We start from the raw sequence: 144,179 nt of genomic DNA on the forward strand, positions 1-144,179 counted from the left end.
AAGTACCTCTCCGCTCAATGTACAAGTACATCTCTGCTCCATGTACAAGTACATCTCCGCTCAATGTACAAGTACATCTCCGCTCCATGTACCAGTACCTCTCCGCTCAATGTACAAGTACCTCTCCGCTCAATGTACAAGTACATCTCCGCTCCATGTACAAGTACGTCTCCGCTCAATGTATAAGTACCTCTCCGCTCCATGTACAAGTACCTCTCCGCTCCATGTACAAGTACATCTCCGCTCCATGTACAAGTACATCTCCGCTCCATGTACAAGTACCTCTCCGCTCCATGTACAAGTACCTCTCCGCTCCATGTACAAGTACATCTCCACTCCATGTACAAGTACCTCTCCGCTCAATGTACAAGTACATCTCCGCTCCATGTACAAGTACATCTCCACTCCATGTACAAGTACCTCTCCGCTCAATGTACAAGTACATCTCCGCTCCATGTACCAGTACCTCTCCGCTCAATGTACAAGTACATCTCCACTCCATGTACAAGTACCTCTCCGCTCAATGTACAAGTACATCTCCGCTCCATGTACCAGTACCTCTCCGCTCAATGTACAAGTACATCTCCACTCCATGTACCAGTACCTCTCCGCTCAATGTACAAGTACATCTCCGCTCCATGTACAAGTACCTCTCCGCTCTAAGTACAAGTACCTCTCCGCTCAATGTACAAGTACATCTCCGCTCCATGTACCAGTACCTCTCCGCTCAATGTACAAGTACATCTGCGCTCCATGTAGGGCTGGGTATCGTTCAAAATTTTTCGATATCGATACCGTTTCGATACTTGGATTTCGATACCGGTTCCTGAACGATACTTTTTTCGATACCAATTTTTAGAAAAATCCATTTTAACAAAAATAAAACTGCATTACACATTGAAATTATTTTACAAATCTTTAGTTTCCCCCCATCTTAAGTTTTACAGCAGAAAAAAATAAAACCTACTGTATTTAACATAACTTTAAGTTCTCTAAACGTATTGCCGTCCCTACAAAAAATATTGGAGTACTACAAAGGAAAGAAATGTAGCTAAAACAAATAAATCAGTGGAATAGTTTTCAGTGCAAAACAGAGAGTTGCAAATCAGGGTTTAATGCTCACTGATGCAACAGAACTCTATTCTTGTACAAACTGATGAGATGGCTCCACTTCATGCATGGAAGACTAGTTGAGCATTGACTAGCCTATCAATATAGCCTTATATGCCACAAAGTGAATCGCATTTATATTCAACAAACTATCATGACATCAGCGTTTGTTAACGAGTTGCTAAAAATACATGGGCGATAACTGCCCGCTTGCACATAACGCTAATTAATTAAACATTAACGCTAGCGTTGCAGATCAGTGTGCTCACTGCTGCAACAGAACGTCATTCTTGTCAAATCTGACGAGACAGCTCAACTTCACTGACTAGCCAATCAATATAAATGAATCACATTTACATTCAACAAACTATCATGACATCAGCGTTTGTTAACGAGTTGCTAAAAATACACAATGCCCGCTTGCGCATAACGTTACGGCGGCAATTAATTAAACGATCTAATGCTACAACTCACAGCCAGATGCATGGATTTGTCAGACTGAGGGATCTGATAACCGCTAACTTGCGGTAAGCTGAGCTGACCCACCTCTCAATTATTTCTCTTGTCTGTGGAAACCAGTCCGTGTTGTTTCTGTTTCTTTTCCTGCTTTTCATCATCTTCGCCATATGGTAATCCAGGATAGGAGTAGCTTGATTGGCTAACTTCTTGTATACTATCCGCACCGCACGCCTGGCTCACAGTCACAACAAACACACCGGCTAAAGTGGGCGTAACGTTTCCTGCATGCCTCTACATGACAGCCAATCACCAGCCGTATTAGAGCGCGGCGTGCAAGCATGTCGCATGCTTATAGGCTCAATGACGCTGTTTTGTTTTGGTATCGAAAATTGGTATCGATTGACAAGGGAGGCTTCGATACCCCTTAGTATCGATGTTTCCATTTCGGTGCCAAGTAAGTATCGAAACTCGATACCCAGCCCTAGCTCCATGTACAAGTACCTCTCCGCTCAATGTACAAGTACCTCTCCGCTCAATGTACAAGTACCTCTCCGCTCCATGTACAAGTACCTCTCCGCTCCATGTACAAGTACCTCTCCGCTCCATGTACAAGTACCTCTCCGCTCCATGTACAAGTACATCTCTGCTCCATGTACAAGTACCTCTCCGCTCAATGTACAAGTACATCTCCGCTCCATGTACAAGTACCTCTCCGCTCCATGTACAAGTACATCTCCGCTCCATGTACAAGTACCTCTCCGCTCCATGTACAAGTACCTCTCCGCTCAATGTACAAGTACATCTCCGCTCCATGTACAAGTACCTCTCCGCTCCATGTACAAGTACATCTCCGCTCCATGTACAAGTACCTCTCCGCTCAATGTACAAGTACATCTCCGCTCCATGTACAAGTACATCTCCACTCCATGTACAAGTACCTCTCCGCTCAATGTACAAGTACATCTCCGCTCCATGTACCAGTACCTCTCCGCTCAATGTACAAGTACATCTCCACTCCATGTACAAGTACCTCTCCGCTCAATGTACAAGTACATCTCCGCTCCATGTACCAGTACCTCTCCGCTCAATGTACAAGTACATCTCCACTCCATGTACAAGTACCTCTCCGCTCAATGTACAAGTACATCTCCGCTCCATGTACCAGTACCTCTCCGCTCAATGTACAAGTACCTCTCCGCTCCATGTACAAGTACCTCTCCGCTCAATGTACAAGTACCTCTCCGCTCAATGTACAAGTACATCTCCGCTCCATGTACAAGTACCTCTCCGCTCAATGTACAAGTACATCTCCGCTCCATGTACAAGTACATCTCCGCTCAATGTACAAGTACATCTCCGCTCCATGTACCAGTACCTCTCCGCTCAATGTACAAGTACCTCTCCGCTCAATGTACAAGTACATCTCCGCTCCATGTACAAGTACGTCTCCGCTCAATGTATAAGTACCTCTCCGCTCCATGTACAAGTACCTCTCCGCTCCATGTACAAGTACATCTCCGCTCCATGTACAAGTACATCTCCGCTCCATGTACAAGTACCTCTCCGCTCCATGTACAAGTACCTCTCCGCTCCATGTACAAGTACATCTCCACTCCATGTACAAGTACCTCTCCGCTCAATGTACAAGTACATCTCCGCTCCATGTACAAGTACATCTCCACTCCATGTACAAGTACCTCTCCGCTCAATGTACAAGTACATCTCCGCTCCATGTACCAGTACCTCTCCGCTCAATGTACAAGTACATCTCCACTCCATGTACAAGTACCTCTCCGCTCAATGTACAAGTACATCTCCGCTCCATGTACCAGTACCTCTCCGCTCAATGTACAAGTACATCTCCACTCCATGTACCAGTACCTCTCCGCTCAATGTACAAGTACATCTCCGCTCCATGTACAAGTACCTCTCCGCTCAATGTACAAGTACCTCTCCGCTCAATGTACAAGTACATCTCCGCTCCATGTACCAGTACCTCTCCGCTCAATGTACAAGTACATCTGCGCTCCATGTAGGGCTGGGTATCGTTCAAAATTTTTCGATATCGATACCGTTTCGATACTTGGATTTCGATACCGGTTCCTGAACGATACTTTTTTCGATACCAATTTTTAGAAAAATCCATTTTAACAAAAATAAAACTGCATTACACATTGAAATTATTTTACAAATCTTTAGTTTCCCCCCATCTTAAGTTTTACAGCAGAAAAAAATAAAACCTACTGTATTTAACATAACTTTAAGTTCTCTAAACGTATTGCCGTCCCTACAAAAAATATTGGAGTACTACAAAGGAAAGAAATGTAGCTAAAACAAATAAATCAGTGGAATAGTTTTCAGTGCAAAACAGAGAGTTGCAAATCAGGGTTTAATGCTCACTGATGCAACAGAACTCTATTCTTGTACAAACTGATGAGATGGCTCCACTTCATGCATGGAAGACTAGTTGAGCATTGACTAGCCTATCAATATAGCCTTATATGCCACAAAGTGAATCGCATTTATATTCAACAAACTATCATGACATCAGCGTTTGTTAACGAGTTGCTAAAAATACATGGGCGATAACTGCCCGCTTGCACATAACGCTAATTAATTAAACATTAACGCTAGCGTTGCAGATCAGTGTGCTCACTGCTGCAACAGAACGTCATTCTTGTCAAATCTGACGAGACAGCTCAACTTCACTGACTAGCCAATCAATATAAATGAATCGCATTTACATTCAACAAACTATCATGACATCAGCGTTTGTTAACGAGTTGCTAAAAATACACAATGCCCGCTTGCGCATAACGTTACGGCGGCAATTAATTAAACGATCTAATGCTACAACTCACAGCCAGATGCATGGATTTGTCAGACTGAGGGATCTGATAACCGCTAACTTGCGGTAAGCTGAGCTGACCCACCTCTCAATTATTTCTCTTGTCTGTGGAAACCAGTCCGTGTTGTTTCTGTTTCTTTTCCTGCTTTTCATCATCTTCGCCATATGGTAATCCAGGATAGGAGTAGCTTGATTGGCTAACTTCTTGTATACTATCCGCACCGCACGCCTGGCTCACAGTCACAACAAACACACCGGCTAAAGTGGGCGTAACGTTTCCTGCATGCCTCTACATGACAGCCAATCACCAGCCGTATTAGAGCGCGGCGTGCAAGCATGTCGCATGCTTATAGGCTCAATGACGCTGTTTTGTTTTGGTATCGAAAATTGGTATCGATTGACAAGGGAGGCTTCGATACCCCTTAGTATCGATGTTTCCATTTCGGTGCCAAGTAAGTATCGAAACTCGATACCCAGCCCTAGCTCCATGTACAAGTACCTCTCCGCTCAATGTACAAGTACCTCTCCGCTCAATGTACAAGTACCTCTCCGCTCCATGTACAAGTACCTCTCCGCTCCATGTACAAGTACCTCTCCGCTCCATGTACAAGTACCTCTCCGCTCCATGTACAAGTACATCTCTGCTCCATGTACAAGTACCTCTCCGCTCAATGTACAAGTACATCTCCGCTCCATGTACAAGTACCTCTCCGCTCCATGTACAAGTACATCTCCGCTCCATGTACAAGTACCTCTCCGCTCCATGTACAAGTACCTCTCCGCTCAATGTACAAGTACATCTCCGCTCCATGTACAAGTACCTCTCCGCTCCATGTACAAGTACATCTCCGCTCCATGTACAAGTACCTCTCCGCTCAATGTACAAGTACATCTCCGCTCCATGTACAAGTACATCTCCACTCCATGTACAAGTACCTCTCCGCTCAATGTACAAGTACATCTCCGCTCCATGTACCAGTACCTCTCCGCTCAATGTACAAGTACATCTCCACTCCATGTACAAGTACCTCTCCGCTCAATGTACAAGTACATCTCCGCTCCATGTACCAGTACCTCTCCGCTCAATGTACAAGTACATCTCCACTCCATGTACAAGTACCTCTCCGCTCAATGTACAAGTACATCTCCGCTCCATGTACCAGTACCTCTCCGCTCAATGTACAAGTACCTCTCCGCTCCATGTACAAGTACCTCTCCGCTCAATGTACAAGTACCTCTCCGCTCAATGTACAAGTACATCTCCGCTCCATGTACCAGTACCTCTCCGCTCAATGTACAAGTACATCTGCGCTCCATGTAGGGCTGGGTATCGTTCAAAATTTTTCGATATCGATACCGTTTCGATACTTGGATTTCGATACCGGTTCCTGAACGATACTTTTTTCGATACCAATTTTTAGAAAAATCCATTTTAACAAAAATAAAACTGCATTACACATTGAAATTATTTTACAAATCTTTAGTTTCCCCCCATCTTAAGTTTTACAGCAGAAAAAAATAAAACCTACTGTATTTAACATAACTTTAAGTTCTCTAAACGTATTGCCGTCCCTACAAAAAATATTGGAGTACTACAAAGGAAAGAAATGTAGCTAAAACAAATAAATCAGTGGAATAGTTTTCAGTGCAAAACAGAGAGTTGCAAATCAGGGTTTAATGCTCACTGATGCAACAGAACTCTATTCTTGTACAAACTGATGAGATGGCTCCACTTCATGCATGGAAGACTAGTTGAGCATTGACTAGCCTATCAATATAGCCTTATATGCCACAAAGTGAATCGCATTTATATTCAACAAACTATCATGACATCAGCGTTTGTTAACGAGTTGCTAAAAATACATGGGCGATAACTGCCCGCTTGCACATAACGCTAATTAATTAAACATTAACGCTAGCGTTGCAGATCAGTGTGCTCACTGCTGCAACAGAACGTCATTCTTGTCAAATCTGACGAGACAGCTCAACTTCACTGACTAGCCAATCAATATAAATGAATCGCATTTACATTCAACAAACTATCATGACATCAGCGTTTGTTAACGAGTTGCTAAAAATACACAATGCCCGCTTGCGCATAACGTTACGGCGGCAATTAATTAAACGATCTAATGCTACAACTCACAGCCAGATGCATGGATTTGTCAGACTGAGGGATCTGATAACCGCTAACTTGCGGTAAGCTGAGCTGACCCACCTCTCAATTATTTCTCTTGTCTGTGGAAACCAGTCCGTGTTGTTTCTGTTTCTTTTCCTGCTTTTCATCATCTTCGCCATATGGTAATCCAGGATAGGAGTAGCTTGAGTGGCTAACTTCTTGTATACTATCCGCACCGCACGCCTGGCTCACAGTCACAACAAACACACCGGCTAAAGTGGGCGTAACGTTTCCTGCATGCCTCTACATGACAGCCAATCACCAGCCGTATTAGAGCGCGGCGTGCAAGCATGTCGCATGCTTATAGGCTCAATGACGCTGTTTTGTTTTGGTATCGAAAATTGGTATCGATTGACAAGGGAGGCTTCGATACCCCTTAGTATCGATGTTTCCATTTCGGTGCCAAGTAAGTATCGAAACTCGATACCCAGCCCTAGCTCCATGTACAAGTACCTCTCCGCTCAATGTACAAGTACCTCTCCGCTCAATGTACAAGTACCTCTCCGCTCCATGTACAAGTACCTCTCCGCTCCATGTACAAGTACCTCTCCGCTCCATGTACAAGTACCTCTCCGCTCCATGTACAAGTACATCTCCGCTCCATGTACAAGTACCTCTCCGCTCCATGTACAAGTACCTCTCCGCTCAATGTACAAGTACATCTCCGCTCCATGTACAAGTACATCTCTGCTCCATGTACAAGTACCTCTCCGCTCAATGTACAAGTACATCTCCGCTCCATGTACAAGTACCTCTCCGCTCAATGTACAAGTACATCTCCGCTCCATGTACAAGTACATCTCTGCTCCATGTACAAGTACCTCTCCGCTCAATGTACAAGTACATCTCCGCTCCATGTACAAGTACCTCTCCGCTCCATGTACAAGTACCTCTCCGCTCCATGTACAAGTACCTCTCCGCTCCATGTACAAGTACCTCTCCGCTCCATGTACAAGTACCTCTCCGCTCAATGTCAAGTGTCGACAGTACCTCTCCGCTCCATGTACAAATACCTCTCCGCTCTCATGTACAAGTACCTCTCCGCTCCATGTACAAGTACCTCTCCGCTCAATGTCAAGTGTCGACAGTACCTCTCCGCTCCATGTACAAATACCTCTCCGCTCCATGTACAAGTACCTCTCCGCTCTCATGTACAAGTACCTCTCCGCTCCATGTACAAGTAGCTCTCCGCTCAATGTACAAGTGTCGACAGTACCTTTCCGCTCCATGTACAAATACCTCTCCGCTCTCATGTACAAGTACCTCTCCGCTCCATGTACAAGTACCTCTCCGCTCAATGTACAAATACCTCTCCGCTCCATGTATAAGTACCTCTCCGCTCTATGTACAAGTACCTCTCCGCTCCATGTACAAGTACCTCTCCGCTCAATGTACAAATACCTCTCCGCTCCATGTACAAGTAGCTCTCCGCTGAATGTACAAGTGTCGACAGTACCTCTCCGCTCAATGTACAAGTACCTCTCCGCTCAATGTACAAATACCTCTCCGCTCCATGTACAAGTACCTCTCCGCTGAATGTACAAGTGTCGACAGTACCTCTCCGCTCAATGTACAAGTACCTCTCCGCTCCATGTACAAGTACCTCTCCGCTCTCATGTACAAGTACCTCTCCGCTCCATGTACAAGTACCTCTCCGCTCAATGTACAAGTACCTCTGCGCTCCATGTACAAGTACCTCTCCGCTCAATGTACAAGTACCTCTCCGCTCAATGTACAAGTGTCGACAGTACCTCTCCGCTCCATGTACAAGTACCTCTCCGCTCAATGTACAAGTGTCGACAGTACCTCTACGCTCAATGTACAAGTGTCGACAGTACCTCTCCGCTCTCATGTACAAGTACCTCTCCGATCCATGTACAAGTACATCTCCGCTCCATGTACAAGTACATCTCCGCTCAATGTACAAGTACCTCTCCGCTCCATGTACAAGTACCTCTCCGCTCCATGTACAAGTACCTCTCCGCTCCATGTACAAGTACCTCTCCGCTCCATGTACAAGTACCTCTCCGCTCAATGTACAAGTACCTCTCCGCTCCATGTACAAGTACCTCTCCGCTCAATGTACAAGTACCTCTCCGCTCCATGTACAAGTACCTCTCCGCTCCATGTACAAGTACCTCTCCGCTCCATGTACAAGTACCTCTCCGCTCAATGTCAAGTATCGACAGTACCTCTCCGCTCCATGTACAAGTACCTCTCCGCTGAATGTACAAGTGTCGACAGTACCTCTCCGCTCAATGTACAAGTACCTCTCCGCTCCATGTACAAGTACCTCTCCGCTCTCATGTACAAGTACCTCTCCGCTCCATGTACAAGTACCTCTCCGCTCAATGTACAAGTACCTCTGCGCTCCATGTACAAGTACCTCTCCGCTCAATGTACAAGTACCTCTCCGCTCAATGTACAAGTGTCGACAGTACCTCTCCGCTCCATGTACAAGTACCTCTCCGCTCAATGTACAAGTGTCGACAGTACCTCTACGCTCAATGTACAAGTGTCGACAGTACCTCTCCGCTCTCATGTACAAGTACCTCTCCGATCCATGTACAAGTACATCTCCGCTCCATGTACAAGTACATATCCGCTCAATGTACAAGTACCTCTCCGCTCCATGTACAAGTACCTCTCCGCTCCATGTACAAGTACATCTCTGCTCCATGTACAAGTACCTCTCCGCTCAATGTACAAGTACATCTCCGCTCCATGTACAAGTACCTCTCCGCTCCATGTACAAGTACATCTCCGCTCCATGTACAAGTACCTCTCCGCTCCATGTACAAGTACCTCTCCGCTCAATGTACAAGTACATCTCCGCTCCATGTACAAGTACCTCTCCGCTCCATGTACAAGTACCTCTCCGCTCCATGTACAAGTACCTCTCCGCTCAATGTCAAGTATCGACAGTACCTCTCCGCTCCATGTACAAGTACCTCTCCGCTGAATGCCGCTCCATGTACAAGTACCTCTCCGCTCAATGTACAAGTACCTCTGCGCTCCATGTACAAGTACCTCTCTGCTCAATGTACAAGTACCTCTCCGCTCAATGTACAAGTGTCGACAGTACCTCTCCGCTCCATGTACAAGTACCTCTCCGCTCAATGTACAAGTGTCGACAGTACCTCTACGCTCAATGTACAAGTGTCGACAGTACCTCTCCGCTCTCATGTACAAGTACCTCTCCGATCCATGTACAAGTACATCTCCGCTCCATGTACAAGTACATCTCCGCTCAATGTACAAGTACCTCTCCGCTCCATGTACAAGTACCTCTCCGCTCCATGTACAAGTACATCTCTGCTCCATGTACAAGTACCTCTCCGCTCAATGTACAAGTACATCTCCGCTCCATGTACAAGTACCTCTCCGCTCCATGTACAAGTACATCTCCGCTCCATGTACAAGTACCTCTCCGCTCCATGTACAAGTACCTCTCCGCTCAATGTACAAGTACATCTCCGCTCCATGTACAAGTACCTCTCCGCTCCATGTACAAGTACATCTCCGCTCCATGTACAAGTACCTCTCCGCTCAATGTACAAGTACATCTCCGCTCCATGTACAAGTACATCTCCACTCCATGTACAAGTACCTCTCCGCTCAATGTACAAGTACATCTCCGCTCCATGTACCAGTACCTCTCCGCTCAATGTACAAGTACATCTCCACTCCATGTACAAGTACCTCTCCGCTCAATGTACAAGTACATCTCCGCTCCATGTACCAGTACCTCTCCGCTCAATGTACAAGTACATCTCCACTCCATGTACAAGTACCTCTCCGCTCAATGTACAAGTACATCTCCGCTCCATGTACCAGTACCTCTCCGCTCCATGTACAAGTACATCTCTGCTCCATGTACAAGTACCTCTCCGCTCAATGTACAAGTACATCTCCGCTCCATGTACAAGTACCTCTCCGCTCCATGTACAAGTACATCTCCGCTCCATGTACAAGTACCTCTCCGCTCCATGTACAAGTACCTCTCCGCTCAATGTACAAGTACATCTCCGCTCCATGTACAAGTACCTCTCCGCTCCATGTACAAGTACCTCTCCGCTCCATGTACAAGTACCTCTCCGCTCAATGTCAAGTATCGACAGTACCTCTCCGCTCCATGTACAAGTACCTCTCCGCTGAATGTACAAGTGTCGACAGTACCTCTCCGCTCAATGTACAAGTACCTCTCCGCTCCATGTACAAGTACCTCTCCGCTCTCATGTACAAGTACCTCTCCGCTCCATGTACAAGTACCTCTCCGCTCAATGTACAAGTACCTCTGCGCTCCATGTACAAGTACCTCTCCGCTCAATGTACAAGTACCTCTCCGCTCAATGTACAAGTGTCGACAGTACCTCTCCGCTCCATGTACAAGTACCTCTCCGCTCAATGTACAAGTGTCGACAGTACCTCTACGCTCAATGTACAAGTGTCGACAGTACCTCTCCGCTCTCATGTACAAGTACCTCTCCGATCCATGTACAAGTACCTCTCCGCTCCATGTACAAGTACATCTCTGCTCCATGTACAAGTACCTCTCCGCTCAATGTACAAGTACATCTCCGCTCCATGTACAAGTACCTCTCCGCTCCATGTACAAGTACATCTCCGCTCCATGTACAAGTACCTCTCCGCTCCATGTACAAGTACCTCTCCGCTCAATGTACAAGTACATCTCCGCTCCATGTACAAGTACCTCTCCGCTCCATGTACAAGTACATCTCCGCTCCATGTACAAGTACCTCTCCGCTCAATGTACAAGTACATCTCCGCTCCATGTACAAGTACATCTCCACTCCATGTACAAGTACCTCTCCGCTCAATGTACAAGTACATCTCCGCTCCATGTACCAGTACCTCTCCGCTCAATGTACAAGTACATCTCCACTCCATGTACAAGTACCTCTCCGCTCAATGTACAAGTACATCTCCGCTCCATGTACCAGTACCTCTCCGCTCAATGTACAAGTACATCTCCACTCCATGTACAAGTACCTCTCCGCTCAATGTACAAGTACATCTCCGCTCCATGTACCAGTACCTCTCCGCTCAATGTACAAGTACCTCTCCGCTCCATGTACAAGTACCTCTCCGCTCAATGTACAAGTACCTCTCCGCTCAATGTACAAGTACATCTCCGCTCCATGTACCAGTACCTCTCCGCTCAATGTACAAGTACATCTGCGCTCCATGTAGGGCTGGGTATCGTTCAAAATTTTTCGATATCGATACCGTTTCGATACTTGGATTTCGATACCGGTTCCTGAACGATACTTTTTTCGATACCAATTTTTAGAAAAATCCATTTTAACAAAAATAAAACTGCATTACACATTGAAATTATTTTACAAATCTTTAGTTTCCCCCCATCTTAAGTTTTACAGCAGAAAAAAATAAAACCTACTGTATTTAACATAACTTTAAGTTCTCTAAACGTATTGCCGTCCCTACAAAAAATATTGGAGTACTACAAAGGAAAGAAATGTAGCTAAAACAAATAAATCAGTGGAATAGTTTTCAGTGCAAAACAGAGAGTTGCAAATCAGGGTTTAATGCTCACTGATGCAACAGAACTCTATTCTTGTACAAACTGATGAGATGGCTCCACTTCATGCATGGAAGACTAGTTGAGCATTGACTAGCCTATCAATATAGCCTTATATGCCACAAAGTGAATCGCATTTATATTCAACAAACTATCATGACATCAGCGTTTGTTAACGAGTTGCTAAAAATACATGGGCGATAACTGCCCGCTTGCACATAACGCTAATTAATTAAACATTAACGCTAGCGTTGCAGATCAGTGTGCTCACTGCTGCAACAGAACGTCATTCTTGTCAAATCTGACGAGACAGCTCAACTTCACTGACTAGCCAATCAATATAAATGAATCGCATTTACATTCAACAAACTATCATGACATCAGCGTTTGTTAACGAGTTGCTAAAAATACACAATGCCCGCTTGCGCATAACGTTACGGCGGCAATTAATTAAACGATCTAATGCTACAACTCACAGCCAGATGCATGGATTTGTCAGACTGAGGGATCTGATAACCGCTAACTTGCGGTAAGCTGAGCTGACCCACCTCTCAATTATTTCTCTTGTCTGTGGAAACCAGTCCGTGTTGTTTCTGTTTCTTTTCCTGCTTTTTATCATCTTCGCCATATGGTAATCCAGGATAGGAGTAGCTTGAGTGGCTAACTTCTTGTATACTATCCGCACCGCACGCCTGGCTCACAGTCACAACAAACACACCGGCTAAAGTGGGCGTAACGTTTCCTGCATGCCTCTACATGACAGCCAATCACCAGCCGTATTAGAGCGCGGCGTGCAAGCATGTCGCATGCTTATAGGCTCAATGACGCTGTTTTGTTTTGGTATCGAAAATTGGTATCGATTGACAAGGGAGGCTTCGATACCCCTTAGTATCGATGTTTCCATTTCGGTGCCAAGTAAGTATCGAAACTCGATACCCAGCCCTAGCTCCATGTACAAGTACCTCTCCGCTCAATGTACAAGTACCTCTCCGCTCAATGTACAAGTACCTCTCCGCTCCATGTACAAGTACCTCTCCGCTCCATGTACAAGTACCTCTCCGCTCCATGTACAAGTACCTCTCCGCTCCATGTACAAGTACATCTCCGCTCCATGTACAAGTACCTCTCCGCTCCATGTACAAGTACCTCTCCGCTCAATGTACAAGTACATCTCCGCTCCATGTACAAGTACATCTCTGCTCCATGTACAAGTACCTCTCCGCTCAATGTACAAGTACATCTCCGCTCCATGTACAAGTACCTCTCCGCTCAATGTACAAGTACATCTCCGCTCCATGTACAAGTACATCTCTGCTCCATGTACAAGTACCTCTCCGCTCAATGTACAAGTACATCTCCGCTCCATGTACAAGTACCTCTCCGCTCCATGTACAAGTACCTCTCCGCTCCATGTACAAGTACCTCTCCGCTCCATGTACAAGTACCTCTCCGCTCCATGTACAAGTACCTCTCCGCTCAATGTCAAGTGTCGACAGTACCTCTCCGCTCCATGTACAAATACCTCTCCGCTCTCATGTACAAGTACCTCTCCGCTCCATGTACAAGTACCTCTCCGCTCAATGTCAAGTGTCGACAGTACCTCTCCGCTCCATGTACAAATACCTCTCCGCTCCATGTACAAGTACCTCTCCGCTCTCATGTACAAGTACCTCTCCGCTCCATGTACAAGTAGCTCTCCGCTCAATGTACAAGTGTCGACAGTACCTTTCCGCTCCATGTACAAATACCTCTCCGCTCTCATGTACAAGTACCTCTCCGCTCCATGTACAAGTACCTCTCCGCTCAATGTACAAATACCTCTCCGCTCCATGTATAAGTACCTCTCCGCTCTATGTACAAGTACCTCTCCGCTCCATGTACAAGTACCTCTCCGCTCAATGTACAAATACCTCTCCGCTCCATGTACAAGTAGCTCTCCGCTGAATGTACAAGTGTCGACAGTACCTCTCCGCTCAATGTACAAGTACCTCTCCGCTCAATGTACAAATACCTCTCCGCTCCATGTACAAGTACCTCTCCGCTGAATGTACAAGTGTCGACAGTACCTCTCCGCTCAATGTACAAGTACCTCTCCGCTCCATGTACAAGTACCTCTCCGCTCTCATGTACAAGTACCTCTCCGCTCCATGTACAAGTACCTCTCCGCTCAATGTACAAGTACCTCTGCGCTCCATGTACAAGTACCTCTCCGCTCAATGTACAAGTACCTCTCCGCTCAATGTACAAGTGTCGACAGTACCTCTCCGCTCCATGTACAAGTACCTCTCCGCTCAATGTACAAGTGTCGACAGTACCTCTACGCTCAATGTACAAGTGTCGACAGTACCTCTCCGCTCTCATGTACAAGTACCTCTCCGATCCATGTACAAGTACATCTCCGCTCCATGTACAAGTACATCTCCGCTCAATGTACAAGTACCTCTCCGCTCCATGTACAAGTACCTCTCCGCTCCATGTACAAGTACCTCTCCGCTCCATGTACAAGTACCTCTCCGCTCCATGTACAAGTACCTCTCCGCTCAATGTACAAGTACCTCTCCGCTCCATGTACAAGTACCTCTCCGCTCAATGTACAAGTACCTCTCCGCTCCATGTACAAGTACCTCTCCGCTCCATGTACAAGTACCTCTCCGCTCCATGTACAAGTACCTCTCCGCTCAATGTCAAGTATCGACAGTACCTTTCCGCTCCATGTACAAGTACCTCTCCGCTGAATGTACAAGTGTCGACAGTACCTCTCCGCTCAATGTACAAGTACCTCTCCGCTCCATGTACAAGTACCTCTCCGCTCTCATGTACAAGTACCTCTCCGCTCCATGTACAAGTACCTCTCCGCTCAATGTACAAGTACCTCTGCGCTCCATGTACAAGTACCTCTCCGCTCAATGTACAAGTACCTCTCCGCTCAATGTACAAGTGTCGACAGTACCTCTCCGCTCCATGTACAAGTACCTCTCCGCTCAATGTACAAGTGTCGACAGTACCTCTACGCTCAATGTACAAGTGTCGACAGTACCTCTCCGCTCTCATGTACAAGTACCTCTCCGATCCATGTACAAGTACATCTCCGCTCCATGTACAAGTACATCTCCGCTCAATGTACAAGTACCTCTCCGCTCCATGTACAAGTACCTCTCCGCTCCATGTACAAGTACATCTCTGCTCCATGTACAAGTACCTCTCCGCTCAATGTACAAGTACATCTCCGCTCCATGTACAAGTACCTCTCCGCTCCATGTACAAGTACATCTCCGCTCCATGTACAAGTACCTCTCCGCTCCATGTACAAGTACCTCTCCGCTCAATGTACAAGTACATCTCCGCTCCATGTACAAGTACCTCTCCGCTCCATGTACAAGTACCTCTCCGCTCCATGTACAAGTACCTCTCCGCTCAATGTCAAGTATCGACAGTACCTCTCCGCTCCATGTACAAGTACCTCTCCGCTGAATGTACAAGTGTCGACAGTACCTCTCCGCTCAATGTACAAGTACCTCTCCGCTCCATGTACAAGTACCTCTCCGCTCTCATGTACAAGTACCTCTCCGCTCCATGTACAAGTACCTCTCCGCTCAATGTACAAGTACCTCTGCGCTCCATGTACAAGTACCTCTCTGCTCAATGTACAAGTACCTCTCCGCTCAATGTACAAGTGTCGACAGTACCTCTCCGCTCCATGTACAAGTACCTCTCCGCTCAATGTACAAGTGTCGACAGTACCTCTACGCTCAATGTACAAGTGTCGACAGTACCTCTCCGCTCTCATGTACAAGTACCTCTCCGATCCATGTACAAGTACATCTCCGCTCCATGTACAAGTACATCTCCGCTCAATGTACAAGTACCTCTCCGCTCCATGTACAAGTACCTCTCCGCTCCATGTACAAGTACATCTCTGCTCCATGTACAAGTACCTCTCCGCTCAATGTACAAGTACATCTCCGCTCCATGTACAAGTACCTCTCCGCTCCATGTACAAGTACATCTCCGCTCCATGTACAAGTACCTCTCCGCTCCATGTACAAGTACCTCTCCGCTCAATGTACAAGTACATCTCCGCTCCATGTACAAGTACCTCTCCGCTCCATGTACAAGTACATCTCCGCTCCATGTACAAGTACCTCTCCGCTCAATGTACAAGTACATCTCCGCTCCATGTACAAGTACATCTCCACTCCATGTACAAGTACCTCTCCGCTCAATGTACAAGTACATCTCCGCTCCATGTACCAGTACCTCTCCGCTCAATGTACAAGTACATCTCCACTCCATGTACAAGTACCTCTCCGCTCAATGTACAAGTACATCTCCGCTCCATGTACCAGTACCTCTCCGCTCAATGTACAAGTACATCTCCACTCCATGTACAAGTACCTCTCCGCTCAATGTACAAGTACATCTCCGCTCCATGTACCAGTACCTCTCCGCTCCATGTACAAGTACATCTCTGCTCCATGTACAAGTACCTCTCCGCTCAATGTACAAGTACATCTCCGCTCCATGTACAAGTACCTCTCCGCTCCATGTACAAGTACATCTCCGCTCCATGTACAAGTACCTCTCCGCTCCATGTACAAGTACCTCTCCGCTCAATGTACAAGTACATCTCCGCTCCATGTACAAGTACCTCTCCGCTCCATGTACAAGTACCTCTCCGCTCCATGTACAAGTACCTCTCCGCTCAATGTCAAGTATCGACAGTACCTCTCCGCTCCATGTACAAGTACCTCTCCGCTGAATGTACAAGTGTCGACAGTACCTCTCCGCTCAATGTACAAGTACCTCTCCGCTCCATGTACAAGTACCTCTCCGCTCTCATGTACAAGTACCTCTCCGCTCCATGTACAAGTACCTCTCCGCTCAATGTACAAGTACCTCTGCGCTCCATGTACAAGTACCTCTCCGCTCAATGTACAAGTACCTCTCCGCTCAATGTACAAGTGTCGACAGTACCTCTCCGCTCCATGTACAAGTACCTCTCCGCTCAATGTACAAGTGTCGACAGTACCTCTACGCTCAATGTACAAGTGTCGACAGTACCTCTCCGCTCTCATGTACAAGTACCTCTCCGATCCATGTACAAGTACCTCTCCGCTCCATGTACAAGTACATCTCTGCTCCATGTACAAGTACCTCTCCGCTCAATGTACAAGTACATCTCCGCTCCATGTACAAGTACCTCTCCGCTCCATGTACAAGTACATCTCCGCTCCATGTACAAGTACCTCTCCGCTCCATGTACAAGTACCTCTCCGCTCAATGTACAAGTACATCTCCGCTCCATGTACAAGTACCTCTCCGCTCCATGTACAAGTACATCTCCGCTCCATGTACAAGTACCTCTCCGCTCAATGTACAAGTACATCTCCGCTCCATGTCCAAGTACATCTCCACTCCATGTACAAGTACCTCTCCGCTCAATGTACAAGTACATCTCCGCTCCATGTACCAGTACCTCTCCGCTCAATGTACAAGTACATCTCCACTCCATGTACAAGTACCTCTCCGCTCAATGTACAAGTACATCTCCGCTCCATGTACCAGTACCTCTCCGCTCAATGTACAAGTACATCTCCACTCCATGTACAAGTACCTCTCCGCTCAATGTACAAGTACATCTCCGCTCCATGTACCAGTACCTCTCCGCTCAATGTACAAGTACATCTCCGCTCCATGTACAAGTACCTCTCCGCTCAATGTACAAGTACCTCTCCGCTCAATGTACAAGTACATCTCCGCTCCATGTACCAGTACCTCTCCGCTCAATGTACAAGTACATCTGCGCTCCATGTAGGGCTGGGTATCGTTCAAAATTTTTCGATATCGATACCGTTTCGATACTTGGATTTCGATACCGGTTCCTGAACGATACTTTTTTCGATACCAATTTTTAGAAAAATCCATTTTAACAAAAATAAAACTGCATTACACATTGAAATTATTTTACAAATCTTTAGTTTCCCCCCATCTTAAGTTTTACAGCAGAAAAAAATAAAACCTACTGTATTTAACATAACTTTAAGTTCTCTAAACGTATTGCCGTCCCTACAAAAAATATTGGAGTACTACAAAGGAAAGAAATGTAGCTAAAACAAATAAATCAGTGGAATAGTTTTCAGTGCAAAACAGAGAGTTGCAAATCAGGGTTTAATGCTCACTGATGCAACAGAACTCTATTCTTGTACAAACTGATGAGATGGCTCCACTTCATGCATGGAAGACTAGTTGAGCATTGACTAGCCTATCAATATAGCCTTATATGCCACAAAGTGAATCGCATTTATATTCAACAAACTATCATGACATCAGCGTTTGTTAACGAGTTGCTAAAAATACATGGGCGATAACTGCCCGCTTGCACATAACGCTAATTAATTAAACATTAACGCTAGCGTTGCAGATCAGTGTGCTCACTGCTGCAACAGAACGTCATTCTTGTCAAATCTGACGAGACAGCTCAACTTCACTGACTAGCCAATCAATATAAATGAATCGCATTTACATTCAACAAACTATCATGACATCAGCGTTTGTTAACGAGTTGCTAAAAATACACAATGCCCGCTTGCGCATAACGTTACGGCGGCAATTAATTAAACGATCTAATGCTACAACTCACAGCCAGATGCATGGATTTGTCAGACTGAGGGATCTGATAACCGCTAACTTGCGGTAAGCTGAGCTGACCCACCTCTCAATTATTTCTCTTGTCTGTGGAAACCAGTCCGTGTTGTTTCTGTTTCTTTTCCTGCTTTTCATCATCTTCGCCATATGGTAATCCAGGATAGGAGTAGCTTGAGTGGCTAACTTCTTGTATACTATCCGCACCGCACGCCTGGCTCACAGTCACAACAAACACACCGGCTAAAGTGGGCGTAACGTTTCCTGCATGCCTCTACATGACAGCCAATCACCAGCCGTATTAGAGCGCGGCGTGCAAGCATGTCGCATGCTTATAGGCTCAATGACGCTGTTTTGTTTTGGTATCGAAAATTGGTATCGATTGACAAGGGAGGCTTCGATACCCCTTAGTATCGATGTTTCCATTTCGGTGCCAAGTAAGTATCGAAACTCGATACCCAGCCCTAGCTCCATGTACAAGTACCTCTCCGCTCAATGTACAAGTACCTCTCCGCTCAATGTACAAGTACCTCTCCGCTCCATGTACAAGTACCTCTCCGCTCCATGTACAAGTACCTCTCCGCTCCATGTACAAGTACCTCTCCGCTCCATGTACAAGTACATCTCTGCTCCATGTACAAGTACCTCTCCGCTCAATGTACAAGTACATCTCCGCTCCATGTACAAGTACCTCTCCGCTCCATGTACAAGTACATCTCCGCTCCATGTACAAGTACCTCTCCGCTCCATGTACAAGTACCTCTCCGCTCAATGTACAAGTACATCTCCGCTCCATGTACAAGTACATCTCTGCTCCATGTACAAGTACCTCTCCGCTCAATGTACAAGTACATCTCCGCTCCATGTACAAGTACCTCTCCGCTCCATGTACAAGTACCTCTCCGCTCCATGTACAAGTACCTCTCCGCTCCATGTACAAGTACCTCTCCGCTCCATGTACAAGTACCTCTCCGCTCAATGTCAAGTGTCGACAGTACCTCTCCGCTCCATGTACAAATACCTCTCCGCTCTCATGTACAAGTACCTCTCCGCTCCATGTACAAGTACCTCTCCGCTCAATGTCAAGTGTCGACAGTACCTCTCCGCTCCATGTACAAATACCTCTCCGCTCCATGTACAAGTACCTCTCCGCTCTCATGTACAAGTACCTCTCCGCTCCATGTACAAGTAGCTCTCCGCTCAATGTACAAATACCTCTCCGCTCCATGTATAAGTACCTCTCCGCTCTATGTACAAGTACCTCTCCGCTCCATATACAAGTACCTCTCCGCTCAATGTACAAATACCTCTCCGCTCCATGTACAAGTAGCTCTCCGCTGAATGTACAAGTGTCGACAGTACCTTTCCGCTCCATGTACAAATACCTCTCCGCTCTCATGTACAAGTACCTCTCCGCTCCATGTACAAGTACCTCTCCGCTCAATGTACAAATACCTCTCCGCTCCATGTATAAGTACCTCTCCGCTCTATGTACAAGTACCTCTCCGCTCCATGTACAAGTACCTCTCCGCTCAATGTACAAATACCTCTCCGCTCCATGTACAAGTAGCTCTCCGCTGAATGTACAAGTGTCGACAGTACCTCTCCGCTCAATGTACAAGTACCTCTCCGCTCAATGTACAAATACCTCTCCGCTCCATGTACAAGTACCTCTCCGCTCAATGTCAAGTATCGACAGTACCTCTCCGCTCCATGTACAAGTACCTCTCCGCTGAATGTACAAGTGTCGACAGTACCTCTCCGCTCAATGTACAAGTACCTCTCCGCTCCATGTACAAGTACCTCTCCGCTCTCATGTACAAGTACCTCTCCGCTCCATGTACAAGTACCTCTCCGCTCAATGTACAAGTACCTCTGCGCTCCATGTACAAGTACCTCTCCGCTCAATGTACAAGTACCTCTCCGCTCAATGTACAAGTGTCGACAGTACCTCTCCGCTCCATGTACAAGTACCTCTCCGCTCAATGTACAAGTGTCGACAGTACCTCTACGCTCAATGTACAAGTGTCGACAGTACCTCTCCGCTCTCATGTACAAGTACCTCTCCGATCCATGTACAAGTACATCTCCGCTCCATGTACAAGTACATCTCCGCTCAATGTACAAGTACCTCTCCGCTCCATGTACAAGTACCTCTCCGCTCCATGTACAAGTACCTCTCCGCTCCATGTACAAGTACCTCTCCGCTCCATGTACAAGTACCTCTCCGCTCCATGTACAAGTACCTCTCCGCTCAATGTACAAGTACCTCTCCGCTCCATGTACAAGTACCTCTCCGCTCAATGTACAAGTACCTCTCCGCTCCATGTACAAGTACCTCTCCGCTCCATGTACAAGTACCTCTCCGCTCCATGTACAAGTACCTCTCCGCTCTCATGTACAAGTACCTCTCCGCTCCATGTACAAGTACCTCTCCGCTCAATGTACAAGTACCTCTGCGCTCCATGTACAAGTACCTCTCCGCTCAATGTACAAGTACCTCTCCGCTCAATGTACAAGTGTCGACAGTACCTCTCCGCTCCATGTACAAGTACCTCTCCGCTCAATGTACAAGTGTCGACAGTACCTCTACGCTCAATGTACAAGTGTCGACAGTACCTCTCCGCTCTCATGTACAAGTACCTCTCCGATCCATGTACAAGTACATCTCCGCTCCATGTACAAGTACATCTCCGCTCAATGTACAAGTACCTCTCCGCTCCATGTACAAGTACCTCTCCGCTCCATGTACAAGTACCTCTCCGCTCCATGTACAAGTACCTCTCCGCTCCATGTACAAGTACCTCTCCGCTCAATGTACAAGTACCTCTCCGCTCCATGTACAAGTACCTCTCCGCTCAATGTACAAGTACCTCTCCGCTCCATGTACAAGTACCTCTCCGCTCCATGTACAAGTACCTCTCCGCTCCATGTACAAGTACCTCTCCGCTCAATGTCAAGTATCGACAGTACCTCTCCGCTCCATGTACAAGTACCTCTCCGCTGAATGTACAAGTGTCGACAGTACCTCTCCGCTCAATGTACAAGTACCTCTCCGCTCCATGTACAAGTACCTCTCCGCTCTCATGTACAAGTACCTCTCCGCTCCATGTACAAGTACCTCTCCGCTCAATGTACAAGTACCTCTGCGCTCCATGTACAAGTACCTCTCCGCTCAATGTACAAGTACCTCTCCGCTCAATGTACAAGTGTCGACAGTACCTCTCCGCTCCATGTACAAGTACCTCTCCGCTCAATGTACAAGTGTCGACAGTACCTCTACGCTCAATGTACAAGTGTCGACAGTACCTCTCCGCTCTCATGTACAAGTACCTCTCCGATCCATGTACAAGTACATCTCCGCTCCATGTACAAGTACATCTCCGCTCAATGTACAAGTACCTCTCCGCTCCATGTACAAGTACCTCTCCGCTCCATGTACAAGTACATCTCTGCTCCATGTACAAGTACCTCTCCGCTCAATGTACAAGTACATCTCCGCTCCATGTACAAGTACCTCTCCGCTCCATGTACAAGTACATCTCCGCTCCATGTACAAGTACCTCTCCGCTCCATGTACAAGTACCTCTCCGCTCAATGTACAAGTACATCTCCGCTCCATGTACAAGTACCTCTCCGCTCCATGTACAAGTACCTCTCCGCTCCATGTACAAGTACCTCTCCGCTCAATGTACAAGTACCTCTCCGCTCCATGTACAAGTACCTCTCCGCTCCATGTACAAGTACCTCTCCGCTCCATGTACAAGTACCTCTCCGCTCAATGTCAAGTATCGACAGTACCTCTCCGCTCCATGTACAAGTACCTCTCCGCTGAATGTACAAGTGTCGACAGTACCTCTCCGCTCAATGTACAAGTACCTCTCCGCTCCATGTACAAGTACCTCTCCGCTCTCATGTACAAGTACCTCTCCGCTCCATGTACAAGTACCTCTCCGCTCAATGTACAAGTACCTCTGCGCTCCATGTACAAGTACCTCTCCGCTCAATGTACAAGTACCTCTCCGCTCAATGTACAAGTGTCGACAGTACCTCTCCGCTCCATGTACAAGTACCTCTCCGCTCAATGTACAAGTGTCGACAGTACCTCTACGCTCAATGTACAAGTGTCGACAGTACCTCTCCGCTCTCATGTACAAGTACCTCTCCGATCCATGTACAAGTACATCTCCGCTCCATGTACAAGTACATCTCCGCTCAATGTACAAGTACCTCTCCGCTCCATGTACAAGTACCTCTCCGCTCCATGTACAAGTACATCTCTGCTCCATGTACAAGTACCTCTCCGCTCAATGTACAAGTACATCTCCGCTCCATGTACAAGTACCTCTCCGCTCCATGTACAAGTACATCTCCGCTCCATGTACAAGTACCTCTCCGCTCCATGTACAAGTACCTCTCCGCTCAATGTACAAGTACATCTCCGCTCCATGTACAAGTACCTCTCCGCTCCATGTACAAGTACCTCTCCGCTCCATGTACAAGTACCTCTCCGCTCAATGTCAAGTATCGACAGTACCTCTCCGCTCCATGTACAAGTACCTCTCCGCTGAATGTACAAGTGTCGACAGTACCTCTCCGCTCAATGTACAAGTACCTCTCCGCTCCATGTACAAGTACCTCTCCGCTCTCATGTACAAGTACCTCTCCGCTCCATGTACAAGTACCTCTCCGCTCAATGTACAAGTACCTCTGCGCTCCATGTACAAGTACCTCTCCGCTCAATGTACAAGTACCTCTCCGCTCAATGTACAAGTGTCGACAGTACCTCTCCGCTCCATGTACAAGTACCTCTCCGCTCAATGTACAAGTGTCGACAGTACCTCTACGCTCAATGTACAAGTGTCGACAGTACCTCTCCGCTCTCATGTACAAGTACCTCTCCGATCCATGTACAAGTACATCTCCGCTCCATGTACAAGTACATCTCCGCTCAATGTACAAGTACCTCTCCGCTCCATGTACAAGTACCTCTCCGCTCCATGTACAAGTACATCTCTGCTCCATGTACAAGTACCTCTCCGCTCAATGTACAAGTACATCTCCGCTCCATGTACAAGTACCTCTCCGCTCCATGTACAAGTACATCTCCGCTCCATGTACAAGTACCTCTCCGCTCCATGTACAAGTACCTCTCCGCTCAATGTACAAGTACATCTCCGCTCCATGTACAAGTACCTCTCCGCTCCATGTACAAGTACATCTCCGCTCAATGTACAAGTACCTCTCCGCTCAATGTACAAGTACATCTCCGCTCCATGTACAAGTACATCTCCACTCCATGTACAAGTACCTCTCCGCTCAATGTACAAGTACATCTCCGCTCCATGTACCAGTACCTCTCCGCTCAATGTACAAGTACATCTCCACTCCATGTACAAGTACCTCTCCGCTCAATGTACAAGTACATCTCCGCTCCATGTACCAGTACCTCTCCGCTCAATGTACAAGTACATCTCCACTCCATGTACAAGTACCTCTCCGCTCAATGTACAAGTACATCTCCGCTCCATGTACCAGTACCTCTCCGCTCCATGTACAAGTACATCTCTGCTCCATGTACAAGTACCTCTCCGCTCAATGTACAAGTACATCTCCGCTCCATGTACAAGTACCTCTCCGCTCCATGTACAAGTACATCTCCGCTCCATGTACAAGTACCTCTCCGCTCCATGTACAAGTACCTCTCCGCTCAATGTACAAGTACATCTCCGCTCCATGTACAAGTACCTCTCCGCTCCATGTACAAGTACCTCTCCGCTCCATGTACAAGTACCTCTCCGCTCAATGTCAAGTATCGACAGTACCTCTCCGCTCCATGTACAAGTACCTCTCCGCTGAATGTACAAGTGTCGACAGTACCTCTCCGCTCAATGTACAAGTACCTCTCCGCTCCATGTACAAGTACCTCTCCGCTCTCATGTACAAGTACCTCTCCGCTCCATGTACAAGTACCTCTCCGCTCAATGTACAAGTACCTCTGCGCTCCATGTACAAGTACCTCTCCGCTCAATGTACAAGTACCTCTCCGCTCAATGTACAAGTGTCGACAGTACCTCTCCGCTCCATGTACAAGTACCTCTCCGCTCAATGTACAAGTGTCGACAGTACCTCTACGCTCAATGTACAAGTGTCGACAGTACCTCTCCGCTCTCATGTACAAGTACCTCTCCGATCCATGTACAAGTACCTCTCCGCTCCATGTACAAGTACATCTCTGCTCCATGTACAAGTACCTCTCCGCTCAATGTACAAGTACATCTCCGCTCCATGTACAAGTACCTTTCCGCTCCATGTACAAGTACATCTCCGCTCCATGTACAAGTACCTCTCCGCTCCATGTACAAGTACCTCTCCGCTCAATGTACAAGTACATCTCCGCTCCATGTACAAGTACCTCTCCGCTCCATGTACAAGTACATCTCCGCTCCATGTACAAGTACCTCTCCGCTCAATGTACAAGTACATCTCCGCTCCATGTACAAGTACATCTCCACTCCATGTACAAGTACCTCTCCGCTCAATGTACAAGTACATCTCCGCTCCATGTACCAGTACCTCTCCGCTCAATGTACAAGTACATCTCCACTCCATGTACAAGTACCTCTCCGCTCAATGTACAAGTACATCTCCGCTCCATGTACCAGTACCTCTCCGCTCAATGTACAAGTACATCTCCACTCCATGTACAAGTACCTCTCCGCTCAATGTACAAGTACATCTCCGCTCCATGTACCAGTACCTCTCCGCTCAATGTACAAGTACATCTCCGCTCCATGTACAAGTACCTCTCCGCTCAATGTACAAGTACCTCTCCGCTCAATGTACAAGTACATCTCCGCTCCATGTACCAGTACCTCTCCGCTCAATGTACAAGTACATCTGCGCTCCATGTAGGGCTGGGTATCGTTCAAAATTTTTCGATATCGATACCGTTTCGATACTTGGATTTCGATACCGGTTCCTGAACGATACTTTTTTCGATACCAATTTTTAGAAAAATCCATTTTAACAAAAATAAAACTGCATTACACATTGAAATTATTTTACAAATCTTTAGTTTCCCCCCATCTTAAGTTTTACAGCAGAAAAAAATAAAACCTACTGTATTTAACATAACTTTAAGTTCTCTAAACGTATTGCCGTCCCTACAAAAAATATTGGAGTACTACAAAGGAAAGAAATGTAGCTAAAACAAATAAATCAGTGGAATAGTTTTCAGTGCAAAACAGAGAGTTGCAAATCAGGGTTTAATGCTCACTGATGCAACAGAACTCTATTCTTGTACAAACTGATGAGATGGCTCCACTTCATGCATGGAAGACTAGTTGAGCATTGACTAGCCTATCAATATAGCCTTATATGCCACAAAGTGAATCGCATTTATATTCAACAAACTATCATGACATCAGCGTTTGTTAACGAGTTGCTAAAAATACATGGGCGATAACTGCCCGCTTGCACATAACGCTAATTAATTAAACATTAACGCTAGCGTTGCAGATCAGTGTGCTCACTGCTGCAACAGAACGTCATTCTTGTCAAATCTGACGAGACAGCTCAACTTCACTGACTAGCCAATCAATATAAATGAATCGCATTTACATTCAACAAACTATCATGACATCAGCGTTTGTTAACGAGTTGCTAAAAATACACAATGCCCGCTTGCGCATAACGTTACGGCGGCAATTAATTAAACGATCTAATGCTACAACTCACAGCCAGATGCATGGATTTGTCAGACTGAGGGATCTGATAACCGCTAACTTGCGGTAAGCTGAGCTGACCCACCTCTCAATTATTTCTCTTGTCTGTGGAAACCAGTCCGTGTTGTTTCTGTTTCTTTTCCTGCTTTTCATCATCTTCGCCATATGGTAATCCAGGATAGGAGTAGCTTGAGTGGCTAACTTCTTGTATACTATCCGCACCGCACGCCTGGCTCACAGTCACAACAAACACACCGGCTAAAGTGGGCGTAACGTTTCCTGCATGCCTCTACATGACAGCCAATCACCAGCCGTATTAGAGCGCGGCGTGCAAGCATGTCGCATGCTTATAGGCTCAATGACGCTGTTTTGTTTTGGTATCGAAAATTGGTATCGATTGACAAGGGAGGCTTCGATACCCCTTAGTATCGATGTTTCCATTTCGGTGCCAAGTAAGTATCGAAACTCGATACCCAGCCCTAGCTCCATGTACAAGTACCTATCCGCTCAATGTACAAGTACCTCTCCGCTCAATGTACAAGTACCTCTCCGCTCCATGTACAAGTACCTCTCCGCTCCATGTACAAGTACCTCTCCGCTCCATGTACAAGTACCTCTCCGCTCCATGTACAAGTACATCTCTGCTCCATGTACAAGTACCTCTCCGCTCAATGTACAAGTACATCTCCGCTCCATGTACAAGTACCTCTCCGCTCCATGTACAAGTACATCTCCGCTCCATGTACAAGTACCTCTCCGCTCCATGTACAAGTACCTCTCCGCTCAATGTACAAGTACATCTCCGCTCCATGTACAAGTACATCTCTGCTCCATGTACAAGTACCTCTCCGCTCAATGTACAAGTACATCTCCGCTCCATGTACAAGTACCTCTCCGCTCCATGTACAAGTACCTCTCCGCTCCATGTACAAGTACCTCTCCGCTCCATGTACAAGTACCTCTCCGCTCCATGTACAAGTACCTCTCCGCTCAATGTCAAGTGTCGACAGTACCTCTCCGCTCCATGTACAAATACCTCTCCGCTCTCATGTACAAGTACCTCTCCGCTCCATGTACAAGTACCTCTCCGCTCAATGTCAAGTGTCGACAGTACCTCTCCGCTCCATGTACAAATACCTCTCCGCTCCATGTACAAGTACCTCTCCGCTCTCATGTACAAGTACCTCTCCGCTCCATGTACAAGTAGCTCTCCGCTCAATGTACAAATACCTCTCCGCTCCATGTATAAGTACCTCTCCGCTCTATGTACAAGTACCTCTCCGCTCCATGTACAAGTACCTCTCCGCTCAATGTACAAATACCTCTCCGCTCCATGTACAAGTAGCTCTCCGCTGAATGTACAAGTGTCGACAGTACCTTTCCGCTCCATGTACAAATACCTCTCCGCTCTCATGTACAAGTACCTCTCCGCTCCATGTACAAGTACCTCTCCGCTCAATCTACAAATACCTCTCCGCTCCATGTATAAGTACCTCTCCGCTCTATGTACAAGTACCTCTCCGCTCCATGTACAAGTACCTCTCCGCTCAATGTACAAATACCTCTCCGCTCCATGTACAAGTAGCTCTGCGCTGAATGTACAAGTGTCGACAGTACCTCTCCGCTCAATGTACAAGTACCTCTCCGCTCAATGTACAAATACCTCTCCGCTCCATGTACAAGTACCTCTCCGCTCAATGTCAAGTATCGACAGTACCTCTCCGCTCCATGTACAAGTACCTCTCCGCTGAATGTACAAGTGTCGACAGTACCTCTCCGCTCAATGTACAAGTACCTCTCCGCTCCATGTACAAGTACCTCTCCGCTCTCATGTACAAGTACCTCTCCGCTCCATGTACAAGTACCTCTCCGCTCAATGTACAAGTACCTCTGCGCTCCATGTACAAGTACCTCTCCGCTCAATGTACAAGTACCTCTCCGCTCAATGTACAAGTGTCGACAGTACCTCTCCGCTCCATGTACAAGTACCTCTCCGCTTAATGTACAAGTGTCGACAGTACCTCTACGCTCAATGTACAAGTGTCGACAGTACCTCTCCGCTCTCATGTACAAGTACCTCTCCGATCCATGTACAAGTACATCTCCGCTCCATGTACAAGTACATCTCCGCTCAATGTACAAGTACCTCTCCGCTCCATGTACAAGTACCTCTCCGCTCCATGTACAAGTACCTCTCCGCTCCATGTACAAGTACCTCTCCGCTCCATGTACAAGTACCTCTCCGCTCCATGTACAAGTACCTCTCCGCTCAATGTACAAGTACCTCTCCGCTCCATGTACAAGTACCTCTCCGCTCAATGTACAAGTACCTCTCCGCTCCATGTACAAGTACCTCTCCGCTCCATGTACAAGTACCTCTCCGCTCCATGTACAAGTACCTCTCCGCTCAATGTCAAGTATCGACAGTACCTCTCCGCTCCATGTACAAGTACCTCTCCGCTGAATGTACAAGTGTCGACAGTACCTCTCCGCTCAATGTACAAGTACCTCTCCGCTCCATGTACAAGTACCTCTCCGCTCTCATGTACAAGTACCTCTCCGCTCCATGTACAAGTACCTCTCCGCTCAATGTACAAGTACCTCTGCGCTCCATGTACAAGTACCTCTCCGCTCAATGTACAAGTACCTCTCCGCTCAATGTACAAGTGTCGACAGTACCTCTCCGCTCCATGTACAAGTACCTCTCCGCTCAATGTACAAGTGTCGACAGTACCTCTACGCTCAATGTACAAGTGTCGACAGTACCTCTCCGCTCTCATGTACAAGTACCTCTCTGATCCATGTACAAGTACATCTCCGCTCCATGTACAAGTACATCTCCGCTCAATGTACAAGTACCTCTCCGCTCCATGTACAAGTACCTCTCCGCTCCATGTACAAGTACATCTCTGCTCCATGTACAAGTACCTCTCCGCTCAATGTACAAGTACATCTCCGCTCCATGTACAAGTACCTCTCCGCTCCATGTACAAGTACATCTCCGCTCCATGTACAAGTACCTCTCCGCTCCATGTACAAGTACCTCTCCGCTCAATGTACAAGTACATCTCCGCTCCATGTACAAGTACCTCTCCGCTCCATGTACAAGTACCTCTCCGCTCCATGTACAAGTACCTCTCCGCTCAATGTCAAGTATCGACAGTACCTCTCCGCTCCATGTACAAGTACCTCTCCGCTGAATGTACAAGTGTCGACAGTACCTCTCCGCTCAATGTACAAGTACCTCTCCGCTCCATGTACAAGTACCTCTCCGCTCTCATGTACAAGTACCTCTCCGCTCCATGTACAAGTACCTCTCCGCTCAATGTACAAGTACCTCTGCGCTCCATGTACAAGTACCTCTCCGCTCAATGTACAAGTACCTCTCCGCTCAATGTACAAGTGTCGACAGTACCTCTCCGCTCCATGTACAAGTACCTCTCCGCTCAATGTACAAGTGTCGACAGTACCTCTACGCTCAATGTACAAGTGTCGACAGTACCTCTCCGCTCTCATGTACAAGTACCTCTCCGATCCATGTACAAGTACATCTCCGCTCCATGTACAAGTACATCTCCGCTCAATGTACAAGTACCTCTCCGCTCCATGTACAAGTACCTCTCCGCTCCATGTACAAGTACATCTCTGCTCCATGTACAAGTACCTCTCCGCTCAATGTACAAGTACATCTCCGCTCCATGTACAAGTACCTCTCCGCTCCATGTACAAGTACATCTCCGCTCCATGTACAAGTACCTCTCCGCTCCATGTACAAGTACCTCTCCGCTCAATGTACAAGTACATCTCCGCTCCATGTACAAGTACCTCTCCGCTCCATGTACAAGTACATCTCCGCTCCATGTACAAGTACCTCTCCGCTCAATGTACAAGTACATCTCCGCTCCATGTACAAGTACATCTCCACTCCATGTACAAGTACCTCTCCGCTCAATGTACAAGTACATCTCCGCTCCATGTACCAGTACCTCTCCGCTCAATGTACAAGTACATCTCCACTCCATGTACAAGTACCTCTCCGCTCAATGTACAAGTACATCTCCGCTCCATGTACCAGTACCTCTCCGCTCAATGTACAAGTACATCTCCACTCCATGTACAAGTACCTCTCCGCTCAATGTACAAGTACATCTCCGCTCCATGTACCAGTACCTCTCCGCTCAATGTACAAGTACATCTCCGCTCCATGTACAAGTACCTCTCCGCTCAATGTACAAGTACCTCTCCGCTCAATGTACAAGTACATCTCCGCTCCATGTACCAGTACCTCTCCGCTCAATGTACAAGTACATCTGCGCTCCATGTAGGGCTGGGTATCGTTCAAAATTTTTCGATATCGATACCGTTTCGATACTTGGATTTCGATACCGGTTCCTGAACGATACTTTTTTCGATACCAATTTTTAGAAAAATCCATTTTAACAAAAATAAAACTGCATTACACATTGAAATTATTTTACAAATCTTTAGTTTCCCCCCATCTTAAGTTTTACAGCAGAAAAAAATAAAACCTACTGTATTTAACATAACTTTAAGTTCTCTAAACGTATTGCCGTCCCTACAAAAAATATTGGAGTACTACAAAGGAAAGAAATGTAGCTAAAACAAATAAATCAGTGGAATAGTTTTCAGTGCAAAACAGAGAGTTGCAAATCAGGGTTTAATGCTCACTGATGCAACAGAACTCTATTCTTGTACAAACTGATGAGATGGCTCCACTTCATGCATGGAAGACTAGTTGAGCATTGACTAGCCTATCAATATAGCCTTATATGCCACAAAGTGAATCGCATTTATATTCAACAAACTATCATGACATCAGCGTTTGTTAACGAGTTGCTAAAAATACATGGGCGATAACTGCCCGCTTGCACATAACGCTAATTAATTAAACATTAACGCTAGCGTTGCAGATCAGTGTGCTCACTGCTGCAACAGAACGTCATTCTTGTCAAATCTGACGAGACAGCTCAACTTCACTGACTAGCCAATCAATATAAATGAATCGCATTTACATTCAACAAACTATCATGACATCAGCGTTTGTTAACGAGTTGCTAAAAATACACAATGCCCGCTTGCGCATAACGTTACGGCGGCAATTAATTAAACGATCTAATGCTACAACTCACAGCCAGATGCATGGATTTGTCAGACTGAGGGATCTGATAACCGCTAACTTGCGGTAAGCTGAGCTGACCCACCTCTCAATTATTTCTCTTGTCTGTGGAAACCAGTCCGTGTTGTTTCTGTTTCTTTTCCTGCTTTTCATCATCTTCGCCATATGGTAATCCAGGATAGGAGTAGCTTGAGTGGCTAACTTCTTGTATACTATCCGCACCGCACGCCTGGCTCACAGTCACAACAAACACACCGGCTAAAGTGGGCGTAACGTTTCCTGCATGCCTCTACATGACAGCCAATCACCAGCCGTATTAGAGCGCGGCGTGCAAGCATGTCGCATGCTTATAGGCTCAATGACGCTGTTTTGTTTTGGTATCGAAAATTGGTATCGATTGACAAGGGAGGCTTCGATACCCCTTAGTATCGATGTTTCCATTTCGGTGCCAAGTAAGTATCGAAACTCGATACCCAGCCCTAGCTCCATGTACAAGTACCTCTCCGCTCAATGTACAAGTACCTCTCCGCTCCATGTACAAGTACCTCTCCGCTCAATGTCAAGTATCGACAGTACCTCTCCGCTCCATGTACAAGTACCTCTCCGCTGAATGTACAAGTGTCGACAGTACCTCTCCGCTCAATGTACAAGTACCTCTCCGCTCCATGTACAAGTACCTCTCCGCTCTCATGTACAAGTACCTCTCCGCTCCATGTACAAGTACCTCTCCGCTCAATGTACAAGTACCTCTGCGCTCCATGTACAAGTACCTCTCCGCTCAATGTACAAGTACCTCTCCGCTCAATGTACAAGTGTCGACAGTACCTCTCCGCTCCATGTACAAGTACCTCTCCGCTCAATGTACAAGTGTCGACAGTACCTCTACGCTCAATGTACAAGTGTCGACAGTACCTCTCCGCTCTCATGTACAAGTACCTCTCCGATCCATGTACAAGTACATCTCCGCTCCATGTACAAGTACATCTCCGCTCAATGTACAAGTACCTCTCCGCTCCATGTACAAGTACCTCTCCGCTCCATGTACAAGTACATCTCTGCTCCATGTACAAGTACCTCTCCGCTCAATGTACAAGTACATCTCCGCTCCATGTACAAGTACCTCTCCGCTCCATGTACAAGTACATCTCCGCTCCATGTACAAGTACCTCTCCGCTCCATGTACAAGTACCTCTCCGCTCAATGTACAAGTACATCTCCGCTCCATGTACAAGTACCTCTCCGCTCCATGTACAAGTACATCTCCGCTCCATGTACAAGTACCTCTCCGCTCAATGTACAAGTACATCTCCGCTCCATGTACAAGTACATCTCCACTCCATGTACAAGTACCTCTCCGCTCAATGTACAAGTACATCTCCGCTCCATGTACCAGTACCTCTCCGCTCAATGTACAAGTACATCTCCACTCCATGTACAAGTACCTCTCCGCTCAATGTACAAGTACATCTCCGCTCCATGTACCAGTACCTCTCCGCTCAATGTACAAGTACATCTCCACTCCATGTACAAGTACCTCTCCGCTCAATGTACAAGTACATCTCCGCTCCATGTACCAGTACCTCTCCGCTCAATGTACAAGTACATCTCCGCTCCATGTACAAGTACCTCTCCGCTCAATGTACAAGTACCTCTCCGCTCAATGTACAAGTACATCTCCGCTCCATGTACCAGTACCTCTCCGCTCAATGTACAAGTACATCTGCGCTCCATGTAGGGCTGGGTATCGTTCAAAATTTTTCGATATCGATACCGTTTCGATACTTGGATTTCGATACCGGTTCCTGAACGATACTTTTTTCGATACCAATTTTTAGAAAAATCCATTTTAACAAAAATAAAACTGCATTACACATTGAAATTATTTTACAAATCTTTAGTTTCCCCCCATCTTAAGTTTTACAGCAGAAAAAAATAAAACCTACTGTATTTAACATAACTTTAAGTTCTCTAAACGTATTGCCGTCCCTACAAAAAATATTGGAGTACTACAAAGGAAAGAAATGTAGCTAAAACAAATAAATCAGTGGAATAGTTTTCAGTGCAAAACAGAGAGTTGCAAATCAGGGTTTAATGCTCACTGATGCAACAGAACTCTATTCTTGTACAAACTGATGAGATGGCTCCACTTCATGCATGGAAGACTAGTTGAGCATTGACTAGCCTATCAATATAGCCTTATATGCCACAAAGTGAATCGCATTTATATTCAACAAACTATCATGACATCAGCGTTTGTTAACGAGTTGCTAAAAATACATGGGCGATAACTGCCCGCTTGCACATAACGCTAATTAATTAAACATTAACGCTAGCGTTGCAGATCAGTGTGCTCACTGCTGCAACAGAACGTCATTCTTGTCAAATCTGACGAGACAGCTCAACTTCACTGACTAGCCAATCAATATAAATGAATCGCATTTACATTCAACAAACTATCATGACATCAGCGTTTGTTAACGAGTTGCTAAAAATACACAATGCCCGCTTGCGCATAACGTTACGGCGGCAATTAATTAAACGATCTAATGCTACAACTCACAGCCAGATGCATGGATTTGTCAGACTGAGGGATCTGATAACCGCTAACTTGCGGTAAGCTGAGCTGACCCACCTCTCAATTATTTCTCTTGTCTGTGGAAACCAGTCCGTGTTGTTTCTGTTTCTTTTCCTGCTTTTCATCATCTTCGCCATATGGTAATCCAGGATAGGAGTAGCTTGAGTGGCTAACTTCTTGTATACTATCCGCACCGCACGCCTGGCTCACAGTCACAACAAACACACCGGCTAAAGTGGGCGTAACGTTTCCTGCATGCCTCTACATGACAGCCAATCACCAGCCGTATTAGAGCGCGGCGTGCAAGCATGTCGCATGCTTATAGGCTCAATGACGCTGTTTTGTTTTGGTATCGAAAATTGGTATCGATTGACAAGGGAGGCTTCGATACCCCTTAGTATCGATGTTTCCATTTCGGTGCCAAGTAAGTATCGAAACTCGATACCCAGCCCTAGCTCCATGTACAAGTACCTCTCCGCTCAATGTACAAGTACCTCTCCGCTCCATGTACAAGTACCTCTCCGCTCAATGTCAAGTATCGACAGTACCTCTCCGCTCCATGTACAAGTACCTCTCCGCTGAATGTACAAGTGTCGACAGTACCTCTCCGCTCAATGTACAAGTACCTCTCCGCTCCATGTACAAGTACCTCTCCGCTCTCATGTACAAGTACCTCTCCGCTCCATGTACAAGTACCTCTCCGCTCAATGTACAAGTACCTCTGCGCTCCATGTACAAGTACCTCTCCGCTCAATGTACAAGTACCTCTCCGCTCAATGTACAAGTGTCGACAGTACCTCTCCGCTCCATGTACAAGTACCTCTCCGCTCAATGTACAAGTGTCGACAGTACCTCTACGCTCAATGTACAAGTGTCGACAGTACCTCTCCGCTCTCATGTACAAGTACCTCTCCGATCCATGTACAAGTACATCTCCGCTCCATGTACAAGTACATCTCCGCTCAATGTACAAGTACCTCTCCGCTCCATGTACAAGTACCTCTCCGCTCCATGTACAAGTACATCTCTGCTCCATGTACAAGTACCTCTCCGCTCAATGTACAAGTACATCTCCGCTCCATGTACAAGTACCTCTCCGCTCCATGTACAAGTACATCTCTGCTCCATGTACAAGTACCTCTCCGCTCCATGTACAAGTACCTCTCCGCTCAATGTACAAGTACATCTCCGCTCCATGTACAAGTACCTCTCCGCTCCATGTACAAGTACCTCTCCGCTCCATGTACAAGTACCTCTCCGCTCAATGTCAAGTATCGACAGTACCTCTCCGCTCCATGTACAAGTACCTCTCCGCTGAATGTACAAGTGTCGACAGTACCTCTCCGCTCAATGTACAAGTACCTCTCCGCTCCATGTACAAGTACCTCTCCGCTCTCATGTACAAGTACCTCTCCGCTCCATGTACAAGTACCTCTCCGCTCAATGTACAAGTACCTCTGCGCTCCATGTACAAGTACCTCTCCGCTCAATGTACAAGTACCTCTCCGCTCAATGTACAAGTGTCGACAGTACCTCTCCGCTCCATGTACAAGTACCTCTCCGCTCAATGTACAAGTGTCGACAGTACCTCTACGCTCAATGTACAAGTGTCGACAGTACCTCTCCGCTCTCATGTACAAGTACCTCTCCGATCCATGTACAAGTACATCTCCGCTCCATGTACAAGTACATCTCCGCTCAATGTACAAGTACCTCTCCGCTCCATGTACAAGTACCTCTCCGCTCCATGTACAAGTACATCTCTGCTCCATGTACAAGTACCTCTCCGCTCAATGTACAAGTACCTCTCCGCTCCATGTACAAGTACCTCTCCGCTCAATGTACAAGTACCTCTCCGCTCCATGTACAAGTACCTCTCCGCTCAATGTACAAGTACCTCTCCGCTCCATGTACAAGTACCTCTCCGCTCCATGTACAAGTACCTCTCCGCTCCATGTACAAGTACCTCTCCGCTCCATGTACAAGTACCTCTCCGCTCCATGTACAAGTACCTCTCCGCTCAATGTCAAGTATCGACAGTACCTCTCCGCTCCATGTACAAGTACCTCTCCGCTGAATGTACAAGTGTCGACAGTACCTCTCCGCTCAATGTACAAGTACCTCTCCGCTCCATGTACAAGTACCTCTCCGCTCTCATGTACAAGTACCTCTCCGCTCCATGTACAAGTACCTCTCCGCTCAATGTACAAGTACCTCTGCGCTCCATGTACAAGTACCTCTCCGCTCAATGTACAAGTACCTCTCCGCTCAATGTACAAGTGTCGACAGTACCTCTCCGCTCCATGTACAAGTACCTCTCCGCTCAATGTACAAGTGTCGACAGTACCTCTACGCTCAATGTACAAGTGTCGACAGTACCTCTCCGCTCTCATGTACAAGTACCTCTCCGATCCATGTACAAGTACATCTCCGCTCCATGTACAAGTACATCTCCGCTCAATGTACAAGTACCTCTCCGCTCCATGTACAAGTACCTCTCCGCTCCATGTACAAGTACATCTCTGCTCCATGTACAAGTACCTCTCCGCTCAATGTACAAGTACATCTCCACTCAATGTACAAGTACCTCTCCGCTCCATGTACAAGTACATCTCCGCTCCATGTACAAGTACCTCTCCGCTCCATGTACAAGTACATCTCCGCTCCATGTACAAGTACCTCTCCGCTCCATGTACAAGTACCTCTCCGCTCCATGTACAAGTACCTCTCCGCTCCATGTACAAGTACCTCTCCGCTCCATGTACAAGTACCTCTCCGCTCAATGTCAAGTGTCGACAGTACCTCTCCGCTCCATGTACAAATACCTCTCCGCTCTCATGTACAAGTACCTCTCCGCTCCATGTACAAGTACCTCTCCGCTCAATGTCAAGTGTCGACAGTACCTCTCCGCTCCATGTACAAATACCTCTCCGCTCCATGTACAAGTACCTCTCCGCTCTCATGTACAAGTACCTCTCCGCTCCATGTACAAGTAGCTCTCCGCTCAATGTACAAGTGTCGACAGTACCTTTCCGCTCCATGTACAAATACCTCTCCGCTCTCATGTACAAGTACCTCTCCGCTCCATGTACAAGTACCTCTCCGCTCAATGTACAAATACCTCTCCGCTCCATGTATAAGTACCTCTCCGCTCTATGTACAAGTACCTCTCCGCTCCATGTACAAGTACCTCTCCGCTCAATGTACAAATACCTCTCCGCTCCATGTACAAGTAGCTCTCCGCTGAATGTACAAGTGTCGACAGTACCTCTCCGCTCAATGTACAAGTACCTCTCCGCTCAATGTACAAATACCTCTCCGCTCCATGTACAAGTACCTCTCCGCTCAATGTCAAGTATCGACAGTACCTCTCCGCTCCATGTACAAGTACCTCTCCGCTGAATGTACAAGTGTCGACAGTACCTCTCCGCTCAATGTACAAGTACCTCTCCGCTCCATGTACAAGTACCTCTCCGCTCTCATGTACAAGTACCTCTCCGCTCCATGTACAAGTACCTCTCCGCTCAATGTACAAGTACCTCTGCGCTCCATGTACAAGTACCTCTCCGCTCAATGTACAAGTACCTCTCCGCTCAATGTACAAGTGTCGACAGTACCTCTCCGCTCCATGTACAAGTACCTCTCCGCTCAATGTACAAGTGTTGACAGTACCTCTACGCTCAATGTACAAGTGTCGACAGTACCTCTCCGCTCTCATGTACAAGTACCTCTCCGATCCATGTACAAGTACATCTCCGCTCCATGTACAAGTACATCTCCGCTCAATGTACAAGTACCTCTCCGCTCCATGTACAAGTACCTCTCCGCTCCATGTACAAGTACCTCTCCGCTCCATGTACAAGTACCTCTCCGCTCCATGTACAAGTACCTCTCCGCTCCATGTACAAGTACCTCTCCGCTCAATGTACAAGTACCTCTCCGCTCCATGTACAAGTACCTCTCCGCTCAATGTACAAGTACCTCTCCGCTCCATGTACAAGTACCTCTCCGCTCCATGTACAAGTACCTCTCCGCTCCATGTACAAGTACCTCTCCGCTCAATGTCAAGTATCGACAGTACCTCTCCGCTCCATGTACAAGTACCTCTCCGCTGAATGTACAAGTGTCGACAGTACCTCTCCGCTCAATGTACAAGTACCTCTCCGCTCCATGTACAAGTACCTCTCCGCTCTCATGTACAAGTACCTCTCCGCTCCATGTACAAGTACCTCTCCGCTCAATGTACAAGTACCTCTGCGCTCCATGTACAAGTACCTCTCCGCTCAATGTACAAGTACCTCTCCGCTCAATGTACAAGTGTCGACAGTACCTCTCCGCTCCATGTACAAGTACCTCTCCGCTCAATGTACAAGTGTCGACAGTACCTCTACGCTCAATGTACAAGTGTCGACAGTACCTCTCCGCTCTCATGTACAAGTACCTCTCCGATCCATGTACAAGTACATCTCCGCTCCATGTACAAGTACATCTCCGCTCAATGTACAAGTACCTCTCCGCTCCATGTACAAGTACCTCTCCGCTCCATGTACAAGTACATCTCTGCTCCATGTACAAGTACCTCTCCGCTCAATGTACAAGTACATCTCCGCTCCATGTACAAGTACCTCTCCGCTCCATGTACAAGTACATCTCCGCTCCATGTACAAGTACCTCTCCGCTCCATGTACAAGTACCTCTCCGCTCAATGTACAAGTACATCTCCGCTCCATGTACAAGTACCTCTCCGCTCCATGTACAAGTACATCTCCGCTCCATGTACAAGTACCTCTCCGCTCAATGTACAAGTACATCTCCGCTCCATGTACAAGTACATCTCCACTCCATGTACAAGTACCTCTCCGCTCAATGTACAAGTACATCTCCGCTCCATGTACCAGTACCTCTCCGCTCAATGTACAAGTACATCTCCACTCCATGTACAAGTACCTCTCCGCTCAATGTACAAGTACATCTCCGCTCCATGTACCAGTACCTCTCCGCTCAATGTACAAGTACATCTCCACTCCATGTACAAGTACCTCTCCGCTCAATGTACAAGTACATCTCCGCTCCATGTACCAGTACCTCTCCGCTCAATGTACAAGTACATCTCCGCTCCATGTACAAGTACCTCTCCGCTCAATGTACAAGTACCTCTCCGCTCAATGTACAAGTACATCTCCGCTCCATGTACCAGTACCTCTCCGCTCAATGTACAAGTACATCTGCGCTCCATGTAGGGCTGGGTATCGTTCAAAATTTTTCGATATCGATACCGTTTCGATACTTGGATTTCGATACCGGTTCCTGAACGATACTTTTTTCGATACCAATTTTTAGAAAAATCCATTTTAACAAAAATAAAACTGCATTACACATTGAAATTATTTTACAAATCTTTAGTTTCCCCCCATCTTGAGTTTTACAGCAGAAAAAAATAAAACCTACTGTATTTAACATAACTTTAAGTTATCTAAACGTATTGCCGTCCCTACAAAAAATATTGGAGTACTACAAAGGAAAGAAATGTAGCTAAAACAAATAAATCAGTGGAATAGTTTTCAGTGCAAAACAGAGAGTTGCAAATCAGGGTTTAATGCTCACTGATGCAACAGAACTCTATTCTTGTAGAAACTGATGAGATGGCTCCACTTCATGCATGGAAGACTAGTTGAGCATTGACTAGCCTATCAATATAGCCTTATATGCCACAAAGTGAATCGCATTTATATTCAACAAACTATCATGACATCAGCGTTTGTTAACGAGTTGCTAAAAATACATGGGCGATAACTGCCCGCTTGCACATAACGCTAATTAATTAAACATTAACGCTAGCGTTGCAGATCAGTGTGCTCACTGCTGCAACAGAACGTCATTCTTGTCAAATCTGACGAGACAGCTCAACTTCACTGACTAGCCAATCAATATAAATGAATCGCATTTACATTCAACAAACTATCATGACATCAGCGTTTGTTAACGAGTTGCTAAAAATACACAATGCCCGCTTGCGCATAACGTTACGGCGGCAATTAATTAAACGATCTAATGCTACAACTCACAGCCAGATGCATGGATTTGTCAGACTGAGGGATCTGATAACCGCTAACTTGCGGTAAGCTGAGCTGACCCACCTCTCAATTATTTCTCTTGTCTGTGGAAACCAGTCCGTGTTGTTTCTGTTTCTTTTCCTGCTTTTCATCATCTTCGCCATATGGTAATCCAGGATAGGAGTAGCTTGAGTGGCTAACTTCTTGTATACTATCCGCACCGCACGCCTGGCTCACAGTCACAACAAACACACCGGCTAAAGTGGGCGTAACGTTTCCTGCATGCCTCTACATGACAGCCAATCACCAGCCGTATTAGAGCGCGGCGTGCAAGCATGTCGCATGCTTATAGGCTCAATGACGCTGTTTTGTTTTGGTATCGAAAATTGGTATCGATTGACAAGGGAGGCTTCGATACCCCTTAGTATCGATGTTTCCATTTCGGTGCCAAGTAAGTATCGAAACTCGATACCCAGCCCTAGCTCCATGTACAAGTACCTCTCCGCTCAATGTACAAGTACCTCTCCGCTCAATGTACAAGTACCTCTCCGCTCCATGTACAAGTACCTCTCCGCTCCATGTACAAGTACCTCTCCGCTCCATGTACAAGTACCTCTCCGCTCCATGTACAAGTACATCTCTGCTCCATGTACAAGTACCTCTCCGCTCAATGTACAAGTACATCTCCGCTCCATGTACAAGTACCTCTCCGCTCCATGTACAAGTACATCTCCGCTCCATGTACAAGTACCTCTCCGCTCCATGTACAAGTACCTCTCCGCTCAATGTACAAGTACATCTCCGCTCCATGTACAAGTACATCTCTGCTCCATGTACAAGTACCTCTCCGCTCAATGTACAAGTACATCTCCGCTCCATGTACAAGTACCTCTCCGCTCCATGTACAAGTACCTCTCCGCTCCATGTACAAGTACCTCTCCGCTCCATGTACAAGTACCTCTCCGCTCCATGTACAAGTACCTCTCCGCTCAATGTCAAGTGTCGACAGTACCTCTCCGCTCCATGTACAAATACCTCTCCGCTCTCATGTACAAGTACCTCTCCGCTCCATGTACAAGTACCTCTCCGCTCAATGTCAAGTGTCGACAGTACCTCTCCGCTCCATGTACAAATACCTCTCCGCTCCATGTACAAGTACCTCTCCGCTCTCATGTACAAGTACCTCTCCGCTCCATGTACAAGTAGCTCTCCGCTCAATGTACAAATACCTCTCCGCTCCATGTATAAGTACCTCTCCGCTCTATGTACAAGTACCTCTCCGCTCCATGTACAAGTACCTCTCCGCTCAATGTACAAATACCTCTCCGCTCCATGTACAAGTAGCTCTCCGCTGAATGTACAAGTGTCGACAGTACCTTTCCGCTCCATGTACAAATACCTCTCCGCTCTCATGTACAAGTACCTCTCCGCTCCATGTACAAGTACCTCTCCGCTCAATGTACAAATACCTCTCCGCTCCATGTATAAGTACCTCTCCGCTCTATGTACAAGTACCTCTCCGCTCCATGTACAAGTACCTCTCCGCTCAATGTACAAATACCTCTCCGCTCCATGTACAAGTAGCTCTCCGCTGAATGTACAAGTGTCGACAGTACCTCTCCGCTCAATGTACAAGTACCTCTCCGCTCAATGTACAAATACCTCTCCGCTCCATGTACAAGTACCTCTCCGCTCAATGTCAAGTATCGACAGTACCTCTCCGCTCCATGTACAAGTACCTCTCCGCTGAATGTACAAGTGTCGACAGTACCTCTCCGCTCAATGTACAAGTACCTCTCCGCTCCATGTACAAGTACCTCTCCGCTCTCATGTACAAGTACCTCTCCGCTCCATGTACAAGTACCTCTCCGCTCAATGTACAAGTACCTCTGCGCTCCATGTACAAGTACCTCTCCGCTCAATGTACAAGTACCTCTCCGCTCAATGTACAAGTGTCGACAGTACCTCTCCGCTCCATGTACAAGTACCTCTCCGCTCAATGTACAAGTGTCGACAGTACCTCTACGCTCAATGTACAAGTGTCGACAGTACCTCTCCGCTCTCATGTACAAGTACCTCTCCGATCCATGTACAAGTACATCTCCGCTCCATGTACAAGTACATCTCCGCTCAATGTACAAGTACCTCTCCGCTCCATGTACAAGTACCTCTCCGCTCCATGTACAAGTACCTCTCCGCTCCATGTACAAGTACCTCTCCGCTCCATGTACAAGTACCTCTCCGCTCCATGTACAAGTACCTCTCCGCTCAATGTACAAGTACCTCTCCGCTCCATGTACAAGTACCTCTCCGCTCAATGTACAAGTACCTCTCCGCTCCATGTACAAGTACCTCTCCGCTCCATGTACAAGTACCTCTCCGCTCCATGTACAAGTACCTCTCCGCTCAATGTCAAGTATTGACAGTACCTCTCCGCTCCATGTACAAGTACCTCTCCGCTGAATGTACAAGTGTCGACAGTACCTCTCCGCTCAATGTACAAGTACCTCTCCGCTCCATGTACAAGTACCTCTCCGCTCTCATGTACAAGTACCTCTCCGCTCCATGTACAAGTACCTCTCCGCTCAATGTACAAGTACCTCTGCGCTCCATGTACAAGTACCTCTCCGCTCAATGTACAAGTACCTCTCCGCTCAATGTACAAGTGTCGACAGTACCTCTCCGCTCCATGTACAAGTACCTCTCCGCTCAATGTACAAGTGTCGACAGTACCTCTACGCTCAATGTACAAGTGTCGACAGTACCTCTCCGCTCTCATGTACAAGTACCTCTCCGATCCATGTACAAGTACATCTCCGCTCCATGTACAAGTACATCTCCGCTCAATGTACAAGTACCTCTCCGCTCCATGTACAAGTACCTCTCCGCTCCATGTACAAGTACATCTCTGCTCCATGTACAAGTACCTCTCCGCTCAATGTACAAGTACATCTCCGCTCCATGTACAAGTACCTCTCCGCTCCATGTACAAGTACATCTCCGCTCCATGTACAAGTACCTCTCCGCTCCATGTACAAGTACCTCTCCGCTCAATGTACAAGTACATCTCCGCTCCATGTACAAGTACCTCTCCGCTCCATGTACAAGTACCTCTCCGCTCCATGTACAAGTACCTCTCCGCTCAATGTCAAGTATCGACAGTACCTCTCCGCTCCATGTACAAGTACCTCTCCGCTGAATGTACAAGTGTCGACAGTACCTCTCCGCTCAATGTACAAGTACCTCTCCGCTCCATGTACAAGTACCTCTCCGCTCTCATGTACAAGTACCTCTCCGCTCCATGTACAAGTACCTCTCCGCTCAATGTACAAGTACCTCTGCGCTCCATGTACAAGTACCTCTCCGCTCAATGTACAAGTACCTCTCCGCTCAATGTACAAGTGTCGACAGTACCTCTCCGCTCCATGTACAAGTACCTCTCCGCTCAATGTACAAGTGTCGACAGTACCTCTACGCTCAATGTACAAGTGTCGACAGTACCTCTCCGCTCTCATGTACAAGTACCTCTCCGATCCATGTACAAGTACATCTCCGCTCCATGTACAAGTACATCTCCGCTCAATGTACAAGTACCTCTCCGCTCCATGTACAAGTACCTCTCCGCTCCATGTACAAGTACATCTCTGCTCCATGTACAAGTACCTCTCCGCTCAATGTACAAGTACATCTCCGCTCCATGTACAAGTACCTCTCCGCTCCATGTACAAGTACATCTCCGCTCCATGTACAAGTACCTCTCCGCTCCATGTACAAGTACCTCTCCGCTCAATGTACAAGTACATCTCCGCTCCATGTACAAGTACCTCTCCGCTCCATGTACAAGTACATCTCCGCTCCATGTACAAGTACCTCTCCGCTCAATGTACAAGTACATCTCCGCTCCATGTACAAGTACATCTCCACTCCATGTACAAGTACCTCTCCGCTCAATGTACAAGTACATCTCCGCTCCATGTACCAGTACCTCTCCGCTCAATGTACAAGTACATCTCCACTCCATGTACAAGTACCTCTCCGCTCAATGTACAAGTACATCTCCGCTCCATGTACCAGTACCTCTCCGCTCAATGTACAAGTACATCTCCACTCCATGTACAAGTACCTCTCCGCTCAATGTACAAGTACATCTCCGCTCCATGTACCAGTACCTCTCCGCTCAATGTACAAGTACATCTCCGCTCCATGTACAAGTACCTCTCCGCTCAATGTACAAGTACCTCTCCGCTCAATGTACAAGTACATCTCCGCTCCATGTACCAGTACCTCTCCGCTCAATGTACAAGTACATCTGCGCTCCATGTAGGGCTGGGTATCGTTCAAAATTTTTCGATATCGATACCGTTTCGATACTTGGATTTCGATACCGGTTCCTGAACGATACTTTTTTCGATACCAATTTTTAGAAAAATCCATTTTAACAAAAATAAAACTGCATTACACATTGAAATTATTTTACAAATCTTTAGTTTCCCCCCATCTTAAGTTTTACAGCAGAAAAAAATAAAACCTACTGTATTTAACATAACTTTAAGTTCTCTAAACGTATTGCCGTCCCTACAAAAAATATTGGAGTACTACAAAGGAAAGAAATGTAGCTAAAACAAATAAATCAGTGGAATAGTTTTCAGTGCAAAACAGAGAGTTGCAAATCAGGGTTTAATGCTCACTGATGCAACAGAACTCTATTCTTGTACAAACTGATGAGATGGCTCCACTTCATGCATGGAAGACTAGTTGAGCATTGACTAGCCTATCAATATAGCCTTATATGCCACAAAGTGAATCGCATTTATATTCAACAAACTATCATGACATCAGCGTTTGTTAACGAGTTGCTAAAAATACATGGGCGATAACTGCCCGCTTGCACATAACGCTAATTAATTAAACATTAACGCTAGCGTTGCAGATCAGTGTGCTCACTGCTGCAACAGAACGTCATTCTTGTCAAATCTGACGAGACAGCTCAACTTCACTGACTAGCCAATCAATATAAATGAATCGCATTTACATTCAACAAACTATCATGACATCAGCGTTTGTTAACGAGTTGCTAAAAATACACAATGCCCGCTTGCGCATAACGTTACGGCGGCAATTAATTAAACGATCTAATGCTACAACTCACAGCCAGATGCATGGATTTGTCAGACTGAGGGATCTGATAACCGCTAACTTGCGGTAAGCTGAGCTGACCCACCTCTCAATTATTTATCTTGTCTGTGGAAACCAGTCCGTGTTGTTTCTGTTTCTTTTCCTGCTTTTCATCATCTTCGCCATATGGTAATCCAGGATAGGAGTAGCTTGAGTGGCTAACTTCTTGTATACTATCCGCACCGCACGCCTGGCTCACAGTCACAACAAACACACCGGCTAAAGTGGGCGTAACGTTTCCTGCATGCCTCTACATGACAGCCAATCACCAGCCGTATTAGAGCGCGGCGTGCAAGCATGTCGCATGCTTATAGGCTCAATGACGCTGTTTTGTTTTGGTATCGAAAATTGGTATCGATTGACAAGGGAGGCTTCGATACCCCTTAGTATCGATGTTTCCATTTCGGTGCCAAGTAAGTATCGAAACTCGATACCCAGCCCTAGCTCCATGTACAAGTACCTCTCCGCTCAATGTACAAGTACCTCTCCGCTCCATGTACAAGTACCTCTCCGCTCAATGTCAAGTATCGACAGTACCTCTCCGCTCCATCTACAAGTACCTCTCCGCTGAATGTACAAGTGTCGACAGTACCTCTCCGCTCAATGTACAAGTACCTCTCCGCTCCATGTACAAGTACCTCTCCGCTCTCATGTACAAGTACCTCTCCGCTCCATGTACAAGTACCTCTCCGCTCAATGTACAAGTACCTCTGCGCTCCATGTACAAGTACCTCTCCGCTCAATGTACAAGTACCTCTCCGCTCAATGTACAAGTGTCGACAGTACCTCTCCGCTCCATGTACAAGTACCTCTCCGCTCAATGTACAAGTGTCGACAGTACCTCTACGCTCAATGTACAAGTGTCGACAGTACCTCTCCGCTCTCATGTACAAGTACCTCTCCGATCCATGTACAAGTACATATCCGCTCCATGTACAAGTACATCTCCGCTCAATGTACAAGTACCTCTCCGCTCCATGTACAAGTACCTCTCCGCTCCATGTACAAGTACATCTCTGCTCCATGTACAAGTACCTCTCCGCTCAATGTACAAGTACATCTCCGCTCCATGTACAAGTACCTCTCCGCTCCATGTACAAGTACATCTCCGCTCCATGTACAAGTACCTCTCCGCTCCATGTACAAGTACCTCTCCGCTCAATGTACAAGTACATCTCCGCTCCATGTACAAGTACCTCTCCGCTCCATGTACAAGTACCTCTCCGCTCCATGTACAAGTACCTCTCCGCTCAATGTCAAGTATCGACAGTACCTCTCCGCTCCATGTACAAGTACCTCTCCGCTGAATGTACAAGTGTCGACAGTACCTCTCCGCTCAATGTACAAGTACCTCTCCGCTCCATGTACAAGTACCTCTCCGCTCTCATGTACAAGTACCTCTCCGCTCCATGTACAAGTACCTCTCCGCTCAATGTACAAGTACCTCTGCGCTCCATGTACAAGTACCTCTCCGCTCAATGTACAAGTACCTCTCCGCTCAATGTACAAGTGTCGACAGTACCTCTCCGCTCCATGTACAAGTACCTCTCCGCTCAATGTACAAGTGTCGACAGTACCTCTACGCTCAATGTACAAGTGTCGACAGTACCTCTCCGCTCTCATGTACAAGTACCTCTCCGATCCATGTACAAGTACATCTCCGCTCCATGTACAAGTACATCTCCGCTCAATGTACAAGTACCTCTCCGCTCCATGTACAAGTACCTCTCCGCTCCATGTACAAGTACATCTCTGCTCCATGTACAAGTACCTCTCCGCTCAATGTACAAGTACATCTCCGCTCCATGTACAAGTACCTCTCCGCTCCATGTACAAGTACATCTCCACTCCATGTACAAGTACCTCTCCGCTCCATGTACAAGTACCTCTCCGCTCAATGTACAAGTACATCTCCGCTCCATGTACAAGTACCTCTCCGCTCCATGTACAAGTACATCTCCGCTCCATGTACAAGTACCTCTCCGCTCAATGTACAAGTACATCTCCGCTCCATGTACAAGTACCTCTCCACTCCATGTACAAGTACCTCTCCGCTCAATGTACAAGTACATCTCCGCTCCATGTACCAGTACCTCTCCGCTCAATGTACAAGTACATCTCCACTCCATGTACAAGTACCTCTCCGCTCAATGTACAAGTACATCTCCGCTCCATGTACCAGTACCTCTCCGCTCAATGTACAAGTACATCTCCACTCCATGTACAAGTACCTCTCCGCTCAATGTACAAGTACATCTCCGCTCCATGTACCAGTACCTCTCCGCTCAATGTACAAGTACATCTCCGCTCCATGTACAAGTACCTCTCCGCTCAATGTACAAGTACCTCTCCGCTCAATGTACAAGTACATCTCCGCTCCATGTACCAGTACCTCTCCGCTCAATGTACAAGTACATCTGCGCTCCATGTAGGGCTGGGTATCGTTCAAAATTTTTCGATATCGATACCGTTTCGATACTTGGATTTCGATACCGGTTCCTGAACGATACTTTTTTCGATACCAATTTTTAGAAAAATCCATTTTAACAAAAATAAAACTGCATTACACATTGAAATTATTTTACAAATCTTTAGTTTCCCCCCATCTTAAGTTTTACAGCAGAAAAAAATAAAACCTACTGTATTTAACATAACTTTAAGTTCTCTAAACGTATTGCCGTCCCTACAAAAAATATTGGAGTACTACAAAGGAAAGAAATGTAGCTAAAACAAATAAATCAGTGGAATAGTTTTCAGTGCAAAACAAAGAGTTGCAAATCAGGGTTTAATGCTCACTGATGCAACAGAACTCTATTCTTGTACAAACTGATGAGATGGCTCCACTTCATGCATGGAAGACTAGTTGAGCATTGACTAGCCTATCAATATAGCCTTATATGCCACAAAGTGAATCGCATTTATATTCAACAAACTATCATGACATCAGCGTTTGTTAACGAGTTGCTAAAAATACATGGGCGATAACTGCCCGCTTGCACATAACGCTAATTAATTAAACATTAACGCTAGCGTTGCAGATCAGTGTGCTCACTGCTGCAACAGAACGTCATTCTTGTCAAATCTGACGAGACAGCTCAACTTCACTGACTAGCCAATCAATATAAATGAATCGCATTTACATTCAACAAACTATCATGACATCAGCGTTTGTTAACGAGTTGCTAAAAATACACAATGCCCGCTTGCGCATAACGTTACGGCGGCAATTAATTAAACGATCTAATGCTACAACTCACAGCCAGATGCATGGATTTGTCAGACTGAGGGATCTGATAACCGCTAACTTGCGGTAAGCTGAGCTGACCCACCTCTCAATTATTTCTCTTGTCTGTGGAAACCAGTCCGTGTTGTTTCTGTTTCTTTTCCTGCTTTTCATCATCTTCGCCATATGGTAATCCAGGATAGGAGTAGCTTGAGTGGCTAACTTCTTGTATACTATCCGCACCGCACGCCTGGCTCACAGTCACAACAAACACACCGGCTAAAGTGGGCGTAACGTTTCCTGCATGCCTCTACATGACAGCCAATCACCAGCCGTATTAGAGCGCGGCGTGCAAGCATGTCGCATGCTTATAGGCTCAATGACGCTGTTTTGTTTTGGTATCGAAAATTGGTATCGATTGACAAGGGAGGCTTCGATACCCCTTAGTATCGATGTTTCCATTTCGGTGCCAAGTAAGTATCGAAACTCGATACCCAGCCCTAGCTCCATGTACAAGTACCTCTCCGCTCAATGTACAAGTACCTCTCCGCTCCATGTACAAGTACCTCTCCGCTCAATGTCAAGTATCGACAGTACCTCTCCGCTCCATGTACAAGTACCTCTCCGCTGAATGTACAAGTGTCGACAGTACCTCTCCGCTCAATGTACAAGTACCTCTCCGCTCCATGTACAAGTACCTCTCCGCTCTCATGTACAAGTACCTCTCCGCTCCATGTACAAGTACCTCTCCGCTCAATGTACAAGTACCTCTGCGCTCCATGTACAAGTACCTCTCCGCTCAATGTACAAGTACCTCTCCGCTCAATGTACAAGTGTCGACAGTACCTCTCCGCTCCATGTACAAGTACCTCTCCGCTCAATGTAAAAGTGTCGACAGTACCTCTACGCTCAATGTACAAGTGTCGACAGTACCTCTCCGCTCTCATGTACAAGTACCTCTCCGATCCATGTACAAGTACATCTCCGCTCCATGTACAAGTACATCTCCGCTCAATGTACAAGTACCTCTCCGCTCCATGTACAAGTACCTCTCCGCTCCATGTACAAGTACATCTCTGCTCCATGTACAAGTACCTCTCCGCTCAATGTACAAGTACATCTCCGCTCCATGTACAAGTACCTCTCCGCTCCATGTACAAGTACATCTCCGCTCCATGTACAAGTACCTCTCCGCTCCATGTACAAGTACCTCTCCGCTCAATGTACAAGTACATCTCCGCTCCATGTACAAGTACCTCTCCGCTCCATGTACAAGTACCTCTCCGCTCCATGTACAAGTACCTCTCCGCTCAATGTCAAGTATCGACAGTACCTCTCCGCTCCATGTACAAGTACCTCTCCGCTGAATGTACAAGTGTCGACAGTACCTCTCCGCTCAATGTACAAGTACCTCTCCGCTCCATGTACAAGTACCTCTCCGCTCTCATGTACAAGTACCTCTCCGCTCCATGTACAAGTACCTCTCCGCTCAATGTACAAGTACCTCTGCGCTCCATGTACAAGTACCTCTCCGCTCAATGTACAAGTACCTCTCCGCTCAATGTACAAGTGTCGACAGTACCTCTCCGCTCCATGTACAAGTACCTCTCCGCTCAATGTACAAGTGTCGACAGTACCTCTACGCTCAATGTACAAGTGTCGACAGTACCTCTCCGCTCTCATGTACAAGTACCTCTCCGATCCATGTACAAGTACATCTCCGCTCCATGTACAAGTACATCTCCGCTCAATGTACAAGTACCTCTCCGCTCCATGTACAAGTACCTCTCCGCTCCATGTACAAGTACATCTCTGCTCCATGTACAAGTACCTCTCCGCTCAATGTACAAGTACATCTCCGCTCCATGTACCAGTACCTCTCCGCTCAATGTACAAGTACATCTCCGCTCCATGTACAAGTACCTCTCCGCTCAATGTACAAGTACCTCTCCGCTCAATGTACAAGTACATCTCCGCTCCATGTACCAGTACCTCTCCGCTCAATGTACAAGTACATCTGCGCTCCATGTAGGGCTGGGTATCGTTCAAAATTTTTCGATATCGATACCGTTTCGATACTTGGATTTCGATACCGGTTCCTGAACGATACTTTTTTCGATACCAATTTTTAGAAAAATCCATTTTAACAAAAATAAAACTGCATTACACATTGAAATTATTTTACAAATCTTTAGTTTCCCCCCATCTTAAGTTTTACAGCAGAAAAAAATAAAACCTACTGTATTTAACATAACTTTAAGTTCTCTAAACGTATTGCCGTCCCTACAAAAAATATTGGAGTACTACAAAGGAAAGAAATGTAGCTAAAACAAATAAATCAGTGGAATAGTTTTCAGTGCAAAACAGAGAGTTGCAAATCAGGGTTTAATGCTCACTGATGCAACAGAACTCTATTCTTGTACAAACTGATGAGATGGCTCCACTTCATGCATGGAAGACTAGTTGAGCATTGACTAGCCTATCAATATAGCCTTATATGCCACAAAGTGAATCGCATTTATATTCAACAAACTATCATGACATCAGCGTTTGTTAACGAGTTGCTAAAAATACATGGGCGATAACTGCCCGCTTGCACATAACGCTAATTAATTAAACATTAACGCTAGCGTTGCAGATCAGTGTGCTCACTGCTGCAACAGAACGTCATTCTTGTCAAATCTGACGAGACAGCTCAACTTCACTGACTAGCCAATCAATATAAATGAATCGCATTTACATTCAACAAACTATCATGACATCAGCGTTTGTTAACGAGTTGCTAAAAATACACAATGCCCGCTTGCGCATAACGTTACGGCGGCAATTAATTAAACGATCTAATGCTACAACTCACAGCCAGATGCATGGATTTGTCAGACTGAGGGATCTGATAACCGCTAACTTGCGGTAAGCTGAGCTGACCCACCTCTCAATTATTTCTCTTGTCTGTGGAAACCAGTCCGTGTTGTTTCTGTTTCTTTTCCTGCTTTTCATCATCTTCGCCATATGGTAATCCAGGATAGGAGTAGCTTGAGTGGCTAACTTCTTGTATACTATCCGCACCGCACGCCTGGCTCACAGTCACAACAAACACACCGGCTAAAGTGGGCGTAACGTTTCCTGCATGCCTCTACATGACAGCCAATCACCAGCCGTATTAGAGCGCGGCGTGCAAGCATGTCGCATGCTTATAGGCTCAATGACGCTGTTTTGTTTTGGTATCGAAAATTGGTATCGATTGACAAGGGAGGCTTCGATACCCCTTAGTATCGATGTTTCCATTTCGGTGCCAAGTAAGTATCGAAACTCGATACCCAGCCCTAGCTCCATGTACAAGTACCTCTCCGCTCAATGTACAAGTACCTCTCCGCTCCATGTACAAGTACCTCTCCGCTCAATGTCAAGTATCGACAGTACCTCTCCGCTCCATGTACAAGTACCTCTCCGCTGAATGTACAAGTGTCGACAGTACCTCTCCGCTCAATGTACAAGTACCTCTCCGCTCCATGTACAAGTACCTCTCCGCTCTCATGTACAAGTACCTCTCCGCTCCATGTACAAGTACCTCTCCGCTCAATGTACAAGTACCTCTGCGCTCCATGTACAAGTACCTCTCCGCTCAATGTACAAGTACCTCTCCGCTCAATGTACAAGTGTCGACAGTACCTCTCCGCTCCATGTACAAGTACCTCTCCGCTCAATGTAAAAGTGTCGACAGTACCTCTACGCTCAATGTACAAGTGTCGACAGTACCTCTCCGCTCTCATGTACAAGTACCTCTCCGATCCATGTACAAGTACATCTCCGCTCCATGTACAAGTACATCTCCGCTCAATGTACAAGTACCTCTCCGCTCAATGTACAAGTACCTCTCCGCTCCATGTACAAGTACCTCTCCGCTCCATGTACAAGTACCTCTCCGCTCCATGTACAAGTACCTCTCCGCTCAATGTCAAGTATCGACAGTACCTCTCCGCTCCATGTACAAGTACCTCTCCGCTGAATGTACAAGTGTCGACAGTACCTCTCCGCTCAATGTACAAGTACCTCTCCGCTCCATGTACAAGTACCTCTCCGCTCTCATGTACAAGTACCTCTCCGCTCCATGTACAAGTACCTCTCCGCTCAATGTACAAGTACCTCTGCGCTCCATGTACAAGTACCTCTCCGCTCAATGTACAAGTACCTCTCCGCTCAATGTACAAGTGTCGACAGTACCTCTCCGCTCCATGTACAAGTACCTCTCCGCTCAATGTACAAGTGTCGACAGTACCTCTACGCTCAATGTACAAGTGTCGACAGTACCTCTCCGCTCTCATGTACAAGTACCTCTCCGATCCATGTACAAGTACATCTCCGCTCCATGTACAAGTACATCTCCGCTCAATGTACAAGTACCTCTCCGCTCCATGTACAAGTACCTCTCCGCTCCATGTACAAGTACATCTCTGCTCCATGTACAAGTACCTCTCCGCTCAATGTACAAGTACATCTCCGCTCCATGTACAAGTACCTCTCCGCTCCATGTACAAGTACATCTCCGCTCCATGTACAAGTACCTCTCCGCTCCATGTACAAGTACCTCTCCGCTCAATGTACAAGTACATCTCCGCTCCATGTACAAGTACCTCTCCGCTCCATGTACAAGTACCTCTCCGCTCCATGTACAAGTACCTCTCCGCTCAATGTCAAGTATCGACAGTACCTCTCCGCTCCATGTACAAGTACCTCTCCGCTGAATGTACAAGTGTCGACAGTACCTCTCCGCTCAATGTACAAGTACCTCTCCGCTCCATGTACAAGTACCTCTCCGCTCTCATGTACAAGTACCTCTCCGCTCCATGTACAAGTACCTCTCCGCTCAATGTACAAGTACCTCTGCGCTCCATGTACAAGTACCTCTCCGCTCAATGTACAAGTACCTCTCCGCTCAATGTACAAGTGTCGACAGTACCTCTCCGCTCCATGTACAAGTACCTCTCCGCTCAATGTACAAGTGTCGACAGTACCTCTACGCTCAATGTACAAGTGTCGACAGTACCTCTCCGCTCTCATGTACAAGTACCTCTCCGATCCATGTACAAGTACATCTCCGCTCCATGTACAAGTACATCTCCGCTCAATGTACAAGTACCTCTCCGCTCCATGTACAAGTACCTCTCCGCTCAATGTACAAATACCTCTCCGCTCCATGTACAAGTAGCTCTCCGCTGAATGTACAAGTGTCGACAGTACCTCTCCGCTCAATGTACAAGTACCTCTCCGCTCAATGTACAAATACCTCTCCGCTCCATGTACAAGTACCTCTCCGCTCAATGTCAAGTATCGACAGTACCTCTCCGCTCCATGTACAAGTACCTCTCCGCTGAATGTACAAGTGTCGACAGTACCTCTCCGCTCAATGTACAAGTACCTCTCCGCTCCATGTACAAGTACCTCTCCGCTCTCATGTACAAGTACCTCTCCGCTCCATGTACAAGTACCTCTCCGCTCAATGTACAAGTACCTCTGCGCTCCATGTACAAGTACCTCTCCGCTCAATGTACAAGTACCTCTCCGCTCAATGTACAAGTGTCGACAGTACCTCTCCGCTCCATGTACAAGTACCTCTCCGCTCAATGTACAAGTGTCGACAGTACCTCTACGCTCAATGTACAAGTGTCGACAGTACCTCTCCGCTCTCATGTACAAGTACCTCTCCGATCCATGTACAAGTACATCTCCGCTCCATGTACAAGTACATCTCCGCTCAATGTACAAGTACCTCTCCGCTCCATGTACAAGTACCTCTCCGCTCCATGTACAAGTACCTCTCCGCTCCATGTACAAGTACCTCTCCGCTCCATGTACAAGTACCTCTCCGCTCAATGTACAAGTACCTCTCCGCTGAATGTACAAGTGTCGACAGTACCTCTCCGCTCAATGTACAAGTACCTCTCCGCTCCATGTACAAGTACCTCTCCGCTCCATGTACAAGTACCTCTCCGCTCTCATGTACAAGTACCTCTCCGCTCCATGTACAAGTACCTCTCCGCTCAATGTACAAGTACCTCTGCGCTCCATGTACAAGTACCTCTCCGCTCAATGTACAAGTACCTCTCCGCTCAATGTACAAGTGTCGACAGTACCTCTCCGCTCCATGTACAAGTACCTCTCCGCTCAATGTACAAGTGTCGACAGTACCTCTACGCTCAATGTACAAGTGTCGACAGTACCTCTCCGCTCTCATGTACAAGTACCTCTCCGATCCATGTACAAGTACATCTCTGCTCCATGTACAAGTACATCTCCGCTCAATGTACAAGTACCTCTCCGCTCCATGTACAAGTACCTCTCCGCTCAATGTACAAATACCTCTCCGCTCCATGTACAAGTAGCTCTCCGCTGAATGTACAAGTGTCGACAGTACCTCTCCGCTCAATGTACAAGTACCTCTCCGCTCAATGTACAAATACCTCTCCGCTCCATGTACAAGTACCTCTCCGCTCAATGTCAAGTATCGACAGTACCTCTCCGCTCCATGTACAAGTACCTCTCCGCTGAATGTACAAGTGTCGACAGTACCTCTCCGCTCAATGTACAAGTACCTCTCCGCTCCATGTACAAGTACCTCTCCGCTCTCATGTACAAGTACCTCTCCGCTCCATGTACAAGTACCTCTCCGCTCAATGTACAAGTACCTCTGCGCTCCATGTACAAGTACCTCTCCGCTCAATGTACAAGTACCTCTCCGCTCAATGTACAAGTGTCGACAGTACCTCTCCGCTCCATGTACAAGTACCTCTCCGCTCAATGTACAAGTGTCGACAGTACCTCTACGCTCAATGTACAAGTGTCGACAGTACCTCTCCGCTCTCATGTACAAGTACCTCTCCGATCCATGTACAAGTACATCTCCGCTCCATGTACAAGTACATCTCCGCTCAATGTACAAGTACCTCTCCGCTCCATGTACAAGTACCTCTCCGCTCCATGTACAAGTACCTCTCCGCTCCATGTACAAGTACCTCTCCGCTCCATGTACAAGTACCTCTCCGCTCAATGTACAAGTACCTCTCCGCTCCATGTACAAGTACCTCTCCGCTCATTGTACAAGTACCTCTCCGCTCCATGTACAAGTACCTCTCCGCTCCATGTACAAGTACCTCTCCGCTCCATGTACAAGTACCTCTCCGCTCAATGTCAAGTATCGACAGTACCTCTCCGCTCCATGTACAAGTACCTCTCCGCTGAATGTACAAGTGTCGACAGTACCTCTCCGCTCAATGTACAAGTACCTCTCCGCTCCATGTACAAGTACCTCTCCGCTCTCATGTACAAGTACCTCTCCGCTCCATGTACAAGTACCTCTCCGCTCAATGTACAAGTACCTCTGCGCTCCATGTACAAGTACCTCTCCGCTCAATGTACAAGTACCTCTCCGCTCAATGTACAAGTGTCGACAGTACCTCTCCGCTCCATGTACAAGTACCTCTCCGCTCAATGTACAAGTGTCGACAGTACCTCTACGCTCAATGTACAAGTGTCGACAGTACCTCTCCGCTCTCATGTACAAGTACCTCTCCGATCCATGTACAAGTACATCTCCGCTCCATGTACAAGTACATCTCCGCTCAATGTACAAGTACCTCTCCGCTCCATGTACAAGTACCTCTCCGCTCCATGTACAAGTACATCTCTGCTCCATGTACAAGTACCTCTCCGCTCAATGTACAAGTACATCTCCGCTCCATGTACAAGTACCTCTCCGCTCCATGTACAAGTACATCTCCGCTCCATGTACAAGTACCTCTCCGCTCCATGTACAAGTACATCTCCGCTCCATGTACAAGTACCTCTCCGCTCCATGTACAAGTACCTCTCCGCTCAATGTACAAGTACATCTCCGCTCCATGTACAAGTACCTCTCCGCTCCATGTACAAGTACCTCTCCGCTCCATGTACAAGTACCTCTCCGCTCAATGTCAAGTATCGACAGTACCTCTCCGCTCCATGTACAAGTACCTCTCCGCTGAATGTACAAGTGTCGACAGTACCTCTCCGCTCAATGTACAAGTACCTCTCCGCTCCATGTACAAGTACCTCTCCGCTCTCATGTACAAGTACCTCTCCGCTCCATGTACAAGTACCTCTCCGCTCAATGTACAAGTACCTCTGCGCTCCATGTACAAGTACCTCTCCGCTCAATGTACAAGTACCTCTCCGCTCAATGTACAAGTGTCGACAGTACCTCTCCGCTCCATGTACAAGTACCTCTCCGCTCAATGTACAAGTGTCGACAGTACCTCTACGCTCAATGTACAAGTGTCGACAGTACCTCTCCGCTCTCATGTACAAGTACCTCTCCGATCCATGTACAAGTACATCTCCGCTCCATGTACAAGTACATCTCCGCTCAATGTACAAGTACCTCTCCGCTCCATGTACAAGTACCTCTCCGCTCCATGTACAAGTACATCTCTGCTCCATGTACAAGTACCTCTCCGCTCAATGTACAAGTACATCTCCGCTCCATGTACAAGTACCTCTCCGCTCCATGTACAAGTACATCTCCGCTCCATGTACAAGTACCTCTCCGCTCCATGTACAAGTACCTCTCCGCTCAATGTACAAGTACATCTCCGCTCCATGTACAAGTACCTCTCCGCTCCATGTACAAGTACATCTCCGCTCCATGTACAAGTACCTCTCCGCTCAATGTACAAGTACATCTCCGCTCCATGTACAAGTACATCTCCACTCCATGTACAAGTACCTCTCCGCTCAATGTACAAGTACATCTCCGCTCCATGTACCAGTACCTCTCCGCTCAATGTACAAGTACATCTCCACTCCATGTACAAGTACCTCTCCGCTCAATGTACAAGTACATCTCCGCTCCATGTACCAGTACCTCTCCGCTCAATGTACAAGTACATCTCCACTCCATGTACAAGTACCTCTCCGCTCAATGTACAAGTACATCTCCGCTCCATGTACCAGTACCTCTCCGCTCAATGTACAAGTACATCTCCGCTCCATGTACAAGTACCTCTCCGCTCAATGTACAAGTACCTCTCCGCTCAATGTACAAGTACATCTCCGCTCCATGTACCAGTACCTCTCCGCTCAATGTACAAGTACATCTGCGCTCCATGTAGGGCTGGGTATCGTTCAAAATTTTTCGATATCGATACCGTTTCGATACTTGGATTTCGATACCGGTTCCTGAACGATACTTTTTTCGATACCAATTTTTAGAAAAATCCATTTTAACAAAAATAAAACTGCATTACACATTGAAATTATTTTACAAATCTTTAGTTTCCCCCCATCTTAAGTTTTACAGCAGAAAAAAATAAAACCTACTGTATTTAACATAACTTTAAGTTCTCTAAACGTATTGCCGTCCCTACAAAAAATATTGGAGTACTACAAAGGAAAGAAATGTAGCTAAAACAAATAAATCAGTGGAATAGTTTTCAGTGCAAAACAGAGAGTTGCAAATCAGGGTTTAATGCTCACTGATGCAACAGAACTCTATTCTTGTACAAACTGATGAGATGGCTCCACTTCATGCATGGAAGACTAGTTGAGCATTGACTAGCCTATCAATATAGCCTTATATGCCACAAAGTGAATCGCATTTATATTCAACAAACTATCATGACATCAGCGTTTGTTAACGAGTTGCTAAAAATACATGGGCGATAACTGCCCGCTTGCACATAACGCTAATTAATTAAACATTAACGCTAGCGTTGCAGATCAGTGTGCTCACTGCTGCAACAGAACGTCATTCTTGTCAAATCTGACGAGACAGCTCAACTTCACTGACTAGCCAATCAATATAAATGAATCGCATTTACATTCAACAAACTATCATGACATCAGCGTTTGTTAACGAGTTGCTAAAAATACACAATGCCCGCTTGCGCATAACGTTACGGCGGCAATTAATTAAACGATCTAATGCTACAACTCACAGCCAGATGCATGGATTTGTCAGACTGAGGGATCTGATAACCGCTAACTTGCGGTAAGCTGAGCTGACCCACCTCTCAATTATTTCTCTTGTCTGTGGAAACCAGTCCGTGTTGTTTCTGTTTCTTTTCCTGCTTTTCATCATCTTCGCCATATGGTAATCCAGGATAGGAGTAGCTTGAGTGGCTAACTTCTTGTATACTATCCGCACCGCACGCCTGGCTCACAGTCACAACAAACACACCGGCTAAAGTGGGCGTAACGTTTCCTGCATGCCTCTACATGACAGCCAATCACCAGCCGTATTAGAGCGCGGCGTGCAAGCATGTCGCATGCTTATAGGCTCAATGACGCTGTTTTGTTTTGGTATCGAAAATTGGTATCGATTGACAAGGGAGGCTTCGATACCCCTTAGTATCGATGTTTCCATTTCGGTGCCAAGTAAGTATCGAAACTCGATACCCAGCCCTAGCTCCATGTACAAGTACCTCTCCGCTCAATGTACAAGTACCTCTCCGCTCCATGTACAAGTACCTCTCCGCTCAATGTCAAGTATCGACAGTACCTCTCCGCTCCATTTACAAGTACCTCTCCGCTGAATGTACAAGTGTCGACAGTACCTCTCCGCTCAATGTACAAGTACCTCTCCGCTCCATGTACAAGTACCTCTCCGCTCTCATGTACAAGTACCTCTCCGCTCCATGTACAAGTACCTCTCCGCTCAATGTACAAGTACCTCTGCGCTCCATGTACAAGTACCTCTCCGCTCAATGTACAAGTACCTCTCCGCTCAATGTACAAGTGTCGACAGTACCTCTCCGCTCCATGTACAAGTACCTCTCCGCTCAATGTAAAAGTGTCGACAGTACCTCTACGCTCAATGTACAAGTGTCGACAGTACCTCTCCGCTCTCATGTACAAGTACCTCTCCGATCCATGTACAAGTACATCTCCGCTCCATGTACAAGTACATCTCCGCTCAATGTACAAGTACCTCTCCGCTCCATGTACAAGTACCTCTCCGCTCCATGTACAAGTACATCTCTGCTCCATGTACAAGTACCTCTCCGCTCAATGTACAAGTACATCTCCGCTCCATGTACAAGTACCTCTCCGCTCCATGTACAAGTACATCTCCGCTCCATGTACAAGTACCTCTCCGCTCCATGTACAAGTACCTCTCCGCTCAATGTACAAGTACATCTCCGCTCCATGTACAAGTACCTCTCCGCTCCATGTACAAGTACCTCTCCGCTCCATGTACAAGTACCTCTCCGCTCAATGTCAAGTATCGACAGTACCTCTCCGCTCCATGTACAAGTACCTCTCCGCTGAATGTACAAGTGTCGACAGTACCTCTCCGCTCAATGTACAAGTACCTCTCCGCTCCATGTACAAGTACCTCTCCGCTCTCATGTACAAGTACCTCTCCGCTCCATGTACAAGTACCTCTCCGCTCAATGTACAAGTACCTCTGCGCTCCATGTACAAGTACCTCTCCGCTCAATGTACAAGTACCTCTCCGCTCAATGTACAAGTGTCGACAGTACCTCTCCGCTCCATGTACAAGTACCTCTCCGCTCAATGTACAAGTGTCGACAGTACCTCTACGCTCAATGTACAAGTGTCGACAGTACCTCTCCGCTCTCATGTACAAGTACCTCTCCGATCCATGTACAAGTACATCTCCGCTCCATGTACAAGTACATCTCCGCTCAATGTACAAGTACCTCTCCGCTCCATGTACAAGTACCTCTCCGCTCCATGTACAAGTACATCTCTGCTCCATGTACAAGTACCTCTCCGCTCAATGTACAAGTACATCTCCGCTCCATGTACAAGTACCTCTCCGCTCCATGTACAAGTACATCTCCGCTCCATGTACAAGTACCTCTCCGCTCCATGTACAAGTACCTCTCCGCTCAATGTACAAGTACATCTCCGCTCCATGTACAAGTACCTCTCCGCTCCATGTACAAGTACATCTCCGCTCCATGTACAAGTACCTCTCCGCTCAATGTACAAGTACATCTCCGCTCCATGTACAAGTACATCTCCACTCCATGTACAAGTACCTCTCCGCTCAATGTACAAGTACATCTCCACTCCATGTACAAGTACCTCTCCGCTCAATGTACAAGTACATCTCCGCTCCATGTACCAGTACCTCTCCGCTCAATGTACAAGTACATCTCCACTCCATGTACAAGTACCTCTCCGCTCAATGTACAAGTACATCTCCGCTCCATGTACCAGTACCTCTCCGCTCAATGTACAAGTACATCTCCGCTCCATGTACAAGTACCTCTCCGCTCAATGTACAAGTACCTCTCCGCTCAATGTACAAGTACATCTCCGCTCCATGTACCAGTACCTCTCCGCTCAATGTACAAGTACATCTGCGCTCCATGTAGGGCTGGGTATCGTTCAAAATTTTTCGATATCGATACCGTTTCGATACTTGGATTTCGATACCGGTTCCTGAACGATACTTTTTTCGATACCAATTTTTAGAAAAATCCATTTTAACAAAAATAAAACTGCATTACACATTGAAATTATTTTACAAATCTTTAGTTTCCCCCCATCTTAAGTTTTACAGCAGAAAAAAATAAAACCTACTGTATTTAACATAACTTTAAGTTCTCTAAACGTATTGCCGTCCCTACAAAAAATATTGGAGTACTACAAAGGAAAGAAATGTAGCTAAAACAAATAAATCAGTGGAATAGTTTTCAGTGCAAAACAGAGAGTTGCAAATCAGGGTTTAATGCTCACTGATGCAACAGAACTCTATTCTTGTACAAACTGATGAGATGGCTCCACTTCATGCATGGAAGACTAGTTGAGCATTGACTAGCCTATCAATATAGCCTTATATGCCACAAAGTGAATCGCATTTATATTCAACAAACTATCATGACATCAGCGTTTGTTAACGAGTTGCTAAAAATACATGGGCGATAACTGCCCGCTTGCACATAACGCTAATTAATTAAACATTAACGCTAGCGTTGCAGATCAGTGTGCTCACTGCTGCAACAGAACGTCATTCTTGTCAAATCTGACGAGACAGCTCAACTTCACTGACTAGCCAATCAATATAAATGAATCGCATTTACATTCAACAAACTATCATGACATCAGCGTTTGTTAACGAGTTGCTAAAAATACACAATGCCCGCTTGCGCATAACGTTACGGCGGCAATTAATTAAACGATCTAATGCTACAACTCACAGCCAGATGCATGGATTTGTCAGACTGAGGGATCTGATAACCGCTAACTTGCGGTAAGCTGAGCTGACCCACCTCTCAATTATTTCTCTTGTCTGTGGAAACCAGTCCGTGTTGTTTCTGTTTCTTTTCCTGCTTTTCATCATCTTCGCCATATGGTAATCCAGGATAGGAGTAGCTTGAGTGGCTAACTTCTTGTATACTATCCGCACCGCACGCCTGGCTCACAGTCACAACAAACACACCGGCTAAAGTGGGCGTAACGTTTCCTGCATGCCTCTACATGACAGCCAATCACCAGCCGTATTAGAGCGCGGCGTGCAAGCATGTCGCATGCTTATAGGCTCAATGACGCTGTTTTGTTTTGGTATCGAAAATTGGTATCGATTGACAAGGGAGGCTTCGATACCCCTTAGTATCGATGTTTCCATTTCGGTGCCAAGTAAGTATCGAAACTCGATACCCAGCCCTAGCTCCATGTACAAGTACCTCTCCGCTCAATGTACAAGTACCTCTCCGCTCCATGTACAAGTACCTCTCCGCTCAATGTCAAGTATCGACAGTACCTCTCCGCTCCATGTACAAGTACCTCTCCGCTGAATGTACAAGTGTCGACAGTACCTCTCCGCTCAATGTACAAGTACCTCTCCGCTCCATGTACAAGTACCTCTCCGCTCTCATGTACAAGTACCTCTCCGCTCCATGTACAAGTACCTCTCCGCTCAATGTACAAGTACCTCTGCGCTCCATGTACAAGTACCTCTCCGCTCAATGTACAAGTACCTCTCCGCTCAATGTACAAGTGTCGACAGTACCTCTCCGCTCCATGTACAAGTACCTCTCCGCTCAATGTAAAAGTGTCGACAGTACCTCTACGCTCAATGTACAAGTGTCGACAGTACCTCTCCGCTCTCATGTACAAGTACCTCTCCGATCCATGTACAAGTACATCTCCGCTCCATGTACAAGTACATCTCCGCTCAATGTACAAGTACCTCTCCGCTCCATGTACAAGTACCTCTCCGCTCCATGTACAAGTACATCTCTGCTCCATGTACAAGTACCTCTCCGCTCAATGTACAAGTACATCTCCGCTCCATGTACAAGTACCTCTCCGCTCCATGTACAAGTACATCTCCGCTCCATGTACAAGTACCTCTCCGCTCCATGTACAAGTACCTCTCCGCTCAATGTACAAGTACATCTCCGCTCCATGTACAAGTACCTCTCCGCTCCATGTACAAGTACCTCTCCGCTCCATGTACAAGTACCTCTCCGCTCAATGTCAAGTATCGACAGTACCTCTCCGCTCCATGTACAAGTACCTCTCCGCTGAATGTACAAGTGTCGACAGTACCTCTCCGCTCAATGTACAAGTACCTCTCCGCTCCATGTACAAGTACCTCTCCGCTCTCATGTACAAGTACCTCTCCGCTCCATGTACAAGTACCTCTCCGCTCAATGTACAAGTACCTCTGCGCTCCATGTACAAGTACCTCTCCGCTCAATGTACAAGTACCTCTCCGCTCAATGTACAAGTGTCGACAGTACCTCTCCGCTCCATGTACAAGTACCTCTCCGCTCAATGTACAAGTGTCGACAGTACCTCTACGCTCAATGTACAAGTGTCGACAGTACCTCTCCGCTCTCATGTACAAGTACCTCTCCGATCCATGTACAAGTACATCTCCGCTCCATGTACAAGTACATCTCCGCTCAATGTACAAGTACCTCTCCGCTCCATGTACAAGTACCTCTCCGCTCCATGTACAAGTACATCTCTGCTCCATGTACAAGTACCTCTCCGCTCAATGTACAAGTACATCTCCGCTCCATGTACAAGTACCTCTCCGCTCCATGTACAAGTACATCTCCGCTCCATGTACAAGTACCTCTCCGCTCCATGTACAAGTACCTCTCCGCTCAATGTACAAGTACATCTCCGCTCCATGTACAAGTACCTCTCCGCTCCATGTACAAGTACATCTCCGCTCCATGTACAAGTACCTCTCCGCTCAATGTACAAGTACATCTCCGCTCCATGTACAAGTACATCTCCACTCCATGTACAAGTACCTCTCCGCTCAATGTACAAGTACATCTCCGCTCCATGTACCAGTACCTCTCCGCTCAATGTACAAGTACATCTCCACTCCATGTACAAGTACCTCTCCGCTCAATGTACAAGTACATCTCCGCTCCATGTACCAGTACCTCTCCGCTCAATGTACAAGTACATCTCCACTCCATGTACCAGTACCTCTCCGCTCAATGTACAAGTACATCTCCGCTCCATGTACAAGTACCTCTCCGCTCAATGTACAAGTACCTCTCCGCTCAATGTACAAGTACATCTCCGCTCCATGTACCAGTACCTCTCCGCTCAATGTACAAGTACATCTGCGCTCCATGTAGGGCTGGGTATCGTTCAAAATTTTTCGATATCGATACCGTTTCGATACTTGGATTTCGATACCGGTTCCTGAACGATACTTTTTTCGATACCAATTTTTAGAAAAATCCATTTTAACAAAAATAAAACTGCATTACACATTGAAATTATTTTACAAATCTTTAGTTTCCCCCCATCTTAAGTTTTACAGCAGAAAAAAATAAAACCTACTGTATTTAACATAACTTTAAGTTCTCTAAACGTATTGCCGTCCCTACAAAAAATATTGGAGTACTACAAAGGAAAGAAATGTAGCTAAAACAAATAAATCAGTGGAATAGTTTTCAGTGCAAAACAGAGAGTTGCAAATCAGGGTTTAATGCTCACTGATGCAACAGAACTCTATTCTTGTACAAACTGATGAGATGGCTCCACTTCATGCATGGAAGACTAGTTGAGCATTGACTAGCCTATCAATATAGCCTTATATGCCACAAAGTGAATCGCATTTATATTCAACAAACTATCATGACATCAGCGTTTGTTAACGAGTTGCTAAAAATACATGGGCGATAACTGCCCGCTTGCACATAACGCTAATTAATTAAACATTAACGCTAGCGTTGCAGATCAGTGTGCTCACTGCTGCAACAGAACGTCATTCTTGTCAAATCTGACGAGACAGCTCAACTTCACTGACTAGCCAATCAATATAAATGAATCGCATTTACATTCAACAAACTATCATGACATCAGCGTTTGTTAACGAGTTGCTAAAAATACACAATGCCCGCTTGCGCATAACGTTACGGCGGCAATTAATTAAACGATCTAATGCTACAACTCACAGCCAGATGCATGGATTTGTCAGACTGAGGGATCTGATAACCGCTAACTTGCGGTAAGCTGAGCTGACCCACCTCTCAATTATTTCTCTTGTCTGTGGAAACCAGTCCGTGTTGTTTCTGTTTCTTTTCCTGCTTTTCATCATCTTCGCCATATGGTAATCCAGGATAGGAGTAGCTTGAGTGGCTAACTTCTTGTATACTATCCGCACCGCACGCCTGGCTCACAGTCACAACAAACACACCGGCTAAAGTGGGCGTAACGTTTCCTGCATGCCTCTACATGACAGCCAATCACCAGCCGTATTAGAGCGCGGCGTGCAAGCATGTCGCATGCTTATAGGCTCAATGACGCTGTTTTGTTTTGGTATCGAAAATTGGTATCGATTGACAAGGGAGGCTTCGATACCCCTTAGTATCGATGTTTCCATTTCGGTGCCAAGTAAGTATCGAAACTCGATACCCAGCCCTAGCTCCATGTACAAGTACCTCTCCGCTCAATGTACAAGTACCTCTCCGCTCCATGTACAAGTACCTCTCCGCTCAATGTCAAGTATCGACAGTACCTCTCCGCTCCATGTACAAGTACCTCTCCGCTGAATGTACAAGTGTCGACAGTACCTCTCCGCTCAATGTACAAGTACCTCTCCGCTCCATGTACAAGTACCTCTCCGCTCTCATGTACAAGTACCTCTCCGCTCCATGTACAAGTACCTCTCCGCTCAATGTACAAGTACCTCTGCGCTCCATGTACAAGTACCTCTCCGCTCAATGTACAAGTACCTCTCCGCTCAATGTACAAGTGTCGACAGTACCTCTCCGCTCCATGTACAAGTACCTCTCCGCTCAATGTACAAGTGTCGACAGTACCTCTACGCTCAATGTACAAGTGTCGACAGTACCTCTCCGCTCTCATGTACAAGTACCTCTCCGATCCATGTACAAGTACATCTCCGCTCCATGTACAAGTACATCTCCGCTCAATGTACAAGTACCTCTCCGCTCCATGTACAAGTACCTCTCCGCTCCATGTACAAGTACATCTCTGCTCCATGTACAAGTACCTCTCCGCTCAATGTACAAGTACCTCTCCGCTCCATGTACAAGTACATCTCCGCTCCATGTACAAGTACCTCTCCGCTCCATGTACAAGTACCTCTCCGCTCAATGTACAAGTACATCTCCGCTCCATGTACAAGTACCTCTCCGCTCCATGTACAAGTACCTCTCCGCTCCATGTACAAGTACCTCTCCGCTCAATGTCAAGTATCGACAGTACCTCTCCGCTCCATGTACAAGTACCTCTCCGCTGAATGTACAAGTGTCGACAGTACCTCTCCGCTCAATGTACAAGTACCTCTCCGCTCCATGTACAAGTACCTCTCCGCTCTCATGTACAAGTACCTCTCCGCTCCATGTACAAGTACCTCTCCGCTCAATGTACAAGTACCTCTGCGCTCCATGTACAAGTACCTCTCCGCTCAATGTACAAGTACCTCTCCGCTCAATGTACAAGTGTCGACAGTACCTCTCCGCTCCATGTACAAGTACCTCTCCGCTCAATGTACAAGTGTCGACAGTACCTCTACGCTCAATGTACAAGTGTCGACAGTACCTCTCCGCTCTCATGTACAAGTACCTCTCCGATCCATGTACAAGTACATCTCCGCTCCATGTACAAGTACATCTCCGCTCAATGTACAAGTACCTCTCCGCTCCATGTACAAGTACCTCTCCGCTCCATGTACAAGTACATCTCTGCTCCATGTACAAGTACCTCTCCGCTCAATGTACAAGTACATCTCCGCTCCATGTACAAGTACCTCTCCGCTCCATGTACAAGTACATCTCCGCTCCATGTACAAGTACCTCTCCGCTCCATGTACAAGTACCTCTCCGCTCAATGTACAAGTACATCTCCGCTCCATGTACAAGTACCTCTCCGCTCCATGTACAAGTACATCTCTGCTCCATGTACAAGTACCTCTCCGCTCAATGTACAAGTACATCTCCGCTCCATGTACAAGTACATCTCCACTCCATGTACAAGTACCTCTCCGCTCAATGTACAAGTACATCTCCGCTCCATGTACCAGTACCTCTCCGCTCAATGTACAAGTACATCTCCACTCCATGTACAAGTACCTCTCCGCTCAATGTACAAGTACATCTCTGCTCCATGTACCAGTACCTCTCCGCTCAATGTACAAGTACATCTCCACTCCATGTACAAGTACCTCTCCGCTCAATGTACAAGTACATCTCCGCTCCATGTACCAGTACCTCTCCGCTCAATGTACAAGTACATCTCCGCTCCATGTACAAGTACCTCTCCGCTCAATGTACAAGTACCTCTCCGCTCAATGTACAAGTACATCTCCGCTCCATGTACCAGTACCTCTCCGCTCAATGTACAAGTACATCTGCGCTCCATGTAGGGCTGGGTATCGTTCAAAATTTTTCGATATCGATACCGTTTCGATACTTGGATTTCGATACCGGTTCCTGAACGATACTTTTTTCGATACCAATTTTTAGAAAAATCCATTTTAACAAAAATAAAACTGCATTACACATTGAAATTATTTTACAAATCTTTAGTTTCCCCCCATCTTAAGTTTTACAGCAGAAAAAAATAAAACCTACTGTATTTAACATAACTTTAAGTTCTCTAAACGTATTGCCGTCCCTACAAAAAATATTGGAGTACTACAAAGGAAAGAAATGTAGCTAAAACAAATAAATCAGTGGAATAGTTTTCAGTGCAAAACAGAGAGTTGCAAATCAGGGTTTAATGCTCACTGATGCAACAGAACTCTATTCTTGTACAAACTGATGAGATGGCTCCACTTCATGCATGGAAGAATAGTTGAGCATTGACTAGCCTATCAATATAGCCTTATATGCCACAAAGTGAATCGCATTTATATTCAACAAACTATCATGACATCAGCGTTTGTTAACGAGTTGCTAAAAATACATGGGCGATAACTGCCCGCTTGCACATAACGCTAATTAATTAAACATTAACGCTAGCGTTGCAGATCAGTGTGCTCACTGCTGCAACAGAACGTCATTCTTGTCAAATCTGACGAGACAGCTCAACTTCACTGACTAGCCAATCAATATAAATGAATCGCATTTACATTCAACAAACTATCATGACATCAGCGTTTGTTAACGAGTTGCTAAAAATACACAATGCCCGCTTGCGCATAACGTTACGGCGGCAATTAATTAAACGATCTAATGCTACAACTCACAGCCAGATGCATGGATTTGTCAGACTGAGGGATCTGATAACCGCTAACTTGCGGTAAGCTGAGCTGACCCACCTCTCAATTATTTCTCTTGTCTGTGGAAACCAGTCCGTGTTGTTTCTGTTTCTTTTCCTGCTTTTCATCATCTTCGCCATATGGTAATCCAGGATAGGAGTAGCTTGAGTGGCTAACTTCTTGTATACTATCCGCACCGCACGCCTGGCTCACAGTCACAACAAACACACCGGCTAAAGTGGGCGTAACGTTTCCTGCATGCCTCTACATGACAGCCAATCACCAGCCGTATTAGAGCGCGGCGTGCAAGCATGTCGCATGCTTATAGGCTCAATGACGCTGTTTTGTTTTGGTATCGAAAATTGGTATCGATTGACAAGGGAGGCTTCGATACCCCTTAGTATCGATGTTTCCATTTCGGTGCCAAGTAAGTATCGAAACTCGATACCCAGCCCTAGCTCCATGTACAAGTACCTCTCCGCTCAATGTACAAGTACCTCTCCGCTCAATGTACAAGTACCTCTCCGCTCCATGTACAAGTACCTCTCCGCTCCATGTACAAGTACCTCTCCGCTCCATGTACAAGTACCTCTCCGCTCCATGTACAAGTACATCTCTGCTCCATGTACAAGTACCTCTCCGCTCAATGTACAAGTACATCTCCGCTCCATGTACAAGTACCTCTCCGCTCCATGTACAAGTACATCTCCGCTCCATGTACAAGTACCTCTCCGCTCCATGTACAAGTACCTCTCCGCTCAATGTACAAGTACATCTCCGCTCCATGTACAAGTACATCTCTGCTCCATGTACAAGTACCTCTCCGCTCAATGTACAAGTACATCTCCGCTCCATGTACAAGTACCTCTCCGCTCCATGTACAAGTACCTCTCCGCTCCATGTACAAGTACCTCTCCGCTCCATGTACAAGTACCTCTCCGCTCCATGTACAAGTACCTCTCCGCTCAATGTCAAGTGTCGACAGTACCTCTCCGCTCCATGTACAAATACCTCTCCGCTCTCATGTACAAGTACCTCTCCGCTCCATGTACAAGTACCTCTCCGCTCAATGTCAAGTGTCGACAGTACCTCTCCGCTCCATGTACAAATACCTCTCCGCTCCATGTACAAGTACCTCTCTGCTCTCATGTACAAGTACCTCTCCGCTCCATGTACAAGTAGCTCTCCGCTCAATGTACAAGTGTCGACAGTACCTTTCCGCTCCATGTACAAATACCTCTCCGCTCTCATGTACAAGTACCTCTCCGCTCCATGTACAAGTACCTCTCCGCTCAATGTACAAATACCTCTCCGCTCCATGTATAAGTACCTCTCCGCTCTATGTACAAGTACCTCTCCGCTCCATGTACAAGTACCTCTCCGCTCAATGTACAAATACCTCTCCGCTCCATGTACAAGTAGCTCTCCGCTGAATGTACAAGTGTCGACAGTACCTCTCCGCTCAATGTACAAGTACCTCTCCGCTCAATGTACAAATACCTCTCCGCTCCATGTACAAGTACCTCTCCGCTCAATGTCAAGTATCGACAGTACCTCTCCGCTCCATGTACAAGTACCTCTCCGCTGAATGTACAAGTGTCGACAGTACCTCTCCGCTCAATGTACAAGTACCTCTCCGCTCCATGTACAAGTACCTCTCCGCTCTCATGTACAAGTACCTCTCCGCTTCATGTACAAGTACCTCTCCGCTCAATGTACAAGTACCTCTGCGCTCCATGTACAAGTACCTCTCCGCTCAATGTACAAGTACCTCTCCGCTCAATGTACAAGTGTCGACAGTACCTCTCCGCTCCATGTACAAGTACCTCTCCGCTCAATGTACAAGTGTCGACAGTACCTCTACGCTCAATGTACAAGTGTCGACAGTACCTCTCCGCTCTCATGTACAAGTACCTCTCCGATCCATGTACAAGTACATCTCCGCTCCATGTACAAGTACATCTCCGCTCAATGTACAAGTACCTCTCCGCTCCATGTACAAGTACCTCTCCGCTCCATGTACAAGTACCTCTCCGCTCCATGTACAAGTACCTCTCCGCTCCATGTACAAGTACCTCTCCGCTCAATGTACAAGTACCTCTCCGCTCCATGTACAAGTACCTCTCCGCTCAATGTACAAGTACCTCTCCGCTCCATGTACAAGTACCTCTCCGCTCCATGTACAAGTACCTCTCCGCTCCATGTACAAGTACCTCTCCGCTCAATGTCAAGTATCGACAGTACCTCTCCGCTCCATGTACAAGTACCTCTCCGCTGAATGTACAAGTGTCGACAGTACCTCTCCGCTCAATGTACAAGTACCTCTCCGCTCCATGTACAAGTACCTCTCCGCTCTCATGTACAAGTACCTCTCCGCTCCATGTACAAGTACCTCTCCGCTCAATGTACAAGTACCTCTGCGCTCCATGTACAAGTACCTCTCCGCTCAATGTACAAGTACCTCTCCGCTCAATGTACAAGTGTCGACAGTACCTCTCCGCTCCATGTACAAGTACCTCTCCGCTCAATGTACAAGTGTCGACAGTACCTCTACGCTCAATGTACAAGTGTCGACAGTACCTCTCCGCTCTCATGTACAAGTACCTCTCCGATCCATGTACAAGTACATCTCCGCTCCATGTACAAGTACATCTCCGCTCAATGTACAAGTACCTCTCCGCTCCATGTACAAGTACCTCTCCGATCCATGTACAAGTACATCTCTGCTCCATGTACAAGTACCTCTCCGCTCAATGTACAAGTACATCTCCGCTCCATGTACAAGTACCTCTCCGCTCCATGTACAAGTACATCTCCGCTCCATGTACAAGTACCTCTCCGCTCCATGTACAAGTACCTCTCCGCTCAATGTACAAGTACATCTCCGCTCCATGTACAAGTACCTCTCCGCTCCATGTACAAGTACATCTCCGCTCCATGTACAAGTACCTCTCCGCTCAATGTACAAGTACATCTCCGCTCCATGTACAAGTACATCTCCACTCCATGTACAAGTACCTCTCCGCTCAATGTACAAGTACATCTCCGCTCCATGTACCAGTACCTCTCCGCTCAATGTACAAGTACATCTCCACTCCATGTACAAGTACCTCTCCGCTCAATGTACAAGTACATCTCTGCTCCATGTACCAGTACCTCTCCGCTCAATGTACAAGTACATCTCCACTCCATGTACAAGTACCTCTCCGCTCAATGTACAAGTACATCTCCGCTCCATGTACCAGTACCTCTCCGCTCAATGTACAAGTACATCTCCGCTCCATGTACAAGTACCTCTCCGCTCAATGTACAAGTACCTCTCCGCTCAATGTACAAGTACATCTCCGCTCCATGTACCAGTACCTCTCCGCTCAATGTACAAGTACATCTGCGCTCCATGTAGGGCTGGGTATCGTTCAAAATTTTTCGATATCGATACCGTTTCGATACTTGGATTTCGATACCGGTTCCTGAACGATACTTTTTTCGATACCAATTTTTAGAAAAATCCATTTTAACAAAAATAAAACTGCATTACACATTGAAATTATTTTACAAATCTTTAGTTTCCCCCCATCTTAAGTTTTACAGCAGAAAAAAATAAAACCTACTGTATTTAACATAACTTTAAGTTCTCTAAACGTATTGCCGTCCCTACAAAAAATATTGGAGTACTACAAAGGAAAGAAATGTAGCTAAAACAAATAAATCAGTGGAATAGTTTTCAGTGCAAAACAGAGAGTTGCAAATCAGGGTTTAATGCTCACTGATGCAACAGAACTCTATTCTTGTACAAACTGATGAGATGGCTCCACTTCATGCATGGAAGAATAGTTGAGCATTGACTAGCCTATCAATATAGCCTTATATGCCACAAAGTGAATCGCATTTATATTCAACAAACTATCATGACATCAGCGTTTGTTAACGAGTTGCTAAAAATACATGGGCGATAACTGCCCGCTTGCACATAACGCTAATTAATTAAACATTAACGCTAGCGTTGCAGATCAGTGTGCTCACTGCTGCAACAGAACGTCATTCTTGTCAAATCTGACGAGACAGCTCAACTTCACTGACTAGCCAATCAATATAAATGAATCGCATTTACATTCAACAAACTATCATGACATCAGCGTTTGTTAACGAGTTGCTAAAAATACACAATGCCCGCTTGCGCATAACGTTACGGCGGCAATTAATTAAACGATCTAATGCTACAACTCACAGCCAGATGCATGGATTTGTCAGACTGAGGGATCTGATAACCGCTAACTTGCGGTAAGCTGAGCTGACCCACCTCTCAATTATTTCTCTTGTCTGTGGAAACCAGTCCGTGTTGTTTCTGTTTCTTTTCCTGCTTTTCATCATCTTCGCCATATGGTAATCCAGGATAGGAGTAGCTTGAGTGGCTAACTTCTTGTATACTATCCGCACCGCACGCCTGGCTCACAGTCACAACAAACACACCGGCTAAAGTGGGCGTAACGTTTCCTGCATGCCTCTACATGACAGCCAATCACCAGCCGTATTAGAGCGCGGCGTGCAAGCATGTCGCATGCTTATAGGCTCAATGACGCTGTTTTGTTTTGGTATCGAAAATTGGTATCGATTGACAAGGGAGGCTTCGATACCCCTTAGTATCGATGTTTCCATTTCGGTGCCAAGTAAGTATCGAAACTCGATACCCAGCCCTAGCTCCATGTACAAGTACCTCTCCGCTCAATGTACAAGTACCTCTCCGCTCAATGTACAAGTACCTCTCCGCTCCATGTACAAGTACCTCTCCGCTCCATGTACAAGTACCTCTCCGCTCCATGTACAAGTACCTCTCCGCTCCATGTACAAGTACATCTCTGCTCCATGTACAAGTACCTCTCCGCTCAATGTACAAGTACATCTCCGCTCCATGTACAAGTACCTCTCCGCTCCATGTACAAGTACATCTCCGCTCCATGTACAAGTACCTCTCCGCTCCATGTACAAGTACCTCTCCGCTCAATGTACAAGTACATCTCCGCTCCATGTACAAGTACATCTCTGCTCCATGTACAAGTACCTCTCCGCTCAATGTACAAGTACATCTCCGCTCCATGTACAAGTACCTCTCCGCTCCATGTACAAGTACCTCTCCGCTCCATGTACAAGTACCTCTCCGCTCCATGTACAATTTACCTCTCCGCTCCATGTACAAGTACCTCTCCGCTCAATGTCAAGTGTCGACAGTACCTCTCCGCTCCATGTACAAATACCTCTCCGCTCTCATGTACAAGTACCTCTCCGCTCCATGTACAAGTACCTCTCCGCTCAATGTCAAGTGTCGACAGTACCTCTCCGCTCCATGTACAAATACCTCTCCGCTCCATGTACAAGTACCTCTCTGCTCTCATGTACAAGTACCTCTCCGCTCCATGTACAAGTAGCTCTCCGCTCAATGTACAAGTGTCGACAGTACCTTTCCGCTCCATGTACAAATACCTCTCCGCTCTCATGTACAAGTACCTCTCCGCTCCATGTACAAGTACCTCTCCGCTCAATGTACAAATACCTCTCCGCTCCATGTATAAGTACCTCTCCGCTCTATGTACAAGTACCTCTCCGCTCCATGTACAAGTACCTCTCCGCTCAATGTACAAATACCTCTCCGCTCCATGTACAAGTAGCTCTCCGCTGAATGTACAAGTGTCGACAGTACCTCTCCGCTCAATGTACAAGTACCTCTCCGCTCAATGTACAAATACCTCTCCGCTCCATGTACAAGTACCTCTCCGCTCAATGTCAAGTATCGACAGTACCTCTCCGCTCCATGTACAAGTACCTCTCCGCTGAATGTACAAGTGTCGACAGTACCTCTCCGCTCAATGTACAAGTACCTCTCCGCTCCATGTACAAGTACCTCTCCGCTCTCATGTACAAGTACCTCTCCGCTTCATGTACAAGTACCTCTCCGCTCAATGTACAAGTACCTCTGCGCTCCATGTACAAGTACCTCTCCGCTCAATGTACAAGTACCTCTCCGCTCAATGTACAAGTGTCGACAGTACCTCTCCGCTCCATGTACAAGTACCTCTCCGCTCAATGTACAAGTGTCGACAGTACCTCTACGCTCAATGTACAAGTGTCGACAGTACCTCTCCGCTCTCATGTACAAGTACCTCTCCGATCCATGTACAAGTACATCTCCGCTCCATGTACAAGTACATCTCCGCTCAATGTACAAGTACCTCTCCGCTCCATGTACAAGTACCTCTCCGCTCCATGTACAAGTACCTCTCCGCTCCATGTACAAGTACCTCTCCGCTCCATGTACAAGTACCTCTCCGCTCAATGTACAAGTACCTCTCCGCTCCATGTACAAGTACCTCTCCGCTCAATGTACAAGTACCTCTCCGCTCCATGTACAAGTACCTCTCCGCTCCATGTACAAGTACCTCTCCGCTCCATGTACAAGTACCTCTCCGCTCAATGTCAAGTATCGACAGTACCTCTCCGCTCCATGTACAAGTACCTCTCCGCTGAATGTACAAGTGTCGACAGTACCTCTCCGCTCAATGTACAAGTACCTCTCCGCTCCATGTACAAGTACCTCTCCGCTCTCATGTACAAGTACCTCTCCGCTCCATGTACAAGTACCTCTCCGCTCAATGTACAAGTACCTCTGCGCTCCATGTACAAGTACCTCTCCGCTCAATGTACAAGTACCTCTCCGCTCAATGTACAAGTGTCGACAGTACCTCTCCGCTCCATGTACAAGTACCTCTCCGCTCAATGTACAAGTGTCGCCAGTACCTCTACGCTCAATGTACAAGTGTCGACAGTACCTCTCCGCTCTCATGTACAAGTACCTCTCCGATCCATGTACAAGTACATCTCCGCTCCATGTACAAGTACATCTCCGCTCAATGTACAAGTACCTCTCCGCTCCATGTACAAGTACCTCTCCGATCCATGTACAAGTACATCTCTGCTCCATGTACAAGTACCTCTCCGCTCAATGTACAAGTACATCTCCGCTCCATGTACAAGTACCTCTCCGCTCCATGTACAAGTACATCTCCGCTCCATGTACAAGTACCTCTCCGCTCCATGTACAAGTACCTCTCCGCTCAATGTACAAGTACATCTCCGCTCCATGTACAAGTACCTCTCCGCTCCATGTACAAGTACCTCTCCGCTCCATGTACAAGTACCTCTCCGCTCAATGTCAAGTATCGACAGTACCTCTCCGCTCCATGTACAAGTACCTCTCCGCTGAATGTACAAGTGTCGACAGTACCTCTCCGCTCAATGTACAAGTACCTCTCCGCTCCATGTACAAGTACCTCTCCGCTCTCATGTACAAGTACCTCTCCGCTCCATGTACAAGTACCTCTCCGCTCAATGTACAAGTACCTCTGCGCTCCATGTACAAGTACCTCTCCGCTCAATGTACAAGTACCTCTCCGCTCAATGTACAAGTGTCGACAGTACCTCTCCGCTCCATGTACAAGTACCTCTCCGCTCAATGTACAAGTGTCGACAGTACCTCTACGCTCAATGTACAAGTGTCGACAGTACCTCTCCGCTCTCATGTACAAGTACCTCTCCGCTGAATGTACAAGTGTCGACAGTACCTCTCCGCTCAATGTACAAGTACCTCTCCGCTCCATGTACAAGTACCTCTCCGCTCTCATGTACAAGTACCTCTCCGCTCCATGTACAAGTACCTCTCCGCTCAATGTACAAGTACCTCTCCGCTCAATGTACAAGTACATCTCCGCTCCATGTACCAGTACCTCTCCGCTCAATGTACAAGTACATCTGCGCTCCATGTAGGGCTGGGTATCGTTCAAAATTTTTCGATATCGATACCGTTTCGATACTTGGATTTCGATACCGGTTCCTGAACGATACTTTTTTCGATACCAATTTTTAGAAAAATCCATTTTAACAAAAATAAAACTGCATTACACATTGAAATTATTTTACAAATCTTTAGTTTCCCCCCATCTTAAGTTTTACAGCAGAAAAAAATAAAACCTACTGTATTTAACATAACTTTAAGTTCTCTAAACGTATTGCCGTCCCAACAAAAAATATTGGAGTACTACAAAGGAAAGAAATGTAGCTAAAACAAATAAATCAGTGGAATAGTTTTCAGTGCAAAACAGAGAGTTGCAAATCAGGGTTTAATGCTCACTGATGCAACAGAACTCTATTCTTGTACAAACTGATGAGATGGCTCCACTTCATGCATGGAAGACTAGTTGAGCATTGACTAGCCTATCAATATAGCCTTATATGCCACAAAGTGAATCGCATTTATATTCAACAAACTATCATGACATCAGCGTTTGTTAACGAGTTGCTAAAAATACATGGGCGATAACTGCCCGCTTGCACATAACGCTAATTAATTAAACATTAACGCTAGCGTTGCAGATCAGTGTGCTCACTGCTGCAACAGAACGTCATTCTTGTCAAATCTGACGAGACAGCTCAACTTCACTGACTAGCCAATCAATATAAATGAATCGCATTTACATTCAACAAACTATCATGACATCAGCGTTTGTTAACGAGTTGCTAAAAATACACAATGCCCGCTTGCGCATAACGTTACGGCGGCAATTAATTAAACGATCTAATGCTACAACTCACAGCCAGATGCATGGATTTGTCAGACTGAGGGATCTGATAACCGCTAACTTGCGGTAAGCTGAGCTGACCCACCTCTCAATTATTTCTCTTGTCTGTGGAAACCAGTCCGTGTTGTTTCTGTTTCTTTTCCTGCTTTTCATCATCTTCGCCATATGGTAATCCAGGATAGGAGTAGCTTGAGTGGCTAACTTCTTGTATACTATCCGCACCGCACGCCTGGCTCACAGTCACAACAAACACACCGGCTAAAGTGGGCGTAACGTTTCCTGCATGCCTCTACATGACAGCCAATCACCAGCCGTATTAGAGCGCGGCGTGCAAGCATGTCGCATGCTTATAGGCTCAATGACGCTGTTTTGTTTTGGTATCGAAAATTGGTATCGATTGACAAGGGAGGCTTCGATACCCCTTAGTATCGATGTTTCCATTTCGGTGCCAAGTAAGTATCGAAACTCGATACCCAGCCCTAGCTCCATGTACAAGTACCTCTCCGCTCAATGTACAAGTACCTCTCCGCTCAATGTACAAGTACCTCTCCGCTCCATGTACAAGTACCTCTCCGCTCCATGTACAAGTACCTCTCCGCTCCATGTACAAGTACATCTCTGCTCCATGTACAAGTACCTCTCCGCTCAATGTACAAGTACATCTCCGCTCCATGTACAAGTACCTCTCCGCTCCATGTACAAGTACATCTCCGCTCCATGTACAAGTACCTCTCCGCTCCATGTACAAGTACCTCTCCGCTCAATGTACAAGTACATCTCCGCTCCATGTACAAGTACATCTCTGCTCCATGTACAAGTACCTCTCCGCTCAATGTACAAGTACATCTCCGCTCCATGTACAAGTACCTCTCCGCTCCATGTACAAGTACCTCTCCGCTCCATGTACAAGTACCTCTCCGCTCCATGTACAAGTACCTCTCCGCTCCATGTACAAGTACCTCTCCGCTCAATGTCAAGTGTCGACAGTACCTCTCCGCTCCATGTACAAATACCTCTCCGCTCTCATGTACAAGTACCTCTCCGCTCCATGTACAAGTACCTCTCCGCTCAATGTCAAGTGTCGACAGTACCTCTCCGCTCCATGTACAAATACCTCTCCGCTCCATCCAATCCAATCCAATCCAACTTTATTTATAAAGCGCTTTAAAACAACCAGAGGAGGACCAAAGTGCTGTACAGGGTACTGAAGAGCAATCAGCTAAAAACAATAAATCAATTAAATCAGATCAAATCAATAAAATGATAAAAAGAATAAAAAGAATAAAATGAGTAAAATGAATAAAATGAAATAAAATGAATCAAAAATACTAAAATGAATAAAATGAATAAAACATAATAAAAGACATTGCGTAAAATATATAAAAGCAAAGTCAATAAAATGCATAAAAAACAAAACAAAAACAAAGACAAAATATAAAAGCAACTCATGGGTCATAAAATCAGCATCCTACATGGCAGCGAAGGCCAAGGAGTAAAAGTGCGTTTTGAGGAGGCCTTTAAAGTGGGACAGTGAGGAGGCCTGCCTAATCTGCAGCGGTAGGGCATTCCACAGTTTCGGAGCCACTGCAGAGAAAGCGCGATCCCCTCTGAGTTTACGCCTGGTTTTAGGCACTGCCAGGAGCAGCTGGTCAGCTGACCTGAGGGAGCGGGAAGGTGCATGAACGTGCAGCAGCTCAGAGAGGTAGGGGGGGGCGAGGCCGTTTAGGGCTTTAAAAGCAAATAAAAGAACTTTAAAATTAATTCTAAAATGCACGGGCAGCCAGTGGAGTGATGCTAAAATGGGGGAAATGTGCTCGTGCTTCCGTGTGCCAGTTAAAAGACGCGCAGCGGCGTTCTGTACAAGCTGGAGGCGAGCCACGGAAGTGGCTCCATGTACAAGTACCTCTCCGCTCTCATGTACAAGTACCTCTCCGCTCCATGTACAAGTAGCTCTCCGCTCAATGTACAAGTGTCGACAGTACCTTTCCGCTCCATGTACAAATACCTCTCCGCTCTCATGTACAAGTACCTCTCCGCTCCATGTACAAGTACCTCTCCGCTCAATGTACAAATACCTCTCCGCTCCATGTATAAGTACCTCTCCGCTCTATGTACAAGTACCTCTCCGCTCCATGTACAAGTACCTCTCCGCTCAATGTACAAATACCTCTCCGCTCCATGTACAAGTAGCTCTCCGCTGAATGTACAAGTGTCGACAGTACCTCTCCGGTCAATGTACAAGTACCTCTCCGCTCAATGTACAAATACCTCTCCGCTCCATGTACAAGTACCTCTCCGCTCAATGTCAAGTATCGACAGTACCTCTCCGCTCCATGTACAAGTACCTCTCCGCTGAATGTACAAGTGTCGACAGTACCTCTCCGCTCAATGTACAAGTACCTCTCCGCTCCATGTACAAGTACCTCTCCGCTCTCATGTACAAGTACCTCTCCGCTCCATGTACAAGTACCTCTCCGCTCAATGTACAAGTACCTCTGCGCTCCATGTACAAGTACCTCTCCGCTCAATGTACAAGTACCTCTCCGCTCAATGTACAAGTGTCGACAGTACCTCTCCGCTCCATGTACAAGTACCTCTCCGCTCAATGTACAAGTGTCGACAGTACCTCTACGCTCAATGTACAAGTGTCGACAGTACCTCTCCGCTCTCATGTACAAGTACCTCTCCGATCCATGTACAAGTACATCTCCGCTCCATGTACAAGTACATCTCCGCTCAATGTACAAGTACCTCTCCGCTCCATGTACAAGTACCTCTCCGCTCCATGTACAAGTACCTCTCCGCTCCATGTACAAGTACCTCTCCGCTCCATGTACAAGTACCTCTCCGCTCAATGTACAAGTACCTCTCCGCTCCATGTACAAGTACCTCTCCGCTCAATGTACAAGTACCTCTCCGCTCCATGTACAAGTACCTCTCCGCTCCATGTACAAGTACCTCTCCGCTCCATGTACAAGTACCTCTCCGCTCAATGTCAAGTATCGACAGTACCTCTCCGCTCCATGTACAAGTACCTCTCCGCTCCATGTACAAGTACCTCTCCGCTCAATGTACAAGTACATCTCCGCTCCATGTACAAGTACATCTCTGCTCCATGTACAAGTACCTCTCCGCTCAATGTACAAGTACATCTCCGCTCCATGTACAAGTACCTCTCCGCTCCATGTACAAGTACCTCTCCGCTCCATGTACAAGTACCTCTCCGCTCCATGTACAAGTACCTCTCCGCTCCATGTACAAGTACCTCTCCGCTCAATGTCAAGTGTCGACAGTACCTCTCCGCTCCATGTACAAATACCTCTCCGCTCTCATGTACAAGTACCTCTCCGCTCCATGTACAAGTACCTCTCCGCTCAATGTCAAGTGTCGACAGTACCTCTCCGCTCCATGTACAAATACCTCTCCGCTCCATGTACAAGTACCTCTCCGCTCTCATGTACAAGTACCTCTCCGCTCCATGTACAAGTAGCTCTCCGCTCAATGTACAAGTGTCGACAGTACCTTTCCGCTCCATGTACAAATACCTCTCCGCTCTCATGTACAAGTACCTCTCCGCTCCATGTACAAGTACCTCTCCGCTCAATGTACAAATACCTCTCCGCTCCATGTATAAGTACCTCTCCGCTCTATGTACAAGTACCTCTCCGCTCCATGTACAAGTACCTCTCCGCTCAATGTACAAATACCTCTCCGCTCCATGTACAAGTAGCTCTCCGCTGAATGTACAAGTGTCGACAGTACCTCTCCGGTCAATGTACAAGTACCTCTCCGCTCAATGTACAAATACCTCTCCGCTCCATGTACAAGTACCTCTCCGCTCAATGTCAAGTATCGACAGTACCTCTCCGCTCCATGTACAAGTACCTCTCCGCTGAATGTACAAGTGTCGACAGTACCTCTCCGCTCAATGTACAAGTACCTCTCCGCTCCATGTACAAGTACCTCTCCGCTCTCATGTACAAGTACCTCTCCGCTCCATGTACAAGTACCTCTCCGCTCAATGTACAAGTACCTCTGCGCTCCATGTACAAGTACCTCTCCGCTCAATGTACAAGTACCTCTCCGCTCAATGTACAAGTGTCGACAGTACCTCTCCGCTCCATGTACAAGTACCTCTCCGCTCAATGTACAAGTGTCGACAGTACCTCTACGCTCAATGTACAAGTGTCGACAGTACCTCTCCGCTCTCATGTACAAGTACCTCTCCGATCCATGTACAAGTACATCTCCGCTCCATGTACAAGTACATCTCCGCTCAATGTACAAGTACCTCTCCGCTCCATGTACAAGTACCTCTCCGCTCCATGTACAAGTACCTCTCCGCTCCATGTACAAGTACCTCTCCGCTCCATGTACAAGTACCTCTCCGCTCAATGTACAAGTACCTCTCCGCTCCATGTACAAGTACCTCTCCGCTCAATGTACAAGTACCTCTCCGCTCCATGTACAAGTACCTCTCCGCTCCATGTACAAGTACCTCTCCGCTCCATGTACAAGTACCTCTCCGCTCAATGTCAAGTATCGACAGTACCTCTCCGCTCCATGTACAAGTACCTCTCCGCTCCATGTACAAGTACCTCTCCGCTCAATGTACAAGTACATCTCCGCTCCATGTACAAGTACATCTCTGCTCCATGTACAAGTACCTCTCCGCTCAATGTACAAGTACATCTCCGCTCCATGTACAAGTACCTCTCCGCTCCATGTACAAGTACCTCTCCGCTCCATGTACAAGTACCTCTCCGCTCCATGTACAAGTACCTCTCCGCTCCATGTACAAGTACCTCTCCGCTCAATGTCAAGTGTCGACAGTACCTCTCCGCTCCATGTACAAATACCTCTCCGCTCTCATGTACAAGTACCTCTCCGCTCCATGTACAAGTACCTCTCCGCTCAATGTCAAGTGTCGACAGTACCTCTCCGCTCCATGTACAAATACCTCTCCGCTCCATGTACAAGTACCTCTCCGCTCTCATGTACAAGTACCTCTCCGCTCCATGTACAAGTAGCTCTCCGCTCAATGTACAAGTGTCGACAGTACCTTTCCGCTCCATGTACAAATACCTCTCCGCTCTCATGTACAAGTACCTCTCCGCTCCATGTACAAGTACCTCTCCGCTCAATGTACAAATACCTCTCCGCTCCATGTATAAGTACCTCTCCGCTCTATGTACAAGTACCTCTCCGCTCCATGTACAAGTACCTCTCCGCTCAATGTACAAATACCTCTCCGCTCCATGTACAAGTAGCTCTCCGCTGAATGTACAAGTGTCGACAGTACCTCTCCGCTCAATGTACAAGTACCTCTCCGCTCAATGTACAAATACCTCTCCGCTCCATGTACAAGTACCTCTCCGCTCAATGTCAAGTATCGACAGTACCTCTCCGCTCCATGTACAAGTACCTCTCCGCTGAATGTACAAGTGTCGACAGTACCTCTCCGCTCAATGTACAAGTACCTCTCCGCTCCATGTACAAGTACCTCTCCGCTCTCATGTACAAGTACCTCTCCGCTCCATGTACAAGTACCTCTCCGCTCAATGTACAAGTACCTCTGCGCTCCATGTACAAGTACCTCTCCGCTCAATGTACAAGTACCTCTCCGCTCAATGTACAAGTGTCGACAGTACCTCTCCGCTCCATGTACAAGTACCTCTCCGCTCAATGTACAAGTGTCGACAGTACCTCTACGCTCAATGTACAAGTGTCGACAGTACCTCTCCGCTCTCATGTACAAGTACCTCTCCGATCCATGTACAAGTACATCTCCGCTCCATGTACAAGTACATCTCCGCTCAATGTACAAGTACCTCTCCGCTCCATGTACAAGTACCTCTCCGCTCCATGTACAAGTACCTCTCCGCTCCATGTACAAGTACCTCTCCGCTCCATGTACAAGTACCTCTCCGCTCAATGTACAAGTACCTCTCCGCTCCATGTACAAGTACCTCTCCGCTCAATGTACAAGTACCTCTCCGCTCCATGTACAAGTACCTCTCCGCTCCATGTACAAGTACCTCTCCGCTCCATGTACAAGTACCTCTCCGCTCAATGTCAAGTATCGACAGTACCTCTCCGCTCCATGTACAAGTACCTCTCCGCTGAATGTACAAGTGTCGACAGTACCTCTCCGCTCAATGTACAAGTACCTCTCCGCTCCATGTACAAGTACCTCTCCGCTCTCATGTACAAGTACCTCTCCGCTCCATGTACAAGTACCTCTCCGCTCAATGTACAAGTACCTCTGCGCTCCATGTACAAGTACCTCTCCGCTCAATGTACAAGTACCTCTCCGCTCAATGTACAAGTGTCGACAGTACCTCTCCGCTCCATGTACAAGTACCTCTCCGCTCAATGTACAAGTGTCGACAGTACCTCTACGCTCAATGTACAAGTGTCGACAGTACCTCTCCGCTCTCATGTACAAGTACCTCTCCGATCCATGTACAAGTACATCTCCGCTCCATGTACAAGTACATCTCCGCTCAATGTACAAGTACCTCTCCGCTCCATGTACAAGTACCTCTCCGCTCCATGTACAAGTACATCTCTGCTCCATGTACAAGTACCTCTCCGCTCAATGTACAAGTACATCTCCGCTCCATGTACAAGTACCTCTCCGCTCCATGTACAAGTACATCTCCGCTCCATGTACAAGTACCTCTCCGCTCCATGTACAAGTACCTCTCCGCTCAATGTACAAGTACATCTCCGCTCCATGTACAAGTACCTCTCCGCTCCATGTACAAGTACCTCTCCGCTCCATGTACAAGTACCTCTCCGCTCAATGTCAAGTATCGACAGTACCTCTCCGCTCCATGTACAAGTACCTCTCCGCTGAATGTACAAGTGTCGACAGTACCTCTCCGCTCAATGTACAAGTACCTCTCCGCTCCATGTACAAGTACCTCTCCGCTCTCATGTACAAGTACCTCTCCGCTCCATGTACAAGTACCTCTCCGCTCAATGTACAAGTACCTCTGCGCTCCATGTACAAGTACCTCTCCGCTCAATGTACAAGTACCTCTCCGCTCAATGTACAAGTGTCGACAGTACCTCTCCGCTCCATGTACAAGTACCTCTCCGCTCAATGTACAAGTGTCGACAGTACCTCTACGCTCAATGTACAAGTGTCGACAGTACCTCTCCGCTCTCATGTACAAGTACCTCTCCGATCCATGTACAAGTACATCTCCGCTCCATGTACAAGTACATCTCCGCTCAATGTACAAGTACCTCTCCGCTCCATGTACAAGTACCTCTCCGCTCAATGTACAAATACCTCTCCGCTCCATGTACAAGTAGCTCTCCGCTGAATGTACAAGTGTCGACAGTACCTCTCCGCTCAATGTACAAGTACCTCTCCGCTCAATGTACAAATACCTCTCCGCTCCATGTACAAGTACCTCTCCGCTCAATGTCAAGTATCGACAGTACCTCTCCGCTCCATGTACAAGTACCTCTCCGCTGAATGTACAAGTGTCGACAGTACCTCTCCGCTCAATGTACAAGTACCTCTCCGCTCCATGTACAAGTACCTCTCCGCTCTCATGTACAAGTACCTCTCCGCTCCATGTACAAGTACCTCTCCGCTCAATGTACAAGTACCTCTGCGCTCCATGTACAAGTACCTCTCCGCTCAATGTACAAGTACCTCTCCGCTCAATGTACAAGTGTCGACAGTACCTCTCCGCTCCATGTACAAGTACCTCTCCGCTCAATGTACAAGTGTCGACAGTACCTCTACGCTCAATGTACAAGTGTCGACAGTACCTCTCCGCTCTCATGTACAAGTACCTCTCCGATCCATGTACAAGTACATCTCCGCTCCATGTACAAGTACATCTCCGCTCAATGTACAAGTACCTCTCCGCTCCATGTACAAGTACCTCTCCGCTCCATGTACAAGTACCTCTCCGCTCCATGTACAAGTACCTCTCCGCTCCATGTACAAGTACCTCTCCGCTCAATGTACAAGTACCTCTCCGCTGAATGTACAAGTGTCGACAGTACCTCTCCGCTCAATGTACAAGTACCTCTCCGCTCCATGTACAAGTACCTCTCCGCTCCATGTACAAGTACCTCTCCGCTCTCATGTACAAGTACCTCTCCGCTCCATGTACAAGTACCTCTCCGCTCAATGTACAAGTACCTCTGCGCTCCATGTACAAGTACCTCTCCGCTCAATGTACAAGTACCTCTCCGCTCAATGTACAAGTGTCGACAGTACCTCTCCGCTCCATGTACAAGTACCTCTCCGCTCAATGTACAAGTGTCGACAGTACCTCTACGCTCAATGTACAAGTGTCGACAGTACCTCTCCGCTCTCATGTACAAGTACCTCTCCGATCCATGTACAAGTACATCTCTGCTCCATGTACAAGTACATCTCCGCTCAATGTACAAGTACCTCTCCGCTCCATGTACAAGTACCTCTCCGCTCAATGTACAAATACCTCTCCGCTCCATGTACAAGTAGCTCTCCGCTGAATGTACAAGTGTCGACAGTACCTCTCCGCTCAATGTACAAGTACCTCTCCGCTCAATGTACAAATACCTCTCCGCTCCATGTACAAGTACCTCTCCGCTCAATGTCAAGTATCGACAGTACCTCTCCGCTCCATGTACAAGTACCTCTCCGCTGAATGTACAAGTGTCGACAGTACCTCTCCGCTCAATGTACAAGTACCTCTCCGCTCCATGTACAAGTACCTCTCTGCTCTCATGTACAAGTACCTCTCCGCTCCATGTACAAGTACCTCTCCGCTCAATGTACAAGTACCTCTGCGCTCCATGTACAAGTACCTCTCCGCTCAATGTACAAGTACCTCTCCGCTCAATGTACAAGTGTCGACAGTACCTCTCCGCTCCATGTACAAGTACCTCTCCGCTCAATGTACAAGTGTCGACAGTACCTCTACGCTCAATGTACAAGTGTCGACAGTACCTCTCCGCTCTCATGTACAAGTACCTCTCCGATCCATGTACAAGTACATCTCCGCTCCATGTACAAGTACATCTCCGCTCAATGTACAAGTACCTCTCCGCTCCATGTACAAGTACCTCTCCGCTCCATGTACAAGTACCTCTCCGCTCCATGTACAAGTACCTCTCCGCTCCATGTACAAGTACCTCTCCGCTCAATGTACAAGTACCTCTCCGCTCCATGTACAAGTACCTCTCCGCTCATTGTACAAGTACCTCTCCGCTCCATGTACAAGTACCTCTCCGCTCCATGTACAAGTACCTCTCCGCTCCATGTACAAGTACCTCTCCGCTCAATGTCAAGTATCGACAGTACCTCTCCGCTCCATGTACAAGTACCTCTCCGCTGAATGTACAAGTGTCGACAGTACCTCTCCGCTCAATGTACAAGTACCTCTCCGCTCCATGTACAAGTACCTCTCCGCTCTCATGTACAAGTACCTCTCCGCTCCATGTACAAGTACCTCTCCGCTCAATGTACAAGTACCTCTGCGCTCCATGTACAAGTACCTCTCCGCTCAATGTACAAGTACCTCTCCGCTCAATGTACAAGTGTCGACAGTACCTCTCCGCTCCATGTACAAGTACCTCTCCGCTCAATGTACAAGTGTCGACAGTACCTCTACGCTCAATGTACAAGTGTCGACAGTACCTCTCCGCTCTCATGTACAAGTACCTCTCCGATCCATGTACAAGTACATCTCCGCTCCATGTACAAGTACATCTCCGCTCAATGTACAAGTACCTCTCCGCTCCATGTACAAGTACCTCTCCGCTCCATGTACAAGTACATCTCTGCTCCATGTACAAGTACCTCTCCGCTCAATGTACAAGTACATCTCCGCTCCATGTACAAGTACCTCTCCGCTCCATGTACAAGTACATCTCCGCTCCATGTACAAGTACCTCTCCGCTCCATGTACAAGTACATCTCCGCTCCATGTACAAGTACCTCTCCGCTCCATGTACAAGTACCTCTCCGCTCAATGTACAAGTACATCTCCGCTCCATGTACAAGTACCTCTCCGCTCCATGTACAAGTACCTCTCCGCTCCATGTACAAGTACCTCTCCGCTCAATGTCAAGTATCGACAGTACCTCTCCGCTCCATGTACAAGTACCTCTCCGCTGAATGTACAAGTGTCGACAGTACCTCTCCGCTCAATGTACAAGTACCTCTCCGCTCCATGTACAAGTACCTCTCCGCTCTCATGTACAAGTACCTCTCCGCTCCATGTACAAGTACCTCTCCGCTCAATGTACAAGTACCTCTGCGCTCCATGTACAAGTACCTCTCCGCTCAATGTACAAGTACCTCTCCGCTCAATGTACAAGTGTCGACAGTACCTCTCCGCTCCATGTACAAGTACCTCTCCGCTCAATGTACAAGTGTCGACAGTACCTCTACGCTCAATGTACAAGTGTCGACAGTACCTCTCCGCTCTCATGTACAAGTACCTCTCCGATCCATGTACAAGTACATCTCCGCTCCATGTACAAGTACATCTCCGCTCAATGTACAAGTACCTCTCCGCTCCATGTACAAGTACCTCTCCGCTCCATGTACAAGTACATCTCTGCTCCATGTACAAGTACCTCTCCGCTCAATGTACAAGTACATCTCCGCTCCATGTACAAGTACCTCTCCGCTCCATGTACAAGTACATCTCCGCTCCATGTACAAGTACCTCTCCGCTCCATGTACAAGTACCTCTCCGCTCAATGTACAAGTACATCTCCGCTCCATGTACAAGTACCTCTCCGCTCCATGTACAAGTACATCTCCGCTCCATGTACAAGTACCTCTCCGCTCAATGTACAAGTACATCTCCGCTCCATGTACAAGTACATCTCCACTCCATGTACAAGTACCTCTCCGCTCAATGTACAAGTACATCTCCGCTCCATGTACCAGTACCTCTCCGCTCAATGTACAAGTACATCTCCACTCCATGTACAAGTACCTCTCCGCTCAATGTACAAGTACATCTCCGCTCCATGTACCAGTACCTCTCCGCTCAATGTACAAGTACATCTCCACTCCATGTACAAGTACCTCTCCGCTCAATGTACAAGTACATCTCCGCTCCATGTACCAGTACCTCTCCGCTCAATGTACAAGTACATCTCCGCTCCATGTACAAGTACCTCTCCGCTCAATGTACAAGTACCTCTCCGCTCAATGTACAAGTACATCTCCGCTCCATGTACCAGTACCTCTCCGCTCAATGTACAAGTACATCTGCGCTCCATGTAGGGCTGGGTATCGTTCAAAATTTTTCGATATCGATACCGTTTCGATACTTGGATTTCGATACCGGTTCCTGAACGATACTTTTTTCGATACCAATTTTTAGAAAAATCCATTTTAACAAAAATAAAACTGCATTACACATTGAAATTATTTTACAAATCTTTAGTTTCCCCCCATCTTAAGTTTTACAGCAGAAAAAAATAAAACCTACTGTATTTAACATAACTTTAAGTTCTCTAAACGTATTGCCGTCCCTACAAAAAATATTGGAGTACTACAAAGGAAAGAAATGTAGCTAAAACAAATAAATCAGTGGAATAGTTTTCAGTGCAAAACAGAGAGTTGCAAATCAGGGTTTAATGCTCACTGATGCAACAGAACTCTATTCTTGTACAAACTGATGAGATGGCTCCACTTCATGCATGGAAGACTAGTTGAGCATTGACTAGCCTATCAATATAGCCTTATATGCCACAAAGTGAATCGCATTTATATTCAACAAACTATCATGACATCAGCGTTTGTTAACGAGTTGCTAAAAATACATGGGCGATAACTGCCCGCTTGCACATAACGCTAATTAATTAAACATTAACGCTAGCGTTGCAGATCAGTGTGCTCACTGCTGCAACAGAACGTCATTCTTGTCAAATCTGACGAGACAGCTCAACTTCACTGACTAGCCAATCAATATAAATGAATCGCATTTACATTCAACAAACTATCATGACATCAGCGTTTGTTAACGAGTTGCTAAAAATACACAATGCCCGCTTGCGCATAACGTTACGGCGGCAATTAATTAAACGATCTAATGCTACAACTCACAGCCAGATGCATGGATTTGTCAGACTGAGGGATCTGATAACCGCTAACTTGCGGTAAGCTGAGCTGACCCACCTCTCAATTATTTCTCTTGTCTGTGGAAACCAGTCCGTGTTGTTTCTGTTTCTTTTCCTGCTTTTCATCATCTTCGCCATATGGTAATCCAGGATAGGAGTAGCTTGAGTGGCTAACTTCTTGTATACTATCCGCACCGCACGCCTGGCTCACAGTCACAACAAACACACCGGCTAAAGTGGGCGTAACGTTTCCTGCATGCCTCTACATGACAGCCAATCACCAGCCGTATTAGAGCGCGGCGTGCAAGCATGTCGCATGCTTATAGGCTCAATGACGCTGTTTTGTTTTGGTATCGAAAATTGGTATCGATTGACAAGGGAGGCTTCGATACCCCTTAGTATCGATGTTTCCATTTCGGTGCCAAGTAAGTATCGAAACTCGATACCCAGCCCTAGCTCCATGTACAAGTACCTCTCCGCTCAATGTACAAGTACCTCTCCGCTCAATGTACAAGTACCTCTCCGCTCCATGTACAAGTACCTCTCCGCTCCATGTACAAGTACCTCTCCGCTCCATGTACAAGTACCTCTCCGCTCCATGTACAAGTACATCTCTGCTCCATGTACAAGTACCTCTCCGCTCAATGTACAAGTACATCTCCGCTCCATGTACAAGTACCTCTCCGCTCCATGTACAAGTACATCTCCGCTCCATGTACAAGTACATCTCCGCTCAATGTACAAGTACCTCTCCGCTCCATGTACAAGTACCTCTCCGCTCCATGTACAAGTACCTCTCCGCTCCATGTACAAGTACCTCTCCGCTCCATGTACAAGTACCTCTCCGCTCAATGTACAAGTACCTCTCCGCTCCATGTACAAGTACCTCTCCGCTCAATGTACAAGTACCTCTCCGCTCCATGTACAAGTACCTCTCCGCTCCATGTACAAGTACCTCTCCGCTCCATGTACAAGTACCTCTCCGCTCAATGTCAAGTATCGACAGTACCTCTCCGCTCCATGTACAAGTACCTCTCCGCTGAATGTACAAGTGTCGACAGTACCTCTCCGCTCAATGTACAAGTACCTCTCCGCTCCATGTACAAGTACCTCTCCGCTCTCATGTACAAGTACCTCTCCGCTCCATGTACAAGTACATCTCTGCTCCATGTACAAGTACATCTCCGCTCAATGTACAAGTACCTCTCCGCTCCATGTACAAGTACCTCTCCGCTCAATGTACAAATACCTCTCCGCTCCATGTACAAGTAGCTCTCCGCTGAATGTACAAGTGTCGACAGTACCTCTCCGCTCAATGTACAAGTACCTCTCCGCTCAATGTACAAATACCTCTCCGCTCCATGTACAAGTACCTCTCCGCTCAATGTCAAGTATCGACAGTACCTCTCCGCTCCATGTACAAGTACCTCTCCGCTGAATGTACAAGTGTCGACAGTACCTCTCCGCTCAATGTACAAGTACCTCTCCGCTCCATGTACAAGTACCTCTCCGCTCTCATGTACAAGTACCTCTCCGCTCCATGTACAAGTACCTCTCCGCTCAATGTACAAGTACCTCTGCGCTCCATGTACAAGTACCTCTCCGCTCAATGTACAAGTACCTCTCCGCTCAATGTACAAGTGTCGACAGTACCTCTCCGCTCCATGTACAAGTACCTCTCCGCTCAATGTACAAGTGTCGACAGTACCTCTACGCTCAATGTACAAGTGTCGACAGTACCTCTCCGCTCTCATGTACAAGTACCTCTCCGATCCATGTACAAGTACATCTCCGCTCCATGTACAAGTACATCTCCGCTCAATGTACAAGTACCTCTCCGCTCCATGTACAAGTACCTCTCCGCTCCATGTACAAGTACCTCTCCGCTCCATGTACAAGTACCTCTCCGCTCCATGTACAAGTACCTCTCCGCTCAATGTACAAGTACCTCTCCGCTCCATGTACAAGTACCTCTCCGCTCAATGTACAAGTACCTCTCCGCTCCATGTACAAGTACCTCTCCGCTCCATGTACAAGTACCTCTCCGCTCCATGTACAAGTACCTCTCCGCTCAATGTCAAGTATCGACAGTACCTCTCCGCTCCATGTACAAGTACCTCTCCGCTGAATGTACAAGTGTCGACAGTACCTCTCCGCTCAATGTACAAGTACCTCTCCGCTCCATGTACAAGTACCTCTCCGCTCTCATGTACAAGTACCTCTCCGCTCCATGTACAAGTACCTCTCCGCTCAATGTACAAGTACCTCTGCGCTCCATGTACAAGTACCTCTCCGCTCAATGTACAAGTACCTCTCCGCTCAATGTACAAGTGTCGACAGTACCTCTCCGCTCCATGTACAAGTACCTCTCCGCTCAATGTACAAGTGTCGACAGTACCTCTACGCTCAATGTACAAGTGTCGACAGTACCTCTCCGCTCTCATGTACAAGTACCTCTCCGATCCATGTACAAGTACATCTCCGCTCCATGTACAAGTACATCTCCGCTCAATGTACAAGTACCTCTCCGCTCCATGTACAAGTACCTCTCCGCTCCATGTACAAGTACATCTCTGCTCCATGTACAAGTACCTCTCCGCTCAATGTACAAGTACATCTCCGCTCCATGTACAAGTACCTCTCCGCTCCATGTACAAGTACATCTCCGCTCCATGTACAAGTACCTCTCCGCTCCATGTACAAGTACCTCTCCGCTCAATGTACAAGTACATCTCCGCTCCATGTACAAGTACCTCTCCGCTCCATGTACAAGTACCTCTCCGCTCCATGTACAAGTACCTCTCCGCTCAATGTCAAGTATCGACAGTACCTCTCCGCTCCATGTACAAGTACCTCTCCGCTGAATGTACAAGTGTCGACAGTACCTCTCCGCTCAATGTACAAGTACCTCTCCGCTCCATGTACAAGTACCTCTCCGCTCTCATGTACAAGTACCTCTCCGCTCCATGTACAAGTACCTCTCCGCTCAATGTACAAGTACCTCTGCGCTCCATGTACAAGTACCTCTCCGCTCAATGTACAAGTACCTCTCCGCTCAATGTACAAGTGTCGACAGTACCTCTCCGCTCCATGTACAAGTACCTCTCCGCTCAATGTACAAGTGTCGACAGTACCTCTACGCTCAATGTACAAGTGTCGACAGTACCTCTCCGCTCTCATGTACAAGTACCTCTCCGATCCATGTACAAGTACATCTCCGCTCCATGTACAAGTACATCTCCGCTCAATGTACAAGTACCTCTCCGCTCCATGTACAAGTACCTCTCCGCTCCATGTACAAGTACATCTCTGCTCCATGTACAAGTACCTCTCCGCTCAATGTACAAGTACATCTCCGCTCCATGTACAAGTACCTCTCCGCTCCATGTACAAGTACATCTCCGCTCCATGTACAAGTACCTCTCCGCTCCATGTACAAGTACCTCTCCGCTCAATGTACAAGTACATCTCCGCTCCATGTACAAGTACCTCTCCGCTCCATGTACAAGTACATCTCCGCTCCATGTACAAGTACCTCTCCGCTCAATGTACAAGTACATCTCCGCTCCATGTACAAGTACATCTCCACTCCATGTACAAGTACCTCTCCGCTCAATGTACAAGTACATCTCCGCTCCATGTACCAGTACCTCTCCGCTCAATGTACAAGTACATCTCCACTCCATGTACAAGTACCTCTCCGCTCAATGTACAAGTACATCTCCGCTCCATGTACCAGTACCTCTCCGCTCAATGTACAAGTACATCTCCACTCCATGTACAAGTACCTCTCCGCTCAATGTACAAGTACATCTCCGCTCCATGTACCAGTACCTCTCCGCTCAATGTACAAGTACATCTCCGCTCCATGTACAAGTACCTCTCCGCTCAATGTACAAGTACCTCTCCGCTCAATGTACAAGTACATCTCCGCTCCATGTACCAGTACCTCTCCGCTCAATGTACAAGTACATCTGCGCTCCATGTAGGGCTGGGTATCGTTCAAAATTTTTCGATATCGATACCGTTTCGATACTTGGATTTCGATACCGGTTCCTGAACGATACTTTTTTCGATACCAATTTTTAGAAAAATCCATTTTAACAAAAATAAAACTGCATTACACATTGAAATTATTTTACAAATCTTTAGTTTCCCCCCATCTTAAGTTTTACAGCAGAAAAAAATAAAACCTACTGTATTTAACATAACTTTAAGTTCTCTAAACGTATTGCCGTCCCTACAAAAAATATTGGAGTACTACAAAGGAAAGAAATGTAGCTAAAACAAATAAATCAGTGGAATAGTTTTCAGTGCAAAACAGAGAGTTGCAAATCAGGGTTTAATGCTCACTGATGCAACAGAACTCTATTCTTGTACAAACTGATGAGATGGCTCCACTTCATGCATGGAAGACTAGTTGAGCATTGACTAGCCTATCAATATAGCCTTATATGCCACAAAGTGAATCGCATTTATATTCAACAAACTATCATGACATCAGCGTTTGTTAACGAGTTGCTAAAAATACATGGGCGATAACTGCCCGCTTGCACATAACGCTAATTAATTAAACATTAACGCTAGCGTTGCAGATCAGTGTGCTCACTGCTGCAACAGAACGTCATTCTTGTCAAATCTGACGAGACAGCTCAACTTCACTGACTAGCCAATCAATATAAATGAATCGCATTTACATTCAACAAACTATCATGACATCAGCGTTTGTTAACGAGTTGCTAAAAATACACAATGCCCGCTTGCGCATAACGTTACGGCGGCAATTAATTAAACGATCTAATGCTACAACTCACAGCCAGATGCATGGATTTGTCAGACTGAGGGATCTGATAACCGCTAACTTGCGGTAAGCTGAGCTGACCCACCTCTCAATTATTTCTCTTGTCTGTGGAAACCAGTCCGTGTTGTTTCTGTTTCTTTTCCTGCTTTTCATCATCTTCGCCATATGGTAATCCAGGATAGGAGTAGCTTGAGTGGCTAACTTCTTGTATACTATCCGCACCGCACGCCTGGCTCACAGTCACAACAAACACACCGGCTAAAGTGGGCGTAACGTTTCCTGCATGCCTCTACATGACAGCCAATCACCAGCCGTATTAGAGCGCGGCGTGCAAGCATGTCGCATGCTTATAGGCTCAATGACGCTGTTTTGTTTTGGTATCGAAAATTGGTATCGATTGACAAGGGAGGCTTCGATACCCCTTAGTATCGATGTTTCCATTTCGGTGCCAAGTAAGTATCGAAACTCGATACCCAGCCCTAGCTCCATGTACAAGTACCTCTCCGCTCAATGTACAAGTACCTCTCCGCTCAATGTACAAGTACCTCTCCGCTCCATGTACAAGTACCTCTCCGCTCCATGTACAAGTACCTCTCCGCTCCATGTACAAGTACATCTCTGCTCCATGTACAAGTACCTCTCCGCTCAATGTACAAGTACATCTCCGCTCCATGTACAAGTACCTCTCCGCTCCATGTACAAGTACCTCTCCGCTCAATGTACAAGTACATCTCCGCTCCATGTACAAGTACATCTCTGCTCCATGTACAAGTACCTCTCCGCTCAATGTACAAGTACATCTCCGCTCCATGTACAAGTACCTCTCCGCTCCATGTACAAGTACCTCTCCGCTCCATGTACAAGTACCTCTCCGCTCCATGTACAAGTACCTCTCCGCTCCATGTACAAGTACCTCTCCGCTCAATGTCAAGTGTCGACAGTACCTCTCCGCTCCATGTACAAATACCTCTCCGCTCTCATGTACAAGTACCTCTCCGCTCCATGTACAAGTACCTCTCCGCTCAATGTCAAGTGTCGACAGTACCTCTCCGCTCCATGTACAAATACCTCTCCGCTCCATGTACAAGTACCTCTCCGCTCTCATGTACAAGTACCTCTCCGCTCCATGTACAAGTAGCTCTCCGCTCAATGTACAAGTGTCGACAGTACCTTTCCGCTCCATGTACAAATACCTCTCCGCTCTCATGTACAAGTACCTCTCCGCTCCATGTACAAGTACCTCTCCGCTCAATGTACAAATACCTCTCCGCTCCATGTATAAGTACCTCTCCGCTCTATGTACAAGTACATCTCCGCTCCATGTACAAGTACCTCTCCGCTCAATGTACAAATACCTCTCCGCTCCATGTACAAGTAGCTCTCCGCTGAATGTACAAGTGTCGACAGTACCTCTCCGCTCAATGTACAAGTACCTCTCCGCTCAATGTACAAATACCTCTCCGCTCCATGTACAAGTACCTCTCCGCTCAATGTCAAGTATCGACAGTACCTCTCCGCTCCATGTACAAGTACCTCTCCGCTGAATGTACAAGTGTCGACAGTACCTCTCCGCTCAATGTACAAGTACCTCTCCGCTCCATGTACAAGTACCTCTCCGCTCTCATGTACAAGTACCTCTCCGCTCCATGTACAAGTACCTCTCCGCTCAATGTACAAGTACCTCTGCGCTCCATGTACAAGTACCTCTCCGCTCAATGTACAAGTACCTCTCCGCTCAATGTACAAGTGTCGACAGTACCTCTCCGCTCCATGTACAAGTACCTCTCCGCTCAATGTACAAGTGTCGACAGTACCTCTACGCTCAATGTACAAGTGTCGACAGTACCTCTCCGCTCTCATGTACAAGTACCTCTCCGATCCATGTACAAGTACATCTCCGCTCCATGTACAAGTACATCTCCGCTCAATGTAGAAGTACCTCTCCGCTCCATGTACAAGTACCTCTCCGCTCCATGTACAAGTACCTCTCCGCTCCATGTACAAGTACCTCTCCGCTCCATGTACAAGTACCTCTCCGCTCAATGTACAAGTACCTCTCCGCTCCATGTACAAGTACCTCTCCGCTCAATGTACAAGTACCTCTCCGCTCCATGTACAAGTACCTCTCCGCTCCATGTACAAGTACCTCTCCGCTCCATGTACAAGTACCTCTCCGCTCAATGTCAAGTATCGACAGTACCTCTCCGCTCCATGTACAAGTACCTCTCCGCTGAATGTACAAGTGTCGACAGTACCTCTCCGCTCAATGTACAAGTACCTCTTCGCTCCATGTACAAGTACCTCTCCGCTCTCATGTACAAGTACCTCTCCGCTCCATGTACAAGTACCTCTCCGCTCAATGTACAAGTACCTCTGCGCTCCATGTACAAGTACCTCTCCGCTCAATGTACAAGTACCTCTCCGCTCAATGTACAAGTGTCGACAGTACCTCTCCGCTCCATGTACAAGTACCTCTCCGCTCAATGTACAAGTGTCGACAGTACCTCTACGCTCAATGTACAAGTGTCGACAGTACCTCTCCGCTCTCATGTACAAGTACCTCTCCGATCCATGTACAAGTACATCTCCGCTCCATGTACAAGTACATCTCCGCTCAATGTACAAGTACCTCTCCGCTCCATGTACAAGTACCTCTCCGCTCCATGTACAAGTACCTCTCCGCTCCATGTACAAGTACCTCTCCGCTCCATGTACAAGTACCTCTCCGCTCAATGTACAAGTACCTCTCCGCTCCATGTACAAGTACCTCTCCGCTCCATGTACAAGTACCTCTCCGCTCCATGTACAAGTACCTCTCCGCTCAATGTACAAGTACCTCTCCGCTCCATGTACAAGTACCTCTCCGCTCCATGTACAAGTACCTCTCCGCTCCATGTACAAGTACCTCTCCGCTCAATGTACAAGTACCTCTCCGCTCCCTGTACAAGTACATCTCCGCTCCATGTACAAGTACCTCTCCGCTCCATGTACAAGTACCTCTCCGCTCAATGTACAAGTGTCGACAGTACCTCTCCGCTCCATGTACAAGTACCTCTCCGCTCCATGTACAAGTACCTCTCCGCTCAATGTACAAGTGTCGACAGTACCTCTCCGCTCCATCTACAAGTACCTCTCCGCTCAATGTACAAGTACCTCTCCGCTGAATGTACAAGTACCTCTCCGCTCCATGTACAAGTACCTCTCCGCTCCATGTACAAATACCTCTCCGCTCCATGTACAAGTACCTCTCCGCTCCATGTACAAGCACCTCTCCGCTACATGTACAAGTACCTCTCCGCTCCATGTACAAGTACCTCTCCGCTCCATGTACAAGTACATCTCTGCTCCATGTACAAGTACCTCTCCGCTCAATGTACAAGTACATCTCCGCTCCATGTACAAGTACCTCTCCGCTCCATGTACAAGTACATCTCCGCTCCATGTACAAGTACCTCTCCGCTCCATGTACAAGTACCTCTCCGCTCAATGTACAAGTACATCTCCGCTCCATGTACAAGTACCTCTCCGCTCCATGTACAAGTACCTCTCCGCTCCATGTACAAGTACCTCTCCGCTCAATGTCAAGTATCGACAGTACCTCTCCGCTCCATGTACAAGTACCTCTCCGCTGAATGTACAAGTGTCGACAGTACCTCTCCGCTCAATGTACAAGTACCTCTCCGCTCCATGTACAAGTACCTCTCCGCTCTCATGTACAAGTACCTCTCCGCTCCATGTACAAGTACCTCTCCGCTCAATGTACAAGTACCTCTGCGCTCCATGTACAAGTACCTCTCCGCTCAATGTACAAGTACCTCTCCGCTCAATGTACAAGTGTCGACAGTACCTCTCCGCTCCATGTACAAGTACCTCTCCGCTCAATGTACAAGTGTCGACAGTACCTCTACGCTCAATGTACAAGTGTCGACAGTACCTCTCCGCTCTCATGTACAAGTACCTCTCCGATCCATGTACAAGTACCTCTCCGCTCCATGTACAAGTACCTCTCCGCTCCATGTACAAGTACATCTCTGCTCCATGTACAAGTACCTCTCCGCTCAATGTACAAGTACATCTCCGCTCCATGTACAAGTACCTCTCCGCTCCATGTACAAGTACATCTCCGCTCCATGTACAAGTACCTCTCCGCTCCATGTACAAGTACCTCTCCGCTCAATGTACAAGTACATCTCCGCTCCATGTACAAGTACCTCTCCGCTCCATGTACAAGTACATCTCCGCTCCATGTACAAGTACCTCTCCGCTCAATGTACAAGTACATCTCCGCTCCATGTACAAGTACATCTCCACTCCATGTACAAGTACCTCTCCGCTCAATGTACAAGTACATCTCCGCTCCATGTACCAGTACCTCTCCGCTCAATGTACAAGTACATCTCCACTCCATGTACAAGTACCTCTCTGCTCAATGTACAAGTACATCTCCGCTCCATGTACCAGTACCTCTCCGCTCAATGTACAAGTACATCTCCACTCCATGTACAAGTACCTCTCCGCTCAATGTACAAGTACATCTCCGCTCCATGTACCAGTACATCTCTGCTCCATGTACAAGTACCTCTCCGCTCAATGTACAAGTACATCTCCGCTCCATGTACAAGTACCTCTCCGCTCCATGTACAAGTACCTCTCCGGTCCATGTACAAGTACCTCTCCGCTCCATGTACAAGTACCTCTCCGCTCCATGTACAAGTACCTCTCCGCTCAATGTCAAGTGTCGACAGTACCTCTCCGCTCCATGTACAAATACCTCTCCGCTCTCATGTACAAGTACCTCTCCGCTCCATGTACAAGTACCTCTCCGCTCAATGTCAAGTGTCGACAGTACCTCTCCGCTCCATGTACAAATACCTCTCCGCTCCATGTACAAGTACCTCTCCGCTCTCATGTACAAGTACCTCTCCGCTCCATGTACAAGTAGCTCTCCGCTCAATGTACAAGTGTCGACAGTACCTTTCCGCTCCATGTACAAATACCTCTCCGCTCTCATGTACAAGTACCTCTCCGCTCCATGTACAAGTACCTCTCCGCTCAATGTACAAATACCTCTCCGCTCCATGTATAAGTACCTCTCCGCTCTATGTACAAGTACCTCTCCGCTCCATGTACAAGTACCTCTCCGCTCAATGTACAAATACCTCTCCGCTCCATGTACAAGTACCTCTCCGCTCAATGTACAAATACCTCTCCGCTCCATGTACAAGTACCTCTCCGCTCCATGTACAAGTACCTCTCCGCTCAATGTACAAATACCTCTCCGCTCCATGTACAAATACCTCTCCGCTCCATGTATAAGTACCTCTCCGCTCTATGTACAAGTACCTCTCCGCTCCATGTACAAGTACCTCTCCGCTCAATGTACAAATACCTCTCCGCTCCATGTACAAGTACCTCTGCGCTCCATGTACAAGTACCTCTCCGCTCAATGTACAAGTACCTCTCCGCTCAATGTACAAGTGTCGACAGTACCTCTCCGCTCCATGTACAAGTACCTCTCCGCTCAATGTACAAGTGTCGACAGTACCTCTACGCTCAATGTACAAGTGTCGACAGTACCTCTCCGCTCTCATGTACAAGTACCTCTCCGATCCATGTACAAGTACATCTCCGCTCCATGTACAAGTACATCTCCGCTCAATGTAGAAGTACCTCTCCGCTCCATGTACAAGTACCTCTCCGCTCCATGTACAAGTACCTCTCCGCTCCATGTACAAGTACCTCTCCGCTCCATGTACAAGTACCTCTCCGCTCAATGTACAAGTACCTCTCCGCTCCATGTACAAGTACCTCTCCGCTCAATGTACAAGTACCTCTCCGCTCCATGTACAAGTACCTCTCCGCTCCATGTACAAGTACCTCTCCGCTCCATGTACAAGTACCTCTCCGCTCAATGTCAAGTATCGACAGTACCTCTCCGCTCCATGTACAAGTACCTCTCCGCTGAATGTACAAGTGTCGACAGTACCTCTCCGCTCAATGTACAAGTACCTCTTCGCTCCATGTACAAGTACCTCTCCGCTCTCATGTACAAGTACCTCTCCGCTCCATGTACAAGTACCTCTCCGCTCAATGTACAAGTACCTCTGCGCTCCATGTACAAGTACCTCTCCGCTCAATGTACAAGTACCTCTCCGCTCAATGTACAAGTGTCGACAGTACCTCTCCGCTCCATGTACAAGTACCTCTCCGCTCAATGTACAAGTGTCGACAGTACCTCTACGCTCAATGTACAAGTGTCGACAGTACCTCTCCGCTCTCATGTACAAGTACCTCTCCGATCCATGTACAAGTACATCTCCGCTCCATGTACAAGTACATCTCCGCTCAATGTACAAGTACCTCTCCGCTCCATGTACAAGTACCTCTCCGCTCCATGTACAAGTACCTCTCCGCTCCATGTACAAGTACCTCTCCGCTCCATGTACAAGTACCTCTCCGCTCAATGTACAAGTACCTCTCCGCTCCATGTACAAGTACCTCTCCGCTCCATGTACAAGTACCTCTCCGCTCCATGTACAAGTACCTCTCCGCTCAATGTACAAGTACCTCTCCGCTCCATGTACAAGTACCTCTCCGCTCCATGTACAAGTACCTCTCCGCTCCATGTACAAGTACCTCTCCGCTCAATGTACAAGTACCTCTCCGCTCCCTGTACAAGTACATCTCCGCTCCATGTACAAGTACCTCTCCGCTCCATGTACAAGTACCTCTCCGCTCAATGTACAAGTGTCGACAGTACCTCTCCGCTCCATGTACAAGTACCTCTCCGCTCCATGTACAAGTACCTCTCCGCTCAATGTACAAGTGTCGACAGTACCTCTCCGCTCCATCTACAAGTACCTCTCCGCTCAATGTACAAGTACCTCTCCGCTGAATGTACAAGTACCTCTCCGCTCCATGTACAAGTACCTCTCCGCTCCATGTACAAATACCTCTCCGCTCCATGTACAAGTACCTCTCCGCTCCATGTACAAGCACCTCTCCGCTACATGTACAAGTACCTCTCCGCTCCATGTACAAGTACCTCTCCGCTCCATGTACAAGTACATCTCTGCTCCATGTACAAGTACCTCTCCGCTCAATGTACAAGTACATCTCCGCTCCATGTACAAGTACCTCTCCGCTCCATGTACAAGTACATCTCCGCTCCATGTACAAGTACCTCTCCGCTCCATGTACAAGTACCTCTCCGCTCAATGTACAAGTACATCTCCGCTCCATGTACAAGTACCTCTCCGCTCCATGTACAAGTACCTCTCCGCTCCATGTACAAGTACCTCTCCGCTCAATGTCAAGTATCGACAGTACCTCTCCGCTCCATGTACAAGTACCTCTCCGCTGAATGTACAAGTGTCGACAGTACCTCTCCGCTCAATGTACAAGTACCTCTCCGCTCCATGTACAAGTACCTCTCCGCTCTCATGTACAAGTACCTCTCCGCTCCATGTACAAGTACCTCTCCGCTCAATGTACAAGTACCTCTGCGCTCCATGTACAAGTACCTCTCCGCTCAATGTACAAGTACCTCTCCGCTCAATGTACAAGTGTCGACAGTACCTCTCCGCTCCATGTACAAGTACCTCTCCGCTCAATGTACAAGTGTCGACAGTACCTCTACGCTCAATGTACAAGTGTCGACAGTACCTCTCCGCTCTCATGTACAAGTACCTCTCCGATCCATGTACAAGTACATCTCCGCTCCATGTACAAGTACATCTCCGCTCAATGTACAAGTACCTCTCCGCTCCATGTACAAGTACCTCTCCGCTCCATGTACAAGTACATCTCTGCTCCATGTACAAGTACCTCTCCGCTCAATGTACAAGTACATCTCCGCTCCATGTACAAGTACCTCTCCGCTCCATGTACAAGTACATCTCCGCTCCATGTACAAGTACCTCTCCGCTCCATGTACAAGTACCTCTCCGCTCAATGTACAAGTACATCTCCGCTCCATGTACAAGTACCTCTCCGCTCCATGTACAAGTACATCTCCGCTCCATGTACAAGTACCTCTCCGCTCAATGTACAAGTACATCTCCGCTCCATGTACAAGTACATCTCCACTCCATGTACAAGTACCTCTCCGCTCAATGTACAAGTACATCTCCGCTCCATGTACCAGTACCTCTCCGCTCAATGTACAAGTACATCTCCACTCCATGTACAAGTACCTCTCTGCTCAATGTACAAGTACATCTCCGCTCCATGTACCAGTACCTCTCCGCTCAATGTACAAGTACATCTCCACTCCATGTACAAGTACCTCTCCGCTCAATGTACAAGTACATCTCCGCTCCATGTACCAGTACATCTCTGCTCCATGTACAAGTACCTCTCCGCTCAATGTACAAGTACATCTCCGCTCCATGTACAAGTACCTCTCCGCTCCATGTACAAGTACCTCTCCGGTCCATGTACAAGTACCTCTCCGCTCCATGTACAAGTACCTCTCCGCTCCATGTACAAGTACCTCTCCGCTCAATGTCAAGTGTCGACAGTACCTCTCCGCTCCATGTACAAATACCTCTCCGCTCTCATGTACAAGTACCTCTCCGCTCCATGTACAAGTACCTCTCCGCTCAATGTCAAGTGTCGACAGTACCTCTCCGCTCCATGTACAAATACCTCTCCGCTCCATGTACAAGTACCTCTCCGCTCTCATGTACAAGTACCTCTCCGCTCCATGTACAAGTAGCTCTCCGCTCAATGTACAAGTGTCGACAGTACCTTTCCGCTCCATGTACAAATACCTCTCCGCTCTCATGTACAAGTACCTCTCCGCTCCATGTACAAGTACCTCTCCGCTCAATGTACAAATACCTCTCCGCTCCATGTATAAGTACCTCTCCGCTCTATGTACAAGTACCTCTCCGCTCCATGTACAAGTACCTCTCCGCTCAATGTACAAATACCTCTCCGCTCCATGTACAAGTACCTCTCCGCTCAATGTACAAGTACATCTGCGCTCCATGTAGGGCTGGGTATCGTTCAAAATTTTTCGATATCGATACCGTTTCGATACTTGGATTTCGATACCGGTTCCTGAACGATACTTTTTTCGATACCAATTTTTAGAAAAATCCATTTTAACAAAAATAAAACTGCATTACACATTGAAATTATTTTACAAATCTTTAGTTTCCCCCCATCTTAAGTTTTACAGCAGAAAAAAATAAAACCTACTGTATTTAACATAACTTTAAGTTCTCTAAACGTATTGCCGTCCCTACAAAAAATATTGGAGTACTACAAAGGAAAGAAATGTAGCTAAAACAAATAAATCAGTGGAATAGTTTTCAGTGCAAAACAGAGAGTTGCAAATCAGGGTTTAATGCTCACTGATGCAACAGAACTCTATTCTTGTACAAACTGATGAGATGGCTCCACTTCATGCATGGAAGACTAGTTGAGCATTGACTAGCCTATCAATATAGCCTTATATGCCACAAAGTGAATCGCATTTATATTCAACAAACTATCATGACATCAGCGTTTGTTAACGAGTTGCTAAAAATACATGGGCGATAACTGCCCGCTTGCACATAACGCTAATTAATTAAACATTAACGCTAGCGTTGCAGATCAGTGTGCTCACTGCTGCAACAGAACGTCATTCTTGTCAAATCTGACGAGACAGCTCAACTTCACTGACTAGCCAATCAATATAAATGAATCGCATTTACATTCAACAAACTATCATGACATCAGCGTTTGTTAACGAGTTGCTAAAAATACACAATGCCCGCTTGCGCATAACGTTACGGCGGCAATTAATTAAACGATCTAATGCTACAACTCACAGCCAGATGCATGGATTTGTCAGACTGAGGGATCTGATAACCGCTAACTTGCGGTAAGCTGAGCTGACCCACCTCTCAATTATTTCTCTTGTCTGTGGAAACCAGTCCGTGTTGTTTCTGTTTCTTTTCCTGCTTTTCATCATCTTCGCCATATGGTAATCCAGCATAGGAGTAGCTTGAGTGGCTAACTTCTTGTATACTATCCGCACCGCACGCCTGGCTCACAGTCACAACAAACACACCGGCTAAAGTGGGCGTAACGTTTCCTGCATGCCTCTACATGACAGCCAATCACCAGCCGTATTAGAGCGCGGCGTGCAAGCATGTCGCATGCTTATAGGCTCAATGACGCTGTTTTGTTTTGGTATCGAAAATTGGTATCGATTGACAAGGGAGGCTTCGATACCCCTTAGTATCGATGTTTCCATTTCGGTGCCAAGTAAGTATCGAAACTCGATACCCAGCCCTAGCTCCATGTACAAGTACCTCTCCGCTCCATGTACAAGTACCTCTCCGCTCCATGTACAAGTACCTCTCCGCTCCATGTACAAGTACCTCTCCGCTCCATGTACAAGTACCTCTCCGCTCCATGTACAAGTACATCTCTGCTCCATGTACAAGTACCTCTCCGCTCAATGTACAAGTACATCTCCGCTCCATGTACAAGTACCTCTCCGCTCCATGTACAAGTACATCTCCGCTCCATGTACAAGTACCTCTCCGCTCCATGTACAAGTACCTCTCCGCTCAATGTACAAGTACATCTCCGCTCCATGTACAAGTACATCTCTGCTCCATGTACAAGTACCTCTCCGCTCAATGTACAAGTACATCTCCGCTCCATGTACAAGTACCTCTCCGCTCCATGTACAAGTACCTCTCCGGTCCATGTACAAGTACCTCTCCGCTCCATGTACAAGTACCTCTCCGCTCCATGTACAAGTACCTCTCCGCTCAATGTCAAGTGTCGACAGTACCTCTCCGCTCCATGTACAAATACCTCTCCGCTCTCATGTACAAGTACCTCTCCGCTCCATGTACAAGTACCTCTCCGCTCAATGTCAAGTGTCGACAGTACCTCTCCGCTCCATGTACAAATACCTCTCTGCTCCATGTACAAGTACCTCTCCGCTCTCATGTACAAGTACCTCTCCGCTCCATGTACAAGTAGCTCTCCGCTCAATGTACAAGTGTCGACAGTACCTTTCCGCTCCATGTACAAATACCTCTCCGCTCTCATGTACAAGTACCTCTCCGCTCCATGTACAAGTACCTCTCCGCTCAATGTACAAATACCTCTCCGCTCCATGTATAAGTACCTCTCCGCTCTATGTACAAGTACCTCTCCGCTCCATGTACAAGTACCTCTCCGCTCAATGTACAAATACCTCTCCGCTCCATGTACAAGTAGCTCTCCGCTGAATGTACAAGTGTCGACAGTACCTCTCCGCTCAATGTACAAGTACCTCTCCGCTCAATGTACAAATACCTCTCCGCTCCATGTACAAGTACCTCTCCGCTCAATGTCAAGTATCGACAGTACCTCTCCGCTCCATGTACAAGTACCTCTCCGCTGAATGTACAAGTGTCGACAGTACCTCTCCGCTCAATGTACAAGTACCTCTCCGCTCCATGTACAAGTACCTCTCCGCTCTCATGTACAAGTACCTCTCCGCTCCATGTACAAGTACCTCTCCGCTCAATGTACAAGTACCTCTGCGCTCCATGTACAAGTACCTCTCCGCTCAATGTACAAGTACCTCTCCGCTCAATGTACAAGTGTCGACAGTACCTCTCCGCTCCATGTACAAGTACCTCTCCGCTCAATGTACAAGTGTCGACAGTACCTCTACGCTCAATGTACAAGTGTCGACAGTACCTCTCCGCTCTCATGTACAAGTACCTCTCCGATCCATGTACAAGTACATCTCCGCTCCATGTACAAGTACATCTCCGCTCAATGTACAAGTACCTCTCCGCTCCATGTACAAGTACCTCTCCGCTCCATGTACAAGTACCTCTCCGCTCCATGTACAAGTACCTCTCCGCTCCATGTACAAGTACCTCTCCGCTCAATGTACAAGTACCTCTCCGCTCCATGTACAAGTACCTCTCCGCTCAATGTACAAGTACCTCTCTGCTCCATGTACAAGTACCTCTCCGCTCCATGTACAAGTACCTCTCCGCTCCATGTACAAGTACCTCTCCGCTCAATGTCAAGTATCGACAGTACCTCTCCGCTCCATGTACAAGTACCTCTCCGCTGAATGTACAAGTGTCGACAGTACCTCTCCACTCAATGTACAAGTACCTCTCCGCTCCATGTACAAGTACCTCTCCGCTCTCATGTACAAGTACCTCTCCGCTCCATGTACAAGTACCTCTCCGCTCAATGTACAAGTACCTCTGCGCTCCATGTACAAGTACCTCTCCGCTCAATGTACAAGTACCTCTCCGCTCAATGTACAAGTGTCGACAGTACCTCTCCGCTCCATGTACAAGTACCTCTCCGCTCAATGTACAAGTGTCGACAGTACCTCTACGCTCAATGTACAAGTGTCGACAGTACCTCTCCGCTCTCATGTACAAGTACCTCTCCGATCCATGTACAAGTACATCTCCGCTCCATGTACAAGTACATCTCCGCTCAATGTACAAGTACCTCTCCGCTCCATGTACAAGTACCTCTCCGCTCCATGTACAAGTACCTCTCCGCTCCATGTACAAGTACCTCTCCGCTCCATGTACAAGTACCTCTCCGCTCAATGTACAAGTACCTCTCCGCTCCATGTACAAGTACCTCTCCGCTCCATGTACAAGTACCTCTCCGCTCCATGTACAAGTACCTCTCCGCTCAATGTACAAGTACCTCTCCGCTCCATGTACAAGTACCTCTCCGCTCCATGTACAAGTACCTCTCCGCTCCATGTACAAGTACCTCTCCGCTCAATGTACAAGTACCTCTCCGCTCCCTGTACAAGTACATCTCCGCTCCATGTACAAGTACCTCTCCGCTCCATGTACAAGTACCTCTCCGCTCAATGTACAAGTGTCGACAGTACCTCTCCGCTCCATGTACAAGTACCTCTCCGCTCCATGTACAAGTACCTCTCCGCTCAATGTACAAGTGTCGACAGTACCTCTCCGCTCCATCTACAAGTACCTCTCCGCTCAATGTACAAGTACCTCTCCGCTGAATGTACAAGTACCTCTCCGCTCCATGTACAAGTACCTCTCCGCTCCATGTACAAATACCTCTCCGCTCCATGTACAAGTACCTCTCCGCTCCATGTACAAGCACCTCTCCGCTACATGTACAAGTACCTCTCCGCTCCATGTACAAGTACCTCTCCGCTCCATGTACAAGTACCTCTCCGCTCAATGTACAAGTACCTCTCCGCTCCATGTACAAATACCTCTCCGCTCCATGTACAAATACCTCTCCGCTCCATGTACAAGTACCTCTCCGCTCCATGTACCAGTACCTCTCCGCTCAATGTACAAGTACATCTCCGCTCAATGTACAAGTACATCTCCGCTCAATGTACAAGTACGTCTCCGCTCAATGTACAAGTACCTCTCCGCTCAATGTACAAGTACCTCTCCGCTCCATGTACAAGTACCTCTCCGCTCAATGTACAAGTACATCTCCGCTCCATGTACCAGTACCTCTCCGCTCAATGTACAAGTACCTCTCCGCTCAATGTACAAGTACATCTCCGCTCCATGTACAAGTACGTCTCCGCTCAATGTATAAGTACCTCTCCGCTCCATGTACAAGTACCTCTCCGCTCCATGTACAAGTACATCTCCGCTCCATGTACAAGTACCTCTCCGCTCAATGTACAAGTACATCTGCGCTCCATGTAGGGCTGGGTATCGTTCAAAATTTTTCGATATCGATACCGTTTCGATACTTGGATTTCGATACCGGTTCCTGAACGATACTTTTTTCGATACCAATTTTTAGAAAAATCCATTTTAACAAAAATAAAACTGCATTACACATTGAAATTATTTTACAAATCTTTAGTTTCCCCCCATCTTAAGTTTTACAGCAGAAAAAAATAAAACCTACTGTATTTAACATAACTTTAAGTTCTCTAAACGTATTGCCGTCCCTACAAAAAATATTGGAGTACTACAAAGGAAAGAAATGTAGCTAAAACAAATAAATCAGTGGAATAGTTTTCAGTGCAAAACAGAGAGTTGCAAATCAGGGTTTAATGCTCACTGATGCAACAGAACTCTATTCTTGTACAAACTGATGAGATGGCTCCACTTCATGCATGGAAGACTAGTTGAGCATTGACTAGCCTATCAATATAGCCTTATATGCCACAAAGTGAATCGCATTTATATTCAACAAACTATCATGACATCAGCGTTTGTTAACGAGTTGCTAAAAATACATGGGCGATAACTGCCCGCTTGCACATAACGCTAATTAATTAAACATTAACGCTAGCGTTGCAGATCAGTGTGCTCACTGCTGCAACAGAACGTCATTCTTGTCAAATCTGACGAGACAGCTCAACTTCACTGACTAGCCAATCAATATAAATGAATCGCATTTACATTCAACAAACTATCATGACATCAGCGTTTGTTAACGAGTTGCTAAAAATACACAATGCCCGCTTGCGCATAACGTTACGGCGGCAATTAATTAAACGATCTAATGCTACAACTCACAGCCAGATGCATGGATTTGTCAGACTGAGGGATCTGATAACCGCTAACTTGCGGTAAGCTGAGCTGACCCACCTCTCAATTATTTCTCTTGTCTGTGGAAACCAGTCCGTGTTGTTTCTGTTTCTTTTCCTGCTTTTCATCATCTTCGCCATATGGTAATCCAGCATAGGAGTAGCTTGAGTGGCTAACTTCTTGTATACTATCCGCACCGCACGCCTGGCTCACAGTCACAACAAACACACCGGCTAAAGTGGGCGTAACGTTTCCTGCATGCCTCTACATGACAGCCAATCACCAGCCGTATTAGAGCGCGGCGTGCAAGCATGTCGCATGCTTATAGGCTCAATGACGCTGTTTTGTTTTGGTATCGAAAATTGGTATCGATTGACAAGGGAGGCTTCGATACCCCTTAGTATCGATGTTTCCATTTCGGTGCCAAGTAAGTATCGAAACTCGATACCCAGCCCTAGCTCCATGTACAAGTACCTCTCCGCTCAATGTACAAGTACCTCTCCGCTCAATGTACAAGTACCTCTCCGCTCCATGTACAAGTACCTCTCCGCTCCATGTACAAGTACCTCTCCGCTCCATGTACAAGTACCTCTCCGCTCCATGTACAAGTACATCTCTGCTCCATGTACAAGTACCTCTCCGCTCAATGTACAAGTACATCTCCGCTCCATGTACAAGTACCTCTCCGCTCCATGTACAAGTACATCTCCGCTCCATGTACAAGTACCTCTCCGCTCCATGTACAAGTACATCTCTGCTCCATGTACAAGTACCTCTCCGCTCAATGTACAAGTACCTCTCCGCTCAATGTACAAGTACATCTCCGCTCCATGTACAAGTACCTCTCCGCTCCATGTACAAGTACATCTCCGCTCCATGTACAAGTACCTCTCCGCTCCATGTACAAGTACCTCTCCGCTCAATGTACAAGTACATCTCCGCTCCATGTACAAGTACATCTCTGCTCCATGTACAAGTACCTCTCCGCTCAATGTACAAGTACATCTCCGCTCCATGTACAAGTACCTCTCCGCTCCATGTACAAGTACCTCTCCGGTCCATGTACAAGTACCTCTCCGCTCCATGTACAAGTACCTCTCCGCTCCATGTACAAGTACCTCTCCGCTCAATGTCAAGTGTCGACAGTACCTCTCCGCTCCATGTACAAATACCTCTCCGCTCTCATGTACAAGTACCTCTCCGCTCCATGTACAAGTACCTCTCCGCTCAATGTCAAGTGTCGACAGTACCTCTCCGCTCCATGTACAAATACCTCTCCGCTCCATGTACAAGTACCTCTCCGCTCTCATGTACAAGTACCTCTCCGCTCCATGTACAAGTAGCTCTCCGCTCAATGTACAAGTGTCGACAGTACCTTTCCGCTCCATGTACAAATACCTCTCCGCTCTCATGTACAAGTACCTCTCCGCTCCATGTACAAGTACCTCTCCGCTCAATGTACAAATACCTCTCCGCTCCATGTATAAGTACCTCTCCGCTCTATGTACAAGTACCTCTCCGCTCCATGTACAAGTACCTCTCCGCTCAATGTACAAATACCTCTCCGCTCCATGTACAAGTAGCTCTCCGCTGAATGTACAAGTGTCGACAGTACCTCTCCGCTCAATGTACAAGTACCTCTCCGCTCAATGTACAAATACCTCTCCGCTCCATGTACAAGTACCTCTCCGCTCAATGTCAAGTATCGACAGTACCTCTCCGCTCCATGTACAAGTACCTCTCCGCTGAATGTACAAGTGTCGACAGTACCTCTCCGCTCAATGTACAAGTACATCTCCGCTCCATGTACAAGTACCTCTCCGCTCTCATGTACAAGTACCTCTCCGCTCCATGTACAAGTACCTCTCCGCTCAATGTACAAGTACCTCTGCGCTCCATGTACAAGTACCTCTCCGCTCAATGTACAAGTACCTCTCCGCTCAATGTACAAGTGTCGACAGTACCTCTCCGCTCCATGTACAAGTACCTCTCCGCTCAATGTACAAGTGTCGACAGTACCTCTACGCTCAATGTACAAGTGTCGACAGTACCTCTCCGCTCTCATGTACAAGTACCTCTCCGATCCATGTACAAGTACATCTCCGCTCCATGTACAAGTACATCTCCGCTCAATGTACAAGTACCTCTCCGCTCCATGTACAAGTACCTCTCCGCTCCATGTACAAGTACCTCTCCGCTCCATGTACAAGTACCTCTCCGCTCCATGTACAAGTACCTCTCCGCTCAATGTACAAGTACCTCTCCGCTCCATGTACAAGTACCTCTCCGCTCAATGTACAAGTACCTCTCTGCTCCATGTACAAGTACCTCTCCGCTCCATGTACAAGTACCTCTCCGCTCCATGTACAAGTACCTCTCCGCTCAATGTCAAGTATCGACAGTACCTCTCCGCTCCATGTACAAGTACCTCTCCGCTGAATGTACAAGTGTCGACAGTACCTCTCCGCTCAATGTACAAGTACCTCTCCGCTCCATGTACAAGTACCTCTCCGCTCTCATGTACAAGTACCTCTCCGCTCCATGTACAAGTACCTCTCCGCTCAATGTACAAGTACCTCTGCGCTCCATGTACAAGTACCTCTCCGCTCAATGTACAAGTACCTCTCCGCTCAATGTACAAGTGTCGACAGTACCTCTCCGCTCCATGTACAAGTACCTCTCCGCTCAATGTACAAGTGTCGACAGTACCTCTACGCTCAATGTACAAGTGTCGACAGTACCTCTCCGCTCTCATGTACAAGTACCTCTCCGATCCATGTACAAGTACATCTCCGCTCCATGTACAAGTACATCTCCGCTCAATGTACAAGTACCTCTCCGCTCCATGTACAAGTACCTCTCCGCTCCATGTACAAGTACCTCTCCGCTCCATGTACAAGTACCTCTCCGCTCCATGTACAAGTACCTCTCCGCTCAATGTACAAGTACCTCTCCGCTCCATGTACAAGTACCTCTCCGCTCCATGTACAAGTACCTCTCCGCTCCATGTACAAGTACCTCTCCGCTCAATGTACAAGTACCTCTCCGCTCCATGTACAAGTACCTCTCCGCTCCATGTACAAGTACCTCTCCGCTCCATGTACAAGTACCTCTCCGCTCAATGTACAAGTACCTCTCCGCTCCCTGTACAAGTACATCTCCGCTCCATGTACAAGTACCTCTCCGCTCCATGTACAAGTACCTCTCCGCTCAATGTACAAGTGTCGACAGTACCTCTCCGCTCCATGTACAAGTACCTCTCCGCTCCATGTACAAGTACCTCTCCGCTCAATGTACAAGTGTCGACAGTACCTCTCCGCTCCATCTACAAGTACCTCTCCGCTCAATGTACAAGTACCTCTCCGCTGAATGTACAAGTACCTCTCCGCTCCATGTACAAGTACCTCTCCGCTCCATGTACAAATACCTCTCCGCTCCATGTACAAGTACCTCTCCGCTCCATGTACAAGCACCTCTCCGCTACATGTACAAGTACCTCTCCGCTCCATGTACAAGTACCTCTCCGCTCCATGTACAAGTACCTCTCCGCTCAATGTACAAGTACCTCTCCGCTCCATGTACAAATACCTCTCCGCTCCATGTACAAATACCTCTCCGCTCCATGTACAAGTACCTCTCCGCTCCATGTACCAGTACCTCTCCGCTCAATGTACAAGTACATCTCCGCTCAATGTACAAGTACATCTCCGCTCAATGTACAAGTACGTCTCCGCTCAATGTACAAGTACCTCTCCGCTCAATGTACAAGTACCTCTCCGCTCCATGTACAAGTACCTCTCCGCTCAATGTACAAGTACATCTTCGCTCCATGTACCAGTACCTCTCCGCTCAATGTACAAGTACCTCTCCGCTCAATGTACAAGTACATCTCCGCTCCATGTACAAGTACGTCTCCGCTCAATGTATAAGTACCTCTCCGCTCCATGTACAAGTACCTCTCCGCTCCATGTACAAGTACATCTCCGCTCCATGTACAAGTACCTCTCCGCTCAATGTACAAGTACATCTGCGCTCAATGTCAAGTATCGACAGTACCTCTCCGCTCCATGTACAAGTACCTCTCCGCTGAATGTACAAGTGTCGACAGTACCTCTCCGCTCAATGTACAAGTACCTCTCCGCTCCATGTACAAGTACCTCTCCGCTCAATGTACAAGTACATCTCCGCTCAATGTACAAGTACATCTCCGCTCAATGTACAAGTACGTCTCCGCTCAATGTACAAGTACCTCTCCGCTCAATGTACAAGTACCTCTCCGCTCCATGTACAAGTACCTCTCCGCTCAATGTACAAGTACATCTTCGCTCCATGTACCAGTACCTCTCCGCTCAATGTACAAGTACCTCTCCGCTCAATGTACAAGTACATCTCCGCTCCATGTACAAGTACGTCTCCGCTCAATGTATAAGTACCTCTCCGCTCCATGTACAAGTACCTCTCCGCTCCATGTACAAGTACATCTCCGCTCCATGTACAAGTACCTCTCCGCTCCATGTACAAGTACCTCTCCGCTCAATGTCAAGTATCGACAGTACCTCTCCGCTCCATGTACAAGTACCTCTCCGCTGAATGTACAAGTGTCGACAGTACCTCTCCGCTCAATGTACAAGTACCTCTCCGCTCCATGTACAAGTACCTCTCCGCTCTCATGTACAAGTACCTCTCCGCTCCATGTACAAGTACCTCTCCGCTCAATGTACAAGTACATCTCCGCTCCATGTACCAGTACCTCTCCGCTCAATGTACAAGTACATCTCCACTCCATGTACAAGTACCTCTCCGCTCAATGTACAAGTACATCTCCGCTCCATGTACAAGTACATCTCCACTCCATGTACAAGTACCTCTCCGCTCAATGTACAAGTACATCTCCGCTCCATGTACCAGTACCTCTCCGCTCAATGTACAAGTACATCTCCACTCCATGTACAAGTACCTCTCCGCTCAATGTACAAGTACATCTCCGCTCCATGTACCAGTACCTCTCCGCTCAATGTACAAGTACATCTCCACTCCATGTACAAGTACCTCTCCGCTCAATGTACAAGTACATCTCCGCTCCATGTACCAGTACCTCTCCGCTCAATGTACAAGTACATCTCCGCTCCATGTACAAGTACCTCTCCGCTCAATGTACAAGTACCTCTCCGCTCAATGTACAAGTACATCTCCGCTCCATGTACCAGTACCTCTCCGCTCAATGTACAAGTACATCTGCGCTCCATGTAGGGCTGGGTATCGTTCAAAATTTTTCGATATCGATACCGTTTCGATACTTGGATTTCGATACCGGTTCCTGAACGATACTTTTTTCGATACCAATTTTTAGAAAAATCCATTTTAACAAAAATAAAACTGCATTACACATTGAAATTATTTTACAAATCTTTAGTTTCCCCCCATCTTAAGTTTTACAGCAGAAAAAAATAAAACCTACTGTATTTAACATAACTTTAAGTTCTCTAAACGTATTGCCGTCCCTACAAAAAATATTGGAGTACTACAAAGGAAAGAAATGTAGCTAAAACAAATAAATCAGTGGAATAGTTTTCAGTGCAAAACAGAGAGTTGCAAATCAGGGTTTAATGCTCACTGATGCAACAGAACTCTATTCTTGTACAAACTGATGAGATGGCTCCACTTCATGCATGGAAGACTAGTTGAGCATTGACTAGCCTATCAATATAGCCTTATATGCCACAAAGTGAATCGCATTTATATTCAACAAACTATCATGACATCAGCGTTTGTTAACGAGTTGCTAAAATTACATGGGCGATAACTGCCCGCTTGCACATAACGCTAATTAATTAAACATTAACGCTAGCGTTGCAGATCAGTGTGCTCACTGCTGCAACAGAACGTCATTCTTGTCAAATCTGACGAGACAGCTCAACTTCACTGACTAGCCAATCAATATAAATGAATCGCATTTACATTCAACAAACTATCATGACATCAGCGTTTGTTAACGAGTTGCTAAAAATACACAATGCCCGCTTGCGCATAACGTTACGGCGGCAATTAATTAAACGATCTAATGCTACAACTCACAGCCAGATGCATGGATTTGTCAGACTGAGGGATCTGATAACCGCTAACTTGCGGTAAGCTGAGCTGACCCACCTCTCAATTATTTCTCTTGTCTGTGGAAACCAGTCCGTGTTGTTTCTGTTTCTTTTCCTGCTTTTCATCATCTTCGCCATATGGTAATCCAGCATAGGAGTAGCTTGAGTGGCTAACTTCTTGTATACTATCCGCACCGCACGCCTGGCTCACAGTCACAACAAACACACCGGCTAAAGTGGGCGTAACGTTTCCTGCATGCCTCTACATGACAGCCAATCACCAGCCGTATTAGAGCGCGGCGTGCAAGCATGTCGCATGCTTATAGGCTCAATGACGCTGTTTTGTTTTGGTATCGAAAATTGGTATCGATTGACAAGGGAGGCTTCGATACCCCTTAGTATCGATGTTTCCATTTCGGTGCCAAGTAAGTATCGAAACTCGATACCCAGCCCTAGCTCCATGTACAAGTACCTCTCCGCTCAATGTACAAGTACCTCTCCGCTCAATGTACAAGTACCTCTCCGCTCCATGTACAAGTACCTCTCCGCTCCATGTACAAGTACCTCTCCGCTCCATGTACAAGTACCTCTCCGCTCCATGTACAAGTACATCTCTGCTCCATGTACAAGTACCTCTCCGCTCAATGTACAAGTACATCTCCGCTCCATGTACAAGTACCTCTCCGCTCCATGTACAAGTACATCTCCGCTCCATGTACAAGTACCTCTCCGCTCCATGTACAAGTACATCTCTGCTCCATGTACAAGTACCTCTCCGCTCAATGTACAAGTACCTCTCCGCTCAATGTACAAGTACATCTCCGCTCCATGTACAAGTACCTCTCCGCTCCATGTACAAGTACATCTCCGCTCCATGTACAAGTACCTCTCCGCTCCATGTACAAGTACCTCTCCGCTCAATGTACAAGTACATCTCCGCTCCATGTACAAGTACATCTCTGCTCCATGTACAAGTACCTCTCCGCTCAATGTACAAGTACATCTCCGCTCCATGTACAAGTACCTCTCCGCTCCATGTACAAGTACCTCTCCGGTCCATGTACAAGTACCTCTCCGCTCCATGTACAAGTACCTCTCCGCTCCATGTACAAGTACCTCTCCGCTCAATGTCAAGTGTCGACAGTACCTCTCCGCTCCATGTACAAATACCTCTCCGCTCTCATGTACAAGTACCTCTCCGCTCCATGTACAAGTACCTCTCCGCTCAATGTCAAGTGTCGACAGTACCTCTCCGCTCCATGTACAAATACCTCTCCGCTCCATGTACAAGTACCTCTCCGCTCTCATGTACAAGTACCTCTCCGCTCCATGTACAAGTAGCTCTCCGCTCAATGTACAAGTGTCGACAGTACCTTTCCGCTCCATGTACAAATACCTCTCCGCTCTCATGTACAAGTACCTCTCCGCTCCATGTACAAGTACCTCTCCGCTCAATGTACAAATACCTCTCCGCTCCATGTATAAGTACCTCTCCGCTCTATGTACAAGTACCTCTCCGCTCCATGTACAAGTACCTCTCCGCTCAATGTACAAATACCTCTCCGCTCCATGTACAAGTAGCTCTCCGCTGAATGTACAAGTGTCGACAGTACCTCTCCGCTCAATGTACAAGTACCTCTCCGCTCAATGTACAAATACCTCTCCGCTCCATGTACAAGTACCTCTCCGCTCAATGTCAAGTATCGACAGTACCTCTCCGCTCCATGTACAAGTACCTCTCCGCTGAATGTACAAGTGTCGACAGTACCTCTCCGCTCAATGTACAAGTACATCTCCGCTCCATGTACAAGTACCTCTCCGCTCTCATGTACAAGTACCTCTCCGCTCCATGTACAAGTACCTCTCCGCTCAATGTACAAGTACCTCTGCGCTCCATGTACAAGTACCTCTCCGCTCAATGTACAAGTACCTCTCCGCTCAATGTACAAGTGTCGACAGTACCTCTCCGCTCCATGTACAAGTACCTCTCCGCTCAATGTACAAGTGTCGACAGTACCTCTACGCTCAATGTACAAGTGTCGACAGTACCTCTCCGCTCTCATGTACAAGTACCTCTCCGATCCATGTACAAGTACATCTCCGCTCCATGTACAAGTACATCTCCGCTCAATGTACAAGTACCTCTCCGCTCCATGTACAAGTACCTCTCCGCTCCATGTACAAGTACCTCTCCGCTCCATGTACAAGTACCTCTCCGCTCCATGTACAAGTACCTCTCCGCTCAATGTACAAGTACCTCTCCGCTCCATGTACAAGTACCTCTCCGCTCAATGTACAAGTACCTCTCTGCTCCATGTACAAGTACCTCTCCGCTCCATGTACAAGTACCTCTCCGCTCCATGTACAAGTACCTCTCCGCTCAATGTCAAGTATCGACAGTACCTCTCCGCTCCATGTACAAGTACCTCTCCGCTGAATGTACAAGTGTCGACAGTACCTCTCCGCTCAATGTACAAGTACCTCTCCGCTCCATGTACAAGTACCTCTCCGCTCTCATGTACAAGTACCTCTCCGCTCCATGTACAAGTACCTCTCCGCTCAATGTACAAGTACCTCTGCGCTCCATGTACAAGTACCTCTCCGCTCAATGTACAAGTACCTCTCCGCTCAATGTACAAGTGTCGACAGTACCTCTCCGCTCCATGTACAAGTACCTCTCCGCTCAATGTACAAGTGTCGACAGTACCTCTACGCTCAATGTACAAGTGTCGACAGTACCTCTCCGCTCTCATGTACAAGTACCTCTCCGATCCATGTACAAGTACATCTCCGCTCCATGTACAAGTACATCTCCGCTCAATGTACAAGTACCTCTCCGCTCCATGTACAAGTACCTCTCCGCTCCATGTACAAGTACCTCTCCGCTCCATGTACAAGTACCTCTCCGCTCCATGTACAAGTACCTCTCCGCTCAATGTACAAGTACCTCTCCGCTCCATGTACAAGTACCTCTCCGCTCCATGTACAAGTACCTCTCCGCTCCATGTACAAGTACCTCTCCGCTCAATGTACAAGTACCTCTCCGCTCCATGTACAAGTACCTCTCCGCTCCATGTACAAGTACCTCTCCGCTCCATGTACAAGTACCTCTCCGCTCAATGTACAAGTACCTCTCCGCTCCCTGTACAAGTACATCTCCGCTCCATGTACAAGTACCTCTCCGCTCCATGTACAAGTACCTCTCCGCTCAATGTACAAGTGTCGACAGTACCTCTCCGCTCCATGTACAAGTACCTCTCCGCTCCATGTACAAGTACCTCTCCGCTCAATGTACAAGTGTCGACAGTACCTCTCCGCTCCATCTACAAGTACCTCTCCGCTCAATGTACAAGTACCTCTCCGCTGAATGTACAAGTACCTCTCCGCTCCATGTACAAGTACCTCTCCGCTCCATGTACAAATACCTCTCCGCTCCATGTACAAGTACCTCTCCGCTCCATGTACAAGCACCTCTCCGCTACATGTACAAGTACCTCTCCGCTCCATGTACAAGTACCTCTCCGCTCCATGTACAAGTACCTCTCCGCTCAATGTACAAGTACCTCTCCGCTCCATGTACAAATACCTCTCCGCTCCATGTACAAATACCTCTCCGCTCCATGTACAAGTACCTCTCCGCTCCATGTACCAGTACCTCTCCGCTCAATGTACAAGTACATCTCCGCTCAATGTACAAGTACATCTCCGCTCAATGTACAAGTACGTCTCCGCTCAATGTACAAGTACCTCTCCGCTCAATGTACAAGTACCTCTCCGCTCCATGTACAAGTACCTCTCCGCTCAATGTACAAGTACATCTTCGCTCCATGTACCAGTACCTCTCCGCTCAATGTACAAGTACCTCTCCGCTCAATGTACAAGTACATCTCCGCTCCATGTACAAGTACGTCTCCGCTCAATGTATAAGTACCTCTCCGCTCCATGTACAAGTACCTCTCCGCTCCATGTACAAGTACATCTCCGCTCCATGTACAAGTACCTCTCCGCTCAATGTACAAGTACATCTGCGCTCAATGTCAAGTATCGACAGTACCTCTCCGCTCCATGTACAAGTACCTCTCCGCTGAATGTACAAGTGTCGACAGTACCTCTCCGCTCAATGTACAAGTACCTCTCCGCTCCATGTACAAGTACCTCTCCGCTCAATGTACAAGTACATCTCCGCTCAATGTACAAGTACATCTCCGCTCAATGTACAAGTACGTCTCCGCTCAATGTACAAGTACCTCTCCGCTCAATGTACAAGTACCTCTCCGCTCCATGTACAAGTACCTCTCCGCTCAATGTACAAGTACATCTTCGCTCCATGTACCAGTACCTCTCCGCTCAATGTACAAGTACCTCTCCGCTCAATGTACAAGTACATCTCCGCTCCATGTACAAGTACGTCTCCGCTCAATGTATAAGTACCTCTCCGCTCCATGTACAAGTACCTCTCCGCTCCATGTACAAGTACATCTCCGCTCCATGTACAAGTACCTCTCCGCTCCATGTACAAGTACCTCTCCGCTCAATGTCAAGTATCGACAGTACCTCTCCGCTCCATGTACAAGTACCTCTCCGCTGAATGTACAAGTGTCGACAGTACCTCTCCGCTCAATGTACAAGTACCTCTCCGCTCCATGTACAAGTACCTCTCCGCTCTCATGTACAAGTACCTCTCCGCTCCATGTACAAGTACCTCTCCGCTCAATGTACAAGTACATCTCCGCTCCATGTACCAGTACCTCTCCGCTCAATGTACAAGTACATCTCCACTCCATGTACAAGTACCTCTCCGCTCAATGTACAAGTACATCTCCGCTCCATGTACAAGTACATCTCCACTCCATGTACAAGTACCTCTCCGCTCAATGTACAAGTACATCTCCGCTCCATGTACCAGTACCTCTCCGCTCAATGTACAAGTACATCTCCACTCCATGTACAAGTACCTCTCCGCTCAATGTACAAGTACATCTCCGCTCCATGTACCAGTACCTCTCCGCTCAATGTACAAGTACATCTCCACTCCATGTACAAGTACCTCTCCGCTCAATGTACAAGTACATCTCCGCTCCATGTACCAGTACCTCTCCGCTCAATGTACAAGTACATCTCCGCTCCATGTACAAGTACCTCTCCGCTCAATGTACAAGTACCTCTCCGCTCAATGTACAAGTACATCTCCGCTCCATGTACCAGTACCTCTCCGCTCAATGTACAAGTACATCTGCGCTCCATGTAGGGCTGGGTATCGTTCAAAATTTTTCGATATCGATACCGTTTCGATACTTGGATTTCGATACCGGTTCCTGAACGATACTTTTTTCGATACCAATTTTTAGAAAAATCCATTTTAACAAAAATAAAACTGCATTACACATTGAAATTATTTTACAAATCTTTAGTTTCCCCCCATCTTAAGTTTTACAGCAGAAAAAAATAAAACCTACTGTATTTAACATAACTTTAAGTTCTCTAAACGTATTGCCGTCCCTACAAAAAATATTGGAGTACTACAAAGGAAAGAAATGTAGCTAAAACAAATAAATCAGTGGAATAGTTTTCAGTGCAAAACAGAGAGTTGCAAATCAGGGTTTAATGCTCACTGATGCAACAGAACTCTATTCTTGTACAAACTGATGAGATGGCTCCACTTCATGCATGGAAGACTAGTTGAGCATTGACTAGCCTATCAATATAGCCTTATATGCCACAAAGTGAATCGCATTTATATTCAACAAACTATCATGACATCAGCGTTTGTTAACGAGTTGCTAAAATTACATGGGCGATAACTGCCCGCTTGCACATAACGCTAATTAATTAAACATTAACGCTAGCGTTGCAGATCAGTGTGCTCACTGCTGCAACAGAACGTCATTCTTGTCAAATCTGACGAGACAGCTCAACTTCACTGACTAGCCAATCAATATAAATGAATCGCATTTACATTCAACAAACTATCATGACATCAGCGTTTGTTAACGAGTTGCTAAAAATACACAATGCCCGCTTGCGCATAACGTTACGGCGGCAATTAATTAAACGATCTAATGCTACAACTCACAGCCAGATGCATGGATTTGTCAGACTGAGGGATCTGATAACCGCTAACTTGCGGTAAGCTGAGCTGACCCACCTCTCAATTATTTCTCTTGTCTGTGGAAACCAGTCCGTGTTGTTTCTGTTTCTTTTCCTGCTTTTCATCATCTTCGCCATATGGTAATCCAGGATAGGAGTAGCTTGAGTGGCTAACTTCTTGTATACTATCCGCACCGCACGCCTGGCTCACAGTCACAACAAACACACCGGCTAAAGTGGGCGTAACGTTTCCTGCATGCCTCTACATGACAGCCAATCACCAGCCGTATTAGAGCGCGGCATGCAAGCATGTCGCATGCTTATAGGCTCAATGACGCTGTTTTGTTTTGGTATCGAAAATTGGTATCGATTGACAAGGGAGGCTTCGATACCCCTTAGTATCGATGTTTCCATTTCGGTGCCAAGTAAGTATCGAAACTCGATACCCAGCCCTAGCTCCATGTACAAGTACCTCTCCGCTCAATGTACAAGTACCTCTCCGCTCAATGTACAAGTACCTCTCCGCTCCATGTACAAGTACCTCTCCGCTCCATGTACAAGTACCTCTCCGCTCCATGTACAAGTACCTCTCCGCTCCATGTACAAGTACATCTCTGCTCCATGTACAAGTACCTCTCCGCTCAATGTACAAGTACATCTCCGCTCCATGTACAAGTACCTCTCCGCTCCATGTACAAGTACATCTCCGCTCCATGTACAAGTACCTCTCCGCTCCATGTACAAGTACCTCTCCGCTCAATGTACAAGTACCTCTCCGCTCTCATGTACAAGTACCTCTCCGCTCCATGTACAAGTACCTCTCCGCTCAATGTACAAGTACCTCTGCGCTCCATGTACAAGTACCTCTCCGCTCAATGTACAAGTACCTCTCCGCTCAATGTACAAGTGTCGACAGTACCTCTCCGCTCCATGTACAAGTACCTCTCCGCTCAATGTACAAGTGTCGACAGTACCTCTACGCTCAATGTACAAGTGTCGACAGTACCTCTCCGCTCTCATGTACAAGTACCTCTCCGATCCATGTACAAGTACATCTCCGCTCCATGTACAAGTACATCTCTGCTCAATGTACAAGTACCTCTCCGCTCCATGTACAAGTACCTCTCCGCTCCATGTACAAGTACCTCTCCGCTCCATGTACAAGTACCTCTCCGCTCCATGTACAAGTACCTCTCCGCTCAATGTACAAGTACCTCTCCGCTCCATGTACAAGTACCTCTCCGCTCAATGTACAAGTACCTCTCCGCTCCATGTACAAGTACCTCTCCGCTCCATGTACAAGTACCTCTCCGCTCCATGTACAAGTACCTCTCCGCTCAATGTCAAGTATCGACAGTACCTCTCCGCTCCATGTACAAGTACCTCTCCGCTGAATGTACAAGTGTCGACAGTACCTCTCCGCTCAATGTACAAGTACCTCTCCGCTCCATGTACAAGTACCTCTCCGCTCTCATGTACAAGTACCTCTCCGCTCCATGTACACGTACCTCTCCGCTCAATGTACAAGTACCTCTGCGCTCCATGTACAAGTACCTCTCCGCTCAATGTACAAGTACCTCTCCGCTCAATGTACAAGTGTCGACAGTACCTCTCCGCTCCATGTACAAGTACCTCTCTGCTCAATGTACAAGTGTCGACAGTACCTCTACGCTCAATGTACAAGTGTCGACAGTACCTCTCCGCTCTCATGTACAAGTACCTCTCCGATCCATGTACAAGTACATCTCCGCTCCATGTACAAGTACATCTCCGCTCAATGTACAAGTACCTCTCCGCTCCATGTACAAGTACCTCTCCGCTCCATGTACAAGTACCTCTCCGCTCCATGTACAAGTACCTCTCCGCTCCATGTACAAGTACCTCTCCGCTCAATGTACAAGTACCTCTCCGCTCCATGTACAAGTACCTCTCCGCTCCATGTACAAGTACCTCTCCGCTCCATGTACAAGTACCTCTCCGCTCAATGTACAAGTACCTCTCCGCTCCATGTACAAGTACCTCTCCGCTCCATGTACAAGTACCTCTCCGCTCCATGTACAAGTACCTCTCCGCTCAATGTACAAGTACCTCTCCGCTCCCTGTACAAGTACATCTCCGCTCCATGTACAAGTACCTCTCCGCTCCATGTACAAGTACCTCTCCGCTCAATGTACAAGTGTCGACAGTACCTCTCCGCTCCATGTACAAGTACCTCTCCGCTCCATGTACAAGTACATCTCCGCTCAATGTACAAGTACGTCTCCGCTCAATGTACAAGTACCTCTCCGCTCAATGTATAAGTACCTCTCCGCTCCATGTACAAGTACCTCTCCGCTCCATGTACAAGTACCTCTCCGCTCCATGTACAAGTACATCTCCGCTCAATGTACAAGTACCTCTCCGCTCCATGTACAAGTACCTCTCCGCTCCATGTACAAGTACCTCTCCGCTCCATGTACAAGTACCTCTCCGCTCCATGTACAAGTACCTCTCCGCTCAATGTACAAGTACCTCTCCGCTCCATGTACAAGTACCTCTCCGCTCAATGTACAAGTACCTCTCCGCTCCATGTACAAGTACCTCTCCGCTCCATGTACAAGTACCTCTCCGCTCCATGTACAAGTACCTCTCCGCTCAATGTCAAGTATCGACAGTACCTCTCCGCTCCATGTACAAGTACCTCTCCGCTGAATGTACAAGTGTCGACAGTACCTCTCCGCTCAATGTACAAGTACCTCTCCGCTCCATGTACAAGTACCTCTCCGCTCTCATGTACAAGTACCTCTCCGCTCCATGTACAAGTACCTCTCCGCTCAATGTACAAGTACCTCTCCGCTCCATGTACAAGTACCTCTCCGCTCAATGTACAAGTACATCTCCGCTCCATGTACAAGTACATCTCTGCTCCATGTACAAGTACCTCTCCGCTCAATGTACAAGTACATCTCCGCTCCATGTACAAGTACCTCTCCGCTCCATGTACAAGTACCTCTCCGGTCCATGTACAAGTACCTCTCCGCTCCATGTACAAGTACCTCTCCGCTCCATGTACAAGTACCTCTCCGCTCAATGTCAAGTGTCGACAGTACCTCTCCGCTCCATGTACAAATACCTCTCCGCTCTCATGTACAAGTACCTCTCCGCTCCATGTACAAGTACCTCTCCGCTCAATGTCAAGTGTCGACAGTACCTCTCCGCTCCATGTACAAATACCTCTCCGCTCCATGTACAAGTACCTCTCCGCTCTCATGTACAAGTACCTCTCCGCTCCATGTACAAGTAGCTCTCCGCTCAATGTACAAGTGTCGACAGTACCTTTCCGCTCCATGTACAAATACCTCTCCGCTCTCATGTACAAGTACCTCTCCGCTCCATGTACAAGTACCTCTCCGCTCAATGTACAAATACCTCTCCGCTCCATGTATAAGTACCTCTCCGCTCTATGTACAAGTACCTCTCCGCTCCATGTACAAGTACCTCTCCGCTCAATGTACAAATACCTCTCCGCTCCATGTACAAGTAGCTCTCCGCTGAATGTACAAGTGTCGACAGTACCTCTCCGCTCAATGTACAAGTACCTCTCCGCTCAATGTACAAATACCTCTCCGCTCCATGTACAAGTACCTCTCCGCTCAATGTCAAGTATCGACAGTACCTCTCCGCTCCATGTACAAGTACCTCTCCGCTGAATGTACAAGTGTCGACAGTACCTCTCCGCTCAATGTACAAGTACCTCTCCGCTCCATGTACAAGTACCTCTCCGCTCTCATGTACAAGTACCTCTCCGCTCCATGTACAAGTACCTCTCCGCTCAATGTACAAGTACCTCTGCGCTCCATGTACAAGTACCTCTCCGCTCAATGTACAAGTACCTCTCCGCTCAATGTACAAGTGTCGACAGTACCTCTCCGCTCCATGTACAAGTACCTCTCCGCTCAATGTACAAGTGTCGACAGTACCTCTACGCTCAATGTACAAGTGTCGACAGTACCTCTCCGCTCTCATGTACAAGTACCTCTCCGATCCATGTACAAGTACATCTCCGCTCCATGTACAAGTACATCTCCGCTCAATGTACAAGTACCTCTCCGCTCCATGTACAAGTACCTCTCCGCTCCATGTACAAGTACCTCTCCGCTCCATGTACAAGTACCTCTCCGCTCCATGTACAAGTACCTCTCCGCTCAATGTACAAGTACCTCTCCGCTCCATGTACAAGTACCTCTCCGCTCAATGTACAAGTACCTCTCTGCTCCATGTACAAGTACCTCTCCGCTCCATGTACAAGTACCTCTCCGCTCCATGTACAAGTACCTCTCCGCTCAATGTCAAGTATCGACAGTACCTCTCCGCTCCATGTACAAGTACCTCTCCGCTGAATGTACAAGTGTCGACAGTACCTCTCCGCTCAATGTACAAGTACCTCTCCGCTCCATGTACAAGTACCTCTCCGCTCTCATGTACAAGTACCTCTCCGCTCCATGTACAAGTACCTCTCCGCTCAATGTACAAGTACCTCTGCGCTCCATGTACAAGTACCTCTCCGCTCAATGTACAAGTACCTCTCCGCTCAATGTACAAGTGTCGACAGTACCTCTCCGCTCCATGTACAAGTACCTCTCCGCTCAATGTACAAGTGTCGACAGTACCTCTACGCTCAATGTACAAGTGTCGACAGTACCTCTCCGCTCTCATGTACAAGTACCTCTCCGATCCATGTACAAGTACATCTCCGCTCCATGTACAAGTACATCTCCGCTCAATGTACAAGTACCTCTCCGCTCCATGTACAAGTACCTCTCCGCTCCATGTACAAGTACCTCTCCGCTCCATGTACAAGTACCTCTCCGCTCCATGTACAAGTACCTCTCCGCTCAATGTACAAGTACCTCTCCGCTCCATGTACAAGTACCTCTCCGCTCCATGTACAAGTACCTCTCCGCTCCATGTACAAGTACCTCTCCGCTCAATGTACAAGTACCTCTCCGCTCCATGTACAAGTACCTCTCCGCTCCATGTACAAGTACCTCTCCGCTCCATGTACAAGTACCTCTCCGCTCAATGTACAAGTACCTCTCCGCTCCCTGTACAAGTACATCTCCGCTCCATGTACAAGTACCTCTCCGCTCCATGTACAAGTACCTCTCCGCTCAATGTACAAGTGTCGACAGTACCTCTCCGCTCCATGTACAAGTACCTCTCCGCTCCATGTACAAGTACCTCTCCGCTCAATGTACAAGTGTCGACAGTACCTCTCCGCTCCATCTACAAGTACCTCTCCGCTCAATGTACAAGTACCTCTCCGCTGAATGTACAAGTACCTCTCCGCTCCATGTACAAGTACCTCTCCGCTCCATGTACAAATACCTCTCCGCTCCATGTACAAGTACCTCTCCGCTCCATGTACAAGCACCTCTCCGCTACATGTACAAGTACCTCTCCGCTCCATGTACAAGTACCTCTCCGCTCCATGTACAAGTACCTCTCCGCTCAATGTACAAGTACCTCTCCGCTCCATGTACAAATACCTCTCCGCTCCATGTACAAATACCTCTCCGCTCCATGTACAAGTACCTCTCCGCTCCATGTACCAGTACCTCTCCGCTCAATGTACAAGTACATCTCCGCTCAATGTACAAGTACATCTCCGCTCAATGTACAAGTACGTCTCCGCTCAATGTACAAGTACCTCTCCGCTCAATGTACAAGTACCTCTCCGCTCCATGTACAAGTACCTCTCCGCTCAATGTACAAGTACATCTTCGCTCCATGTACCAGTACCTCTCCGCTCAATGTACAAGTACCTCTCCGCTCAATGTACAAGTACATCTCCGCTCCATGTACAAGTACGTCTCCGCTCAATGTATAAGTACCTCTCCGCTCCATGTACAAGTACCTCTCCGCTCCATGTACAAGTACATCTCCGCTCCATGTACAAGTACCTCTCCGCTCAATGTACAAGTACATCTGCGCTCAATGTCAAGTATCGACAGTACCTCTCCGCTCCATGTACAAGTACCTCTCCGCTGAATGTACAAGTGTCGACAGTACCTCTCCGCTCAATGTACAAGTACCTCTCCGCTCCATGTACAAGTACCTCTCCGCTCAATGTACAAGTACATCTCCGCTCAATGTACAAGTACATCTCCGCTCAATGTACAAGTACGTCTCCGCTCAATGTACAAGTACCTCTCCGCTCAATGTACAAGTACCTCTCCGCTCCATGTACAAGTACCTCTCCGCTCAATGTACAAGTACATCTTCGCTCCATGTACCAGTACCTCTCCGCTCAATGTACAAGTACCTCTCCGCTCAATGTACAAGTACATCTCCGCTCCATGTACAAGTACGTCTCCGCTCAATGTATAAGTACCTCTCCGCTCCATGTACAAGTACCTCTCCGCTCCATGTACAAGTACATCTCCGCTCCATGTACAAGTACCTCTCCGCTCCATGTACAAGTACCTCTCCGCTCAATGTCAAGTATCGACAGTACCTCTCCGCTCCATGTACAAGTACCTCTCCGCTGAATGTACAAGTGTCGACAGTACCTCTCCGCTCAATGTACAAGTACCTCTCCGCTCCATGTACAAGTACCTCTCCGCTCTCATGTACAAGTACCTCTCCGCTCCATGTACAAGTACCTCTCCGCTCAATGTACAAGTACATCTCCGCTCCATGTACCAGTACCTCTCCGCTCAATGTACAAGTACATCTCCACTCCATGTACAAGTACCTCTCCGCTCAATGTACAAGTACATCTCCGCTCCATGTACAAGTACATCTCCACTCCATGTACAAGTACCTCTCCGCTCAATGTACAAGTACATCTCCGCTCCATGTACCAGTACCTCTCCGCTCAATGTACAAGTACATCTCCACTCCATGTACAAGTACCTCTCCGCTCAATGTACAAGTACATCTCCGCTCCATGTACCAGTACCTCTCCGCTCAATGTACAAGTACATCTCCACTCCATGTACAAGTACCTCTCCGCTCAATGTACAAGTACATCTCCGCTCCATGTACCAGTACCTCTCCGCTCAATGTACAAGTACATCTCCGCTCCATGTACAAGTACCTCTCCGCTCAATGTACAAGTACCTCTCCGCTCAATGTACAAGTACATCTCCGCTCCATGTACCAGTACCTCTCCGCTCAATGTACAAGTACATCTGCGCTCCATGTAGGGCTGGGTATCGTTCAAAATTTTTCGATATCGATACCGTTTCGATACTTGGATTTCGATACCGGTTCCTGAACGATACTTTTTTCGATACCAATTTTTAGAAAAATCCATTTTAACAAAAATAAAACTGCATTACACATTGAAATTATTTTACAAATCTTTAGTTTCCCCCCATCTTAAGTTTTACAGCAGAAAAAAATAAAACCTACTGTATTTAACATAACTTTAAGTTCTCTAAACGTATTGCCGTCCCTACAAAAAATATTGGAGTACTACAAAGGAAAGAAATGTAGCTAAAACAAATAAATCAGTGGAATAGTTTTCAGTGCAAAACAGAGAGTTGCAAATCAGGGTTTAATGCTCACTGATGCAACAGAACTCTATTCTTGTACAAACTGATGAGATGGCTCCACTTCATGCATGGAAGACTAGTTGAGCATTGACTAGCCTATCAATATAGCCTTATATGCCACAAAGTGAATCGCATTTATATTCAACAAACTATCATGACATCAGCGTTTGTTAACGAGTTGCTAAAATTACATGGGCGATAACTGCCCGCTTGCACATAACGCTAATTAATTAAACATTAACGCTAGCGTTGCAGATCAGTGTGCTCACTGCTGCAACAGAACGTCATTCTTGTCAAATCTGACGAGACAGCTCAACTTCACTGACTAGCCAATCAATATAAATGAATCGCATTTACATTCAACAAACTATCATGACATCAGCGTTTGTTAACGAGTTGCTAAAAATACACAATGCCCGCTTGCGCATAACGTTACGGCGGCAATTAATTAAACGATCTAATGCTACAACTCACAGCCAGATGCATGGATTTGTCAGACTGAGGGATCTGATAACCGCTAACTTGCGGTAAGCTGAGCTGACCCACCTCTCAATTATTTCTCTTGTCTGTGGAAACCAGTCCGTGTTGTTTCTGTTTCTTTTCCTGCTTTTCATCATCTTCGCCATATGGTAATCCAGGATAGGAGTAGCTTGAGTGGCTAACTTCTTGTATACTATCCGCACCGCACGCCTGGCTCACAGTCACAACAAACACACCGGCTAAAGTGGGCGTAACGTTTCCTGCATGCCTCTACATGACAGCCAATCACCAGCCGTATTAGAGCGCGGCATGCAAGCATGTCGCATGCTTATAGGCTCAATGACGCTGTTTTGTTTTGGTATCGAAAATTGGTATCGATTGACAAGGGAGGCTTCGATACCCCTTAGTATCGATGTTTCCATTTCGGTGCCAAGTAAGTATCGAAACTCGATACCCAGCCCTAGCTCCATGTACAAGTACCTCTCCGCTCAATGTACAAGTACCTCTCCGCTCAATGTACAAGTACCTCTCCGCTCCATGTACAAGTACCTCTCCGCTCCATGTACAAGTACCTCTCCGCTCCATGTACAAGTACCTCTCCGCTCCATGTACAAGTACATCTCTGCTCCATGTACAAGTACCTCTCCGCTCAATGTACAAGTACATCTCCGCTCCATGTACAAGTACCTCTCCGCTCCATGTACAAGTACATCTCCGCTCCATGTACAAGTACCTCTCCGCTCCATGTACAAGTACCTCTCCGCTCAATGTACAAGTACCTCTCCGCTCTCATGTACAAGTACCTCTCCGCTCCATGTACAAGTACCTCTCCGCTCAATGTACAAGTACCTCTGCGCTCCATGTACAAGTACCTCTCCGCTCAATGTACAAGTACCTCTCCGCTCAATGTACAAGTGTCGACAGTACCTCTCCGCTCCATGTACAAGTACCTCTCCGCTCAATGTACAAGTGTCGACAGTACCTCTACGCTCAATGTACAAGTGTCGACAGTACCTCTCCGCTCTCATGTACAAGTACCTCTCCGATCCATGTACAAGTACATCTCCGCTCCATGTACAAGTACATCTCTGCTCAATGTACAAGTACCTCTCCGCTCCATGTACAAGTACCTCTCCGCTCCATGTACAAGTACCTCTCCGCTCCATGTACAAGTACCTCTCCGCTCCATGTACAAGTACCTCTCCGCTCAATGTACAAGTACCTCTCCGCTCCATGTACAAGTACCTCTCCGCTCAATGTACAAGTACCTCTCCGCTCCATGTACAAGTACCTCTCCGCTCCATGTACAAGTACCTCTCCGCTCCATGTACAAGTACCTCTCCGCTCAATGTCAAGTATCGACAGTACCTCTCCGCTCCATGTACAAGTACCTCTCCGCTGAATGTACAAGTGTCGACAGTACCTCTCCGCTCAATGTACAAGTACCTCTCCGCTCCATGTACAAGTACCTCTCCGCTCTCATGTACAAGTACCTCTCCGCTCCATGTACACGTACCTCTCCGCTCAATGTACAAGTACCTCTGCGCTCCATGTACAAGTACCTCTCCGCTCAATGTACAAGTACCTCTCCGCTCAATGTACAAGTGTCGACAGTACCTCTCCGCTCCATGTACAAGTACCTCTCTGCTCAATGTACAAGTGTCGACAGTACCTCTACGCTCAATGTACAAGTGTCGACAGTACCTCTCCGCTCTCATGTACAAGTACCTCTCCGATCCATGTACAAGTACATCTCCGCTCCATGTACAAGTACATCTCCGCTCAATGTACAAGTACCTCTCCGCTCCATGTACAAGTACCTCTCCGCTCCATGTACAAGTACCTCTCCGCTCCATGTACAAGTACCTCTCCGCTCCATGTACAAGTACCTCTCCGCTCAATGTACAAGTACCTCTCCGCTCCATGTACAAGTACCTCTCCGCTCCATGTACAAGTACCTCTCCGCTCCATGTACAAGTACCTCTCCGCTCAATGTACAAGTACCTCTCCGCTCCATGTACAAGTACCTCTCCGCTCCATGTACAAGTACCTCTCCGCTCCATGTACAAGTACCTCTCCGCTCAATGTACAAGTACCTCTCCGCTCCCTGTACAAGTACATCTCCGCTCCATGTACAAGTACCTCTCCGCTCCATGTACAAGTACCTCTCCGCTCAATGTACAAGTGTCGACAGTACCTCTCCGCTCCATGTACAAGTACCTCTCCGCTCCATGTACAAGTACCTCTCCGCTCAATGTACAAGTGTCGACAGTACCTCTCCGCTCCATCTACAAGTACCTCTCCGCTCAATGTACAAGTACCTCTCCGCTGAATGTACAAGTACCTCTCCGCTCCATGTACAAGTACCTCTCCGCTCCATGTACAAATACCTCTCCGCTCCATGTACAAGTACCTCTCCGCTCCATGTACAAGCACCTCTCCGCTACATGTACAAGTACCTCTCCGCTCCATGTACAAGTACCTCTCCGCTCCATGTACAAGTACCTCTCCGCTCAATGTACAAGTACCTCTCCGCTCCATGTACAAATACCTCTCCGCTCCATGTACAAATACCTCTCCGCTCCATGTACAAGTACCTCTCCGCTCCATGTACCAGTACCTCTCCGCTCAATGTACAAGTACATCTCCGCTCAATGTACAAGTACATCTCCGCTCAATGTACAAGTACGTCTCCGCTCAATGTACAAGTACCTCTCCGCTCAATGTATAAGTACCTCTCCGCTCCATGTACAAGTACCTCTCCGCTCCATGTACAAGTACCTCTCCGCTCCATGTACAAGTACATCTCCGCTCAATGTACAAGTACCTCTCCGCTCCATGTACAAGTACCTCTCCGCTCCATGTACAAGTACCTCTCCGCTCCATGTACAAGTACCTCTCCGCTCCATGTACAAGTACCTCTCCGCTCAATGTACAAGTACCTCTCCGCTCCATGTACAAGTACCTCTCCGCTCAATGTACAAGTACCTCTCCGCTCCATGTACAAGTACCTCTCCGCTCCATGTACAAGTACCTCTCCGCTCCATGTACAAGTACCTCTCCGCTCAATGTCAAGTATCGACAGTACCTCTCCGCTCCATGTACAAGTACCTCTCCGCTGAATGTACAAGTGTCGACAGTACCTCTCCGCTCAATGTACAAGTACCTCTCCGCTCCATGTACAAGTACCTCTCCGCTCTCATGTACAAGTACCTCTCCGCTCCATGTACAAGTACCTCTCCGCTCAATGTACAAGTACCTCTGCGCTCCATGTACAAGTACCTCTCCGCTCAATGTACAAGTACCTCTCCGCTCAATGTACAAGTGTCGACAGTACCTCTCCGCTCCATGTACAAGTACCTCTCCGCTCAATGTACAAGTGTCGACAGTACCTCTACGCTCAATGTACAAGTGTCGACAGTACCTCTCCGCTCTCATGTACAAGTACCTCTCCGATCCATGTACAAGTACATCTCCGCTCCATGTACAAGTACATCTCCGCTCAATGTACAAGTACCTCTCCGCTCCATGTAGAAGTACCTCTCCGCTCCATGCACAAGTACATCTCTGCTCCATGTACAAGTACCTCTCCGCTCAATGTACAAGTACATCTCCGCTCCATGTACAAGTACCTCTCCGCTCCATGTACAAGTACATCTCCGCTCCATGTACAAGTACCTCTCCGCTCCATGTACAAGTACCTCTCCGCTCAATGTACAAGTACATCTCCGCTCCATGTACAAGTACCTCTCCGCTCCATGTACAAGTACCTCTCCGCTCCATGTACAAGTACCTCTCCGCTCAATGTCAAGTATCGACAGTACCTCTCCGCTCCATGTACAAGTACCTCTCCGCTGAATGTACAAGTGTCGACAGTACCTCTCCGCTCAATGTACAAGTACCTCTCCGCTCCATGTACAAGTACCTCTCCGCTCTCATGTACAAGTACCTCTCCGCTCCATGTACAAGTACCTCTCCGCTCAATGTACAAGTACATCTCCGCTCCATGTACCAGTACCTCTCCGCTCAATGTACAAGTACATCTCCACTCCATGTACAAGTACCTCTCCGCTCAATGTACAAGTACATCTCCGCTCCATGTACAAGTACATCTCCACTCCATGTACAAGTACCTCTCCGCTCAATGTACAAGTACATCTCCGCTCCATGTACCAGTACCTCTCCGCTCAATGTACAAGTACATCTCCACTCCATGTACAAGTACCTCTCCGCTCAATGTACAAGTACATCTCCGCTCCATGTACCAGTACCTCTCCGCTCAATGTACAAGTACATCTCCACTCCATGTACAAGTACCTCTCCGCTCAATGTACAAGTACATCTCCGCTCCATGTACCAGTACCTCTCCGCTCAATGTACAAGTACATCTCCGCTCCATGTACAAGTACCTCTCCGCTCAATGTACAAGTACCTCTCCGCTCAATGTACAAGTACATCTCCGCTCCATGTACCAGTACCTCTCCGCTCAATGTACAAGTACATCTGCGCTCCATGTAGGGCTGGGTATCGTTCAAAATTTTTCGATATCGATACCGTTTCGATACTTGGATTTCGATACCGGTTCCTGAACGATACTTTTTTCGATACCAATTTTTAGAAAAATCCATTTTAACAAAAATAAAACTGCATTACACATTGAAATTATTTTACAAATCTTTAGTTTCCCCCCATCTTAAGTTTTACAGCAGAAAAAAATAAAACCTACTGTATTTAACATAACTTTAAGTTCTCTAAACGTATTGCCGTCCCTACAAAAAATATTGGAGTACTACAAAGGAAAGAAATGTAGCTAAAACAAATAAATCAGTGGAATAGTTTTCAGTGCAAAACAGAGAGTTGCAAATCAGGGTTTAATGCTCACTGATGCAACAGAACTCTATTCTTGTACAAACTGATGAGATGGCTCCACTTCATGCATGGAAGACTAGTTGAGCATTGACTAGCCTATCAATATAGCCTTATATGCCACAAAGTGAATCGCATTTATATTCAACAAACTATCATGACATCAGCGTTTGTTAACGAGTTGCTAAAAATACATGGGCGATAACTGCCCGCTTGCACATAACGCTAATTAATTAAACATTAACGCTAGCGTTGCAGATCAGTGTGCTCACTGCTGCAACAGAACGTCATTCTTGTCAAATCTGACGAGACAGCTCAACTTCACTGACTAGCCAATCAATATAAATGAATCGCATTTACATTCAACAAACTATCATGACATCAGCGTTTGTTAACGAGTTGCTAAAAATACACAATGCCCGCTTGCGCATAACGTTACGGCGGCAATTAATTAAACGATCTAATGCTACAACTCACAGCCAGATGCATGGATTTGTCAGACTGAGGGATCTGATAACCGCTAACTTGCGGTAAGCTGAGCTGACCCACCTCTCAATTATTTCTCTTGTCTGTGGAAACCAGTCCGTGTTGTTTCTGTTTCTTTTCCTGCTTTTCATCATCTTCGCCATATGGTAATCCAGGATAGGAGTAGCTTGAGTGGCTAACTTCTTGTATACTATCCGCACCGCACGCCTGGCTCACAGTCACAACAAACACACCGGCTAAAGTGGGCGTAACGTTTCCTGCATGCCTCTACATGACAGCCAATCACCAGCCGTATTAGAGCGCGGCGTGCAAGCATGTCGCATGCTTATAGGCTCAATGACGCTGTTTTGTTTTGGTATCGAAAATTGGTATCGATTGACAAGGGAGGCTTCGATACCCCTTAGTATCGATGTTTCCATTTCGGTGCCAAGTAAGTATCGAAACTCGATACCCAGCCCTAGCTCCATGTACAAGTACCTCTCCGCTCAATGTACAAGTACCTCTCCGCTCAATGTACAAGTACCTCTCCGCTCCATGTACAAGTACCTCTCCGCTCCATGTACAAGTACCTCTCCGCTCCATGTACAAGTACCTCTCCGCTCCATGTACAAGTACATCTCTGCTCCATGTACAAGTACCTCTCCGCTCAATGTACAAGTACATCTCCGCTCCATGTACAAGTACCTCTCCGCTCCATGTACAAGTACATCTCCGCTCCATGTACAAGTACCTCTCCGCTCCATGTACAAGTACCTCTCCGCTCAATGTACAAGTACATCTCCGCTCCATGTACAAGTACATCTCTGCTCCATGTACAAGTACCTCTCCGCTCAATGTACAAGTACATCTCCGCTCCATGTACAAGTACCTCTCCGCTCCATGTACAAGTACCTCTCCGCTCCATGTACAAGTACCTCTCCGCTCCATGTACAAGTACCTCTCCGCTCCATGTACAAGTACCTCTCCGCTCAATGTCAAGTGTCGACAGTACCTCTCCGCTCCATGTACAAATACCTCTCCGCTCTCATGTACAAGTACCTCTCCGCTCCATGTACAAGTACCTCTCCGCTCAATGTCAAGTGTCGACAGTACCTCTCCGCTCCATGTACAAATACCTCTCCGCTCCATGTACAAGTACCTCTCCGCTCTCATGTACAAGTACCTCTCCGCTCCATGTACAAGTAGCTCTCCGCTCAATGTACAAGTGTCGACAGTACCTTTCCGCTCCATGTACAAATACCTCTCCGCTCTCATGTACAAGTACCTCTCCGCTCCATGTACAAGTACCTCTCCGCTCAATGTACAAATACCTCTCCGCTCCATGTATAAGTACCTCTCCGCTCTATGTACAAGTACCTCTCCGCTCCATGTACAAGTACCTCTCCGCTCAATGTACAAATACCTCTCCGCTCCATGTACAAGTAGCTCTCCGCTGAATGTACAAGTGTCGACAGTACCTCTCCGCTCAATGTACAAGTACCTCTCCGCTCAATGTACAAATACCTCTCCGCTCCATGTACAAGTACCTCTCCGCTCAATGTCAAGTATCGACAGTACCTCTCCGCTCCATGTACAAGTACCTCTCCGCTGAATGTACAAGTGTCGACAGTACCTCTCCGCTCAATGTACAAGTACCTCTCCGCTCCATGTACAAGTACCTCTCCGCTCTCATGTACAAGTACCTCTCCGCTCCATGTACAAGTACCTCTCCGCTCAATGTACAAGTACCTCTGCGCTCCATGTACAAGTACCTCTCCGCTCAATGTACAAGTACCTCTCCGCTCAATGTACAAGTGTCGACAGTACCTCTCCGCTCCATGTACAAGTACCTCTCCGCTCAATGTACAAGTGTCGACAGTACCTCTACGCTCAATGTACAAGTGTCGACAGTACCTCTCCGCTCTCATGTACAAGTACCTCTCCGATCCATGTACAAGTACATCTCCGCTCCATGTACAAGTACATCTCCGCTCAATGTACAAGTACCTCTCCGCTCCATGTACAAGTACCTCTCCGCTCCATGTACAAGTACCTCTCCGCTCCATGTACAAGTACCTCTCCGCTCCATGTACAAGTACCTCTCCGCTCAATGTACAAGTACCTCTCCGCTCCATGTACAAGTACCTCTCCGCTCAATGTACAAGTACCTCTCCGCTCCATGTACAAGTACCTCTCCGCTCCATGTACAAGTACCTCTCCGCTCCATGTACAAGTACCTCTCCGCTCAATGTCAAGTATCGACAGTACCTCTCCGCTCCATGTACAAGTACCTCTCCGCTGAATGTACAAGTGTCGACAGTACCTCTCCGCTCAATGTACAAGTACCTCTCCGCTCCATGTACAAGTACCTCTCCGCTCTCATGTACAAGTACCTCTCCGCTCCATGTACAAGTACCTCTCCGCTCAATGTACAAGTACCTCTGCGCTCCATGTACAAGTACCTCTCCGCTCAATGTACAAGTACCTCTCCGCTCAATGTACAAGTGTCGACAGTACCTCTCCGCTCCATGTACAAGTACCTCTCCGCTCAATGTACAAGTGTCGACAGTACCTCTACGCTCAATGTACAAGTGTCGACAGTACCTCTCCGCTCTCATGTACAAGTACCTCTCCGATCCATGTACAAGTACATCTCCGCTCCATGTACAAGTACATCTCCGCTCAATGTACAAGTACCTCTCCGCTCCATGTACAAGTACCTCTCCGCTCCATGTACAAGTACATCTCTGCTCCATGTACAAGTACCTCTCCGCTCAATGTACAAGTACATCTCCGCTCCATGTACAAGTACCTCTCCGCTCCATGTACAAGTACATCTCCGCTCCATGTACAAGTACCTCTCCGCTCCATGTACAAGTACCTCTCCGCTCAATGTACAAGTACATCTCCGCTCCATGTACAAGTACATCTCCGCTCAATGTACAAGTACATCTCCGCTCCATGTACCAGTACCTCTCCGCTCAATGTACAAGTACCTCTCTGCTCAATGTACAAGTACATCTCCGCTCCATGTACAAGTACGTCTCCGCTCAATGTATAAGTACCTCTCCGCTCCATGTACAAGTACCTCTCCGCTCCATGTACAAGTACATCTCCGCTCCATGTACAAGTACATCTCCGCTCCATGTACAAGTACCTCTCCGCTCCATGTACAAGTACCTCTCCGCTCCATGTACAAGTACATCTCCGCTCCATGTACAAGTACCTCTCCGCTCAATGTACAAGTACATCTCCGCTCCATGTACAAGTACATCTCCACTCCATGTACAAGTACCTCTCCGCTCAATGTACAAGTACATCTCCGCTCCATGTACCAGTACCTCTCCGCTCAATGTACAAGTACATCTCCACTCCATGTACAAGTACCTCTCCGCTCAATGTACAAGTACATCTCCGCTCCATGTACCAGTACCTCTCCGCTCAATGTACAAGTACATCTCCACTCCATGTACCAGTACCTCTCCGCTCAATGTACAAGTACATCTCCGCTCCATGTACAAGTACCTCTCCGCTCAATGTACAAGTACCTCTCCGCTCAATGTACAAGTACATCTCCGCTCCATGTACCAGTACCTCTCCGCTCAATGTACAAGTACCTCTCCGCTCCATGTACAAGTACATCTCTGCTCCATGTACAAGTACCTCTCCGCTCAATGTACAAGTACATCTCCGCTCCATGTACAAGTACCTCTCCGCTCCATGTACAAGTACATCTCCGCTCCATGTACAAGTACCTCTCCGCTCCATGTACAAGTACCTCTCCGCTCAATGTACAAGTACATCTCCGCTCCATGTACAAGTACATCTCTGCTCCATGTACAAGTACCTCTCCGCTCAATGTACAAGTACATCTCCGCTCCATGTACAAGTACCTCTCCGCTCCATGTACAAGTACCTCTCCGCTCCATGTACAAGTACCTCTCCGCTCCATGTACAAGTACCTCTCCGCTCCATGTACAAGTACCTCTCCGCTCAATGTCAAGTGTCGACAGTACCTCTCCGCTCCATGTACAAATACCTCTCCGCTCTCATGTACAAGTACCTCTCCGCTCCATGTACAAGTACCTCTCCGCTCAATGTCAAGTGTCGACAGTACCTCTCCGCTCCATGTACAAATACCTCTCCGCTCCATGTACAAGTACCTCTCCGCTCTCATGTACAAGTACCTCTCCGCTCCATGTACAAGTAGCTCTCCGCTCAATGTACAAGTGTCGACAGTACATTTCCGCTCCATGTACAAATACCTCTCCGCTCTCATGTACAAGTACCTCTCCGCTCCATGTACAAGTACCTCTCCGCTCAATGTACAAATACCTCTCCGCTCCATGTATAAGTACCTCTCCGCTCTATGTACAAGTACCTCTCCGCTCCATGTACAAGTACCTCTCCGCTCAATGTACAAATACCTCTCCGCTCCATGTACAAGTAGCTCTCCGCTGAATGTACAAGTGTCGACAGTACCTCTCCGCTCAATGTACAAGTACCTCTCCGCTCAATGTACAAATACCTCTCCGCTCCATGTACAAGTACCTCTCCGCTCAATGTCAAGTATCGACAGTACCTCTCCGCTGAATGTACAAGTGTCGACAGTACCTCTCCGCTCAATGTACAAGTACCTCTCCGCTCCATGTACAAGTACCTCTCCGCTCTCATGTACAAGTACCTCTCCGCTCCATGTACAAGTACCTCTCCGCTCAATGTACAAGTACCTCTGCGCTCCATGTACAAGTACCTCTCCGCTCAATGTACAAGTACCTCTCCGCTCAATGTACAAGTGTCGACAGTACCTCTCCGCTCCATGTACAAGTACCTCTCCGCTCAATGTACAAGTGTCGACAGTACCTCTACGCTCAATGTACAAGTGTCGACAGTACCTCTCCGCTCTCATGTACAAGTACCTCTCCGATCCATGTACAAGTACATCTCCGCTCCATGTACAAGTACATCTCCGCTCAATGTACAAGTACCTCTCCGCTCCATGTACAAGTACCTCTCCGCTCCATGTACAAGTACCTCTCCGCTCCATGTACAAGTACCTCTCCGCTCCATGTACAAGTACCTCTCCGCTCAATGTACAAGTACCTCTCCGCTCCATGTACAAGTACCTCTCCGCTCAATGTACAAGTACCTCTCCGCTCCATGTACAAGTACCTCTCCGCTCCATGTACAAGTACCTCTCCGCTCCATGTACAAGTACCTCTCCGCTCAATGTCAAGTATCGACAGTACCTCTCCGCTCCATGTACAAGTACCTCTCCGCTGAATGTACAAGTGTCGACAGTACCTCTCCGCTCAATGTACAAGTACCTCTCCGCTCCATGTACAAGTACCTCTCCGCTCTCATGTACAAGTACCTCTCCGCTCCATGTACAAGTACCTCTCCGCTCAATGTACAAGTACCTCTGCGCTCCATGTACAAGTACCTCTCCGCTCAATGTACAAGTACCTCTCCGCTCAATGTACAAGTGTCGACAGTACCTCTCCGCTCCATGTACAAGTACCTCTCCGCTCAATGTACAAGTGTCGACAGTACCTCTACGCTCAATGTACAAGTGTCGACAGTACCTCTCCGCTCTCATGTACAAGTACCTCTCCGATCCATGTACAAGTACATCTCCGCTCCATGTACAAGTACATCTCTGCTCAATGTACAAGTACCTCTCCGCTCCATGTACAAGTACCTCTCCGCTCCATGTACAAGTACATCTCTGCTCCATGTACAAGTACCTCTCCGCTCAATGTACAAGTACATCTCCGCTCCATGTACAAGTACCTCTCCGCTCCATGTACAAGTACATCTCCGCTCCATGTACAAGTACCTCTCCGCTCCATGTACAAGTACCTCTCCGCTCAATGTACAAGTACATCTCCGCTCCATGTACAAGTACCTCTCCGCTCCATGTACAAGTACCTCTCCGCTCCATGTACAAGTACCTCTCCGCTCCATGTACAAGTACCTCTCCGCTCCATGTACAAGTACCTCTCCGCTCAATGTCAAGTGTCGACAGTACCTCTCCGCTCCATGTACAAATACCTCTCCGCTCTCATGTACAAGTACCTCTCCGCTCCATGTACAAGTACCTATCCGCTCAATGTCAAGTGTCGACAGTACCTCTCCGCTCCATGTACAAATACCTCTCCGCTCCATGTACAAGTACCTCTCCGCTCTCATGTACAAGTACCTCTCCGCTCCATGTACAAGTAGCTCTCCGCTCAATGTACAAGTGTCGACAGTACCTTTCCGCTCCATGTACAAATACCTCTCCGCTCTCATGTACAAGTACCTCTCCGCTCCATGTACAAGTACCTCTCCGCTCTCATGTACAAGTACCTCTCCGCTCCATGTACAAGTACCTCTCCGCTCAATGTACAAGTACCTCTGCGCTCCATGTACAAGTACCTCTCCGCTCAATGTACAAGTACCTCTCCGCTCAATGTACAAGTGTCGACAGTACCTCTCCGCTCCATGTACAAGTACCTCTCCGCTCAATGTACAAGTGTCGACAGTACCTCTACGCTCAATGTACAAGTGTCGACAGTACCTCTCCGCTCTCATGTACAAGTACCTCTCCGATCCATGTACAAGTACATCTCCGCTCCATGTACAAGTACATCTCCGCTCAATGTACAAGTACCTCTCCGCTCCATGTACAAGTACCTCTCCGCTCCATGCACAAGTACATCTCTGCTCCATGTACAAGTACCTCTCCGCTCAATGTACAAGTACATCTCCGCTCCATGTACAAGTACCTCTCCGCTCCATGTACAAGTACATCTCCGCTCCATGTACAAGTACCTCTCCGCTCCATGTACAAGTACCTCTCCGCTCAATGTACAAGTACATCTCCGCTCCATGTACAAGTACCTCTCCGCTCCATGTACAAGTACCTCTCCGCTCCATGTACAAGTACCTCTCCGCTCAATGTCAAGTATCGACAGTACCTCTCCGCTCCATGTACAAGTACCTCTCCGCTGAATGTACAAGTGTCGACAGTACCTCTCCGCTCAATGTACAAGTACCTCTCCGCTCCATGTACAAGTACCTCTCCGCTCTCATGTACAAGTACCTCTCCGCTCCATGTACAAGTACCTCTCCGCTCAATGTACAAGTACCTCTGCGCTCCATGTACAAGTACCTCTCCGCTCAATGTACAAGTACCTCTCCGCTCAATGTACAAGTGTCGACAGTACCTCTCCGCTCCATGTACAAGTACCTCTCCGCTCAATGTACAAGTGTCGACAGTACCTCTACGCTCAATGTACAAGTGTCGACAGTACCTCTCCGCTCTCATGTACAAGTACCTCTCCGATCCATGTACAAGTACATCTCCGCTCCATGTACAAGTACATCTCCGCTCAATGTACAAGTACCTCTCCGCTCCATGTACAAGTACCTCTCCGCTCCATGTACAAGTACATCTCTGCTCCATGTACAAGTACCTCTCCGCTCAATGTACAAGTACATCTCCGCTCCATGTACAAGTACCTCTCCGCTCCATGTACAAGTACCTCTCCGCTCCATGTACAAATACCTCTCCGCTCCATGTACAAGTACCTCTCCGCTCTCATGTACAAGTACCTCTCCGCTCCATGTACAAGTAGCTCTCCGCTCAATGTACAAGTGTCGACAGTACCTTTCCGCTCCATGTACAAATACCTCTCCGCTCTCATGTACAAGTACCTCTCCGCTCCATGTACAAGTACCTCTCCGCTCAATGTACAAATACCTCTCCGCTCCATGTATAAGTACCTCTCCGCTCTATGTACAAGTACCTCTCCGCTCCATGTACAAGTACCTCTCCGCTCAATGTACAAATACCTCTCCGCTCCATGTACAAGTAGCTCTCCGCTGAATGTACAAGTGTCGACAGTACCTCTCCGCTCAATGTACAAGTACCTCTCCGCTCAATGTACAAATACCTCTCCGCTCCATGTACAAGTACCTCTCCGCTCAATGTCAAGTATCGACAGTACCTCTCCGCTCCATGTACAAGTACCTCTCCGCTGAATGTACAAGTGTCGACAGTACCTCTCCGCTCAATGTACAAGTACCTCTCCGCTCCATGTACAAGTACCTCTCCGCTCTCATGTACAAGTACCTCTCCGCTCCATGTACAAGTACCTCTCCGCTCAATGTACAAGTACCTCTGCGCTCCATGTACAAGTACCTCTCCGCTCAATGTACAAGTACCTCTCCGCTCAATGTACAAGTGTCGACAGTACCTCTCCGCTCCATGTACAAGTACCTCTCCGCTCAATGTACAAGTGTCGACAGTACCTCTACGCTCAATGTACAAGTGTCGACAGTACCTCTCCGCTCTCATGTACAAGTACCTCTCCGATCCATGTACAAGTACATCTCCGCTCCATGTACAAGTACATCTCCGCTCCATGTACAAGTACCTCTCCGCTCCATGTACAAGTACCTCTCCGCTCCATGTACAAGTACCTCTCCGCTCCATGTACAAGTACATCTCCGCTCAATGTACAAGTACCTCTCCGCTCCATGTACAAGTACCTCTCCGCTCAATGTACAAGTACCTCTCCGCTCCATGTACAAGTACCTCTCCGCTCCATGTACAAGTACCTCTCCGCTCCATGTACAAGTACCTCTCCGCTCAATGTCAAGTATCGACAGTACCTCTCCGCTCCATGTACAAGTACCTCTCCGCTGAATGTACAAGTGTCGACAGTACCTCTCCGCTCAATGTACAAGTACCTCTCCGCTCCATGTACAAGTACCTCTCCGCTCTCATGTACAAGTACCTCTCCGCTCCATGTACAAGTACCTCTCCGCTCAATGTACAAGTACCTCTGCGCTCCATGTACAAGTACCTCTCCGCTCAATGTACAAGTACCTCTCCGCTCAATGTACAAGTGTCGACAGTACCTCTCCGCTCCATGTACAAGTACCTCTCCGCTCAATGTACAAGTGTCGACAGTACCTCTACGCTCAATGTACAAGTGTCGACAGTACCTCTCCGCTCTCATGTACAAGTACCTCTCCGATCCATGTACAAGTACATCTCCGCTCCATGTACAAGTACATCTCCGCTCAATGTACAAGTACCTCTCCGCTCCATGTACAAGTACCTCTCCGCTCCATGCACAAGTACATCTCTGCTCCATGTACAAGTACCTCTCCGCTCAATGTACAAGTACATCTCCGCTCCATGTACAAGTACCTCTCCGCTCCATGTACAAGTACATCTCCGCTCCATGTACAAGTACCTCTCCGCTCCATGTACAAGTACCTCTCCGCTCAATGTACAAGTACATCTCCGCTCCATGTACAAGTACCTCTCCGCTCCATGTACAAGTACCTCTCCGCTCCATGTACAAGTACCTCTCCGCTCAATGTCAAGTATCGACAGTACCTCTCCGCTCCATGTACAAGTACCTCTCCGCTGAATGTACAAGTGTCGACAGTACCTCTCCGCTCAATGTACAAGTACCTCTCCGCTCCATGTACAAGTACCTCTCCGCTCTCATGTACAAGTACCTCTCCGCTCCATGTACAAGTACCTCTCCGCTCAATGTACAAGTACCTCTGCGCTCCATGTACAAGTACCTCTCCGCTCAATGTACAAGTACCTCTCCGCTCAATGTACAAGTGTCGACAGTACCTCTCCGCTCCATGTACAAGTACCTCTCCGCTCAATGTACAAGTGTCGACAGTACCTCTACGCTCAATGTACAAGTGTCGACAGTACCTCTCCGCTCTCATGTACAAGTACCTCTCCGATCCATGTACAAGTACATCTCCGCTCCATGTACAAGTACATATCCGCTCAATGTACAAGTACCTCTCCGCTCCATGTACAAGTACCTCTCCGCTCCATGTACAAGTACATCTCTGCTCCATGTACAAGTACCTCTCCGCTCAATGTACAAGTACATCTCCGCTCCATGTACAAGTACCTCTCCGCTCCATGTACAAGTACATCTCCGCTCCATGTACAAGTACCTCTCCGCTCCATGTACAAGTACCTCTCCGCTCAATGTACAAGTACATCTCCGCTCCATGTACAAGTACATCTCCGCTCAATGTACAAGTACATCTCCGCTCCATGTACCAGTACCTCTCCGCTCAATGTACAAGTACCTCTCCGCTCAATGTACAAGTACATCTCCGCTCCATGTACAAGTACGTCTCCGCTCAATG

The sequence above is a fragment of the Poromitra crassiceps genome, assembly GCF_964638095.1.
Source record: "Poromitra crassiceps genome assembly, contig: HAP1_SCAFFOLD_64, whole genome shotgun sequence".
Taxonomy (NCBI): domain Eukaryota; kingdom Metazoa; phylum Chordata; class Actinopteri; order Beryciformes; family Melamphaidae; genus Poromitra; species Poromitra crassiceps.